At 55.0% G+C, this 138,319-nt stretch overlaps 5 protein-coding genes across 14 annotated transcripts in view; 2 read left to right on the forward strand and 3 right to left on the reverse strand.

Moving 5' to 3' along the window:
• Positions 1-23,316: 23,316 nt before the first annotated feature.
• SLC17A9 (solute carrier family 17 member 9) lies at positions 23,317-41,116 on the reverse strand. Of its 3 annotated transcripts, none has more exons than XM_027086765.1 (13): positions 40,906-41,115; positions 34,996-35,193; positions 34,450-34,589; positions 32,653-32,752; positions 30,617-30,747; positions 30,050-30,146; positions 29,779-29,875; positions 29,105-29,192; positions 28,288-28,322; positions 27,812-27,927; positions 27,163-27,218; positions 26,985-27,014; positions 23,317-26,560 (listed from the first exon to the last, which is right to left on the reverse strand). In XM_027086765.1, exons 1-13 carry the CDS (start codon positions 40,962-40,964, stop codon positions 26,400-26,402), a joined length of 1,308 nt encoding a protein of 435 aa, XP_026942566.1. In that variant the 5' UTR covers positions 40,965-41,115; the 3' UTR covers positions 23,317-26,399. The 3 variants fall into 3 exon arrangements, with proteins under 3 accessions (XP_026942566.1, XP_026942568.1, XP_026942567.1); XM_027086767.1 differs by having other exon boundaries at positions 23,318-26,553; positions 40,906-41,045; XM_027086766.1 differs by lacking the exons at positions 23,317-26,560; positions 26,985-27,014; positions 27,163-27,218; positions 27,812-27,927; positions 28,288-28,322 and adding an exon at positions 28,552-28,859 and having other exon boundaries at positions 40,906-41,116.
• Positions 41,117-45,112: 3,996 nt separating this feature from the next.
• Positions 45,113-52,905, reverse strand: GID8 (GID complex subunit 8 homolog). 2 transcript variants are annotated; one of them, XM_027086775.1, is made up of 5 exons: positions 52,795-52,905; positions 50,012-50,141; positions 48,906-49,102; positions 48,402-48,599; positions 45,113-47,641 (listed from the first exon to the last, which is right to left on the reverse strand). In XM_027086775.1, the coding sequence occupies exons 2-5, from the start codon at positions 50,127-50,129 to the stop codon at positions 47,468-47,470; spliced, it is 687 nt and encodes a 228-aa protein (XP_026942576.1). In that variant the 5' UTR covers positions 50,130-50,141; positions 52,795-52,905; the 3' UTR covers positions 45,113-47,467. The 2 variants fall into 2 exon arrangements, with proteins under 2 accessions (XP_026942576.1, XP_026942577.1); XM_027086776.1 differs by lacking the exon at positions 52,795-52,905 and adding an exon at positions 52,155-52,381.
• A 129-nt stretch (positions 52,906-53,034) lies between these two features.
• On the forward strand, positions 53,035-104,882 carry DIDO1 (death inducer-obliterator 1). 7 transcript variants are annotated; one of them, XM_027086768.1, is made up of 17 exons: positions 53,035-53,248; positions 72,393-72,567; positions 73,086-73,198; positions 73,975-74,812; positions 75,474-75,795; positions 77,731-77,943; positions 78,735-78,948; positions 87,649-88,126; positions 88,374-88,533; positions 89,314-89,430; positions 89,585-89,689; positions 89,953-90,088; positions 90,312-90,840; positions 91,276-91,429; positions 92,148-92,237; positions 93,043-93,238; positions 100,354-104,882. In XM_027086768.1, the coding sequence occupies exons 4-17, from the start codon at positions 73,977-73,979 to the stop codon at positions 103,398-103,400; spliced, it is 6,597 nt and encodes a 2,198-aa protein (XP_026942569.1). In that variant the 5' UTR covers positions 53,035-53,248; positions 72,393-72,567; positions 73,086-73,198; positions 73,975-73,976; the 3' UTR covers positions 103,401-104,882. The 7 variants fall into 7 exon arrangements, with proteins under 7 accessions (XP_026942569.1, XP_026942572.1, XP_026942571.1 ...); XM_027086769.1 differs by lacking the exon at positions 53,035-53,248 and adding an exon at positions 60,061-60,854; XM_027086771.1 differs by having other exon boundaries at positions 72,393-73,198.
• A 9,712-nt stretch (positions 104,883-114,594) lies between these two features.
• TCFL5 (transcription factor like 5) lies at positions 114,595-132,905 on the forward strand. Its single transcript, XM_027086777.1, is given in 7 exon segments — positions 114,595-115,280; positions 116,370-116,556; positions 116,842-117,004; positions 118,397-118,643; positions 120,499-120,640; positions 132,122-132,210; positions 132,212-132,905. Coding segments are annotated over 7 exon segments (1,509 nt in total). The 5' UTR covers positions 114,595-114,630; the 3' UTR covers positions 132,243-132,905.
• A 119-nt stretch (positions 132,906-133,024) lies between these two features.
• The window catches only part of COL9A3 (collagen type IX alpha 3 chain), a 20,923-nt gene continuing 15,628 nt past the window's right edge, over positions 133,025-138,319 (reverse strand). Inside the window, exons 28-33 of the mRNA XM_027086628.1 lie at positions 138,070-138,102; positions 137,748-137,894; positions 137,521-137,575; positions 136,840-137,022; positions 134,559-134,636; positions 133,025-133,735 (exon numbers count right to left, since the gene is read on the reverse strand). Coding sequence (XP_026942429.1) covers positions 133,545-133,735; positions 134,559-134,636; positions 136,840-137,022; positions 137,521-137,575; positions 137,748-137,894; positions 138,070-138,102 — 687 coding nt within the window. The 3' untranslated portion in view covers positions 133,025-133,544. The remainder of the gene's footprint in view (positions 133,736-134,558; positions 134,637-136,839; positions 137,023-137,520; positions 137,576-137,747; positions 137,895-138,069; positions 138,103-138,319) is intronic.

Genomic DNA, 138,319 nt, shown 5'->3' on the forward strand with positions numbered 1-138,319 from the left:
AACTCACCTGGAGCATCAAAATAAATGGCGTTCGGCCTCTCCCAAGTTTGCACAGCAAACTCCTCATTCTAAGACAACCTAGACATTGGAAGAACATTCCCAGCACGAAAGGTCTGACTGCCCCCTCCCCACCGCCCCAAGTATAACCAACCAGGGGTGCCTATTGGCGCTGCCTGTCTCTGTTGCCAGAGACTCTCTGGAAACTTCTGATGGGGGTTCTGGTGTTTTCCCTGAAAGCTTGCTCTCCTACAGGGGTGGCACGAATTGCTGTGAATGAACTTGAAAAAATTCATCACCCCACACCTAACCCAGAGCTCGCCCCCCTCCAGCACTGGGGGAGGAATTAAGTACGAAAGAGCTTTGCTAGTAGCTAGGATTTGACACAGCTTGTTCTCAGAGGAACAAGATATTAACGAGAGCCCTTTAAACCGGGGTTGCCGCAACAAGGAGAGTGCCGGCCACGTGTGGAATCTTACAATTTCTGGTGGCCACGTTAAGAAAAGGAAAGAGAAGTAGATGAAATTAGTTTTCTGTTTTTTTTTTTTGCGGTACGCGGGCCTCTCACTGCTGTGGCCTCTCCCATTGCGGAGCACAGGCTCCGGACGCGCAGGCTCAGCAGCCATGGCTCACGGGCCCAGCCGCTCTGCGGCATGTGGGATCCTCCCGGACCGGGGCACGAACCCGTGTCCCCTGCATCGGCAGGCGGACTCCCAACCACTGCGCCACCAGGGAAGCCTCAGATGAAATTAGTTTTAATGACTTTTATTTGTTCCAACATAGGCCAACTATTATCATTTCAACATGCACTCAATATTTTTTAATTATTAGGAGATCTTTCACGTTCTCTTTTTGGACCGAGCCTTCAGAATCCGATGTCTCACACTCAGAACCCGTCTCGATTCAGAACAGCCCACTTCAAGTGCTCAGCGGCCACGTGTGGCTTGTGGCCGCCCCAGTGGAGACAGCAGCTCTAGACGGTAAAAACGCAAACCATTCAAAGTGCATTCGAATAACGAGCAGGAAACCTCCGCAAAGTCGGGGAATACATTGTAGCGCAAGACACATAGGGAAGGCTTTGTCCTAGTCACTCAGTCCTGGGTCACCAGATCTCGCTGGGGCTGGGGCAGGCAGCAAGAACCACCGTGACTTCTCTACCAAGAGTGGAAGCCGTGTGTCTACTAGTCGCTGGTCCCAGTGCGTCAGCCTTGCACGAGCCAGCCACACCCACACCTAGGGAGCCAGTGGAGTGACTGTGGGGTCCTCTCCGCTCTGGCCAAGGGATTGCCTTGAGCCAACAGAGCCTCTTCCTCTGTTGACCCCACAAATGAAGGGGTCGGCACACTGGCTGCTGCTTGAGTGACTCTCAGACCAAGACTCCTTCACGCTCAGGTTATGAGCCCGTGAAGCCTGGCTCCTGGGGGCTTGGGGCAGCCTTCTCAAGCCCAGTGGCTCCGTAGGGGTCCCTGGCCGGGGTCAGAGGAGGCAAGTTGCCCCGCCAGGGTCCTGCACCCCATCTTCATTCACTAACCCACGTGACCGGCGTGGCCCCAGCGCTTTCGGTTCAGATGGTGCCCAAAGATCTTTGTTTTCCCCGGTAGGAAATTCACGCACCTAAAGCAGCATCCCTGGTTTCCAGTAATGGCACCCAGACTCTGGGGGCAGAACTCTACCCAAACCTGGCTCTGCCCCCAAGGACCGGGGGTATGGACCACGCAAAGGGCACCCAGCCCACGCGAGTTCATACACAGGCCCGCAAGTACCAGGTACGTGGCTTCCACCGTTTCATTTTGTTGATTTCATCCCAAAGGTGGGATTTCCTTTTCACTTCTTCACAGAAGACTCCTTGGGGAGCCTTGCTTCCCCTTAGGAGTAATCCGACCCTAGCTTTGCCAGATACGCCCGTCTTATTTCCTCGCAGGTTGGGAACGTTCACAGAAGGGGTTCTGCCTCATAAAGGACAGATACTGCTTTCCTGAAATGATGGGGGAAATGCACCGACCATCACTCCGACCGGCACGGCCAGCCTGGCCTCTCCCTTGGCATCCGCGAGGGCGCCCACTGCAGTCTCGGCGCAGAGGCCCCTGGGCCCTGGTTAATCCAGCAGAGAGTGATTACAGCAATGTTGTCATGTGACTTTGCTTGTGATATGTTTTTAGTCTTTAATCGCTTTTGGTATCCCATTTGAAGGGATGGAAATAGAGGGATTTGTGATGTATTAGGTCATTTCTCCAACAATTACCTCTTTGGGCTCGTAACTCTAGAGGCTCGGCTCCCCAACTAAAGCCCGTCTCATAAAATTAGAAAAGTTAATACACGTTTGCACATTTAACCCCAGAGGAGCAAAGCCACGCTACCACAAATGCAGAAAGGCCGAAAGAATTAGCAAAGTTACCTTTGACCCAGCGTTTTCCGTTTGAAAAAGTGACTTGTGCTGTTCTCTTTCCGGTCTGAAGTGCCCGAGGCCTGTGCGTTCGCATCATGGTATAAGAGCTGATTTTCAGGTGTGGCTCTCTGAGTGGGAAGACGGCCAGAATTATTCTGGAGGTTAACACGAGGCGGGTCACACTTGTAAGATGCACGCGTGCGAGGGGGTCTCTGAATAAACCCTTTCCGCTCTGTGGTCGGCTCTGTAGAACTGACCAGCTGGTGCCTGGTGGGGATTCAAAGGGAAGCTGCTTCGTGGCCCCAGGGCCTCAGCCTGTGTTTCCCCGAGGCACAGCCCTCAGAACGCAGTGCGGAGCCACGCGTAGGCCTCTGTCCCCCACGACACACAAGGCCTCCTGGGGTGGCAGCCCCACCCGGTGGCAGCCGGCCTGCGCGTACGGTGCTGCCACCGGGGACGGGAGCGCGGTCCTAGCTCAGGGCCTTCGCGGAGCAGCTCGCCAGTGCGCTGGAAGTGGCCCAGCCTTCCCAGCGGCCTGGTTCCACCTCCAAGCCCCGTTTTGTCTAAAGCAATGAGCCCACAGTCAGTTGCTCTCCTGGGGGCCCTGATTCGGCCTGACGGGAGCCCAGTCCCCCCAGTTCCCGAGGACGGCTCATGGTGCCCTAATGAGGCCAGGCCAGCCTGGGAAACTGGCTTCAAATCCCGAGACACATTCAGGACCCGCAAGGCTCTCTGATATCCACAAGGCATCTGCCAGGATGCGTTTCTGTCGCCTTCGTCACCCTGCAGCCCGCTGGCCTGCGGCACCGGAGCTGTGTCCCGGCCCTCCCCGTGTGTCCCTGCATTTGACTGCAGACGGCACCCAAGTTACAAGATCCCTGGGAACAAGCGGCCGGTCTGTGCACCTCGTGCATACAACCAGAGCCAGCGGACACCTGGGGACGCGAGTCAGGGTCGGGCTCAGCCCGCACCTGCCTGGGGGTCCGGAGAGCGGCTCATGTGACCCAGCCCCGCATGGCCACTGAGCAGGCAGGAGCCAGGTCCCCTCTGCCAAAGTAACTCCCAGTCCTGGGACGGTTTGTACAGAGCAGCCTGGACGCCGTCCACTGACCACAAGCTGGTCTCTCAGGAGCAGACGCATCTACACGGTTTAGTAGTAGAGATGCAAAAACCCCACTGTCTGTGAGCCGCTCTCTGGCCTGTGGCGCCCAGATTGTGGGTGGGAGGGGCCGTGTCTCAAGCCTCTGGGTGTTAAGACCCTTCCTCCTTCCAGCACATCCCTGACCAGCACAACTGCTGGTGTCCTTGCGGCCCTCAAACTGCTGAGGGTTCCAGGAGGGCATCACAGACACATGGGAAGGTGTTTATTTTCTGTTCAGGGGTCTGGGTTTCCAAATAAACGTAAAGCCTTTTACCTGAGGCCAGGATGTGAAAACAACTGCTCTTCTCACACCCCTGAATCTTTCCTCTGGGCTGTGGGGTCAGCAGTGGTGTTCCAGAGCTTTCCATTAGCTCCTCCCCCATGTCGGGGACCTGAGGCTGCCCGATGGGATGAGAAGCACCGTCCCAGAACGTCCGAGGGCTGCTTCCAGGCCCCCAGCACACATCTCCTGGCTCGTTCTCTCTCTCTCTCTCTCTCTCTCTCTCCTGTAGCTACACTTGGGAAAAAAGAAGGGTCTATAACCCTTTCCCTCCCTCTGGGTAGGCCTATTGCCCTAACACGCATGCTTCTTAAAATATCACAGGTGTGGGGTCTCATGACCCTGGTCACTGCCCCCAGTGCAGTGCTGGTTGCTTCTGGTTTGGGAAGGGGTGCCTGATCCAGGAGAACCGCTGACCGGCCGCCTTCGGCCTTCAGCCCGGCCTGCAGCCAGGCGGACACGGGCCGGGGCAACCATCCTCTCTGCGTAAGCATCACTCACACGCGGGCGTGCGCGTGGCTGAGCACGTGTGTGTCCGTGCCTGAATATACGTGCAAGTCACGCTGTAAACTGTTTCACCCCCTGCCGAGGCCAGCTCGTGCCCACGGGGGCCGGAAGAGGAGCTGGTTGCTGCCCCGCTGTCCCGGAAGGTGGGTGAGATGCCCCTTTGCGGGCAGCGGACAGGACCCGAGAGAGGAGGTTTCCACCTGGTCTCAGGGAATGTCCTCACAGTGAGGGAGCCTGGATGGCCGTGTGGCCACAGTCAGGAGTGACCGCAGAGACGGGTCATGGAGAGCTATACGGGGGTGAGAGTGCCGTTCCCTGAGTTGCGGTCAGTTCCCTGGTCACCCAGCCTGGTCAGCCCCAGCGCCGGACCCTCCCCACCTAACCCATAGCCCATCCTGATTTCAACAGAGGTAGAGGGGAGCCCTCCCTGCAGGACAGAGGTCTCTGGGCGTCAGGGGAAGGAGGAGGCCATGGCTGCTAACTGAGCTGTAGGAACAGGGGCCGTTCAGCGCCTCCTAACGAGCATGTTGTGGGCGATTCCGCCCTCATCTTCTGCTTAATAAGGCTGGTTAAACAGTGATTTTGCGGGGCCTTGCATCCCCTAAACCTGTTCGTTCTCATGGCGCACTCCCTCTGCACTGCAGGAGGTGATGGTTAATTAATACCGTGCCGGGAAGTGGCTGTGCTGACAGATGAGGGTCACCGGCGAACTTTCAAGGATGCTGACTTCATTAAGCGGCCTCATTACAGCCCACAGAACCGCTCAAGACGTCGTTTGAAAGGAGGTGCTCTGCGTTCAACTGCCCCTCGCTGCCCTCCCTGTAGGGGAACGAACAATGTTTCCAGAATAATGACAAGTGAACAAACAAGGTCAGGGGACCCCGCAGGCAGCTCCGGCAGGCATTCTGCCCAGTGTCCTGGGCCAGGACCGCAGAGCCCCGGATCCGCTCCCTCCCCGTCTGGGGACCCTGGTGAGGCAGCCTCGGGCTCTGAGCTGTCGGGAGGACTGAGGGGGGTCCTGACATGCGGCTTCGGCCCCAACCCCCTCGGTGCTTCATCAGCGCCAGCTGTGCTCCAGGCCAGGTGAGGTAACGGCCCCGCGTCTGCGACCACAAACTCGGTGTGGCCCTTTGCTGAAGACCACGACCCCCCTCGGGCCACCAGCAGACCCGCAGTGCAGGAGGTGCAGGGCAGCCACTCCAGAGGGACCGTCCGTTCATTCTTCACAGAGCTGCTCTTTCCTCTTTTTATTGTGGTGAGACATACTTAACATAAAACTTACCGTTTAACCGTTTGAAGTGTACATTCCGCGGCATTAAGTTCATTCACAAGGTCATGCAACCAACCCCACCATCTATTTCCAGAACTTCGTTATCACCTACAATTGGATTTTTTCAGGTCAGGCTTATTGACGCGTAACTGACACCCAGTAAAATGCACCCCCCCCCCTTAGATGTAGTTCCTTGAATCTTGGTAAACGCACACGGCCGTGAGCCACCCCTGGGCGGGGTGTGGGATCTTGCCCGCACCCAGAAAGACCTCCTGTGCTCTCCTGACTCCAAAACTGTCGGTCTGCTTTCTGGCCCCATAGTGTTGCTTTTTCGGGAATGTCTTCTAAACGGACGCTTACAGTGTGAAATTTGGGGGTCTGGCCTCTTCACTCGGCCTAGTGTGTCCGAGCCTGGCCGAGGTTACCATCTGTGAAGTGGGGTGGTGATCTCAGTGGCACAGGAGACTTGGGGGAGCTGGATGACCTAACCCTTAGCCCCTCCTAACCCTTAGCCCCTCGCCTGCCCCACGGGCCGTGCGCTGCCGTCACCACGATCCTACTGCACCCACCGTGGGTGCCAGGCTTTGAAAGTCACGGGCCAGCTTGGTTTCTGCAGAAGCAGCCCTGCGTGAGCCGCTGTGACATCAGAGGCTTCGGGGGGGGGGGGGGGAAGTGAGCAGGCCCACCTCGCTCCTTAAGGGACGGTTTCCAAAGATGGCTCCTGCCGGCCGTCCAGGGCGGGCCCAGAACGAGGCCCAGGTCCACAGCCCCGTCGATGCCGACTGCCCATCTGTCTCCTGAATGTCTTCCTCTTTCCCAAAACACGTCCTCTCAAGGAACACCTGGGCGTGGTTTCCCCGACAGGGTGAGGGGTGGTGAGGGTTTGGGAAGGAGTCACTGAAGTGGTCCAGGCTCGGGAAAGGCGAGGGAGGGTGACCACGCCCGGCCCCCTGAGCTGGCCCGACGGCCACGCGCGTCCTCGTGAGGGGCCGGAACAGCACGGGCCTGCGGTGGACGCCCTAAGCACTGATTAAATGAGGATGACAGCAGTGGTCACGGAGGGGCCCCGGGAGGGCCAGGAGGCAGATGCCCCGTGATATCACTTTTCTGTGAGCTCAGCGCCCCGGGCTGCCACTAAGCTGCTTGTCAGTTAGCGTTAACCTGGAGACACCCAGCCCCTTACTGGGAACCACAGAACAGAAGCCAGAAACCACGGACTCTCGTAAGGAAACGGAAACGCTGACACGCGTGCGCAGGGCCTCGGCCGGGGAGATGCGAGCAGGTCGTAGCTGGGAGGTAAACCAGGGCCCGAGGGGCCACGCCTCACAGCCACCGTCTGAGGATTTTCTGCTCGCATCTGGTGTCAGCGTTTTTCTCCTGCTGCACTTTTTTGATAGAAAAATATGGAGAAGAGGCTCTAAGAAGCAAAGTGCCTGGAACGGGCTGTCGTCAGGGTAAATGCTGGTGCCGTTTACATGGGCTGCGGCCACGTGTGACCTGAGTGCCCCCGATATGCCGCCTGCCTTGTCCCGGTGGGGCCTGCGGGTGCCCAGGGCACAGACGTCAGCGGGAAGCTGTCTTCACAAACGGGAGGCGTTCCTAATCCTCTGTGTGGCAGCTCAGTTATCTGTCCGGTGGCGAGGGGACGTTATGGGTGAGGCTGTGATTAAATTTCCTCATGTAACGACCCTAAGTAAATCTTTGCAATTTTCATTTTGCGGAGATTTAATATAGATCGGGGCCCTGTTGTTGGCTCCCATTTTAATCCCAAATCACTCATTAGATGAAGGCCAGCAGACGCCAGTGGGCGAGGCCTGTGGGCTGAGCCGCAGACTGGACCCACAGGAGCGTGTCCAGATGGACGGCTGCTGCCCTCGTTCCGTGATGGGTGCTAATCTCAAACCGACCTGCTTCCTCCCCATTACGCATATTAAATGCAGCCAAAATTCTGGGGGTGGCGCGGTCCACGCCGCTCTCCCCAGATGCCTCTGGTCCCGACCCAGCCTGCCTGCTCCACACGGAAGCAAACCCGCCTGGGAGCCGGGGCCGGGCGGTGCCCACTGACAGATCCACCTGGCCGGACACCCCAGCTGGGTTGCCAGGTAAACACAGGAGTCATTTTGAGTGAGACTCTGCCTGAGATAATTGCATGGGACATACACTGAAAACGCGTTTCTTGATTATCTGACGTTCAGATTTCAGTGGGTGTCCTGTATTGGGATTTGCTGCCCTGGCCACTGTCCTCGGCCCCTGCACACTTAGCCCTGAGCCTCCCTGAAGCCCACTGACCAGGGCCACTCACGTGGCCGCAGACCCCACCCTGGCAGCCCTGCCTCCAAAGACTCAGTGGGTTTCCTGGGGGCCAGATGAGCTACAGAATAGCAGTCCCAGCGTAAAAGGAAAATGTGGGAGCCTAGTCCCCAAATGATTCAGAATTACAGGATGGCGACAGCCTTCTGAGGGCCGGGCTCTAGGCACACTGTTCAGGCCACCGCCCGCAAAGCCGGTCCTGCTGGGGGAGGAGGGTCGCAGAGCCCACCCAGGCTGCACGCCCAGCCCGACCAGGACGCCCCCTTCCGACCACCCTCCTCTTCATCCCACATGGCCCCTTTCATTCCGGGACCCAAGAGACACCCCCCGCACGGGCACGCACTTGCACACACACCTCCACATGCATGCATGTACCACATATTCAGACATGTGCTCACATCTACACGCACACGGAAATATGCACACTTTTGCACACACCCACACACATGCTCACATGCGTGCACATGCCTGCACACACGTGTACTTCCTTTGGACACTTTGCTCATTTGGGAACATGGTGACAGGTCTGGCTTAACTGTGTCGCCCTCTCTGTGGAAAGGCAATCTGGCCTTGTGGAAAAGGCGCAGGCCTTGGGCCAGCAGTTCTGCTGTGGGAACGCGTCCCTCGGCACAGTCGGGGCCCTGGAGAAAGACACCTCCAAGACCTCCTGCCAGCGACAGGGCCAGGAAGCCGCTTGGCCGCACCTATGGGGCAGAACCAGGGTGATCACACTCACGGATACGGGCCGTTTCCACGACTGACCATGTGAAAAAGCAACAAGAAGCACTGTTTACAACAGGCTTCAAGGGGGGATATTTACACAGATGTAAAGCCTCTCTGGAAGGATGAGACCCTGCCCTGAGGGGCTCCTAAGGAGGGCGCTCAGGGCCCGGCAGGCAGGTCAAAGGGGGAGTGGCTCCCGGTGGGTACTTCTATACTCTGAGCCCTCTTCCCACCACCGGGAATGTGTTCTTTAATTAAAACCAGAAAGCAGCAGTCATGGGCTGAGTGGTGGCCCCCAAATATGTCCACATCCGAATCTGTGGACCCTGCAAATACTACCTTACATGACTGATGACAAACTGAAACTATAAAGGAGTGACCACAGTTCAGGTGAACAAAAGTCGAGTCAAGCGGCCATCGACGATCCGATGTCAAGATGCGGCCCTGCCCCACCGGGAACTTGAACTTTCTCTGAACTGTACCAGGTCCGAGGACACCACCTGCCTGCTGCAACCTTGTGGCCTCAAGGTCTCCCCTGGTGGCTATGCAGCCATTTCGGACCCCAGCCAGCAGCCTCCCTTCTCACCAGCTCCAATTATAATTCTTTTTTTAAAAAATTTATTTATTTATTTTTGGCTGCGTTGGGTCTTCATTGCTGCGTGTGGACTTTCTCTAGTTGTGGCGAGCAGGGGCTACTCTTCGTTGCGGCGCGCGGGCTTCTCATTGCGGTGGCTTCTCTTGCTGCAGAGCACAGGCTCTAGGCACGCGGGCTTCAGTAGTCGTGGCTCGTGGGCTCAGTAGGGAGCCTCTGGAGAGAGCACCTGCCTGCCTGCATTCTGACCTTGGACCTCTGGCCCCCAGACCAGGAGAGACAGCTCTTCTGCTGTTCAAACGCCAGTCTGTGTACTCCGCTATGGCAACCACGGAAGCCACTGCAGAGCCCACCCTGGAGGTTACAAAGGCGCCCACCGCCCCTCGTGGCGCAGCCGACTCCTCCGTGGCTCGGCCAGGCTCCTCCGTGGCTTTATTCTCCCAGAGGAACAGGAAGGCAGGGAAGAGCCAGTGGCAGCTGCTCCAGGCCCCCGGCCGATGGTGCATACCACCCCCTGGGTGCACACAGCACCCCCGTCCCGTCTGCAGGTCAGCCCGCAGGCCCCCAGAAACAGTGCAGGGCCGCGTAGATGGACCCACGGCCTCTGCACCACCAGGAGCCACGTCGTGGAGTTGTGGGAGTGTCACGCGGACTCAGGCCCTGACAGTCATGTGATGGGCGCGCCTGCTGGATGCTCTGGCAACCCCCAGGCATCAGCCGTCCTAGGAAAACCTTCTTCATGTGTCACAGGTGGGAGGTGACGGAGCAGGTGAAGGGCCGTCTCGGGTCACGGCAGCTGCTGGGTCCCTCTGAGTCCTTTCCTTCCTTCCTTCAACAAGCACTGCCCAGTCGATGGAGGTGGATGACTTCCCTCAGGAAGGGACTCCGCAGGGTCCCAAGCCCCCCGAAGGGCTGGTGAAGCAGAACCAGCCTTGGCCTCTGACCCCGAGGGGTAGATCGCGACCCACCCAACGGGGTCCAGCTCGTGGTGGGAGGTGCTTTACCATGAGCAGAGCCGGTGGGGACGTGGGGAGAGGGGAGGAGACCCTAGGGCAGAGACCAGGGGCCAAGCGGTCCCCAACCCAAGTGCTGGTCACTCCACAGCAACCTTAACATTTTCTTCCCACCTGGAGACCTGACTGCGTCCTTACCGGGTGTGTCAGGTAGCTGTTGCTGCATCACAAATAAGCCCCAAACTTCGCAGCCTGAAACAATAACACTCATTCGTCATCTCTCCGTTTCTGCGGATCAGGATTCAGGAGTGGCTCCCTCAAGGTGTCTGGTGAGATGCAGCCTGGGTGTCAGCGGAGGCTCTGGTCATCTGGAGGCTGGACGGGGGCTGGACGGTCCCCTTCCAGGTTGGCTAGATCACACAGCCCTGGGCTGGAAGCCCCAGTTTCTGGCCCCGTGGACTGTGCTCACGACGGGGCAGCTGGTCCCCGGGGCCAACAGTGATGGAAGATCTCGTCTCAGAAATCATAGACCATCCCTCCCACCACGTTTTATTCGTTAGAAGCACATCGTTGGGTCCAGGCCACACTCAAGAAGAGGGAATTAAACCTTTTCCTGAGGCGAGGATTGTCAAAGAGTTCAGAGATGTATTTAAAAGCTACAACGTGAGCATAGTTCCCTTGAAGGGACTGAAAGAAAATCCCCCATAGATACCCCATCCTACATGTAAAAATGTTCCCACAAACAATCACAGGGTCTGAATTCAACCTTTAGATGCTCATTTCTTTGACTTAAGCATAAGTCAAAGTCCAAGTGTCCAAGTTCTATAGTTGGACGTGACTGTCTCAACCAGGGGTCCCATGTGAGGAACCTCCTCGTCAATCCTTTCCAAGGGCAGACTGCTATTGTCTCTCTGGGGATCTCTGCTGACTGTCTTCTGGGCCACATCTGTCCCCTGGGCCCCACCTTCAGTGCCTGGGTCGTGCTCGGAAGTAGGAGGCATTTGATAGGCAGATGTGACCTGTCACCCTGGACCAGAAGAGGGTCCCCAGCCACCTCCAGTGAGTCGCCCAGCCCCCGACGTCCAGCCCGAGCACTCAGGAGGCGCGGCGTCCGATACACTGGCTCCATCAATCCCCTGGTATCATCCTTTATGGGCAGCAATAAGTGCTGCACTTATTACTGGAATGGGTTTAACTGCGGTAATGATTTTATATCACAGGAGTGGCCATTCCGGGTCTGATATAAAAACCACAATAATAAAACTTCCTCTGTGGCATTTTCGTTGTTCTGAAATGCAGTCTGTGCTAGAAGATTCTGGAGGGGGTGCTCTGCTGGGACATGGAAGGGGTCCTGGGACTGGAACAGCCTGCAGGCCCTGTCCCACTGCAGACGCTCTGATCTGCCTGGAAAGGGGGAGGCTGTGAACAGCGGGTGAGGCGTCCCTGACCAGGTAGGGCCTAAGGCCTGGACCAGCCGCTGGCCGCCGAGAGCCTCAGCGTCCCGGGTTGTGAAATGGGGGTTAAGATTCTGCCGGGCCGGGAGGTGCGCCCCAGCCCTGCCGCCCGCGGGACCAGCAAACACCCAGTGGGCTCCGCCCTCTTACTAATGGCCCGCCTGGGTCCCCTGGCATCACATGAAGGGTCGATCAGGGTCCCAGAAACCAACTTGTGCGTGACTTTCCCAGCGATAACGCTGTTCTCCAGGACATGACCCTTTTTCTTCCCCACGTGGATCAGCTCCCGGGATTCTTTCGGACCCTCACTAGGTCTCCAGACACCAGGGCTAACTGGGGTCCGTGCAGCCACGGGGAGGCCCACGGGGGTGCGGTGCTTCTCGGATGCTGGGACCCAGGACGCAGTGGCCTGAACCAGCACCCCTCCCCCTGGTCTCTGCAGGGATCCCTCCTGAGCTCAAGGTGATGGGGACACCGAAGATCAACACCACTGTCACCAGCATGGTCAGAACCAGCAACTCCGGGGTGCAAACGAGACCAGGACCAGCGCACCTGGAAGACCGGCTCGTGTACCCCTCCCCCCATGGGCGAGGCCAGCTGTCCCAACTATCCCGGACCCCGTGGTCGGTTCTTCCTGAGCTACGTGCACAACGTTTGGAGAGCAGTGTTGGAACTCAACCCCAGGATTTAGAACCAACAATTGAGTTCAGGCTTCCTGCTGATTCGGGTAGTTTTCAGCATATACCCCTCCCCCCAGGGCCCCCTTTCTCCTTCTCTTCCTCTCAGTCTGGGGAGAGGTCTGCCTTCACGGGAGCCCTGGGCTGACCTCTCCCTCTGTCCAGGCGAGGACAGTGGCCTCCGTGGGTTCCTCTGCCTCTCGAGTGCTTCTGCAGACTCTGGAGGACTCTTTGCAGCCAAAGCAAAAGGAGCCGCCACGGCGAGAGGCACCTGCCCCACAGCAGCCCGACCATGAATACTGACAGCCCTTCCTTTGTGACATGAGTCCCGCCCGGGCCTGCTGCAGAGCAGAGTGGCGGCCGCTCTGAGATCCATGCAGCTTTGTTGAGCGTCAGGACGCATGGCGTGACAGATGGACGCTCGCCTTCAAACCCCCTGCCCGAGCCCGGCGCCGAGGGCCGGGACGCTTCTAGTATCACACGTTTGCCTCGGGGCTTGTTTTAAATCCCGCTTACCAGGGGCGCTGGCTTTTCATCAGTCAGATGCCTTCAGCGCTTTGTCAACTTGGACATCTGGCCGCACAGTTTAAAAATTTTTTATTTGCTAAAATATTTAAGAGTGTGGCATGGGTGTCGCTGGGGACTTGAGCTGCCAGGCATATGTGGATGCCAGCCACTCCAGCAGAGAACCACTGAGCCCCTAGGACGTGGCCCTGGCAGCGGCGATAGCAGGCCCCGTCCCGGTGGGCGCGGCCCCTCTGGCTGAAAAGTTAGTATTCACTCCATTCGGGCTGGGAACGCTCTGTCCCCCTCGAAACCGGGAGCAACTGAAGGCCGAGGGAGGGGTCTGTGGACTCCCAGGACAGTCACAGTTGAAAACAGCATGCAAGTCCTTGGACACACGCGTCCACGCAGACCCTCGACACACTCCTTGCGCTGTTCAATACCAAAAAGGAGCCCAAACCGGGGACCGACCAAATGTGCACCAGCTGTGACCAGCAGAAGGGGCCCGTCCAGATGTGGGTATTACTCAGCTACACACTGCAACGTGGATGAGCCTTGAGGACATTCGATCAGTGAGAGAGGCCAGACACTAAAGACCGCATGGTGTGTCATTCCACTTGCAAGATGCCCAGAACAGGCAAATCCAGGGAGACAGAAAGTAGCTTCGTGGCTGCCGAGAGCTGGGGGTCGGGGGGGGTCGGGGTGACCGCTAAGGGGCACAAGGTGCCCTCTTCAGGTGAAGAAAAGGTTCTGGAAGTTGACAGAGGTGTTGATTGCATGCTGGTATTGATTGGAACGGCCCTAACCCTGATAGATTACCAAAGGTTGTTAATGATCAAGGGTCCCTGGGCGCTGGGCACAGCTGTCTGCTGAGGACACAACCGTGAGCAAGGACGCTGGCCTCGGCTCCGGCAGAGCGCAGGGTCGAGAGCAGGCACAGACAGCAACCAGATAAGTTAGCCTGAACGAAGGAAGGCTTCCCGGAAGAGGTGACCTCGGACGGAGCTTGGGAGAATGGCGGTGGGGGATCCAGGCAGAGGAAGAGCAGGTGCAAAGGCCCCAAGGCAGCGGCATAGCCCTAAGGGATGAAGGAAGGATGACCTGGTGGAGAGGGAAGAGGTTGGGGAGGTGATGCCAGGTGCCCAACTGAGCAGAGGTCAGGGGTGCAGGACCAGAGTGGGGAGGGTCCCCAGAGCAGTGATCACCCCTGTAGAAAGAAGGTGGGTTCCAAGTGGGTTCCAAGAAGTTTCCTCCCATGATGGCCTTGTTTTAGCCGTGGTCCCTCACCCTCTCCAGAGAGTGACCCCAGGGTCACTGGCAGAGGCCATGCAGCTTCCGGGCAGGGCCTCAGCCCAGGTCTGGGTCCAGAGCTCCCGTCCAGCCTGCCAGCTCCAGTGAGGACCCCGGGATCGAAGACTCCTGAGAAGTCCCGAGAGGCTGGCCAGGGTCGTGGGGCTACAGCCTGGCCCCGGCAGCCGAGGGCCCCCAGTGTCGGGCAGGGGGCTTGGTGCTAGGTGAGGGCGCATCTCCATCCCGCACCCTCTCCTGGGCCACCTTAAGGGGCCACCACCGAGTTTCACACACATGCCCCCTTCCGGAAGCAACAAGAACCCCCTGTGTGTCCAGTGAGGCGTCTGTTGCTTGGACAAGAGCAGATTCTCCTGCCCACCTGGCTCCTTCCGGAGAGTCCTGAGGGTCAATTCCAGGATGAAGGGGCCACTAGATGGATCTATCTTCGCGTGTTAAGGAGGCATTACCCGGGAGCCCTGGGAGGATGGGAGTTACAGCCTGCAGGTATGGTCCTGGGGGTGGCGACCTCGGGCTACAGGGGCTGCGTGGGGCAGGCAGGGGAGGCCCTCACTTGTTTTCTGGCCTAAACGTAAGACTTTCTCCAGGCTCATCCCACTGCCCTCAGACTTGGGACCGGAGGAAAGGATGCTTGGTACCAGGACTGGACCTCAGATTAGAGATGGAGGGGCTGCTCCTGACCACGCCCCCTTGGGGAAGCACCAACTCCTGGGCCCTTGCTGGGTCCAGCCTCCAGCAGAGAAGGGCACCCAGCTCCGGGGCTGCACACAGTCTGGGGACCTCATCCCCAAACGCCCACCCCAGGACCAGGCCGACGGGAGACGTCGAGAGGGACAGAGTGTGGAAGGACAGATCCTGGGCGCCAGAGGGAAACTGAGCCCCTTTGGGTCCGGAACGCCCACCTGGCCACGACAAGGACACTCCTGGGAGGAGACAGAGGGGAGGAGGGGCTGGAGGAGAGGGCACTGCAGGGCACAACCTGGGGAGACGATCCAAGTGGCTGCGGGTCCCACGTCCCGTCCCCAGAGAGGCGGGCGGTCAGCGAGCAGGGCTCCTGCAGCCAGATCCCGCCCGCCTCGGATGGGCCCAACCTGCTCTCACCAGCCCCGCTGCCTCTTCTCCCGGCCCATCACTTCTCGCGACCCCCGGGGCCCCCCGCTGTCCCCCACCCTGTGTGCAGTCATGGCACTGGCCCACCCCAGGACCCCTGCCTCCACTCAGCCTGCCTGCCCCCCAGCTTCTTGCCTGCATCACCCATCTGCAGGCTCTGGGCGGGAGAGGACAGAGACAGCCCCCCAAAGAGACCCCACGACACGTTGGCCAGCGCACCTCTGCACCCCTGGATCCATCCCCAAGCCTCGTGCCAGGACTTTCCGGGCAGCAGAGGAGACCCCGGAGGCTCCCATGCGCCGACTCAGCCCGACAATCTCTCCAAACAGCGGCTCCCTGAGCCGGCGCGGCGAGGCCTTTACCTGCCCCTCCGTGCCCACCGGGCCTCGCACGCCTGTGCCCGGAGCCCCGGGGGCCCTCCACCCGTCTCGCCCACCACATCCCAGCCGGACACCACCTCAGGGAAGCTGCCCGGAACCCCCTCGGCCTGTTTGCTGAGCTGGGTTGGTGCCAAGCCAGCACCTTGAACAGGGCCTGGGGCGGGGAGCCCAGCAAAGGCCCCGAGAGGGGTTCACAGGGCGATCACCTCGACTCCCAGAGGGGACAACAGCAGGTGTGACGTAGCAGCAGGGGTGAACCGGCCTGGCCTGGGAGAGATGTCAGAGGCCGGGAGGTGGGTTGAAGGAGGCGGGGAGAGCTGGCATCGCTTGGCAGCCCGCGTGCCCACATGGCCCCCAGCCGAGACGCTGTGTCCTCGCCACTTCTTCTAAGGGGACACTGTCCTCCTCTCAAGGAGACAGGCTCTTCCCTCCTCCTCAGGGTGACCTTTCATGTCCCACAGAGGCCCACAATCGACAGGAAATGGTCTGCCCATCCCGCTCTCCGATGGCCTCGTGTCTCAGGCTGACCCAGGTCACCTGCGTGCCCTGACGATCCCCCTGCTTCTGCCCTGTGCCCGGTCCCTGGGGAACCCCGGTGGGTTTGGGGCCTGCAGCCCCCTCCGCCAGCAACACCAGGACACAAGCCAGCAGGTTTGGATTCTGTCGTTTCTCTTACCTTTAGATGTTCAACAGCATGAATATTCTTACTTTTTATTTAAAGCTAATTTGGAGCTCTCGCTCTCCAAGCGGCTTCTAATCACCAGAAGGCGCCTGCAGTGAGGGCTGACTGACAGGCGGCGGGGCCGCTTCTGAGAGCAAGCTGGCCACTGGCGGCGCCTCGCACAAAGGGAAGCGCCGAGCGCTCGCTATTCATGAGCTATTAGGGGAGCGCAATCAGCATCTGCGCCCCACATGGGCGAAAACACCTGGCAGACATCAGGAGGCCGTAACACGCACACGCTTCACAGTCACTTGTTTAAAAAGTCATTAAAATTGAATGTCAGCTAAAACCTAGGAAAACATTTATTCTCCGAAGCCCTTTGAATCTTGCTGGTGAGCAGGAGACAGGACTGTTTCTGCCGGGACGAAGACACGAGTTTGTAAACAAGCAGGCGAGTCCCCGGAGCGGCCACAGTGACAGAACAGGACACGGGCGAGGAGAGGCGTCCGTCAGGGCCCCGGACGGAGTGTGGGACCTGGACGCCCGCTGACCCCACCCGCCCCACGCTGACCGGGGCCGAGGTCGGCCCTCCGCCCACAAGGAGGCAGCTGCCGGCCCCCACTTCTTCTTCCCCCAGTGCCGCCCATTAGGGCCAGGTCTGGAGACGCGTCCGCGTGGGGACTCACGGGCGCAGGCCCAGGATGGGGTCCGAGCAGCAGGCGGGGCCGGAGGTGCTAACTCAGGAGCCAGAGCAGGGCCGGGCTGGCTCCGAGGGGTCTCCTGCTGTAGGGTTGAGACCCCTGGCCGCCCCTGCCCATGTCCCGCTGCTTCCCAACAGAGGGTCCCAGGGACAGAAACTGGCCCGAGGCCGCCTGCTGCCACAGTCTCCACTCAACATGGAGGACTGTTGAGGATGCGGAGGGCTTTGCCTCCGGCGGCGCGGCAGGAAGCCCAGCGTCACCCCAGCCCCGCCGGACGCGGGGAAGGGAGGACAGGCTTGCAGCAGCCGTGCCCTTGGCCGGGGCTTCAGACTCGGGCTGGGCACAGGCGGGGAGGAGGGATCGACCGGCAGTGGGGACCTTGGCTCAGCTGTTTTGGCCCAAGAATGTTGGTGTTGCCCAGATTTTGCCCGGTTTTGCCCGGTCTTTGCCCGCGGCCTGCGAGGTGCTCAAGGTCGTGTTTTGTGTTGAGCAACGGTCATTGGAAGGAAAAGGTCTGTTTGGCAGAAGTTAAGGCTTCAGACGTGCCCAGGACAAGAGGGTGAGGCGGCCACAGGCCCCAGAGAGACTGGACCTCATGATTGGTGGATTTTGACATAGACCAAGTAGCTGAGCCTTGTCTGTTTTTCACATAAAAGAATTAACCCTAGGAATTCCCTGGGGGTCCAGCGGTCAAGACTCTGCACTTCCACCGCAGGGGGCAAAAGTTCAGTGCCTAGTCAGGGAATTAGGATCCTGCAAGCCGCGCAGCGTGGCCAAAAACAAAAGAAAAACAGAAAGAAAAAAAAAAAGAATTAACCCTGGTGAAAATCATTTCGGAAAAGGAAACATGGAAACAGAAATGATGGAAGTAGTGAGCGGCCCCATGGACGGATGACTGAGGAACCCAGCCAAGCCCCCCGTCGGGAGACAGTGGTGGAGACAGGGCTGCAGACCTGGGACCCTCCCCAGCTGGCTCCTCTGGGCCCGTCCCTGTGCAGATCATCCACTTGGGGCAAAAGTGCCGGAGGGGAGGAGGCCAGACTCATTGGCCTGGGGAGAAAAGTCCGGGAACCCGTGCCGCTGAGGGTCCTTGGGGACACACCGGCCGGGACCGCAAGGGCTGCAGTGCCGCGAGCGGCTCCCACCCCTGAAGCCCCAGCCCGGCCAAGCTCGTCCCGCAGCCAAGGGGGGAAGGGTGACCCATGCCCAGCTCGAGGGTCCCTCACATGAGCGCCCGGGCGCCTGGGGGCTTGCCCCACCTCCTCTGGGAGCAGGACCCAGCTGCACTGTCACCAATTACCTCCGTTCCCTGGGCGTTGGGAGCGGTTCATCCCTGGGAGCTGCGTCTCCTAACGCAGCTCTGGCATTTCTTCCTTGTTTAGCGTATGGAGAGCCCCAGACATGGCGGACGTAGGTCCCTCCCAAGCTCGGAGGGGCTCTGGGAGCCCCCAGCTTGGGATGCGGGGCCTGCCTCAGGTCGGGCCCCCTGCAGGCGAGGCCGAGCTGGAGACTGGCTGCAGGAGGTCATGGGGGTGGTCTTGACACCAGCTGGGGGGGAGCAGGGGTGGAGTTGGGGTGCAGTGCACCACAACAGAAGCCTCCACCCCCCCATGGAGAACTCTGGAGCCTGATGCCCTTTAGGGTTGTCCCCACTGAGGCCTAGAGCAGGGCCTTAATCCCCTGCAAGATGACGAGTCACACTGGGGGTCAACCCCGGGAAAGAGACTCAGCTGTGTGCTGTCGGCAGCCCCCTCCGCACCCTTACGGGGGGTCCGGGCGGCCCGTAGCACCCACTAGGTCTCCACGGCAGCCTCTCCTGGCTCCTATGGCCCTCGGTTCAGGGTAGGTGGAAACGGGGGAGCCACACTGTCATGAGCTGAATGATGTCCCCCCAAATTCATATGTTGAAGTCCCAACCCCCAGGAACTCAGAATGTGACTGTATTTGGAAATAGGGCCTTTACAGGGGTGATTAAGTTAAACTGAGGCCCTTAGGGTGGCCCTGGACCAGTCTGACCGTGTCCTGATAAGAAGAGGAGATCAGGGCACAGATGCACACAGAAAGACGACCACGTGAGGATGCAGGGAGAAGACGGCCGTCTACATGTCCAGGACAGAGGCCTCAGGAGGAGCCCTGCCCACACCTCGACCTCAGACTTTCAGCCTCCAGGACTGTGAGAGGATCTGTGTCTGTTGTTCAAACCCCCTTCCTGAGCGCTTGGTCCTGGTAGCCCTAGGACAACCCCACCAGACCCATCCTGAAAGCGCTGGCTGCTCTGTGCGGAGGTGCCAGGTTCTGTTAGTAAAAATGCGTCAACGGGCGCGCATGAGAGTAGAAGGCAGGAGGAGAAGGGGCCAAATGGTGCAAAATGTCCCATCGGGTGTGGCAGGGAGGGGGCGGTGCAGGCAGCAAGCGGGTCTCCACGGCCCCACCCCCTGCCAGGCCTCCCCTCCCCCAGGTCTCCCTCCAACCCCAGCCTGAGTGCTGGCTGAAGGTTCTCCCAGCCAGAGGCGGGAGGGAGAGCAGGAACCACGCGCAGGCGTGCAGGATGGTGGTGGAAGCTGACGCATTAGCTGACGCATCAGCTGGACAGGCTGTATCTCACGTCGCAGTCCCCGCACGCTCAGTGCTGTCTCCCAAGGTCTGTCCTTGGCTCTGATGCTCTTCCGGCTCTTCCCTAAAGCAGCTCCTAGGTCCGCTGCCCGCCTGGCCAAAGGCAGGACACGCTTTTGGGAGGGGGCCAAATTCTCTCCCAACTACTGGACAGCCACAGAGTGGCCGGTGACCCTCCGAAGGTGGCACTGACTGGAGCCAGGTCCCCACTGCCTGGCCAAGCGGGACTGTCCCTGGGGCTGTGCTCGCCAAGCAACAGCCCCCCCTCCCGCTGCCTCCCCCAGTCCCAGCTCAAACACACCTGCTCCTGCAGCCCCCTGGACGGCCCCTCTCCTGAAGCCTCCCGTCCGTCCTGTGGGATCTTCTCTCCAGCTCTTACCTGGTTGCTATTCTGCTCAGTTAATCATCCCAAGATCTGGGTGCTTTTCTGTCCATCATCGTGTGCTCTCTGCCTGTGTCTGTGCCGGGCATCTGGCAGGGGTGGGCTCCTCCAGGCGTTCCGATCGGGCTTCCTCACAGCATGGCGGCCCCAGGAGGGCAGGGCATAGGCTCACCAGCTCCAGTGTCCCATTCTGGTCTCACAGGCCCACCCAGATCCCAGGGGGACACAGGCCCCATCTTTCCAGAGAAGGAGTCTGGGGGCCAGGTTTTGAAACGGCCGCAGCATCCTATGCTAGATTGGCTTCTGGGGCTGAGTGGGGTCCTCTCCGCTACCTGCCTCCCCCAGCCCCTGATATGGGCACCAGAAGTGCCCGATCAATGCCGAGACCACAGGCCCAGGATTTCTGCCACCCAGTGTGGGACGCAGGAGTCCCGGGTCCTCCTGGCGGGCATCCCTGGCAGGCGGACAGTGTGTGCCATGCACCCCCAGGCCAGGCCTCCTGTGCCCTGTGCAGGCTGCACCCTCGCCAAGGAGCACACAGGCGGGGGGCACAGAGGAGCCCCTGCCTAGCAGGGACCCCCGCATCTGTACCATGCGCGTGTGTGCCTGAGTGTGCTCACGCGTGTGCCTGTGTACACGTGTGCATGTTCATGAGGGTTGCACACGTGTACTAGATGAAGTGGGGAGGGGGTCCAGGCGGAGACAGAGGCCCGGCCAAAGTCTCCAGGTGGGAGAACACGGGCAGGCGCATCTAGCGACCGCGAGAGCCTGGGAGCCAGGGCTGGAGGGGGCGCGGAGCCCTGTGGCTCAGAGGTTGAAGCAGGAGCCTCTCAGAGTAAGGCCCAGAGAGGCTGGAGGGACAGCTGGACTTCGTCGTCCGGGACCTTAGGAGAGTCGTGTCAACAGATGGCCAGGGTGAGGGGCCCGCGACCCCTCTGGGGAGAGAGAGGCAGAGACAGACAAAGACAATGAAGAGAGACAGAGATAAAGAGGCAGAGACAGAGACAGAAAGACAGAAACGGAGATAGAGACAGAGACAATGAAGAGAGACAGAGATAGAGAGAGACAGAGACAGAGGGAGACAGAGATAGAGACAGAGACAATGAAGAGAGACAGAGATAGAGAGAGACAGAGACAGAGGGAGACAGAGACAGAGAGCATGAGCTGGAAAGAGACGTGGAGCTGACACAGCTGTTGCTTCACATCCAGCAGGAGGCAGGAGTGGCAGGGAGGGCACCCTGCAGTGCCCATGAGGAGCAGCGTGGCTTCGGGTGGGCTCGGGGGCCTGCCCGCTGGGCTCAGCGTGTCCACGTGAGAGGAGGGGACCACCATGCACTCAGGGCGCTAGGCGCATCCTTCCCCACCGTGCGGGTGCTCTCGACGAGCACTGTCCCTGGACTTCTTGCTGTCCATCAGGACAGAGCAGAGGCGCGAGCCCAGTGGGGGGCGGGCGGGCGCAGCTGGCCCGGGGGTCTTCCGTCCGGCCTCAGGGCACTGCTCTCAGCCCCTCCTCGCAGGACGCTGTCAGCAGGGTGGCGCAGGCATCACCCTCTGGGTCCTCCCTCCCACCCCACTGCTCCCCTGCACCGGCCTGTGACCCCAGGAGAACCCATAGGGCCACGTCCTCCAGGTGCAGGGAGGAGAAGCCAGAGCCCACGCGCCCGAGGAGCGAGGGGCGGCCAGGCACATGGTCCCTGCACCTGCACCAGCCTCCCTGCCAGCTTCCTTGAAAGCTGGGGGCCTCTTTTGTATTCCAAAGTTCAAAGGGCCAAGCTTGCCTGTAATTAAAATGCCCCGTCCTTTAATTACAGGTCCCATAACACATGAAGGGCATCTACTGAAATACGACGTGTTACACAGTCATTTCTCTGCTGTTAATTACTAATTAATGAAGCTATTTCAATTAATAGCTTCCCTACCTCGCTCCCCCTTTGACAGGCGCCGTGCTGGGGCGCGTCCCGCAATCAGATGAGGCTTCCAGCCACCTTGCTGAATATTCATGCCACGGCTTCAACGGTGTTCAATTAAACATGATAAAGCAAAAAAAAAAGTGCCCATCAAAAGTGTGTTCCTACGCGCAGCCCTGCTCCTTCTGCAGGAACCAGCGGACGGAACGAACGGCAGGCTCCACCGAACACTGGAGAGAACACGGCCCGCGGCCTCGGGGGCGCCCCAAATGCCCAGGATGGCCCCTGCACATCCCACCCAGGAAAGGCGAGCAGGGGTCCCCCAGGGGCAAAGGGGCACCCCCAGGGCCTTGTCCTACAGCTGAAGGACAAAGCCAGAAGTGGGGGTGGGGGGAGCCCAGAGAGGTGGGGCTAATTAACATGCTAATTACAGATATTAACTGGCCATTAAAGATCCTGTTTTAAAGAAATGACAGAAGAGTGTCACTTATGGTGACCAGGAGGGGACACCCCGCCTGAGAGCGGGAGATGGGGGAGGGAGCCCGGCGAGGCCTGTGTGGGGCTGGTGGGGTCTGGGGACAGGACATCGGGGGGAGCCTGGACTGGCACATCCTGGGCCCCAGGGGGACCCCAGCCCATCCTGACGCCAAATTCCTGCAGTCCCAGGTCGGGGGACAGCCCTGCCCCTGAGGACACCTGTGCCCTGGGGAGAGGACCGGGGGACGGCCCCCCCAGGACCTCCAACCCCGAAGTCCTGCTGCTGTCTGTCTTCTTGTTAGAAGAGGACACAGACCTTCCCTGGTGACGCAGTGGTTGGGAATCCGCCTGCCAATGCAGGGTACACGGGTTCAAGCCGTGCTCCGGGAAGATCCCACATGCCGCGGAGCAACTAAGCCCGTGCGCCACAACTACTGAGCCTGTGCGCCTAGATCCCGTGCTCCGCAACAAGAGAAGCCACCGCGGGCTTCCCTGGTGGCACAGTGATTAAGGATCTGCCTGCCAACGCAGGAGACATGGGTTTGAGGCCTGGTCCAGGAAGATCCCACATGCCGCAGAGCAATTAAGCCCGTGTGCCACAATTACTGAGGCTGCGCTCTAGAGCCCGCAAGCCACACTCCAGAAGCCCGGGAGCCTAGAGCCCATGCTCTGCAACAAGAGAAGACACCACGATGAGAAACCCACGCACTGCAACGAAGAGTAGCCCCCACTCACCACAACTAGAGAAAGCTCGCACGCAGCAACGAAGGAACCAACGCAGCCAAAAATAAATAAATTAAATAAATAATTTTTTAAAAAAAGAGAGAGAAGCCACTGCAATGAGAAGCCCGTGCACCGCAACGAAGAGCAGCCCCCGCTCGGCACAACTAGAGAAAAGCCCGTGCGCAGCAACAAAGACCCAACGCAGCCAAAAATAAATAAATAAATTTATAAAAAGAAAGAAGAAGTGGACGCCGTAACCCCGTGTGTGCAGGCCCAGCAGCCAGCGGGAGGGACCCACAGTGGGGACCCAGACTGGGGGAGGGGTGGTGGGAGAGGGTCCCCGCTCCCATACGCGCACCCCCAGGTCCTGCCGCTCCTCGGGCCCCCTCCCGCCTGGGGGTCCAGCCTCGAGCCTCCCTGCGCCTGGAATGTCCTTCCAACCCGTCCCTTCCTACAGAGCTGAGGGGCAAGAGCACCGGCCTGCACGGCACAGGGTGGCCAGCTGGACCCCTCGGCTCCCACCTGGCGCCCTAGGGAAGCGTCAGGTCGGCTGCTCTGGGGCCGGGAAAAGCCCTGTCAGACGGCGCCCTCTGTCAGCCAGCTGCAGGAGGACAGCAGCCTGGCCCTCCCGAGGCGCCTCCTGGCTGTGGGCCAGGCAGGCAAGGCGTACACACATGCGTGCACAAATGCACACACACACATGCACTATTGCACACATGCCCTGCACAAGTGCACACTCACGGCCCCGGGCGGCCAGAGCCCCTCCTCTCAGGAGGGAAGTGTCTGGGGTTTGGTGGCCCTACAGACTCCGCACCGGCTCTCCCCCTACTGCACTCAGGGTTGGTGTCGGCCCTGGGATCCTGCCAGGGCCAGCCGGGCTGGGGACGTGTCTGAGCCTGGCTGCACCAGATAACACAGTGGGGCCCGGCCATCCTCCCGCCCATCTGTGCTAACGCTGCCCTCCCTGCCAACAACCATTTCACCTGGAATCCTCGGAGCCCGACCCAGGGCCCAACACTGGCATTGGGAAGGGTTGAGGGGCCGCACCCAGCTCCAAGGTCACACTGAGCACGAGGGACGGCAGTGACGGGAGGAGGCTGGGCCCAGCTACTGCACAGCAGGCCCAGGGCCCCCACATCCTGGCTTCTCCCTCCCCTATTCTGCCAGGTGCTAACAGAAGCGTGACCAGACTCGGATTCCAGGAGGCCGGGGATCCCAGTTTACACGTATGCCCTAGGACCCCCTGCTGAGCAGGACCCACCAGCACCTTCTGGGTCCCGCATCCCTTCAGGGCTCGAGCACTGAGACCCCAGACGGCTATGTTCCCACGGGAAGGGCCGTCTCTCTCACGCTCTCCAAGAGTTTACAGTTTGCTGTGGGTTAGAAAGAAAGGTGTTACTCTCACATCCATGCTCACAGCAGCGAATTCACGGCGGCCGAGAGGTGGAAGCAGCCCACTGTCCACCGATGGATGAAGAGCTGAACAACACGTGGTCCCGCCATACAATGAAGTATTACACGGACTTACAAAGGAAGGAAATCCCAGCACGCGCTACAGCATGGACGAACCCTGAGGACACCATGCTTAGCGAGATGAGTCAGTCACAAAAGGACAAATGCTGTAGGATACGTTTCCATTGAGGTCCCTAAAGGGTCAAGTTCATAGAGACGGAAAGCAGCGCCAGGATCTGGGGGAGGGGGAGGGGAGAGCTCCAGTTTGGGAGGAGAAAGTCACGACGATGATGGCGGTGACGGTTGCCCAACAAGAAGGCAGAGCATCCCTGCGCTGCGGGCACGAGGACACACCTGCGTCCTGTGTCCTGTGTCCTGTGTCCTGTGTCCTGAGGAAACCACCCCGCCCCGGGGAGTTTCCCGGGCAGGGCTCCCAGCTCGGGACAGCACAGCCTAGAAACCCACCCGCGGTTTCTCATGAAAACCCCCAGCCGAGCAGACAGCGCGGCCTTTATGGCAAATTAACATTCTGGCTGCATCTCCGTGAACAGTCAGGCCAAACCTACAGGGGCCAGACTCACTCTGTAATCGCGAATCTTTCTTTCAGAGTCTTTCTGATCACAAGTGGGGGGGCTGCGGGAGGAAATCTTTGCTTACATGGAAAATTAGGAGTTGTCTGATTCTAGAATCTACACAGCTGACAGCTACACCAAGCAGCTCCGACACAGACGCACAGGCGGGGTCTGTCCAGAGCGGGAGCTAGGAAACCCCACCTCGGCTGTATTTGCACGTGTGTGTCAGCATCCTGGAGGATCAGTATGTCTGTTCTTGGCATTTTCCTTCAACTGTTTGAAACACGTTGCTGGTTTCCTCGAACTAGTGAAATAAATCTTTAACACTCATTTATTCTTTTCATAAGAAGGGCCTTAAATAACATTATGGTTTTCTTTTTAAATAGTTTAATAGTCATCATTTAAATAAGGCTTTGGTGTGCTTTTCCATTCTCATAGTTTCTTTTCTCTGCATATACATCTTGCAAAATCTATTATTAATCCGCGAGACGACCGGCCCCTCTATTGTAAACAAGGAGGGAGAAAGAGAATGCGGACCGGTGGGTTCACTGGTTCCGGGGCGTGTCCTGGCCAGGAGCGGGTGCCCACGCGCCCTCCCCAGGCACCAGGGGAGCAGGACGCATCGCCAGTGCCTGGGAATCCACGGGAGGGGACGCCGGGGGCAGGGTCCCCAACGATGCACAAGGGCCTCGAGCCCCCACTTCTGCCCACCCATCGAACTGGGGGGCCTCAGCCTGGGTGCCTAGAGAAGCGGAAACACCACAGCCCTCCCTGGCCTTCTTCTAGAGCTGTGGTCCTCAGCCAGGGGGCGGGTCTCCCGGGGACACTTGGTGATGTCAGGAGACAGGGTTGGCTGTCATGACTGGGGGGGGTCATCTAGTGGGTGGGGGCCAGGGATGCTGCTAAACGCCCCACAGTGCACAGGACGGCCCACCACAGAGATCCGACCCCAAGAGCAGAGAAACAGAGCCAGGCAGGTCTGGGGAGAGACTCCAGTGGGGCGCCCTGCCCTGCAGTGACACGGCCCCGGGCGGGCTGACCACGTGGGGCTTGTACGGCTCTACGAGGAACAGGCCGTGTCTGTGACGAAGCTGCTGCTGCTGAAGATGCTAATCCGCCCACCGTGAGGTCCCATCAGCCCGGAAGGAGGCTGCGACCCCCAAGGGCGGGGGAACCGGACCGCACCCTCCTGCTGGGCTGAGGCTCCCCCGCCTCTGCTCACCCTGCGGGCCAGGAGCAAGGGGCCTCTAAGCTGAACGCTGTCCCCGAGGGGACGGCGCTGGGTCCTCGGGGACAGGGGGTCGGTCGGCTAGAGGTCCTCATGGGCGGGGCTCAGGTCCACCCGCTGGGCCTTCCCAAACACCAGGAAGGTGCATAGCCCAAGGCTGCTGACGGCCGCCACCAGGTCGAACACGGATGTCCAGGAGCCCGTCGTCTCGATGAGGTAGCCACCCAGGCACACGCCCACGACTCCTGCACCCTCGAGAGGGGACAAGCAGACGGGGTGATGGGCCATCCTGCCCCTTTGAGGACAGCTTTGAGGGGAGCTGAGGGCGGGGGGGCCTGAGGGCATGAGCCCCGTCACCCAGGCACTCGGCCTCTGGGGACCCTGGACCTCGGGGATTCACTCACATCTGCGGGTCACGTGGTTGGGGACGGTTACATGCCATTGGAAGCATGAGCACCGTGGAAGACGGCTCTGTGCTCTCCCCCGGCCAGCTCTGGGGTCTGGGCTCCCCCCCGCCCGCCACTGCTCCGACACTGTGGGGACCCCCCAAGGGGTGCCACGCCCCACCCTGAGGGCTGAAGCAGCGGAGCAGGTGGGAGGACACAGGCGTGGGGGGGCACCCCGGGGAACTCTGGGTTTGAAACCCGCAGGCAGGGGACCCCAGCCCACTTCTCACCTGCCAAAGCCCCAGCTGTGTTGGCCACACCTGAAACAGGACAGAGAGAACGAGGACCAGTCAGCGGAGGCCCACTGTGACCCTCCCACGGCGCACCCACCTGGGGGCCCTGGGAGCGGGGAGGGGGTGAGCGGGGAGGGCAGCCACTTCCTGTCCAACGAGGGGCCGAGGTCCTCACCAAACAGAAAGCCGGCACAGGACGGGGCCAGGTCCTGGATATTAACGGAAATGCCGCTGCGGGAAGAGGGAAGGACGCGGGTGAGTGACCACAGGGCGGCCGCCACCCGCCAAGCCGGCGGTCGGTCCTCCGGTCACCTGGATCCCAGAGGCTGGCCATGCCAGGAGCTCAGCCCCAGCTCAGCGGTTACGCATGGGACCCACTCCCAGGATGAAACAAGACAGGGAGGTGAGTTTGCCTGGACTCACACTCATTTGCTACCCGATAATCTGGAAAACGACATCAAGGTGCCGATTCCCAAGACAAGTCAGTGCAGTTTTTCTTACTAAACACTGAGCTGCTGCGCAGGCCGGGAGGCCCGCAGAACAACACGTGGGATCCGATGGGCTCGCTCCCCACCTTTGGTTCAAAAGATGCTGCTTGGGGACCCTCATCTGCTCTGCCAGCCCCTCCCCAAGCACCCGTTTTGCTTTCCCAAAAGGCCCAGGTCCTCACCGGCTTGATACCCTGACTGCCCTTCGCCTCACGGCTCACTTGTGGGGACCTGCCATGCGCCCGCCCTCCATGTGCGCCCCGAGCCAGGGGCCCAGGACCCGGGAGCCCAAAGGCAGCGTGGGTGGCTCTGGTGGACGAGGAACCTGGCCCTTACCTGTGGTTGAAGGTCTGGAGGCCGATGGAGGCTGATGCAAAGACCACAGACTTACAAAAGCTCGAGGTGTGGCCCAAACACAGGGCAAAAACGCTGGACAGGCCGAGGCCCATCGCCTGCGGGAGAGACGAGTGGGGACGGGGTGGGAGTCTCGCCCCTTCCTGGGCTGCCTGGGCCACACTGAACGAGGGTCGGTGGGCACCCCTCCCGGGCTGGGGCCTGCCTGGAGGCCACTGGGACGAGGCTGCACGAATGATCTGGACCTGCTGGTCATAGCCCATTCGACGTGAGCCGACCCAGGCCCCCAAATGGGCACCAGGACTCAGGGAAGGGCCTCAGGTCAGCCAAGCCAGTCCCAAGCACTGCCCCACAGTGCCCTCCAGCCACTGTGCCACACCAGTCCCCTTCTAGGTCAGGGGCCCCAGGAACAAAACAGGGACGTCCGGAGGGAGAGAGCCGTCCCACGACCCTCCTACCTGCATGAACTTCCGCACAGTGATGGTCCTGTAACCTAGACGGGGAGACCAGGAGACATCCTGTCGGCCCATCTGTGCTGTCCCACCCCAGACGGCACCCAGAGTGGGTCCCACCCTCACGGCTGCGCGGAGGGAGCGGGGCGAGGAGGGCCGGGCTGGGCTGGGGGTGGGGCAGCCCCTGCATCGCCGTGAGCCGCGCACACGTGTATGAGCCTGTGCACTTAGAGGGTTCCCAAGGCCGAGGCCTGGCAGACGCACCTGAGCAAGGCCACTCTATGGTTACAAAGTGCTTTCTTTGTGTTTCTACCAATTTTCTAATTTTTCCACAATGAGTGGGTGGTTCTTCTGTAACTAGGACAAGACTGACATTTAAGGACGTGCAGTGCTGGGTCGTGGGGAGCTTGCGTGTCTGCGGGACAGTCATCCTCGGGCCGTGTGCACTCGGGTCTCAGGCCTGAGACCTCTGACCTCACCAGGTGCCCTTTCCTCCTCTGAAGAGGCCGGGGGCTGTGTCCAGCCCCCAGGTGGAGGAATTCCACCGTCGCAGTGTGACTGTGTCCCAATGTCCCCACCTGGGGAAACAGGCTGGGGGGTGAGAAGCTGGAGGCAGTCATCAGCAGTCGGGCCGGGAGCCGGGCTCCACGGGCCCACCTGGCTGGCTCTAAGGGCCAGGGGTCCCACTCTCACGGCCTGGTCCTCGGGGGCGTGGCCTCTTCCCGTCGCTACAGGAGCACCCCAGGAGGGGTGCCTCTCTGCCCCCCAGAGTGAGGCAAAGCCCAGGCATGGCTCCCTGCCCGGCCCCTCCCCCAGGGCTCACCCTGATTGATGAGACGGTCTGAGAGAAGCCCGCTGAACAGACTGGCGGGAATGGCCACTAGCCAGGGCACCACGTTGAAGACCCAGCCCTGCAGGGAAGGAGGGTGCAGGGGCCTCAGAGGCCACCAGGGCAGGTGCGCGACCACGGGGAAAGGACGAACAGCCCAGGCGGTCATCCACGCCCACCACTGCCCACCAGGCTCTCTGCCCACAGGCTGGGCCTCCGAGATCCTAAGTCATCCCCGACCTTGACTGAGCGCTGGGCCCTCAAGTGCTATCACCCCTGCAGGCAGAGCCTCCCTCATGGCTCCCCACACCCCGCAGGGCAGAGCTGGGGGGCCGCACCCTGCCCAGAGTGTGCAGCCAGGGGGCCCCGGTCACCAGAATTGGGAGGGTAGCCGGGCGGCTGGGGTGCAGTCAGCCAGGCTGACCAGCAGCTGACATCTGTGCCCACATCACAGCCCCTGCGTGCCCCCCCCCCCCCCCCCGGAAGGACTGTCCGCAGACGGGCAGGCAGCCGCGGCAGCAGCTGGGCCTCTCCTGTGTGCACCCAGGTGCGGCCGCTGAGCCAGGAGGCGGCAGAGCCGCCAGAGCTCGGCGGAAGGAACCCAGGGCCCCTCTGCGTGTGCTTCGCGGCGCCCCCCAACCCTGTGAGCTGCCGGGCAGCCAACCCACCTTGGAGCTGGGGAAGGTCTCCTTAAAGAAGGTCGGCAGCCAGGAGAGGAGGATGAAGAAGGAGCAGGCCGCTGAGAGCTGGGAGATGATGGCCGCCCTGGGGGGGCGGGGGCCAGGCTCAGGGTCCACACCCCAGCCCCTCCCCACACCCAGGGCAGCCAGGGGCCTGAGGGCTCGGAGCCCAGAGTGGAGCCGCCCCCGCGTGGGCCGCTCGCCCTGTGGCCGAGGTCCCCAGGGCCCCAAACCCCATCCCCGCAGCAGCCCGGCTCACCAGACAGAAGGCTTTCGGAAGAGCTGTCTCCAGGGCACCTTGGTGTGTCTGGACACCGGCAGGCCCTGCGCCAGGATGCCCAAGGCCAGGATGAGATCTGAAGGGCAAGGCATCTCCACGTGAAAGCCATTCAAAGAGGGTGGACGGCTCTGCCCCCACAGGCCAGAAGCTGGGGGCGGCTCGCAGCTGTGCCTGGGGGCCATCCCGTCCTCTCCGCCAGAGCCTGGGGTCGGCAGCATCTGCCCTCGAGGGTGGACAGTAGTGTGGCCATCTGTCCCCTGAGTCCTCAAACGCTCCAGGCCCCACTCCTGTCACCGGGAGCCACCTCTACCCCTGCAATCTGCCTCTGCCGGCTGCGCAGCCCCCTGCACGTGTGCGTTCACCCGGCGACTCTCACACCAGACTTGACCGTAGCCGGCTGAGACTCAGGGAGTGGGCATCTTCTGTGAGGCTCTACCTAGGGGATCCTGGGGCCCCCGAGCTGGCCTGCTCTTGGGGGTTCGGTGGCCGCTCGCTGGAGGGGACAAGGCACCAGGGCCCCCGCCCTTCCCGGGCAGCAGCACGTACCTTTCTCACCCAGCAGACACCTGTACACGTAACACACCCACAGCAGGGTGAGCCCACCCGAGAAATAGAAGACGCTCGGCCAGCCGTACCAGTCCAGGAGCAGGGAGCCTACGGCCCCCGTCACCAGTGTCCTGGAACGACAGAGAGGGGCGTGGCTGGGACCCTCGCTTCACTGGGGTGCGGAGACATCTCCGAGATCCCTACCCCAGGTGACCTGAGTCCCTAGAAAAGAGCATTTCTATCCCCTGTGAGGCAACTGCCCGGAAGGCTGGTCCCCAGGCAGCTTGCTAGGGATGTGATAAATGGAATGTTTATAAATGGAATATTTCCTGCCATATCGACAAACAAAGGATGTCACATTCATCAAGGATTGCAGCCCTCCAACGTGAGCCAGTGAGCCCTGAGGAAACTCAGGGCTGAAAAGAATACCTGCTATCCTGCAGCCGTCTGACTGCAGCCACTCCCTGCGGTGAGCCCTGCGGAAACTCAGGATGTGAAAATACAGGACACTGGCCCCAGAGAGCTGAGGTGCACATCAAAGGAATGATTTCAGTGAGCCCAGACTCTTGCATCTTCCCAGATACAGAAAAGCACTAAATTCCTAAACTTGACAGATTGGGTTTTCTTTAATTAACAATAATTTTTGACCATTACCAGCCCTTTTGTTGCAAAACTCCTCTATATCCTGGCTCCTCCCCTCACCTCCTGGGAGCAGTTTCTCTGAAATGCTGTCTCCCGGGCTGCAGCCCTCATTTTGCCTCAAATCAAACTTAACCTCATGTTGTGCATTTTTTTAAGACAGATGCAAGCTTTCCGGGGACTCCCGGTGCCACGGGGGCCAGCGTGGACGTGGCAGCCGTGATGTGGCACACGGGTCCTGTGTTGCCCTAGTATCTCCTTACTAGGCCTCCCAGTTGGCCTACAGTTGTGTGTGGATCCTTTTAAAATGAAAAGGGCAACGAGAAGACAGCGGTGACAAGAACACGCTGAAACATAAAACCTCCTTGCTGTTTTCAGCTGCTCATATCAGAGAGGATGAAATTTCAAAAAGATTTCAAAATGCAAAAACAACCACCCAACCCAGCTGCCTCCCCAGGTCCTGCCAATGCTATTGTCCCAAATATGCCCTCGAGGCCCACCCCTCCCCCAGGCTGGCCTGCCTGTTCGGAGGCTACCCCTCAGCTGCCCCCCACCTGCTGAGGCTTGGCCAGGAGATAAAGGAGAAAGGCTTTCCCCCAAGGCCAGTGGAGGGATGCCTTCCGCTCTGAGCCTCCATTTCCCCATCTGCGGGGAGGGGGTGGGCACGGTCTCTCCCTGTACCTCCCCTGCACCCCACTCCCTCCCCGGAAGGCCCAGGTCACCCAGTGAGATGGGATTTCAGATAAACAATGAAACTCTCCTGTCCGTGTATTGCTTCTCTGAAATTCACATGTCACTGGGCCCCCTGGGTTTCTATCTGGGCCGCTCCCAGCCCCGCAGCAGGTACCCCTCACCCCTCTGCATTCTGCCTGGACCTCGGCAGCAGTAACGTGAGGGCCCTGAGCCCGGGGGTCGTGAAGCCCCAACAGGACAGCAAGACGTCCTTCCAGCCCCAGTGCAGTCACCCCACGGAGGGTCTGGCGCTCTGGGGGGTGCAGTGGGGAGGGGCACAGGTCTGGACCTTACAGGTCTGGACCTTTCATGTCTGGACCGTGACGGGTACCCTCTGGGGCGAACGCAGGCCACCTCCCCCATCGGGACGGGCACCCCATCCAGTTCTGTCAGCACAGATGGAAGGGAACGTAACACCCCAGCCCACGTGCCGGAGCCCCAGAGCTCTGGTCACGTGCCGCTGGCCCGAGAGGGACAGAGCATGCATGGAGATGGGGGTGGCAAGTGCCTCCCAGAGCACAGAGTCACCAGACCTGCGTCACCCTGTCCCAGATGTGCACGTGGCCCGTCCCCACCAGACGCACCGAGGCGCTCTGCCAGGTGCACGCCCTTCGCCTCCCCACACCGACCCCCCAGCTCGGCCCCCCCCCCAGGCCGGGACTTACCCAAACTGGGAGCCGGCCCCCACGGTGCTGTAGGTGAAGGCTCGCTCACTCTCCCGCACCTTCTGGGACAGCAGGCTGGTCAGCGCAGGGAAGTAAACCCCTGGGGCGGCAGAGAAGGCAGAGGCCCGCGCAGAGCTGTGTCCCGAGCTGGCCCGCGGGCCCTGCCGGGGTGGCCGGCAGAGGGGTGAGACGGGGCTGGAAGCTCCGCGGGGCCCTCGGTGATTATTCAAGCCCGGGTCTCCTTCCTCCCGCTGTCACCCCCAGGGATCAGCAGGGCTGGGCTTTTCCCAACACTCAGCTAAAGAGACAGCTTGGGGAGCGGGGGGTTCGCTCAAGGTCCTGCCACCAGGACGGCTGCAGGGGGGCTTCTGGGCCCAAGCTGGCGCTCCTCCACTGTCATGCCAGCTCCCAGAGCCACACGGCTCCAGAGTCCTGGCACCAACATGCAGAAGCACACACACAGGTGACAAGTGACAAGTGCACACGCACACACACTGACACACACGGTGCGTGTACGTCGGTGAGACCTGAACAGCCCCGTGGAACTGCACTGCCAGGTCCTGGATGTGATGCTGCCCTGTAGCTACGTGAGATGCCACCACAGGGAGATGGGGGAGGGAGCTCGGGACCTCCCTGTACCTTTCACTGCAACTTCCTGTAAAGCTATAATTATTTTAAAATCTAGTTTTAAAAAAAAAAACTGCATTGGCGAAAGCAGCTCTTGCCCGTTACACTGCGCTTTTCTCCAAAAGCACCTGGGGAAGCTCAGAGGCCAGGGCACATAGGGACAGGACTTGGTCCCTGCCTTCCCTTTGGGGCCCCGGGCCCCTGCTCACACCCTGTGGGGAGCACGTGGGGTGAATTCAAAGGAGCGCAGGCGCTAGACTGCCTGGACCACCAGGACCACATGTGGGCCGGCCCGGTGGGGCTGATCAGGAAACAGGCAGAGGCCCATTCCAGGATATACATCTGGGGTCTTGGGGGTACGGGCTAGAGGCCCACGCCCCACCAGAGCTCTGGGAAGTGGGGAGGTGTGTTGAGGAAGGGGTCACATCCAGAGGACGGATGCTGTCAGATGCCATGCTGGTGGAGGGCAGGAGCTCAGAAGGCCGTCCCACTCCCTGGAGGGTGGGTGTGCGCCCCTGCCACCAGCTCCCCCAGGCCACTGGGGATCTTTGAGGGGGGCTCTCTCCAGAAGTGTAATATCCCCAAAGAACGAGAGCGGGGGGCTTGGGAAAGCTGGCATCCCCTCAGCCTGCTGGCCCGGCCAGCGCGGGTGTGGCCTCCGACTGGCAGCACACAGAAACTGGGCACGTGCCCACCATGCGGCTGGTGGAGCCGACGGTGCCGCGTGGCAACCTGGCTGACACCGGATCCCTGGAGCGGAAGTTTTGGCAGAGGAGGACACGTGACATTAAAACGTGCCAGCCAGACTGTGAAGTGACTCTAGACACGGAAAGTGCCTTGGGCGCGACGGCCTCGAAGCACAAACAACGCCCGGTGCAGGGAAGCGAAGCCCAGAGCCGGCAGCCCGCCAGCGGGACGGCCCGAGCTGTCCGCCTGCCAGGGAGGAGAGCCCATGACCTCAGCAGCAGCACTGCAGCACTGACGCACCCGCTCTGGAGTGAGGCACACCACATGCAGGGGCACACACGAGGACACACGTGCACGCCCACGAGCACCCACCTGAACACGCGCCCGTGCACACAGGTATGCATGCACATACATACGCGGGCACACACTCCCCTTGCTCTGCGGCGCGTGGGCCCGAGGTCCAGCCCCCCGCAGCCCCCCTACCTTGGAGCAAGCCCGTGAGGATGCGAGAGAAGGTCATGAAGGCCAGGTGGGCGCTGCTGAGGCGGGAAAGCAGCGGCGTGGCGGCGGTGATGAGGCCCCAGGCGGAAGCCGACAGCAGGATGACCTTCTCACCCCCGATCCTGCACGGGGGACGAGAGGGCAGTGAAGGGGAGCTGTGCGGCTGGGCTGCAGGCCGGACCAGGAGACCCTACCGTGGAGGAACCCGGGGAGGGAGCCGGCACCGCCCGTCACTTGGAGCTGCCGTCTGGGGTGGGCGCTGCAGCCACATCCCCTCTGCAGAGGAGGCCGAGGCTGAGCGCGCAGGGTACAGCCGGGTCCCTCTGTCCCCATGGGCCCCAGAGCTGCCTCCTTGGGTGCCGGTTGCTCCCCAGGGAACCAAGCACCCGAGACGAGCTGAGCGCCGGCCCCAGCCCACCCCTGCGCAGCCCTCGGGTCTCCCAGCCCCCGTCCTGCTGTGGGCGGGGCCTCCCCCCATTCCCTTCCTAGGAGCCACTTCCCCAAGCCCTGCAGCGCGGGAGGGATTACCGGTCCCCCAGGTGGCCGCCCACCACCTGAGTCAGGCAGTAGCCCCAGAAGAAGCTGCTGAGCACAACACCGGCCTCCTTCTTATTCCAGCCGAAGTCCTGGCTCATGGCGGCGGCACAGACGGGCATGCTGACGCGGGCGCAGTATAGCAGGCATGTCCCCAGAAGCAGCGTCCCCGTCCACACCTGGCATTCGGGTCTGGGGAGAGAAGGGCCCAGTCAGGCCCAGGAGAGGCTGTTGGATGGGGCCCGGCCACCCCTCAAATGTCCACCCGCTCACGTCTGGTGACTCCTGGGAGAAACAGGCAGACACAAGAAATGATGCACGGGGTCCCCCAAGCAGCAGGGGTGGGAGCGGCCGGATGGCTGTCGCAGGGCAGAGGCTGAATAGCTGCAGCTGGGGAGGTGCTGCTCTCCAGGCCCCGGGCTCTCGGTTTCCATGGACCAAGGGCCCAGGAAGGCAGCAGGCTGACAGCTGGTAGCCGGCCAAGGGGGCGACGGGCTGGGGAAGAGGACCCCAGCCACAGCAGAGAGGAGGGTACCACAGCACCATGGGCCCCCGCAGGGTCCCCAGGAAAGCTGGGTCTGCCCAGCAGACCACCTTGGGGCAGGCAGGCCCTGGGAGGAGCCTGGGCAGCAGTGAGGCAGCCCTGGCCGCCTGGGAAGGTTGCCAGACCAAGTCCATACAAGTCCCCAAAGCTCCTGGCCAGTACCGTCGACTGTCAGTCACCAAACCAGGAAGTCAGAAACTGCCAGAGTGCAGAGCCCGGAGGAGCCCAGGAGATGCAGGTGCCTGTGGGACCCTGGGCGGGGCCCTGGGACCCCGGGGGACAGTGCAGAGCCCGGAGGAGCCCAGGAGATGCAGGTGCCTGTGGGACCCTGGGCGGGGCCCTGGGACCTCGGGGGAGAGTGCAGAGCCCGAGCACAGCGTGGGCTTTGGCAGCAGGACTGTCCACGGCAGTCCACTGATGGGGACCAATGGACACTGACCTAGGACGTGAGTGGGGGACACGTGTGGAGCGCGTGGCAGTCTGTACTGCCTTTGCGGTAGCTCTGTACATCTAGAACCGCCCTAAGAGACAAAGTTTGGGGAGGGGGGATTGGTATTTTTTTAACGAAAAAGAGAGAGGAGACTCAGTGCCCTTTGTGCAGGTGGAGGGGGGCTCAGTGGGGGACGGCCTGGGGGAGGAGCACCACTAGTGACTTGCGATGTCTTTGCACAGGGCGGGGACGTCCCCTGAGGGTGGGGGCCACAACTGGGGGGGGTCGGGTGAGTGGACAGGCCTTGAAGCAGTCTCAGTGGGGCCTTGGGGGTCCTGCCTGCACCTGGACTCACCTGCCCAACTGGGGTAAGGGTTCTCCCCAGGGTGGGGAGGGGTGGTGGTGCGAGACGCACAAAGGGAATAGGTTCAGGCTGTGGGGAAGGCACGGGGCCGGGGCTCCAAGCCCAGGGCCCCCGAGGCCTGCCCAAAGCAGCCCGAGGCGTTAGTGCTGTAGACCTTGGGGAGGCCACTGGACAGGTGTCCAGGAGGGTGAGGCCGGCAGGAGCCGCACGGGCAGTTCTCAGAACAGAGGGAAGGACGCCTCTCACCTGGCGGATGACCCAGGACACTGGAGTCTCACCCTCGCTCCCCAACCCCCCTTGGACCCCTGTCTGGACCTGGCGGGGGCTACCCCTGCCGGCCGGGCACGTGAAAAGAACAGCCAATGGGGCCCAGGGTAGTGGAAGCTTGGACTCCATCTGCGGACACGGGCAGGTCCCCTGCCTGTGGGCCCCACCCAGGCTCAGGCTGTGAGCCGACTCAGGCTCAGGCTGTGAGCCGACTCCGGGGGGACAGTCCAGGGTGAGGCCAGGACCACCCCTGGGAGGGCCGGAGCCCTCGCCTGCACGCCTCCTGGGGGTGAGAGACCTCGGAGGCCCTGAGGGTCTTGCCCGCTGGCAGGCAGCACCCGCACCAGGAACTGATAAGTGCGTGCGACGGCTGTGTCCGTTATCTCCGGGGCAGGACCGCTGGGCCAGCAGCGAGTTGGGGCTGCCCCCCACCCCCTCTGGCCCGCGTCCTCCTCCTGGCAGGGTGGACTCCGCACCCCTGGCGCTGGGGGAAAGTTTCGGGGCGGGAAGAAGCTGCTGTCCTGGACCTGGTCACAGACAGGGCGGGGGGGTGGGGGGTGGCACGTGGGGCTGGTCGCCTGGCCTCCCGAGCTTCAGTTTCCTCGGTGAAGATGGGCTCATGTCCCTGACACCCAGCTCCTTCTCGGGTCAGTGAGCAGCAAGGTGACCCACCAGTTCCTGGAGCCCCAACAAGGAGCTGTCGACCGGCCAGCGGGCTGGGAAAGGCCTGGCACCAGCACAGCCCTCCTCCCCAGGCGCCTCCCCTGGCGCCGCTCCCCCTGGCACATCAGTGTACTTTTCCACAGTCCAGGGAGCGAGTCGGGGAGCCTTCCCCGTGTCTCAGGCCTGCAGAGGCCTCCCCGGCCCCGCTGCTGCCCTCACAGCTGAGGAGCTGTTGCCCCAGGAGGCTGCAGCGTCTGGCAATCCCACTGGCAGAGACAGCTGCTTCCAGGCTCGAGCCCCTCCCTCGGGGGGTTTGGGGTAAAGGAGCCCGGCCTGCTGTCCCCAGACAGAGCCGTGTTTGTGGGCGGCGCCTGGTTTGGGAATTACAGTCCAAAGTGTTCTGCAGCACTCAGTGATGTGTGGTCTGATGTGGTGACCAACTCTCCCGGAGGAGAGACTTGGGAGCCGCTCTGGGCCCTGGCCTGACTCGGGGAAACCCGCCCTTCCCTGTGCCTCAATTTCCCCGTGTGCACTGGACCACGGATTTCAAACTGGGTCTCTGGGTGCCCGGAGGGGTGCCATGGGTGGGGCTCCCAGGCAGCACTCTTGGACGAGTTGCTTTTTATATTAGAACCTCCCATACGAGTCCAACGGGAAATAGGGTCCCGTGCTGGAAAGCCTGCCGTTCTGCAGTTCCAGGAGCCGGCGGCTGGACCGTGCCTCGGCAGGGGCTGGGGGGCTGCTCCCTTCGGAAACTGCCCGGTGACCCTCAGTGACGAGGGAGGGGCCGTCACGCTCCCACCCTCCTTCCTGGTTTGTAAAGTGTGCCTGGAATGACTCAGAAGCCAAGATGGTAAGGACGACAGTAGCACAGCGCATGTGGCAGGTCTCGGTGGCCTCCCCCCTGGAGAGGCTAAGGCGGCGGGAGGGGGCGGAACCCCACGGGGCAGGTCGCAGACTCACCTGGGGCCTGGTGGTCCCAGACGCTAGTTTCCTTTACAGAACCAAAGACTGTGAGGGGCGGGGCAGGGGCGGGGCGGGGGTTCTGCCAGGCCAGCGAGTCCCCAGGAGGCACCCGCTCAATGTCTGAGTTTGTGACATGCAACCCCTGGGGGCTCAGGGCCTGTCTCCTCCGCGGCTCCAACCGTGGGAATGACACCCCCAGTCCACCCTCTTGCCCCGTTTCCCAGCCCCGCACTTCAGGCCTTCGGGGACACTGCTCCCTCTGAGCAAACATCCCACCAGGCCTACTGGGAGGCACGGTCCAAACTGCCCACCAAAACCAGCCCAGCCGGCCACCCGGGCCCACCGGGACGGAGCCAGCAGAGGACTCATGAGCCCAGCCCTGCCGTGGCCTCTGACACCCGTCCAGGGCCACCTGCACAGCCCTGCGGGCGAGCCCTCAGCAAGCACACACGCACGGGTTGGTGCACAAGGGGAGTGGCAGGGGCTGGGGAGCAAGGCTTTTAACTTCCCACGAACAGCCACAGCCCGAAGTTGCCTTTAAAAGGAAGTTTTATTCCTTTATGTGGTCAGAGCGGCGGAGGGTCGCCTGCGCGCAGATGGGACCGCGTCCCCGGCACCTGCCCCTCCCTCGGATGCACTGTGCCGGCACCCCGGGAGCCTGGCTGTGTTTGCTCTCTGGGTGGGAAGTCCAGTTAGAAACAGGGGAAAGCCAGATGAGACTGACCTGCTCGGGAAGGCTGGCAGGGTACCGAGAATACGGTGCTGCCCCCCGCCTCCTTGTGGCCCCGGGAGGTCAAGAAGGGCCCGTCAGCTTTCAGGCAACCAGCCCACTCTGAGTTTAAGGCGCTGGCATGGGACGCCCTCTGGAGCTGGGGGGCCAGGTGCTGTGTGCTTCCTCCCTGGGCCCCGGAGGCCCCCGCAGCCCTGGCCCTGAGTTGGCGGGCAGCGCCACTGGGTGGGCAAAGGGACGTCCTCCACAGCTGCTGGGGACACAGAACGGACCAGCTGGAGGTCTGGCTGGAGGGGGTGACCCAGACACGGCCAGCTGCCAGAGGCCCGATTAGGACGCCAGACGCAGAATCCTGGCCCTGCGGACGGGCTTGCTAGGAACACGGAAGGTCATGGCAAAATCACCCACAAAAGGCCTGAAGACCTGCCTCCAGCCCACTCTGTCCACTCCCGAGCCTTGGGTCTGAGCCCCCAGCTCTTCAGGGTGCTTCCGTGAACCTTCTAGAACCTTCTGCATCCTGCAAATGGCCCCTGTGCATGAGAAGCACCCACGGCTGAGCAAACACAAGGTCACGTGGACCCTCGATTCAGAAAAGGGAAATGAGTCGGCGCTGGGGGCAGAGGGCAAGCAGGGGCAGAGGGCAACCGCCGGAGCGTGCAGGCCCAAGGCTGCCGGCGCCCGGCTGGGACGTCCCTGGGGAGCGGCCCTGCCTCGGGGGTCATCCACATGGCGGCAGCCGCCCACGGTCACCCTTGTCACGATTCTCATCACCTTTAGCCACTCGGGGGTGCGAACCACCTTTTCCCGCTGAGCCCCACTCCACCCAGGACCCCCGCTACCCCACCTGCAGCTGCTCCTTTCTAAACTGGGCGGGGAGGGAGGCGGTGAAGGCAAAGCCGGCCAGGTCTAGATCCGTTAAAGCGTAACCGAGGGGGAGGTTTCAAAACATTCTTCAGAGGTCCCGGCCCTCTGCCCAGCTGGCTGCGGAGCTGCCTGCCACCTGGGTCAGCGGGGCCTCGCCTCGACAAGGGGCGGGGAGAGAGCGAGGGAGCAGAGGCGGCCGCAGGGCGCTCCCCAGCCGGGCACACCCCGCATGCCTGCCGCCCTCCTGGGCACCTGGCAAGGAGACCCCGTGCTGCAACTTGGGCTTTGGGGCTCCCGCCCTCACCAGGCCCTGTCCCAAGGGAGCCTTCTGGCTTCTGAGGCCTTCCTGTGACCAGCTGTGGGAGGCGGGTCCTGCAGGTAGCAGGGCAGGCCCCGGGGACTCAGAGCTGGAGGTGGACGGGCCTGGAAGCGCAGGGCCTGACTCTGGGCCTGGGGTCCACTGGAGGACCTGAGGGAGCTCTGAGCGGCGGGCGGCCTGGGGGCTGCTCTGAGGGCTCGCCTCTCGGTCCTGGTCGCCCTGTGAGTCATGCTGGTGAGCAGATCCCTGTCCCAGGGCCTTCTGCACCCGGCAGCAGAAGAGGGCGGCCTGCCTGGGCTCTTCCTCCCTCACAACCGACACCCCCGTGGGGACCCTGTTGGCGTCACGTCTCTGGCACACGACGACAGCAGGGCTCAGCCAACTGCTGCAGGTGCCGGCGTGGTCCCCCCAACGCCCCCCAGCCCACTGCCTGCCAGCACAGGTGGCACTCAGTGGGTGGTCACAGGTGCGGTCCTGGGGGTGGGGAGGCCGTGCCTGGGAGCCACCCTGCCCAGCCAGGCAGGCCTCCCGGGACAAGACACTGCGCACACCACCCCCAGGACCGGGGCGTCCTGGAGAGAGTGCAGGGGGCTCTGGGTGGGTGGGGGGTGGCACTGGCCCTGGATGGGAGGCGTGGAGGTCCAAGGCCCCCCAGGCAGAGCAAAGGTGCGGGGCGGCAGGGAGCCATCTCTGCCCAGGACGCCCGCTCCCTCCCCTGACCGCCGCCCCGCCCCCACCCCCCGCCGCGAGGCCCCACCTGGACCACTGGGCGTCCTCGGCCGCTTCCCTGCGGGCCTCATCCGGGAGCGGCTGCATCGGGCGCGGACGGCGTGGGCACAGGGTGTCCGGGTCCGTTCCCGCCCAGCCGACCCACCGGGCAGCGCCGCCCAAGTCCACGTGTCAGTCCCAGCTGCGCTTCCGACCGGCGTACTCCCAGGACGTGTCGCCCCCGGACGGCCACCGCGGCGGGCGGGGCGGGGCGCGCAACTTGGGTCTCCGCCCTGCTCACTCCGTCGGAAAGGCCAGACCTGGCGCTCCCGCGGCCGGGCGGGTCAGACCCTCGCGCGCCGGGGCCTCCTCGCTGCCGGTCGCGGAAGTTCGGGATGGCGCGGGCACTTCCCCTGCAGGCGGCAGGAAGGATGGGGCTTTGGAGGGGCTGAGCCGGCGTGATGCCGGCCGGACACATTGCTGGCAGGGCAGCCTCCGCGCACACACACAAATGGAGGTGTGGTGGGGTGGTCCTCACCTCGCAGGGCTGCCTACGCATCCGTTGACAGCTCGGGGTAGTCTCACCTGTGCAAGGACAGCAAGACTCAAGGGGAACCAATTTTTTAAAATGGATCTTTGAAGGCGGGCTCCAGCCCTGTGACCCTGGACCAGCCTGGGAACCCTGGGCAGCCCAGCGCTTGCGGGGGGTGGGGGTGGGGGCTGAGTGTTCTGAGTACGGACACGTGCCGGGCCCCACGCTGAGCCCTGTGGATCCTCGGTCTCAGGGCTCCACCTGACCTCAGAAGGCTTCACACCCACGTGCTGTGCACAGCCAGCGCTGTGACGGTGGGGACACATTGGAAGCAGGTGGATTTCTGGGCGATTCTGCTTCCGCCAGCTGCCCCCTCTTCACCCTGCAATGCCCCCTCCACCTGCTACCCCCTCAATCCATCCTCCACACGGCAGCCTGGCGAACGTGGCCACATCCCACCCTGCTCCATGTGCGTTTGCCGAACAAACTGCTGTTCTTCCATCCATGCGACGCCCAACGGGGCAGAAGGATGGTGCTGGAGAGAGGTGTGTGCCCCAGAGGGCCTGTGACTCGGAAAAGTGTTCAGCTCAGCTACGACAGTACCCCACCCTGCTCCTGGCAGCTCACCCTCACCCACTGCCTGGGGCTCTTTGATGATGATTTTACGTACAGACCTAGAGCCACACTGTGGGGGGCATTTGTCATTTGCCCAAAGTCCCTCTCCTTCTGGAGCTGATGTTCCAGGGCGTGTAGACGAAACACAAAAAGGAGACCAAGTGGGGCAGGGAAGGGTGGCTTCTGCCGTGGGACGGGCTGAGAGGTGCTCCCAGAAAGACATACGTGTCAAGTCTGAGAGCCGGGAAGGAGGAGGCCGTGCGGGCGGGGCGGGCGGAGGCCCAGGGCCAGCTCCAGGACCACAGGGAGCCCAGCCGGGCTGAGGAGGGGGAGACAGGAGGTGGGGACAAAGTGCTGGTGAGGTCATTACTTGAACCTCACAAACACTGCTGTTCAACACTTCTGTTTTACGCTCAGGATACAACAGAACACCCGGAGATTAAGGACTCACCAGTCCCACGAGTCTGTGGCCAAGCAGGGGCCAGTGCCCCGTCCCCTCACCCTGGCCAGGGTGGTCGACGGCCTTCCGGGCTTCCGGCTGACCGCCCACCACCTCCCTTCCCGCCCCTCCAGCCCCGGCGTGGCATCCTCCGTGACGGCTGGGCTGGCTTCACTTGCAGAAGCCAGATGGTAAAATTAGTGTGACTGTAAGACACCACGACCCGTGGGAGAGAAAACCTCATGTGACAGGGCCCGCGGCTGAGTCTGCGGAGAGCAGGAGCCACGACCGGAGGAGGAGACGTCCCTCCGTCCTCTCCGGTGACTAAGCTTACATGCAGCCCAAACACGCAGAGTGCCTTGGGGTCCCAGCGGCCAGGCGCATCCCACCCCCAGCTCCAGAGGCGCGTCGGGGTCTCAGCCTCGTGCCGCAGTGAGCTGCTGCTCCACGGGCATCTGACATGGAGAGAACGCAGCTGCTCAGAAGCTTCACGTGGGCAAAATCTGCTCACCTCCAGTCGCTGCTCCGCTTGGTCAGAGCTGGGGGTAAACGAGCCCGGGAGACTTCCTTCTGTGCCACGGTCGGATGTGACCGTGAACCTGGCCTTCCAGCTGGGAGGCTTCCAAACCGCAGACAACCCGAGCCCCGTGTTCCTATCTAACTCCACCCCCCCATCCCCACAACGGGAAACACCTCCATGCTGTCAGCGCAGGGTTATCGCGATCAGTGACCCCAGACCACCCCTCCCCGCCTCCCCCCTCCCACCGCTGGGGCTGGGCCAGTCTGCTCACCACGGAGCCGTGGCCGGCATCCTGCAAAGACGAAGCCACTCAGCACGCTCCACCCGCCCCAGCGACTCGTGCCAAAGGCCACACGAACCCCGTGCCCGACATCTACGTAAGTAAACCACCACAAGGAAGGGAGAGCCTTGACGGCATCTCAGCGTTGAGGCACGGCCTCCAGGGTGGGCAGGCCCCGTGCCAGGACCAGCCCCTACCGAGCACCCTGCGGGAGGTGAGCACGAAACCAAGGGCCTGGGGGCACCGCGAGGGCCACCTGGCCGCGCCTGTGGGGTGGGAGGGGTCCCTGCCGTGGGTCAGCGACGGGGGAGGCCCCTCCTTTCCTGTCCCCATCACCACCAGCGCCGGCACCGCTGCGCAGTGCCCGGCCCGGGGCTGCACTCTGCACCCCGCCCATCGCCCTCCAGCTGCGTCCAGGGTCCCGCACTGGCCTTCCACAGAGGGTGCTCGGGAACCCGCCCCGCTGGACGCCAGCACGGGCACCACGGCGGCGGCCCCGGGCTTGTTGGAGCAGCCCTTCTTCTTTGAAGGTTTGGAAATTTCATATGTCACAAAAAAATTACTTAGAATGTTCCAATTCAGCTGAAAGTCATACGGTGGGCATGGAGCCCGACTAGCTCCATCTCCTTCACAAAACTGAAACGAGGTGCCAGTGCAGAAGAGCAGACGGCAGGCTTCAGGGTGGGGATGCAGCCACAGCAAAGCACGGACGCACGGCAACCAAAGTTCCGCCACGCTTCCAGGTCTACGTACAAACGTGTTAGTGTGGCACGGAACTCTGTTCTTATTAGAATGTTGTCGGTGGGGGGTGCAGTGGGGAAGAGCTTTCAGACGAACACTCTGAGAAAAATGTGCAAACTTTTACTACAAAATTAAGAACAGGCAGCAAAGGCAACCTATTCTGCGTTTTTCAGAAGATGTTGTGAGTGCTGCACGCATGCGCCCCAGGAATCGCCTGGAACGACAGAATCAGAGGGGCACCAAGTGCTAGCGGGTGACTGTTTTACACAGGCTCTCACACGACTGCTGCCAACAGTACAACTGACTGTAAACCCGAAAGAGCAGGTACTATTTCTGAAATGGAAACACACCCATCGTCAGAACAACACGCTTGGTGTCCAGGGGCTGGGGACGGGCAGCCCAGCCTGCAGTCACCGCACCTGATGCCTTTAATCTGGTCTTCTGTTCAGACCGAGACTTGGCAATAGTCACCCAGAGAGGAGTCCTGCCCCGTTATCCGGAGGACGGCAGTGTCTTTTTTTTTTTTTTTTTGCGGTACGCGGGCCTCCCACTGCCGTGGCCTCTCCCGTTGCGGAGCACAGGCTCCGGAGGCGCAGGCTCAGTGGCCATGGCCCACGGGCCCAGCCGCTCCGCGGCATGTGGGATATTCCCAGACCCCAGACCGGGGCACGAACCCGTGTCCCCTGCATCGGCAGGCGGACTCTCAACCACTGCGCCACCAGGGAAGCCCCGGCAGTGTCTTTTAACACAGAATGTGTACGATTCTCTCCGAAACTCCTGGTTCTGCCACGGTCCCCTAAACTAACAGCAGAGAGAAGTGGGAAAGTACAGACATCACACTGCGTGAGAAAAGCTGCCCCTCCACACATTTTCTCTGCATGTCTGTCTTCAGAGGGCGTCCTGGCTGGACGGCAGAGCCAGCCCTGCGACCCCCAGGCTTGCTCCTGGCATCTCAGTCCACGCCAGGACCAGTCCCAACCAACAGCTGCCTTTTCTAGAAACTGGAAAACTTAATTCAAATGGCAAAATACGTTAGATCTCATTTGCTTTGCGATAATCCCTGTGCTTCGGAAGAATCCCGACTAGGGGTCATTCCTCACGTGACTTCACAACACCAGGAACACAGAGCACCAGAATATTCGCACATTTTATTCATTTCAAGGCACTTTCCACCAGAAAGTGTGAAAGAAGAAAGAAACTACCCTGGTAGAACATTACATTTTGACAAACACAACAGCGAGATCCAAATGAGACGAAGCAGAGTCAGCACACTTGACGCTTGTTATCTTGAAATGGCTTAAGGTAGCCTGCTTGCTGCAAAAAGAGGAAACAGAGGCTGCAAAGTCTCTGCAAAGCCACCCCCTTGAAGATTTCCAGCCCATGGGGAAGGAACTAAGCCCCTTAAACAAAGGTAAAGAGCTGAAGAGTAACATGTGAATTCTCCGAGTCTGGCCAGCACCCAGCTCACACGGGTTTTAGCACTGGCCGATCAAGTCACTCACTGGCTGAACTGGGGAATAAAATAGCAACACTTCTCATAAGCATTTAACATTCATGCACGTGACAAACCCCATTCAAGTCCTGACAGTTGATGGATGATTCTTGCCCATTACTGTACATCTCAAACCCTCTCCTTTGAAAAATATTTCAAATCGATTATATATTAATTATGCACATAAACAATCTTATATACACTAATAATAAAGGATGCTTTTGAAAAAATGTAGTTTTATGTCTACTGCCCTAATATTTTTCTTCCAGCTTCTGCTGTATAAGTCTTAATTACCTGAAGATTAAAACCCCCTTTCTCCCTAACTTATTTTTAACCTCAAACCTCAGAGGAGATGATCCTACGGAAAGGTCACACCTGAGGCTGACGACCGAGAGAGGTGAAACTCATCACTTCTGGGGGTAAGGAAAGGACACCCCACCCCCCCAACCCTCACAAGGTCCAAAGGGCAGCATGAAGGGCCAGTCTAGGGCCTGAGTGGTCTATTTGCCTTTGCGCCCGTGACTGAATTACACAACCACCTGGGGAAGGAAAATCCTGCCTGAAGCTGTACCCACTGAAGACCAGTGACCCTGCAGACTCAAGTGCAGGTCGAAAGCGAGTGGTAAGTGGAGGGAAGAGCTGGTGCCACAGATGCTTCAGGACAAACACTCGGGGGGTCGGAGGCAGAGCCCCGACCTCCCCGAGGACCTGCTTCACTATGCATCCAGGCCCACGGGCTCCCCAGATTCGGCTGCTGATGGCATTTCTCTCCATCGAGCCCGGAGGCCAGCACAGCCCACCCTGCACAAGGGCTCAGACGAGGGAGAACTGGGTCTCAGCCACGTGGGCGCTCCCACCAGAGGGTGCACAGGAGCCCCCAGCCCCAAGAGCTCCGCGTGCTGGGGCCCCGTCCACCTCCACCTCCACCACCTCGCCCAGGGGCCGGCAGCTCTGCAACAATCCACAGAACCCCTTCCAGCACCGGCGCCCCAGGCCACCTGCCACAAAGCCCAACACCCGAGCCTGCATCTGGGTATCACCGACCGCACTGGGTGCCGGGCAGGGGACAGATATGAGGGCACAGAAGCAGGACAGGCACAGCACTGGCTGACAGCGTGAGAGATGCTGAAGTACGGCACACGCCGCGGCGCAGTCACCCGTCTCTCCAGCTGCAGATGCTAGACGGTGTCACTGCCGTCACATGGGGAAGCCAGCCCCAGAAGCAAAAGGTGTGCTGGAGATGATGAAAACTTTTGAGAGACCATTTTGGTCATTCTTGAAATTAAAGAGAAACCTTTATTTTTAACATAACTGCCCAGGAGAGATGGTTCATTGATCCACTAGGAAAGAGTCTCTCACCACGTACAGCACCAAAATATATATTTAAAAATTTAAAAAACACACAGCCCGCCCCTCATATACACACGCACGCACACACTTATCTTGCCCAAAGCCACACAACCCCGACCAAAAGGGAAAAAAATCAAACTCAGGACCCGCACACGAAAGAAGTCTTTGAATTGGGATTTACAAATTTATATAGTCTTTCCTATGAAAAAACAAAAACAAACCAAAAACCAAGGGGGGAAGGAAATACTTCTACACGAAGGCCAGCCGAGATGTGGGAAGATGAGGATGCGCTGTCTGTCCAGACACAAACAGAGAGCAAGACGGCCATCAGTGCTGCCCCGGTGCTCCGGGCGGCGGCCGCGGGGTGGACCAGTGTCCCTAAGATGCGGCGCCTTGGGAGCCGAGACGCCCAGAGCACGGAGGTCAGGCCATGCTGTGGTCCTCACCAGCCTTCCGGAGGAGACGGTGTCTTTCACCGCACGTTCTCCAGCACTTAAAAGGGCTACTTTTCCCTTCTGAAAAGATTCTGGGTCAAAAAAAAAAAGTGAAAGGGGGGAGGAAAGAGTTCTCTGCTGCCGTAAAAATCTTCAGTCCCAGACGGTGCTCTGCCGGCCCGGCGGTGCAATGGGGCGCCTGCCGACTCTACTTGGGCTCCTCGATCACGCCTTTGCTGAGGTCTGTCATTCTGGGGTATTTGACTTTCTTCTGGTCCAGCTCATTCTGAGCCCAAAGGAGTAGTTTCAGTAACTTTGCCAGCTTGGGTGTTGACTCACGATTTTCATAATCCAGGACAGCTTGGTTCACTTCACTCCACACCTAGAAAATAAAGGCAGCCAATAAAAACCACCACACACGCAGAGCGCCCGCAAAAGGGGGCCATCACAAGATGCATTTCGTGCGTCCTAGAAACCAATTTTATGTGAGAAGCTGGTTACTTATTTAACAAACATAAAGCCTGTGACCGTCAGGCACTCCAGAGGATGTAAAGCACACTACTTGTCCAGAGGAGCTCGCGGTGTGGTCAGCAGATATCACATCCGGCCTGGACGGCAGTGACATGCCAGAAGCTGGGCACGAGGGGCCTGGCAGAGAGGGCAGACCGGGGTGGGGGTGGGACCGGTTCCAGCCTAACGAGCCCCAGGACGACACCTGAGGTGGACCCCAAGGACACCCTCGTTCCAGGGGAGCGGAGGGTGGCGGGGAAGCCACCACGCCGTCGGGGACACAGAGGCTGCGACAGGGCGCGCCAAAGTGTCCGAAGCAAGTGTGGGCTTTTAATCAAAAGGTACTTGAAACCCCTCTCCTGCGAGTCTCCAGCTATACGGGAAGAGGGCTCAGACAAACAAGACAAATGGGCGAAGACGCTTGCCTGCTTTGTAACAGCTGTGACGCCCTGGGCTCCCGGTGTGACCCAGTGCAAGTGTCAGCTAGGGAACAGCCGAGGCCCTCCCAGCAGCGTCCCGGCCAGAAACGCCGTCCCGTTCGACACCACCCACCCACCGCCCCGTTTCTTTGGAAATCCTGTGAACATCTGTGGAGGATGCAGACGGAAGCCCCCTACCCGCCTGGCGCCCACCTTCTGCCTCTGCATCATGTTGAGCAGGTCTCCGAAGGGCGAGTCCTCGGGGTTGTCGAAGGCCAACAGGGCCAGCGTGCGTTCCATCTCGGTCAGGCACTCCCGGCTCTCCTCGCCCTGCTCAGCCAGCTGGGTCTGTGCGAACTCCAGCGCCGCCTCCGTCTCCCGCTGGCGGATCAGCTCGATCAGGTGCTGTTGCTGGTCGGGGCCCAGGCAGACGGGGTGAGCGCCAGGCACCTGGCCACTCGGCCAGTGACACCCCCGTGGTCGCGCCTGCTTCTCATGGAAAGGGCCTCTCAAAGGACAGAGTTGTCTAGCAACTCCGAGTTATTACATTTGCATTTTTAAAGCAAGAAATAGCTTCTGAGATACACAGAAGAGCAACTAACTCTAACCCCTTCCCCACGTCAATTAAAGCAACGTTCTATTAAGGCGAATTAGCCTCGTTACTTCTGAATCCCATAAAGAACCTTAATTTGTCAAGCATCCGTAAACCAGACTCACTTGTAGGTGGAAGTAAAGATAGCGGTTTGTGTCCAGAAGCTCCGGGTGGAGGCTGTTGACCAGTGCGATGGCCTCGGGAATCTGGCCTTCCAGTATCATCTCCCGGATTTTGATTCGCTCGTCGAGCGTTTCTAGATCAACACTAGGTTCGATCCCAGATTCCATCCGAAACTTCTCTGCTGCTTCCTTAAAGCCCTCTGGAAATGAAAACCATCCTCACTGCTCGGAAGGTCAGCAAGACATCAACGCAAAGCCCTTTTGTCTCCAGAAAGCCCACCGCCTTGAATAAAAAGCCTCTGCTATAACCGCACTTTCTTGGGGATCTGGGTTTAACACCTTTGTGACTTATCAGTTATGTCCCAGAAATGCAGACGTAGGACTTCATTTCCTTCCCCCCCACACCCCAAACGCTCTAACCTCCCAGCCAGGTGAGGACGGGTGCTGGTGGAGGGCTGCGGTCCAGGCCCAGTGCAGAGAAGCTGCCAGCCTGCTCCAGGGGAAGCAAGGCCCTCTCAGCCTGCAAGGCCCTGGCTACTCCCACTCTTAGTGAGTTTACAATTCTCTTCAACATCAGAGACTGATGGGAGGGGTGGTGGCCACTGGGAACTCACAGGAAGGAGACTGACTTTCTGGAAACATGTGGGTTTTCTCACCACGTACAGAGTTACCCTTTTGCTTCCCAGTGTCAAGGAGGACTGAGCGTTAGCCGCAGAGCATGTGCGTTTCCTTCCATATGCCCTTCCCCCTTTCTTGAGTTGGACACATCTTCTAGAAACAGTCCAGTATCATTTACCAGACTGGCCAGAAGAGGTTAATTACTTGGGTTTTAAATGTACTTCAGCACTTTCTTAATTATGCTGATCAATTGCAAAAACGTCAAAGGCCAAGAAACAGGTTTTTTCCTTAGGTCTCAGAGACCCGGAATCATGATCTCATCTCCGGAAGAGGATATCTCTTTAAATCCGTAACTACAAGTTTATCAAAAGAACACTGCATTTTCATGACGCCTGAACACAAGTGCACCACAAAACTTCAGTAAGTCCTGACTGTGTGCACAGAAAGGGATAAGGATGCCCAAGGGGCAGCACCCTCGTCACACCCCTTACCTGTGACCAAGTAGTTCATGATGAGACGGTTCATGTCTGCTCGCTGGACGTGTAAGTTATTGAGCTTTTCCATCCACTCATCCTTTGTGATTTCATCGGGTTTTTCTGTATAACTCATTCTGATTTATTTCTACAGGGAAAAAAGGTAGTATTTTAAGAATCGGTGAAGAATTCTATGACAATTGCGATCACTTCAGACATAAACACGGCGACAGAGCAGGAAGTAAAAGGGGGAGTGGGAAGATACTTAAAATGTGGAAGACAGCACATGCAAAGGGCCTGAGACTCAAACACAGATTCAGGGACCAAAGAGAAGGTTGGGGTGTTTGGAAGGTAGGATGAACGAGAGGAAGAGCCAAGGGTCTTAGGACCAGGAGGTCAAGGGTCGGCTGGGGTCCGATTAAGGCCCTACAGGACAAGGGGGATCTAGATGGACTCCCCTCTAAGCACGAAGGGCAGCCACGAGAGGTACAGGCTGAAGAATCACGTGCTGCGATGTGTGTTCTCCAGAGAAGCCCACATCACACCCCCTTCAGACTGAGAAAAATGAAGTGGTCTGACAACACCAAGTGTTCACAAAGACGTGGAGTTCTCCTGAACCCCTTTACCCTGCGGTCAGAACGGACCGCACAGCAAAAACACTTGGCATCGCTTTGCAAGGCTGCGCACATGTGCCCCTCACAGCCGGCTCTTCTACTCCTGGAGACTGAGACCCAGACACAGACGAGCCTGTCCACAGAGACACTGCTCGGGATGGCGACAACATGGAAGCCATCACCCGGATGTTCAGCCAACAGCAGCACAGACAAATGGACTGTGGTTCACAGGACCACAGTCCCATAGGACCAAAACCTTGGGGCAGGTGGGTTTCGGACTTCAGAACTGTCCAGGCTGCACAGACTATCTGCACATTTGACCACGTATCGTACGCCATCCCCTCTGTGGTGTGGGGCAGCACCCCACAAGCAGATATGATTTCTTCAGTGAAACGTATGAGGCCTCATACCAAGTGGAACAGAAGCTACTAAACAGCCTTTGGCAGGTGAGGTTTTGCCATCTAATAGATTAAAAAGAAAACCAAAAACTTTTGGTTTTCAGAGTTATGTGGATTTTAGAACTACTGAGAAGGGACTGTGACTGTATCCACGAAACAGGATTTACTAAAGCAAGTAAAATAAATGAATGTGACCACATGGGGGACTTGGAAACCAGCTGGACGAAGAGAGCAAGTCACAGCGGAGACCCCAGTGCGGCCGTTTGTAAAGAACAAAAGCAAGACAAGCTGTACAATGCTTGCTTAGCAGTAAATGCACTCATACGTTCGCAGCAAAACCGTTTTGCCACTGTTTTACGTAAGGGCACGAGACATGAAACTCAGGAGATGGTTACCAAGGAAAGGGGGCCCTGGGAGCACCAGCTGGGCTCTCGCGATGGGTGGTGAGCCCACCACCGTCCACGTCAGTTTTATCCTTTGTAACTGACATAGACGTTGTGGATATTACTTTATACATAGCAAAGCACATGCCAAACCAATTAAAAGAAATTAAAAGACAGCTCTGGTGCCCAGTGGACATGGGATGACCGTGGGGTGGTGAGAGCTGAGCAGGAATACCAGTGAGGAGCCACCCAAACAAGAGAGGACGGCAGCAGAAGAGCCACAGAGCACAGCCCATCAAGACTCTGTGCACGGAGCCAGGGCGCCTTGCTGCTGGACCCAGCGTGGAAGGATAAAAGAACGGAAGACTCAGGGACCATGGTGGGGTTTCAAGCTTGAGACCTTGCAGGATGGAGCCACAAATGAGGAGAGGAACAGGTCTGAGGAGCCGGGCAAGTTTGGGCTATCAGACCCACAGCTGGAGAAGTCAAGCAGGCACCTGGATTACAGGTCCTGAGCTCAGCGCTGGAAACAATTAGGGAAACATCCGCCACAAAATGACTGAAAGCCAAGAGTTCGCCAAAGATCGCCCAGGGAGAGAGTGTAGGTGGGGAAGCAAAGGGGTACAAGACAAAGTTCTCGGTCCGTGGGGGGATGCCATGCCCAACTCTAATCCGCAGAAGAACACTTGTCCTAAGACAATCAAGATGTGCTGTCCCTCACCCAAGGACCCATCTCTCCAAGCTACGCGCCGGTGGTGTAACTCACTCAGATCAAATTCTCAGTCCTGGACGACAGAGCGACGTTTGAAAAAGTAACAACTTTGGAGAACTGTCTCATTCTGTTTTGTGCAGGAAGAACTCAGCAGTTAAAAATCCCACAGACATAATTTAACATCCCATTGCGGACGGCGAGGAACACTTGCTCGCAAGAGCAACGTCCGGCCTCTGCAGCTCAGCCTCTGCTCGGACGCGGTTCCGGGTGGAAACGGTTCCCGTCGCAGAGACACCTGTGCGACGTGTCGAGAACTATCACCTCCTAGTAGGCGCCGCCTCGGAATGTGCAGACCTCCCTCGAAACGCGCTTCGTCAACAACAAACACCGAGTCTCGGCGCTCGGGCTCCGTCGCCTTAGGAGAAGGGGACATTTGGACCTGCAAACCCCGAGGGCGCCGCCTCCCCGGACAACGCGGCCCGATGACACCTGCTCGGACCCCCAACCCCGGAAGGCCCCCCGGCGCGGTCGGCCAGTCGGCGCACCCCCGCGGCCTGGCCCGTCCCCTTCCCGGGCCGCCTCGACCCCTCCCTGGCCCCGGCCCCTGCCTGACCCTCCGCCTCCCCGCCCCGCTTCGCCGCGCTCTCGCGGGGACGCTCCGCCCGACCGCCTGGGCCCGCCGCGGCCATCTTACCGTGAGGATCCCGCCTGCCGCGCTGCGCGGTCTCCGCGGCCGCTCGGGGTGCCGGCCCGGGCGGGAAAGGGGCGGCGGCGGCGCCGGGGAGGGGGAGGCAGAGGCGGGGGCCGCGGCGGAGGCGGGGAACGGGAGGGCAGACGCACCGGCGGCCGCCCCCTCAGCCACTTCCCGCGAAATCGCGAGATTGCAAGCCGACAGCCAATCAAGGGCTCTCGCGAGGGTGCGGGTCGCGGCGGCCGCCCGGAAGCGCGGGACTCCCGCTTCCGTCCTTGCGCAGAACTCCTCTCACGGCGCCCTGGCTCTACGGATTGGCGCGAGAGTCAAAAGGCGGTGGCCGCCTCTGGATAAGATGGCGGCCGTGGAGGCGTCGTTGTGGGGGAACTTCGAGCCGGGACGGCGACATCTGGACTGAGTCGGAGGCTAAGGTCCCAGCGTCCCTCCAGTCGTTTGTGTGAGCCCGAGGGCATGGGGCGGGAAGGGGGGACAGGCGCCGGTGCTCCGCGCAGCCCAGAGGCGGGGTCCTTGCCAACCCGGTGCTCGCCTTCGCGCAGGCCCGGGAGGAGCCTCCCGAACTCGGCCGGCGGGAGCTCTCGGTTCCGACGGTTGGGGCAGGTTCCCGGGCACGCGACCGCGGCGGGGAGCGCGCACCCGCTCGCTGCCGCCTGAGTCAACCCGGACGGGCCTGCCTTCGGGGAACCTGCCGGGGACCCGGGGGCCTTTTCCGCCTGTGGTCCCTGCGGCGCGGGGCCTAGTGGTTTTTCCCGCCCGTGATCCCTGCAGTCCCAGGCCTGGTGGTCTTTACAGCCCGTGATCCCTAAGCCGCGCTCGGGTTGGGCGGGGACTGCAGGCCTGTGCGACAAGGGCCCCGAGATGCTGCGGCCGGGACCTGGTGGTCGCGGAGACGCAGAAAGTCATTTGCGCGTTTATTTGGTTATTGCTGTCCGTCTGCTGGAGAAGAGTGCAGATTCCTTCAGATCAGGGTCTCGTTTTCCCGTTTCTGGAGAGTAAAGTTAAAAGATTTTGGAACCCTTCAGGAAGGAAATTGAGGGGCAGCCCTTTACTCCATCGAATGAAGTCCGGTGCCCTCCTGAGTTAGAATTCGGGGGTTAGTTGGTTTCCTGTGATTGCTGGGGAGTGAACTAAATAACGTGGAAGTGGTATGGGACTTCTTGCAGAAAGTAAGTGGAATTTGGCAAATAGGTTTGACAGTGACGACTAATTGTGGATATTTCCCATTAGGGTCAGTCAGATGAGCTAAATCTGCGGGTCCAGAGCCTTGAGCAAATCTATTTAAAACGCAGGCGCAACTGCAGTATGTGTCTGTAGTTACACCCTCTTCAAGTACTTAATCCTATAAACAACTTTAGAAGTCAACTTTATAATGGGCGAGGGGGTGCAGATTTTAAAAATTCTTTTCAAGGGAGCAGAAATCTGGTGCCCTAAGAGGCTAGAGAGTTCTAAAGAAGGTCCATCTGCACCTTCTGTGCGGGCCATAGGTTAATGGCCCGTCACCCCCAGAAGTGGTCCTGCACAGCCTGAATTCTGTCTAGATACCGGCTGCTTTTTGAAACCCACACTTCAGGCAGGATCATCTCTCTTTGTCCCTGGCTCCCTCTTCACACCCATCGGCAACTCTCCAGTTGCCTGTGTAGAGTGAGCACAGCCGAAAGACTCACCACTCCTACCCTGACTCTGGGCTCTCAGGAGCTGGGTCTGCGTGCAGCGCTCCTGAGGCCAACTCCTGGGAGTGGGGACACCATCCCGACAAGCAGGATGTCGTGCCACCCCTTCATATTCACGTGGTCCCTAAACGATTCCTTCGTTGCCTTCAGCACACCGTTCTATGTCACGGATGCCTGTTAGTGTGTCACAGTTCGCCACCACCAACACATGACCTTCATAAGAGCTGAAGCGGCTAGTATGTGGCAGGGATTCTGTAGATACTTGCTGAGAATGTGGAGGAATAGATGAGTGAGGGTGAGGACCTTCGCTAGAAGCAGTCTCAGCAAAAAAGGACAAAGGACGGGAAGTTAGTCCCAGTGGAGTGAGAGCAGAGGAAGAAGTCGAGAATGGCGCTCGGATGTGTATGTAGCCTGGTTGGTGGGGTCGATGGTGGCGCCAACTGAGGAAGAGCCGGCAGGGTGAGGAGTGAGATGGGAGGAGGGAAGGGGTGGTTAGGGGCCCAGGGTGGACCATGGAACGCTGGAGGGAACGATGAGGCTGGAAGTGCAGGTTTCTTGGTGACACCGTGAGAGTCCGTAAACGTATTACTTGGAGGAAGTCCGTGGAGAGGAGGAGCGGGGAGGAAGGGCCGGAGCGCTGCTGCCGGGCTCTCCAGGAGCCTCGGGGCGCAGCTTCCAGCAGAGCCACTGGCTGGGGCGGGCCACTTGATGTTCACCAAAAGCTGCCCTTGTGACAGGGCAAGAAGTTCGGTGAGCCGGTGAAGGCGGAAGATGTCAGATCGCGGTGAGCTGAGATGGGGTGGGGTGTCTAACACTGAGAGGCGCCTAGGGCCCTGCAGCATGTGTGCAGAGGAGCTCGCAGGTGGACTTGGTCACGGGAAATGCTAAAGCCATGGGGTTTGATGGCTGAGGGGGAGGCCGGTGTGTCGGAGAGAACCCTGGGCTTCGGGCTTGTGCCTTTGGGTTCCCAGGGCCGGGCCGCCACTGAATGGGGACACCAGAGGAGGGCTGGGATCAGCGGGGAGCTCAGAAGTCAGGAGCTCGTTTCGCATGCGTTAGGCTTTGCAGTGCGTTTGAGGCATCTAGTGGAGAGGTTAGGGGAACAGACTAGTGGATAGTAAAGGACAGCCGCACGGCCAGGAGGGCGTGAGGCCCCGGATGAAGAGTACGCAGTGAAAAGAGAGACGGCCTGGGCCGAGCCCTGAAGACACCCGCATGCAACAGGGGAGCGGGGAGCAGGAAGCAGCTGGGGGTGCAGGGCCACGTTGGTCATCATCTGGGGCAGTGAGCAGGTTGACCAAGATTTCAGCCCCTTGGGGTGGTTGACTGACTTCGTGATAGGAAGGCAGGGGCCCAGAGCTTCTGCTCTTCTCCAAGCCCTGATGGAGAGTTTCATTCTGACAGATTAACAGTTCTTTTTTCTCTCTCTTTGTAATTGGTTTTCTTTTCTTTTTTTTTTTAATTGAGGTATAGTTGATGTACAATATTATATGTTCCAGATGTACAAGGTAGTGATTCACAGATCAGCAGTTCTTTAAAGAGAGATGTTAAGGTTTATTAGTTTTGAAAGAGCAGGCAAGAGTTTTTAAAAAAGGAAGTGCAGGGCTTCCCTGGTGGTGCAGTGGTTGGGAGTCCGCCTGCCGATGCAGGGGACACGGGTTCGTGCCCCGGTCCGGGAAGATCCCACATGCTGCGGAGCGGCTGGGCCTGTGAGCCATGGCTGCTGGGCCTGCGCATCCGGAGCCTGTGCTCCGCAGCGGGAGAGGCCACAGCAGTGAGAGTCCCGCGTACCGCAAAAAAAAAAAAAAAATTAAAAAAAAGGAAATGCGTTTTGAGAATAAAATACACAGTGCTCCTTTAATAAAATCCTGGACTGTTCAACAACCTGGGTATCAGCCATGTTTTACAGAATTGCAGTATTTTGGAGGGCGTTTCTGTCTTATTCTCATACCCTCAAAGCATAAAATCAAACCCCTACATGCTGGAGCTCTGCTTTCCAGGGGATTTGGCAAAGCAACCCTGATTCTTCAGGATAAGGTATAAGCTGATTGATTGTTGCTGCTGGGAATCGTTACCACAAGTGGGCAGTAAACTCCAAAAAGTCAGTTCCCATAGCCTTAGCTTCACACGGTATCTTGTCTTCAGTTTCTCTGTGAAGCTGTTGGAAGAAGGAAGACTGTTGTTACTGTTTAGTTCTGCTGCATGTATTCAAGACCCTGTGAAGCACGTGTAATGGGGTCTGAGGTGGTCGCCTTCCCCCTCCTTGCGGGATTGTATTTCCCTTTCTCGATTATATCACTAAATCAGAAAGCACTGGTTTCGTCATAAGTTTCTTTGGATGGGTAAAGTAATATTTTAGAGTAATAGTTTTCTTGACCTTTTAACTCCTGCAGAGGTTGTAACGTAAATTGAGTCCAGCACGGTGCCACCTGAACCGCTTGGGGTGGGGTGGGGGCCGGACGGAGGGGCACAGGCAGCGTGCTCACAAGGCTACCAGTCAGTGCGCTGCTCGCAGACTGTCTCTGCTGAATTTGACCCTTCCCTTCACACCTGGCTGGTTAGGGCTTTGATGCACACATCGGAGATCCATACAGACACATGCACGTGTATATATAAACGCCTGTAGCGTACCCGTGCGTAGCTGTATATCTGTGTATGCTTTGAGGGGTTTCTGGTTTCTGTTGGTTTTGGTGGTTTTGTTTTTGCGTGAGCCCAGTTCTGATCACATGTCTGACTTGGGAGACGGAAGCACTGAATGAAGATGAGGCATTTTTTCAATCCATACCCACGCGTTCTTTTAAAAAACACTCGCCAAATTGATTTTCTTTTTTGACTTTAAAGTCCTCTTATATTTACTCTTTTAAATGTTTTTACTTTCCATTGAACGAGAGGAATTTTGTATGTCTGACAGACTCCCAAGATTTGTCACTTTTCTGTGTAGCTGTAAAAGGCAACGTTCTTGTCCTCCTACCTTCTGTAGACAGATTTGGGAGATCCTGTTTCTCCTTGGGTTTCTAAATTTCAGAAGCAGTTGGTTCAATTTGGAACTCAAAACTATTTTGGTATTGAAAAGGGTAACTTATGGGTATTGATTTCATTGAAATCAGGGATACCCCAGAATAAAACCTTTTGGGTATCCTTTTGAAATTCCTAATAGCTCAACCTGTGTTACTCTTGTTGGTATTTTTTTCAAATACTCTTTTCTCTCTTTCACCATTTTGTTTTTGTGACCCAGGCAAGAGCAGGAATTTATACATTTTTTTCTCTTTTGGACAAATCCAGAAAGCCACTGTTAGATCTGACTTTCAACTATCTTTCACTTTTCAAGTATTTTCTTTCAGAAAAAACGAATCTCTTAAATTGTAGGCGGTACAGCTATTTGTCGCTGTGTGCCTGCCCCTGAGGCCCCACCGGCCAGGTGAGGGCCGAGGACTGGTGTCAGCGGCCCTGCCCTGGGCCCTCCCGTCTCAGTTGACTGTTCTCTCCCAGCCTGTGGAGGTTCCTGCTCACCAGCTGCCCTAGGAATTCGGTTCAGATCTGTGGGCTTGTTTCTCCCTTTTCCTGTTACGTACTTTGTGGTGTGATGAGGGTAAATGGTGTATCTGGGCACAGTGCGGTGGTGGATCCAGTACACCAAATGGTGTTTCTGCTTTACTCTTAAACTGCTTTTCTGTCAAAATCTGTGAAAGGCGTTGATTTTTCTGGCTTTTTCATTTGGTGTGTTCCTTTAGAGACTGCTAAGAGATGAAACGAACCAGAAAAGAAATACACTTTTTATGCCTTATACTTTTTAAAGCATTTCTTCTGAAGTTAACTTTATTTACTTTTCACTAAACTCACGGGAAGAAGTAGATGTCTCAGAGTTACAGGAACCACCCTGAAAGGCAGGAGTAACAAGCGTTGTTCTGACGTCTGAGCCCTGCAGCCCATGACCCCTGGGTCAGAGGGCACCTGCGGTAGCTATTCTGAAGAAACCCTGAGGGTTTTCCTCCAAACTGCTGGCGGAGGCTAGGGAGGAGGAGCTAACGGGGGTCCCACCTTGACTTTGCCCCCTGGCTTCTTCTCTCCTCCCTGGCATCTCTCCTCTGCCCCAGGCCTGGGTCTGAGTTTGGGTCCAGGTTCACTGGGGACCTTGCCCAGGGCCAGGCAGTGGCCCCACCCTAGACCTTGACTACCCAGCCCCTTCTCTGCCTGCCTGCTGGGAGGGCGCTGGCTTGCTTGCTTGCCTTTGAATTCCAAATGAGAGTAGCAGTAAAGCTGCTTGGCTGTCACCTCGCCCAGACGCACCTTGCCTTGTCTCTCAGGGTTGCACTTGACTGCAAGGAGAGGGGTGCTCTGCTCAGGACCCAGCTTGCCAGTAGGCTTTAACTCAGGGGTGAGAAGAGGCTGAACGCCAGGAAGCGGTCTTGTAAAAGGATTGCTGACTTTTCCAGATGTGCTTTTCTGCTTTTATAAATTTCCTCCGAATTGTCCATGGGTATTGGTGGCAGGACCTGGTGTCCACACACGTTGGGCAAGCACCAATCATACATTTTCTCAAAGACTGAAACCCCCTTGAGTCCTGGAAGCCTATTTAGCTCCCTGCTCCCTCCTGCCCTCTGAGCTACTCGTGTTGTCCCCTGAACTTTGGGATTTTTCTTTGTGTATTTGGGGTATTTAGGAAAGAATCTGAGACAACTGGAGACTCCTTTTTAATCTGTTTGTTCCTCTGGGTATAAGGTTGTTAGGAGAAGGTATTCCTTAGCTAGTAGACTTCAACTAAAAAGTATCCAAACTGAAGTTCCAGAAATGCCTTTTTTACCAGGGAAGAGCAGCTCCCGTGAGGAGTGACAACAGGTGAGCTGGAGTTACCTGAAGAGGTGGGAGAAGGGCGAGGGCCTGACTCCTCCCACAGGTGGCAGGTGCCCCTGAGCCTGGAGGCTCATGTTCAGGGCTAGCTCCTGCTGGGAGATCAGAAAGGGAGGCGCAGTTGCAGGGCTGGTGGGGGTACGGTTTCCTTTCCTTTGCTGCCCGAGAGCCCTCCTGAGCCCCCCAGTACTGCAGTGATACAGCCGGAGCTTCCCCTCTGGGCCTCCCTTCTGTCCACTGGGCTTTCCACCCAGAGCTTCCTCCTGTTCCACTGGCAGCCCGGTCCTCTGTGTCTTTCGTGCGTCCCAGCACCTGCCCGAAGCTGCAAGCCAGTTAAAACCTTGTAGAAAGACATTACTGCTGGGTTTGCTTCATGTAAAGATTTTCAGCTAAAGAGGCTGGGTGGGGTTTCCCCATTGCGACTCCCATTTAGGGAGCCCTTTGCAGGGAGGCCTTCTGTGAGCTTCCCCTGCACCCCAGCATGAGTCCCATGTTACACACAGCCTACCCACTTACACACTGTTGGTTCAAGCCAGTTCCAACTCTGTCTGGTTTATGAACTTCTCATACACCCATCTGGAGCAAACCTGGAGACAATCAAGATGCTAAGAGCGCAAGATTCATACTTGGGAGAGGCCGTGGAAGCAGTCCTGATGGAATCACATCAACAGAAACAAGCTGTGTTGGATTCCTTTGAAGAAAACGGACAGTCTGCGAACCTGGCAGGCCGTGTGATCTTCAGAGATGTTTATTTAGAAGCACACCTGCTCCCAGGCCCCTGGTTCTCACGGAAGCACCTGGCAGTCCTCTGTAGAGTCACGGGTGGAGCTTTACTGCACACAGGGCACTTTTCTGCTTTTTGCCCAGCGGTTCCTGCTACTAAGGAATGTGGAAGCAGGGAGCTGTAGCGGCAGCGATGGGGACAAAGGCCCTCGGCCGGGGAGTTACTGTCTTCGGGGGCCATTGTCCACTGTCCCAAGGTAGCAGGTGTTTCCCCTCTGAAGCCCGTTTGTTGAGTATTTGGGGATGGACAAGTGCCCTGCAGTCCTCGTGGGCAGGTGTGCCCGGTTGAGTAGGCGGGGGCGGCCCGGGCACTGAGCTCTTTGGCCCGTGGGGAGCGGGCTCGAGTCCCAGAGAAGCTGGGAACGCAGTCTGGTGGGAAAGGAGCGATGCGCCTTGCTCCTCCATCCTCTTCCCGGCCCCTTTTGGGGCCCGGGGTGGCCAGCCGACTGGAGCCGCGCCGCCTCTGCTCTCAGCTTTGGCCCTATGGCTCGGGAACAGCGCGGCGCAGGGCAGGGGCGGGGCCTGGGCCGGGCTCCTTCCTCCGCCAGCCGCGCGGAGACGCTGTTCTCGGGGCGCGGCCGGCTCCTCTACCCGCCGCGTCTCGGTGGCCGGCGTCTTCTATTCGCTCAGCGCGGGCGGCCCCTCTACCCCCCGCATCTCGGTGGCCGGCGTCGACCCCGCCCGCCCACTCTGAGGAGCTCGGAGGAAATGGCTGCGAAATCTTGGAGGCCTGCGGCCCGCGCAGTGAGTGGCGGCCGGGGCGCCGGGCGGAGGGTCGGCCGCTGCGAGGCCACATAGGGACGGGCGGGGGTGGCGGCGCCCGAGCCCGGCCCGCCCGGCGCCGCAGGGCCCGCGCCCAGCCGCGCTCTGTCGAGCTGAGAAGATGGCGGCGGCCGCGGGGAGGGCGAGGGGAGGGGGGAGGGACGCGCGGGCCGTGGGCAGGAGCGGGGGGGCGGTGTCGGGGGGCGCCGGGGCTGCCGGGCAGGGTCCACTCCGCGGGGTCCGGCCCGGTCCGCCCGCCGCGGGCGTGTCCTGGGGGCTGGGTTACGGTGTGGACGACTTGAGAGGTGCGCGAGCAGGACGCCGCCCGGTGACCCCCCAGCGGCAGTGCAGGAGGAGGGCGATGCTTTTTCCTAGAAGTTCCTGGTCTCGCTGCTGGTGCGTGGAGGAAGTGATTCTGTTTCAAGTAACTGTGTAACGTAGGATTGAATCCCCCCCTCCGTTTTTTGTTTTTTATCAAGTGTCTAGTTGCTCTGGACACCTTAAAGGAGATGAAGTTTCATTCTGGTTTTTTTTTTTTAAGTGTGGTTCTTTTTGCTTTTATTTCGCTTGATGGTTTTGGTTTCTGGTCGACTATTCCTGTAAAGAATAACATTTCGATAGTTGTGTGATATTTGATGCTATAGGAAGCAAAAAAGGCCTTCAGAAAATCTGTTTCACTCTTTTAAAGAGTGTGTGCCTAGCCATAAAATACGGATTTTTAGCTTTTATTGTGCGACGTGTCGATTTGATGTAGGACACAAATTTGTGTTATATCTTATCTTCTGGTCAACCTCAGAGTAGAAAGGGGCAACGTTCACCTTCCACCGGAGGTGTGCCCGGCCGGGCTCACCAAAGACGGGCTCACGTCTTTGGGGCTCAGATCCCACGCCCTCATTTGCTCACTTTTCTTTCCCCCTCGGTTGCTCCCCCGCCAGGTTGGGAAACTCTGGAGGTCAGGGCAGGTTTTCTGCTCTGAATCCAGCACTTCAGTCAGTGAGCTTAGAGTTAGGACCTTAGAACGACAGCACCTGAGCTAAGTTGAAGATACTCTTTAATTCGTGTTTTGGCCTTAGATAATATCCATATAATTTGCACATTGGTGGAATGAGATTTGAACCTCATGTACTTGGAATAGTATTTTGCAGGAGGGAAGGGCGGATATTGAGATCTTTTCAGTGTGCTCACATAAGCTCATTACCCATAGCTTGGTAAGCGGGAAGCTGAGCCTCCACTTGGCACCAGCAACAGCTCGAAGTGGGCATTCCACCAAGGTTGACCCTGTTCTGGGCAGTTGATGTGTGCTAATTCGTCTCAGTGAGTAGGATGCTTCTGTACCTGTTCTAACCTCCAAGAAGCCAAAGCACCTTTAAGGAGCTTGCCCAAGATCGCAGAGCTGGGTTCTAACCGGGCCGTTGGGCCAACCCCAGACAAATGTTCCATGATTTCCCCAGAGCTACGTAGTCCCTGGCTTCATGTTTCCAAGAAAGGTGCTTTAGCCATGGACTGTTTTTTCAACATCTTTATTGGAGTATAGTTGCTTTACGATGGTTTGTTAGTTTCTGCTTTATAACAAAGTGAATCAGGCACGTATCCCCATATCTTAGCCATGGGTTTTAAGGAAGTAAGATCTGTGACCTTTAGAACGATTTCTCGTTGTATTCAACAAATATTTATTGCATCCTGTGTGCCAAGCACCCTGGTTGTAGCAGGGACCAGAAAGGTGGCCTTCCCAGCCCTGGAGACGTGTGTAATGGGGACCTGTGAGGGTCGGCAGCCATGTCGCTGGAGCCTGGGGCCCCTTTTTGGCACTTGAGGGTGGCATGTATTGAACATATACGTCTCCACGTCTAGTCCTCTACCTTCCCATCTTAACACGGCAGACGCCTCAGGTGTCACCTGGGGAGGCCCAGCCACAACCCTGTTGTGAAGCATTCTGCCTAATGCATTTCCTGAGCACCTTCTGTTTCCTAGCTGCCCATGTTCTTGCAGGCTTACGTTAACAGTGAGTTTAGGACTAAGGTGTATCTTTAATTTACTACTGATTTTCCATCGAGAACTGTCTTCTATTAGTATTCGATTAAATTCAGGCTGTTTCAGGCGAAGCGAGTTATGCTCTGATAAGAAAGGGTAGAATGAAAAGTTGGGCAGTTGGCCGCTCCCCTGATTGTCTGCTGTTACCGGCGGTGACCATGTACGCGTGTGTGAGCATCACAATGGCTTGTTGAGGAACTGTGTCACTGGGGCTTGGACACGGGGCGCCCAGTGCTTCAGGTGGCCCTTCGTGTGGATGGGGTTTGTCTTCTTGGTGAGGAAGGGAGGGTTTGGAGTGGGGACTTGGCTCCCGTTTTCTTTTTGGCGGTGGAGTTGTGGGTCCTGCTGTTGATGCTGGAAGTCTCTGTGACTGACCACAGGGTGCCTTATTGGCTTGGAGCCCCTTCCCTGGCAGCCCGCGGACTGGGTCTTTTTAGTGTGTGTTTCCCAGATGTTCCAGGTCCTGATTGTTTTTTATTTCTGTTAGCATGATGTGTTTTACCTTTTTTATACACGTGTTGCAAGCTACCAAGTGACTTGCATTTGGCTCTTACAGAGCCAAGGTTGAATGTTTACAGGTCAGCTCACTGTTGTCCTTGGGTCCCGTCCAGTAGAGGCCTGATTTCTCATACACCTGGTGGCTTCAGGAAGTCCTTTAAGAAAAACGTTCCTTAAACAGTCCCTTTTGCATTTTTTCTTATTTAAATGGTGGCGTCAGGTACAGTGGAAACCTAATGTTACTCTCTTTATGGCCAGCATCAAATGATGTGTGTTAATTCCACTGCAAAGGCTCTGTGATTAACAGTTAATGGACATGTACTATTTGGGAAGGAGGAGGCCTAACGGTCTACATTGAGCTCCCTTGATCTTAAGTGCCCACACTTCCTGGAGTCTCTTGCTTAGGCCTTTTTTTTTTTTTTAATTCCAAACTCTATTTTATCCCCCTGCCCGAGCATGCGGGCAGTGGGATAAACTTTGTTTTCTACGCCTGAGTCTATTTCTGTTTTGTTATAAGTAAGTTCATTTATGTAAATTTTTTTAGATTACACATATAAGTGATATATATTAGTCTTTCTCTGATTTCATTTAGTATAATAATCTCTGGGTCCATCTATGTTGCTGCAAATGGCGTTTCATTCTTTTTTATAGCTGGGTAATGTTTTGATGTATACATTAACCACATCTTCTTTATCCATTTCATCCATCAGTGGACATTTAGATTGCTTCCATGTCTTGGCTATTGTGAATAGTGCTGCAGTGAACATTGCGGTGCATGTATCTTTTCAAATTAGAGTTTTCTCCAGATACATGCCCAGGAGTGGGGTTGCTGGATCATGTGGCAGCTCTAGTGTTTTAAGGAACCTCCATACTGTTCTCTTCATTTTATTTTTTGAGTAGTATGGTTGACCCTTGAACAACATGGGTTTGAACTGTCTGGTTACACTTACGCAGGGACTTTTTCCAGTAGTAACTACAGTACTACACAATCTGCGGTACACGGAAGCCAAGTTAAACACAGGAATTGGATGGGAGTCCAGTTCCTGCGTTGTTCAAAGGTCACCTCTAATTTTGAGGGTAAGTTGTTATGTGAAGTTGAATAGGTAATTGTACGCATTTTAATAAGAATTGTTGTAGCCATGATTGTAAAAACTACTTAGTAGGTGTGATTATCTTGTTTGTAATTTGTAAAGCAGATGTTTCTCTCTTGAGTGTCAAACTTAGGTGCTATGGTTTTGTTTTTCATATGCTGATAGAGACACTCCAGAGGTATTTAATACACCTTCACAACAGGAAGGTAAATGAGGTTTCCTCCCCAATGTAAAGATAGCTGTACGGTGTTTGGGTTGCAAAAATAAGTTTATAGAGAGAGAAAATTAGGATATAAAGAAAGGATATAAAATATGAAAGGATAGAAAGAAAGCAGAAACCCCAGAAATGGCACCATTTGGAAGCCCAGTTACAGCTGTGGATGTGTTTGTGAACTTGGTTGGGGTGGGGTGGGGGGGTCAGGATGTGCTGGGAACTGTTACCTGCTAGCTTCGCTCAAGGGTGTGGGGCTCTTTCCATGGCAGGGGCTGTAGAGTTCATCATCCTTTAATTACAGTTTTAAAGAATTGCATCACATGGCTGTTTCTGGGTTTTTCTCAAACTGGTCTCCTGGTGATGGACATTGGTTTGTGTCCCTTAGTTTAAAAAAAAAAAAAAAAAAAGGCATGCTGGGAGCGCCCTTATAAACGCACCTGCACTTCCCTAGTTATCCCTGGCAGGTCACAGTGAAGCAGTCCCACCTGGCCGGGTGGAACAGAGGTGCTGCCTGCTCTGTGCCGAGCATGGAAGGGGCTCTTTGTAGATATTTGCAGATTCTCCTGTGAGGGCCTGTTTTCCCAACTACTCACCAGCAGACATTGTCATTTTAATAAATGACACAGGCTGTTTATCATAATCTGACTGGCACTTGACACGATGGAGTTTCACAGTTGTCCCCATTTCCCTGGGCAGCACACCTAGCTGTTAGGTTTGCAGTTGGGGTTGAAGGCAGGGACGCCCTGGTGTGAAGCCTGCCTTCTTCCGTGGTGCTGCCCCTTGAGCCTCTCAGCCCCCTGTCTGCTTATCAGAGGACTTACCCTACTTGTTAGTGTGTGGGTGTGGTCATGCTGTGGTCAGCAGAGGAGGACACTGGTGGCTGCCTTGGTCAGGACTGGGGATGCTGAGCCGGCACAAGGAGTGGTACCCCTGAGATGCCCCCCGTGCCCCATGGACACAGGGCTAGGTCAGTGCTAGCCATTGACTCTTCAGGTTTGTTAGATTGTAATTTAAACAGTATTTGTGTTTTTAGTAGTAAGGTGGCTCTCTTCTGCACTTTCCCCACCCGGGCAGTGGGCAGGAGTTGGGGAAGCTGCCTCAAGTTGAGCTCTGCATGGATCTGTAAAAATCAGTACAGAAAATCTTGTTTTTATTTAATAACTGCTTTATTTAAGCTTGGACCTTCCCCACTGCCCCCCAAAGCTAGACATTGGCCTCTTCTAATCTCAGAGAAAGAAAGGAAGATTCCAGCTCAAGTATACAGTTTAATTCTTGACTTCTGCATTTCCAAGGTCTCCAAGCATTATTTTTGCCCCTTGGCCTGTGGCATGAGATGCAGCTCCACTCATGAAGCAGATACTTGTGAGGCAGCAGCAGGCCTTTGGTTTTTCCCTCCAACCATTTTCTCTTTGGACTTAGGTGGCAGTCCCTCTGAATGCTGCAGTTTCGTAATTGGTGCCTTCTCATCCGGGGAGAGGTGGGGAGGGTCTGGGAGAGCAGCCTCCTGGAGCGTCACTGTCACGGCCCATCAAGAGCAGCCCCTTGACGTTGCCAGTAGTGTCAAGTCTGTGGTGGTGGCCATTCTCAGACTGACCCCTTTACACCTAAAATTAACAAGGACCCCAGAGGGCTATTGTTTACGTTGTATCTATTGATATTTCCCATATTTGGCATTAAAAATGAGACATTTAGGGGCTTCCCTGGTGGCGCAGTGGTTGAGAGTCCGCCTGCCGATGCAGGGGACGTGGGTTCGTGCCCCGGTCCGGGAATATCCCACATGCTGCGGAGTGGCTGGGCCCGTGAGCCATGGCCGCTGAGCCTGCGCGTCCGGAGCCTGTGCTCCACAACGGGAGAGGCCACAACAGTGAGAGGCCCGTGTACCGCAGAAAGAAAAAAAAAAGAGAGACATTTAAATTTACTTACTTAAAAATAATAACATAAATGACACTTTATGGGAACTATGTTCCAAAACAAAAACAATTTAATGAGAAAGGTAGTGTTGTCCTAGGGTTTTGCAGCTCTCCAGAACGTCTGGCTTAAGCGACAGTAGCCAGATTCTCTTGTCTCCTTCGTCCTATCTCTGTCATTTGGCTTCTGAGAAACCACCACATCCGTGCCCTTAGTGTTGTGCAAATAGTTTGCCCTTGGGGGGGCCCTCCTGAAAGGCCCGGGGGCCACACTTTGAGAACCTCTGCTCTGGGTCATGGTTAGAAATGCTCTTGTTGTTGAGAAATGGGAATTTAAAAAGGCAGTTGACTCTGAACTTGTAACACCTGGGGAAATGGGTTACTTTTAAGATAGGCAATGTTTTCAGGGGGCCCTCAACCACGTTCTTGCTTTTTGGGAAAAACGTGGAATATCTGGCTAGTTTGTGGTCCCTAGTGAAGAGGGTTCAGTGCACACGTCCCCCTCAAAGTGGACCACCTGGAACCAGAGCCCTAGAGTACAGCCGGGGTGCGCTCTGGGTGAGGAGGCCCCAAGGGTCTTGCGGCCTGAGGGAACGGTGGGTGGCATTTTGCCTTTATCGTAGGCTGTCCTCACCCACAGCCTCTCACCGGATCCTTACCAACAGCTCTTGCTGCAGTGAGACACGGTGCGCCGGGCCTGCACTGGGTGCTACGGGTGACACGGGGATCTGGCAGCAGTGCCCCCGTGGGCGCTGGAAGGGAGTAGCCAGCCCGGGTGCACTCGGGGCCCAGACAGACCATTGCGGATATGAAAGCGATAGGGTGAGCAGTTAGGGGGGCGGAGCTGGAGGATCAGGGTCCCTAGGAAGCAGCCCCTGAGGTGCCCAGCAGGGCTGACTGTCCTGGGGAGCGACTTACTGTGCCCAGGGTCCTGTCTGTGACCCTCCCCCACTCCCGCCTCACAGTCACACCCTCTGTCTTGGTTGGGGAAGGAGAGGGGAGGCTCCCTCTTGGGGGCCCATCCCAGTGTTGTCCTGGGTATTTAGCCAGACCTGCCCCATGCAGACTCTGTGAGGACAAGAGCCTGTGCAGTTCAGAGGGGCCCTAAGACCCTGGCAGGAGCCTTGTCTTACAGGCACCAACCCCAGGGTGTAGGATTCAGATAGTCCCTTGCCAGTGTCTGAAGCCATGTTTTCTTGTTCCTTGAGAGACAAGAGGGAGCTGCCTCAGTCCCCTCGGGCTGCCGTGGCAAGGACCACAGACTGGGAGCTTTTGCACAGTGGACTTGATTGCTCGCAGCTCTGAAGGCGGGAGGCCCAAGGTCAGGATGCCGGGGCAGTTGGGTCCCGGTGGCAGGGCCAGGTGAGCTCTGGGGCCTCTTTTCCAGGGCAGGTATCCCATTCAGGAGGGCTCTGGGGGCACAAACGTGCAGACCACAGCAGGAGTCCATCCAAGGTAGCAAGTGGTTTCGTAGAGAACAGGGAGAGCCTCGTTTCCTCCACCTTAACCTGGACGCATTCAGGTGGCTCTGCTGGTTGTTCCTGAAGCGCTTTTGGAGAGCTGCCCACCGAGGTCACAAGCCTGTGTTTTCACTAGGAAGTGGATAGAGAGAAACCAGAGTGCCCACTGCCCACCCGCAATGGGGGAGCTGGGGTCCCGGCCTCACCAGAGCTTGGCCGAGGCACCAGTCCTGGCGAGCTTTTAAGCAACAAGTTTTACTTTTTGTCTGCACAGACCTGTAAAGCAAAAACACCTAAGAAATTTTGAACAGCAGGTGGTTCCTAGATTTCTCTCTGTAGTTACTGCTTGAGAAGCTCACCGTGCTGTGGGTCCTTTTGCTTCAGTGGAATTTTAATAATGACAGTGTTACTTGGAAAGCAGCATACTTTGGATTGGCCACCTAAAGGACTGCAGTGCCACTTGTGCAGTCGAGTCAGGATGAGCGTGGGGTAGCGTGGGGTCGCTGAGAGGGAGTGCTGCCAGGTCGGCAGAATGTCGTGTGTCCTCTCAAATTCCTGGACGTGCCCTCGTTAGTGACTATCCCATTAATAAAAACGGAATTGTGAAAGAGGCTTTAATTGGGAAAGCTTGCGTTTTTAAGTACTTCATAGAACTTTCAGCATCTTCTCAGTCCCTCCTCATCCCCAGCAAAGGATTCGTCATGAGACGGAAGACTCTTAACGTGAAATATCAGTAACTGTGAACTTTGGCCCAGCCTGTTAGAACCATAAATTGAGTTAGCAGAGTCCGAAATAATGAGGTTATGTTGTAGCATTGGATATAAATTGTGACCGGCAGGTTAGAATTGTTTCAAAATTAAAATTGTTAGCTTTGAATATTGTTTTGGGGGTGTGAGATTCGGAGGACCACCTTGTTTTGCTGCTAGGTGGGCAGGACAGGTGTGCGCTTGTGTGTTATCTTTTTGAGAAGCTGCAACTGTTTTCTTGTGTTTGTTGTGCTGTGAAAATAGGAGCTTCATTGTGGTTATGTATTATATTTTAAAGTATCTCAGAGAAATTAGTCTCCAGTCCATAGAACTAAACATCTTCAAATGGGTAAGAGGCGGTTACTTACCCGTCACGAGCTTTGTAGAAGTGGAGCCTTCAGATTTACGTGGTTGTAGAGTTGGGCATCACTCACGTTTGGGGAGCGTATTTTTGGTTTTGCTCTAAAGAAAATCACTTCTGGCAGCTTAATGTTTTTCAAGGGTTGGATAGTCTGAAGGGAAAATGAAGTGGTGGTTTTAGAACAGTTTTGTGGAAGCAAATGTTTCCTCTCCTCTGACACTGAAGTGCGGATATGTGTGACTGCTTGGCGTGTATCCAGCATGTTCTTGAGCTACCGGAAACGGTGTGTTTTGAAACCCTTTGGAGGCTAAGAGCTCAGAAGCCCTGTCCAGGGTCACAGTCGGCCTCGTGAGCCGGCCCTGCCGGGTCGGCGTTTGCACTGCTGGCACAGAGGTTCCTGGTAGCGCCCCTGAGGGGCCAGAGGGGCCTGCAGCCGGGGGCCGCAGAGCATCACCGATGGACTGCATTTTTCCAGGTGGTGTGTGGCAGGCATTTTCTCGAAGATGCACAGTGTGAGACTGGAGGAAAGTAACTGACAATGTTTGTTACAGATGACAAAATTCCAGCTTTAAACGAAAGTTAGCATTTTGAAAAGCTTCTATCTGCCACCCTGAGCTTGATGGCTTCCCAGTAATGAAAGACATTTCAGGAGATGGGCGCTAACGTTAACAGATGCGTCTCATGTTGTCTAATGAAATGTGCCAGCGTGTGGACTCTGCATGTGTCCAGCTGGCCACCGTGCACACAGGCAAAAGATGTTTTCAGAGTGCGTTACGACCCAGGAAGGTGTGGAGCATTCATGGACGTGGTTGCAGATTCGTGTCACAACTACTTTTCATGTAAATGCGGCCTGTCGAGGTTTGATGTGGTATCAGGGAACATCCACAATTCTGAAAGCCTTTCTCAGGTTTAATTTTGGAAATACATATCCCACATAAGCAACCGCTCTTTGGGGTCCTCAGTTTTTAAGGGTATAAAGGGACCTCAACAGCAAAAAGTTGGAGAGCTGCCTGGGAGGTGGTGGGCTGCTTCCTGCCCTTGGGTGGTCTGGGGGAACCTAAGGTTTCATGTTGGTATTCGTAGGTCTGCTTAGGAAATGGAGCAGTTTTCAGCTGAGAGGACATTTGCACTTAGAAATGTAAAGATATAAAACTATCTCAGTGCATTATGTTCGCCTCCAGGTTTTCTTTTTCCCAGTTTCAGGGATGCCCGCCCACCGTTCTTTTTCTCTGGGGAAACGTTGTTACTAGTATGGTGTGACCACCGTTTGGTGACCTGCTGTTGTGTGTGGACCCACATTTTAAGTTGTGTTAGGAGCATAACACAATTTTTCTTTTTTAACTTTTGCCTTCATCATAGGGGTTTGTTTTTGTTTCATGACCTGAAATTTTACATTAGAATTTCTGGGAAGAAATTATGAAAGTGATCTTGCAAATGTAAAATCAAAAAAAAAAATGAACCAAAATGAACCAGATTATCTACAATGATATGATCTATTCTGAATAAAGTACTTCATTCCACTTAACAGAAATAACTGGATTTTCCTTTTCTGATTATTCAGAACTCAAATCCAGAGGCATGGGGTTTTTTTGGGGGGGGGGTTCATATTAACATAAATTTTAAAAACTTTTTAATTCCTGAGAACATCGTAATTTCTTTGCTTTTATAAATGTTCACTGTTGTGAACAGTTTCTCCTGAGAAGTTTCTCGTTTTGAGATGGGTTGACCACATGTGAGAGAGGTGGTGGCCATGGGGGGGCGGGGGTGACCAGAGTGAGATGGTCGCTATCTCTTTAAAAGGAGGTGGGACGGAATGTTTGCTCTGAGGTCACCAAGGAGACCACAGTTACAGGGGAGGCAGTTGGTGTGAGGTGAGGAAGAGGTGAGCTGCGGGCAGGGAGTCCTGGGTCTAGAATGCGAAATGTGTTAAAATGTTAACATCGAGGACTTACCTAGAAACAGAGACACGTTTGTGGAGCAAACTAGGTATCGTGATTGAATGAGGGCACAGGAGGAGAAACGTTCTTTAAATATGTAAATACACGTAGATGAGCTGTACCACGGTGATGTTCAATAATCATAACATTAGTCCTCTGAAATCTCTCTTAGATTTTTAACTAAAAGGATGACATAGGTATAGTGTTCTAGGGCTTCCTTGGTGGCACAGTGGTTAAGAATCCGCCTGCCAAGGCAGGGGACACAGGTTCGATCCCTGGTCAGGGAACTTAAGATCCCACATGCAGCGGAGCAACTAAGTCCATGTGCAGCAACTACTGAGCCTGCGCTCTAGAGCCCACTCAGTAGCCACAACTACTGAGCCCACGTGCCACAACTACTGAGCCCGCATGCCACAACTACTGAAGCCATGCGCCTAGAGCCTGTGCTCCACAACAAGAGAAGCCACCGCAATGAGAAGCCCACGCACCACAACGAAGAGTAGACCCCCGCTCGCTGCAACTAGAGAAAACCCACGCGCAGCAGCAAAGACCAACGCAGCCAAAAATTAAATAGATTTTTTTTAAAAAAAGGATTTCTAGGGCTTCCCTGGTGGCGCAGTGGTTGAGAGTCTGCCTGCCGATGCAGGGGACAGGGGTTCGTGCCCCGGTCCGGGAAGATCCCACATGCCGCGGAGCGGCTGGGCCCGTGAGCCATGGCCGCTGAGCCTCCTGCGCGTCCGGAGCCTGTGCTCCACAACGAGAGAGGCCACAACAGGGAGAGGCCCACGTACCGCAAAAAAAAAAAAAAAAAAAATTCTAAATAATGACTTTTCATGTGTAATTTTTTTGTTCATGTTTTGTTCCTTTCTCTCTTGTCTCTGGGTTTTTATTGACCTTGGTCCATCTCAAAAGTAAGATTGTAATTGGAAAGCATCTGGTACCAATTATCAGTTTTCAAACTCTCCTTCCCACTGAGGCCTCTGCCCTCTGCCCACCAGCTTCCTCCCCACCAGTGTGCCAGCCGAGGCCTGTCCAGCCCGCCCCCTGCTTTCAGAGTGTAGTCAAAGTATCTTCCCTTCTTTAAAAGTCCTTAAGGGAAGCAGGGGACTTTGTTTTGTGGATTTTGTTTGTCGACTCGCTGAATGTCTCTGTGGGTCACGTAATGTACATTCAAATAAGAGATTGTTTGGAAAGTTTCATGCCTTTTTTTCCCTTAAACATGATTTTAGTTATAGTTGCTTTAAATCTTTAAACTATTTTGTTGTTTTCTTTTAGGAGCTTAGTCCGTGATCACAGTCTCGAGATAATCTGCGTTGTAATCTGTGAATAGTGACCGACAGCAGCAGTGTTGCGGGGCTTGGCGCTTCCCTTGGACCCTGCAGTTGCATCGGCCAGGTTTTGGTTGTTTTTAGGAAGTCGGAAGAAGCGCCCAAGCTTCCATGTGGGGCAGGTAACGTGGCAATAGTGTTAAACGCCAGCAACACAATTTTAAGTTTTGATGTCATGTTTTCTATTTCAAAAGTGGCATTATATGTAAAGAAACTAATGTAACATTAGTATTTGTTTGAAATGGTTTAAGCTTTAGCCCGAGATTTCTTGAAGAGTGTCTAATTGTGTGTTAAGAATCTGATTCAGAGCACTACTTTATCTTTACATGAGTGGTTTTTTTAGTGCATTTACGATGACGTTTTATATTCTCTCTGGTGAGAACTGTATTTTGTAGAGGAGAGTCCTTCCTGCAGAAAGCCTTGGGTGACCAGGACAGTGGCGTGGTCCTTGGTGGCACAGGTGCTGATGTCACAGCTACTCCTGCAAGCTTCCGAGTGGCCTGGGAGAGTGTGAGCCTAGGCCCAGGGTGGGGGAGTTACAGACCTGGACACGGAAATGGGAGGTGACAATACTTAGTGGGAACCAAAAAGAGAATTCAATTATGTGTGATGTTTAATTTTGTGTATTTTCTGTTTGAAGGTTTTCATTCTGTATTAGTCCTTCCCCTGGGATGGAACATGGCATAAAACCTGAGTCATCGTTAGCATTTAAATGTAATTGAAGCCTGCACAGCTTGGGAAAAAATTCTCAAGGTATATACTATCTTTTTCAGGCTTTTTCATTTTAAACAGGAGTGAAGTTTTCACAAACATGACCCTTTAAACAGTCTGTTAGAAAGAGGAGAGAAGAAATACACACCAAAGGTGCCGTGTGGCTCAGTATTTTCTCAGCGTCCCCATCGACTGCTGCTGCAGACCCTGCGCGCAGCGCTGAATGGGCCCATCTTGTGTCAACAGTCGTGGCTCGGGAATCTGGGCAGGGTTCAGGGTCCGAATCCCCCATCTCCATGTGATCCCTCCAGCAGCGTGGTCAGACGTCTCACACACAGCTTGGGGCTTCCAAGCAGTAGGCCCAGAGCCAGCACAGCGCTCTGTCCACCGAGCTCTGCGGGCAGAGCCAGGTGGGCCCCACGTCTCTGTGCTGGAGAGCCCGAGGCACCCGCCACCCTGTCCTGTCCTGGCAGCACTGCTGCTCGCTTCCTCTTTCCCTGCTACCACTTGTACAAATCCTCGTCCTCAGCAGTTGACCAGTTCACAGATTTGGTTTGCTAGCTGTGTTTGTCTACTGAACATTAGATACGTAACTGTTACAGTTTTCTTCAAGAACCCCCTTGAATCCTCTCAGCGCACTTTAGGAAACACCTTCGGTTTTTGTAGGTGGAGAATTGTTGCGATTCACTGTGTCTGGGTTTCCTCCGTGTGGGTGTTGCCCCTTCTCGTGCGCTCTCGTGGCTGGTGGGTGCCTGTCCTGGTCCTGGACCGCGGCCCTGGCTGACGCCTGGTGTGGTTTGATTGCATTTCCCCGTTAGGTATGGACGAGAAGGGTGACCCGAGTGGTGAGGATGCGCCCAAGGCCATCAAGCCCACCAGCAAAGAGTTCAGGAAGACGTGGGGGTTCCGGAGGACCACCATCGCCAAGCGCGAGGGCGCTGGGGATGTGGAGATGGATGCCCTGGACCCGCTGCCCCGGCAGCAGCAGAGCCCGTCGCTGCGTCGCAGTGGAAGGCAGCCGAAGCGGACCGAGCGGGTGGAGGAGTTCCTGACCACGGTACGGCGCCGGGGCCGGAGGGGCACCCCCGTGTCCCTAGAGGACTCGGCGGAGCCGGCGTCCTGTCCAGTGACAGATGCAGAGAGCGCCTCTGAGGGGAGCGTGGAGAGCACCTCGGATGGGAAGAGCGGTCCCAGGTCTGGCTCCACGGGTGCTAAGGAACGAAAGGCCTCCTCGGCAAAGGCCAGAGGGCGTGGCGACGAGGATGACACCTCCGATAGCGACAGTGATGGGCTGACTTTGAAAGAACTCCAGAATCGCCTGCGGAGAAAGCGCGAGCAGGAGCCCACGGACAGGCCCCCCAAGGGCGTCCAGAGCCGCCTGCGGAAGAAGCATCGGGAGGAGGACCCGGTGGAGACCATGGACGTTGAGGCAGGCGATGCAGTGGAAGGCTCGCTGCCCGTCCCGCAGGAGCCGGAGGCCGACCTGGGGGCTGCGTCCCAGGCGGCGAAAATGGACAGAGAGAGCCAACTGGAAGGGAGGGCGGCCCCAGGGGGGAATGCAGAGGAACCCGGAGACGCAGTCCGACACAAGCCCGAATGTGAGGTGTACGACCCCAATGCCCTGTACTGCCTGTGCCGCCAGCCTCATAATAACAGGTGGGTCGTGGGAGGATGGAGTGGCTGCCCAGGCTTCTGGGGGGAGTCCGAGCTGTGGAAAGTGCCAGAGAGCGTTTTCCATTCGTCTTGGTTTAGAGAGTCCCAGGGTGGCCTGAATGAGGGACTTGTTCTCTTGGGAAAGACGAACAAGTCATTGTCAAAAAACAAAAACAAAAACGGCGTGGGTGGGCACTGCCAAGAGCCACACCCTCCACCAAGGTGAGGGCTGGCGTGGGACATTGGCTGCCTCGGTCCCACCAGCCACGGACAAGGCGGCCTGGACCAGAGGGGATCTGCTGTCCCAGAGAGCTCGCTGGGTGACGCTGCTCCAGACCGGCTGAGACTGGGCTGTGGTGTGGACATTGGGGCAGCTCGGGGTGGGGGGCGGGGGTATAGGCGTGGCTGCCCTTCTGTGGACGAGAACTGTGGTGTCAAGGGCAGAGTGCTTCCCTCAAAGAAAAGATGAAGCAAATTTGATTGAATGTTAGTAAAATTGAGAAGGGCACGTGGATGCTCTTTATTCTATTCTCTCCACGTTTCTGTAATATTTTTGTTTTTTTCATAATAGAAGGTTGAAATTTGACTTGTGTTTAAAATTGAGTTGGTCTCTCACTTTCCATTCCTATACTAATAATATCCATTCTTTATTTTATCATTCCAGATTTATGATTTGCTGTGACCGATGTGAAGAATGGTTTCATGGCGACTGTGTGGGCATTTCTGAGGCTCGAGGGAGGCTCTTGGAAAGGAACGGGGAGGATTACATCTGCCCAAACTGCACCATCCTGCAAGTGCAGGACGAGCCCAGCTCTGAGACCACAGGCACGCAGGACTCGAGGTCGAGACCTGCGGACGCCGACGGCACAGACTGTACAAGTATAGGAACCGTGGAGCAGAAATCGAGTGAAGACCAAGGAATTAAGGGTAGAATTGAGAAAGCTGCAAACCCAAGTGGCAAGAAAAAACTCAAGATATTCCAGCCCGTAAGTACCTGTCTCCCAAGGTCAGCGGTAGAGGTGACCGTGGAGCCCTCAGCTGCCATTGGCAGAAACATCAAGACAGGAGCGTTTGTCTTCTGAGATAAGTTAGCTTTTCCCAGGAGTGGCATTGTGCGCAGGGCTGGGCTCTGCGAGCTCCCAGGTCCATGCACCTGCTCCAGGCTGGCAGGCCTATCTATTCTTATTCTATGTTTGTTAATCATATCTATCTCCTATGCTGTTATTACTGACTTAACATTTTCCATAAGTGGACTCACTTTTTTAAGTCTTCCCTTCAGTTTTCTCATGAATGGATCCTGAGTTTGAAGTGCATATGTGAACAAACAAAATTATTTTTGAGTCACAGGGGCACGTGTGCACCTATATTACCCGTCACCGCCTTGAGAGAACCAGTGGTCTTGTCCCTGCCTCGCAGCAAGATGCCAAGGCCAGCGGTGGTGACCGCACGGCTCCCCAGGGTGACAGTTCAGCTGCGGCTGGCACGCCCTCTGTTATGGTGGTCTCCCGCTCCCCAGTGCTTGTGCAGCTCTATATGCTCCTTCCCTAGCTCTGTTCACTCGTTTCTCCTGCCCCAGGGCCGTGATTCTTGGTCATGGTTTCCGTGCATCTTGAGAGCTGTCTCAGGCTCTCAGGATTGTCCTACTCAGAGCATGTTTTCACCCCAGGCCTTCCTTGAATTGGGGGCCCATGCCGCCCCCACAGCCCGTTCTCTAGCCAGTGTTGGGCATGCAGACGACTTTGCGGTGGCCGTGTCATAGCTCCTCGCCGTCTCCCCCTTGCACTGACGTAGCCTCGAGGGCTGGACCATTTAAATTTTACCTGTCATGGGGGTATGAGGAGGCATCGAGTGGAAGTATGATGATAACTGGTAAGGAAGAAGAATTAATGGAAATGTAAGTCAGTAGGAAACGTCATGTTATTGCTGATGTGTTTGAGACTACACATAAAGTATTTTTCTGAGTAAAACTTGGATTCTGTGGAGAAAAAACAATTAAGTGCATAATTTGAGATACAAGATTTTGCTCAAGTACATTTGAGGGGTATGTTCATGTATCTTATTAGTCTCAACCATCAAAACATGTCCTAGTGATCATGGACAGCTGTGTTCAGCCCTTGTAGTGAACCAGGTTCCTACTGCACGGCAGGCAACCACAGACTTGTTTAGCAGCTTAAACAACACACATTTATTAGCTCAGAAATCCAGGCCTGGCTTAGCCGGGCCCCCTCTGCTCTGGGTCTTACAAGATTGCCCTCCAGGTGTCGGTGGGGGCTGAGGTCTCATCAGAGGCTCGGCTGGGGAGGATCCACTTCCAGAAGCTCTGACTTGATTTAGCAGGTAAAATATGTCCCGGGCAATTTTTGTGGCATGGTGACACCAAAAAGTTATCTGTTGTTTTCTGAGACCCACGTTTAATTGGGTGTCCTGGGTGTCGTCTCACAACCTTGCCCGCCGAGCCTAGGCCTGGGCGCCCTCAGCAGAGGCAGCAGTGGAATCCTTTCTCTTCTGGAGGCTCAGTTCCTCTTTTAAGGGTTTTCAGTTGATGAAGTTGGACCCTTTGGACTAACTCACAATCCTCTCACTTGGGATCTTAATTTCGTTGGTAAAATCCCTGCCCATTTGCCCGATAAGGGAACCTACTTGTGGTGTGAAATCCCATTGTGTTCAGAAGTATGCAGCATGAGTGCCGGGGTCCCCTTAGAGTTCTGCCCTTCATGCGTGGCATGAAGGGCAGTTAAGAACTTGAGGGCCTTACTCAGGGGAGGTGGATTTGTGTGTTTTGAATAAACAGAGGTACATCTTTATTCATAATTTCTTCATACATGATTAAAAGCAGTAATCTCGGTACCGTGAATAGTTGTGTTACGAAGTGCCACAGCCACCAAAGCGGGCGAGCACTGAAGCCGCGTCTGATCCTGCAGGTCATAGAGGCGCCTGGTGCCGCCAGGTGCATTGGCCCCGGGTGCTCAAGCGTGGCGCAGCCCGACTCTGTCTACTGCAGCAGCGACTGTATCCTGAAACACGCCGCGGCCACCATGCGCTTCCTGAGCGCAGGGAAAGAGCAGAAACCAAAACCTAAAGAGAAACCCAAGACAAAGCCGGAAAAAATCATTCTTCAGAAATGTAGCGTTCAGGTGAGTTGACGGAGGCCAACCATTTGTGTAGTTGAAACCAAAAGCGTCTGGAGGTTACGGGCTCGGTGGGTTGGTTTGGAGAGTGTAGGGCACACAGGCCCAGACAGGATGCAGGCGCCTTTGCACTGCCCTCCGCCTTGCCCACGAGTGTTCTCGTCAGCATTACAAATAGGCACGTGTTCTCATGTTTTCCTTCTCCGCCTCTAGCCGAGGGATTAACTGATAGAAACGTGGGAACCGGCTGCTGCATGGAATAGCTCTCCACCCACACACCAGCCCCGCCGGGAGGAGAGCGGTCCCTGTTGGAGTCTGTGTGGGGAGTTGACGCGCAGGCAGCGGGGTGGCCAGTGGGTTCTGGGGGTGCCGCACTGAGTTCCTGGTGGGGTACAGGGATGTTGTTTGGACGCCTGTCCTTTCTCCACGTGCTGTTGTGTCTGCAGCTCCTGCCTGTCAGTGTTATTTGGGCGCGTTCTCACACAGGGCCCCGGCCAGCCGTGCTCTCCGCCTTGCTTCACTGCCTCACTCCATGGCCCCTCGGTTATCCTGGTGGCCTAGCACCTCATCAGGATGCTAGGATGACGGGTTATTCTGTCAGGGACCTTCTCATCGCTCGGATGTTGATGCGGGCCTGCTGGATGTGGGGGAGTAGCCAGCCCGCTGCTGAGCAGATGCAGTGTATTGGGCTTAGGATGGCCCAGGAGCTGATTGAGTCGTGACCCTCACTGCAGAGTGAAATGAGCAAAGGTTAATTTCTGACCTCATTAATGATTGGGGCTTTACTGATTATCCAGGCAGGCATTAAAATCTCTTCTGTGCACAAGAGACTGGCTCCAGACAAGAAGGAGAACGCAGCGAAGAAGGTGGCACTGGTCCCTCCAAGGAGTGAGGTCCTCGCTAAGGAGCCGCCCTGTGAGAGCAGCACGCCGTCCTGGGCCAGCGACCACAATTACAATGCAGTAAAGCCAGAAAAGACTGCTGCCCCCTGGCCGCCACTGTTGTATAAATGTATGTATCACCCGGGGGGAGCTCTGGACCCTTCCCGGTCTTTCTGGACGGCCGTGCACTCGGGCCTGTCCAGAGCTAGGAGTTCTAGCCGTGTTTTCTGCTGCACCTGCAGAGATCAAAGCCCTTGCCCAAGTCCAGGAGGCCTCCTGAGCCCCACGTGCCCATCCTTAGTCTGTCGGGACTTCTTGTCAGTGTTTCCAAAAAGCTGTACGAGACCCGTTGCTGAATGTCTCACCTCTGACGATTGATGTCTTTAATCGCTTTTCTTTACTATCAGTCTCTGGTAAGTATGTGTAGTATCTTCAGCAGAATGTGACAAGGGGGCGCGCTGCCTGGCACTCAAGGTCCGCCGTCATCCAGATGTTCACCACAGCGCCATCACCGCCGTGGGCTCTCCACGCGGGGGTCTTTCCACACAGTCTGCTCCCAGCACACGTGACCCTCACTTCCTTGTATATTGTGGGAACCTATTACTATTAGCACAGTAGTGTTGTAGCTGATTTTCAACTGAAGCATGAGTTTCAGGAGTTACATTATTTTTGACGGAACCGGAATTTTTTTTATGTCCAATTCACATACTACACACAACATAAACACACATGCCAGTCTTGAAGGCCATTTACCCTGCTTCCTGTGCTTGAAGGTAAGTGAGCACAGTGTCTCCACTCTGAGCAGCACCCGGACCAGGAGTCTTGGCGTGCACTGCTGGGTCATCCCACCCCAGGCTTCAAGTTCAGACAGACCTTTGCAATCCCAGATGAGATCATGCAGCTTGAATCTTTTCTCTTTCTTCTTTTTTTCAGCTCATTCTCCAAAATTAAATTTTAGAAATTTAAATTGCTCTGGGGCACATCTTATTCTTATTCTATGGTTAAGGTCATTTTGTGTTCAGTTTTTATTTATGCTATCTTTTATTTATACTCTTGCAACTTTTTTTAAAAGCACAAGAGGTTAAATGGCCCCAAATCCCAGGATTATAGCCACGTGCTGCTTCCTCCTCTCAGCGGGCTGTTTAGGCCAGTGGCCTGAGGGAAGGCCTCATGGATGTAGTGTGGCTAGAAAACTGCATAACTAGATGCATTTTGAGAATGTAAATGACCCAAGACCTGAGAAATGGAGTTGCAAGTGAACTGCAAAGCAATGCTGTGTGTGTATATATATGCATATTTATCTATTTTATTTTATTTATTTTTGGATTTTTGGAGTGAGTGGTTAAATATAGAGTTAACCAGTTGCTGTGTTAAAATGAGTCTCAATACACCTCAGGTTGTTTGAACCAAGAACTTCATGCTAACAACGTGTCGCAAATACCCATCAAGTTCTAGCACCTCTACACAGTAGCGCCTCTACAGGGGTTACGAATGGACCTAAATATAAGCATCGCCCAGCTGGGAAGGGGTGGGGAGCAGTCACGTTGGAATCCTGTGCTAAATGTTCTCAGTTGGTTATAGGCACGTGACAGAATAAAAGGAAAACCGAGGTGTAGCCACAAAACCCTGGGCGATTGGCTTCCATTCAGTTAATTTCCATCTCTGTTGACCAGAATTGGGAGACTGCCCCCAGGCTCCGAGTGTGGAGTCAGATGTAGGGCGCACAGTGAGAAAGGAAAGTTGGCGGGGTTTGGGGGAGGGTGGGTGCTTACTTATCCCCAGTTCTGACTTCCTGGTTTTTGAGGGAAGACTGGGGTGGAGGGGCGGGGAGACTTGCCCCCAGGAGGTGGTGGCTCTGCTCACAGGCGGGGTTTCTCTTCCCTCTGCCCCACCCTCCCTCTCTGCACATCAGCTCCTCACTGATCACCTTCCCAGCACATTTACGTCTCAGAACTACGTGGATGGATAGCCACAGCTTCTAGCCTGCATAAGGGACATGGTTTTGAGCTAGTTGCTTCTGATCATTTTTTGTTATCCCAGAAATGTCATCTTCCCAAAAGATGATTGGGAGGAGTGTAAAAGGTCGCTGGTAAACACCCGACTTCAGCCTCGGTGAGTAGCAGCTGTGCCTCTGCCTCTTCCCCAAACCATTACTTGACAGTGGCAGTGGCTGTGGACCTTCCCCGGGTCCCCACACACAGGCACAATGGGAGGGGGCCCCTCGCATACACTCAGCAGAACCCTGCATCCCCACCAGGGCCCCCACCTGCCTCCCTGGCTGCAGAGCGTAATACGTTTCTGGGTGCAGGTGATGCCAGGACAGCTCTTAGGAAGGGGGCGTTTTCCATGTTGACCTGGATTCAGGTCAAATCTTGGGTGGATCCTTGGGCAGCCAATGTGCTGCCCCTGGAGGTGCTCTGCCCCCCACCCCCTTCTCCCAGGCCATTGGCGCTGGCCTTGGGTTGTGGGTTCAGGGCAGCCCTTCATGAGCGTCACGGGCAAGACCTTGCTACACAGAGGCTCTGACCTGCTTCTCTCATGGGACAGTCAGTAGATCTTCAGGTCCTTGGGGTGGTGGGATTAACACGTACTTGTTCTCTGATGAGTTTTTTTTTTTTAATTTTTCAGAGTTTCTGAGAACAAAACCAGTGTAACTCATGGAAACGATTGCCATTTTCTTTCCCCCCAGGTCACTGTGTTTCTTACTCCTCCTCATGGTTCCTCTTCATTTCCTCTCCGTCGCCTCTCATTACTGTCCAGGCACAGGCACGAAGAGGGCTGAAAACGTTCTTCGAAAGTGTCCCTGGTTTGTTAGGGTTTGGAAGTGGAATTGTGATAGGCATAGGCACATTTCCCCATGTTTGGGGCTCCCTAAATGGCCCTGAGATGACTTAAAACTCTGGGGACCTGAACAAATTTTGACTGGAAAATCAGATTTCTGCAGTTTCATGTAGCTTTGAGAATTGAAATGGGGACCCCTTGCAGCACCTGTGCACCCAGGTCCAGTGATGTGTTAGCATCCTGCCCCGATGCGAGCGTTGCCCCGTGGTCCCCGTGTGCCACATGTCCGGTCCCCGTGCTATGGCGAAGTGGATCTGGGGACGCGGGTTTCACAGGGATTGGTGTGGGTTCCGGGAGCACGCTTCACAGGTAGTAAGAGAAGACAAGTCCCCACGGTGAGATAGATGGGGGGGGGGGGATGGGGTGCCTGGGACCCAGGGGTCTTTGGTAGAAATGGAACGGTGGGAGAGGCATGTTTTATCAGCTGCACGAGCTGTTTTTATCTGTGTCTTCCAGATCTTCAGTGGCAAAAAAATGTGGGTGGGGACAAAGCAGCCTTGTACATCTCACCAATCTCCTCCCCCCCATTTGGAGAGAGAACCAAAACTTGTCCTGATAAGGATTTACCTTGACAGCTGTTTTTAAAGTTATCCAAATAGCTGGAATTTTCTTGGTCATTGACATTCTCTCGTATTTTTAAGTGTTTTACTTTTTACAGTTTTTTTTTTTTTAATAGCCAACTTCAGAAAATCAGTGCAGGGGAGGTTTCGCATGTACATGTACTTTTTCTGACAGAGACCCTCAGATGTATCCTGGCTGCCCCCCTTAGTTCTTGTGCTTTAGCGGGGGTGGGGGTGGGTAGAAGTTTCTAGCAGGAGTGGTCCTGCTCACCTCACCTGCCCTTTGGCCTTCATGTGGCCTCTGGGGCTCTGCATCTCCTGTGGCACTGTTCACAGACGGTCCCGCGGCAGAGTCCCTTAGGTGGCATCGAGTCCCGAGGGTTCTTTTGAAGATGCAGCTGTAAACCCTCCCACACGGTGTAGGAGTCTCAGGCATATTTGAAGCTGTGAAGTAATGTTTTTGATTTTTTGCGTGTTGCACGTCACCGTGCACGTAGTCATAGTCTTACCTTCTGAAAGTTAAAGAAGTAAACCTGGAAGATCGATAAGAAGGGTTTCCACTTTGATTTCTGTCAACGAAGGTCGGGGCGTTGCCATGCACCTGGAGGCGTCAGCGAGACGAGCACAAAGGTAACGGCCGCTTAACCCGCCGGGGTCAGCAGGTGCCGCGGGCTATGTGCCCCAGAGTCTTACCACGCCCCCGGCCCCATCATGTTGCTTGAAGTAGCAGGTGATGCAGGCACAGATAACGGTTAAAGTTGAACCTTGTCAAAGTGGTGAAAGTGCCTGTTGGTGGGTTTTGGAAGTGAGGGAAAGCAGCAGCTCTACTTCCAGCTGAGTCTCAGGTCTGGCGGCCAGTCCCCACCAGTCCAGTTGGCGTAGACAGGAGAGTGGAACGCCTGCCTCACACACAGCCTCGGCCCCGTTTCCTTCTCGTGGTTCATGCTGAGGGATGATGTGACCATTTTTTTTCATATATTACCAGTCCAACATGAATTGGGTTTTGGTTTTCAAAATCTGTGAAACTCTGAAAACAAGGAAGGGTCCATTTGCCTCCGGAGGTGTACTTGGTTTTTTTGCAAGCTTGTTATGGCCAGTTCTCTGCACCTCTCTTGAGGTGTAAGTCGCTCAGATACTGCACATCAGTAAGAAAAAAGTCAATCTGGACAAGCTTTGTGTAGCCCCAGATCATGGCAGTTTGGCTGTGGACCCACATACAGACCCCTAGCGATGGAGAGCAGCTGGCGCGAGGGCCCCAGAGATGGAGATCAGGCCTCCCAAGTCTTCAGTGGGGAGTCTCTCTGTTTCTGTGTAAGCACAACTTTAATTCTCCAGGAGTAATTCACTGCAGAATATTTAAGCAAAGGCACAAAAGCAGAATGTTCTCTCTTGCTACTTGAATTTTCACACTAGGAAACGTCTTGACAGCCAAGAAACAAAGTTGAAATGAGAAACGTCTTCGTACACGTGTCAGGCTGAGCTGAAAATAGAGCTGATGTCACAGTGAGCAGAGCCCACTCCCCCCAGCCCCTGCTGCTCCACTGTGTCCTCTGAGCCCTGGCTGGTCCCGTTACGTTACCCGGGCCTTGTGGCGGTAGCTGCCTTGCCTCGGCCTCACCACTGAGCCTGGGTGGATCTGGGGCCCTGTGGGAATGGGGGGGGGGAGGGGACGTTCCGACCTGCACCACGTGGGCTTGCTTGGCGCCTGGTCACATAAGAAGCTCTTTGATTTCTTTGGCGTTTACAGCCAATCATTCTGAGTAGTGTCTCTCCCCCTGCCCCCCACCGTGTCAGTGTGACTGAAAGCCTCATAGCTGGGGATTTTTAGGGTAAATTGGCACCTCTTTGGGGCAGGACAAAAGGTATAAAGCAGTGACCGTCCCTCAGGGTTTCTCACTGGTCCCTGTGAGGGGCCACCCCGACAACGGCTGTCACTGGGCGGGGGCCGCGCGATGCTGTGCGACTCGGGCTCCTGCCCGGCGCTGGTTCCTCGTCCTGCTGCACAGCACTGGCTGCTCGGAGTAACACAGCTTCCACTCCCGTTTCCTCCTGTCCCCACCAAGGCCCACCAGTGCCACCCAGCGGCCAGCGATGCCACAGCACCACGGCCCACCTTGCCGTGTGGCAAGGCCCCCAGTTTCATGCTTATTGGGAAGTTAGCCAATTAGATTGTTGCTGGTCCCTGAGCGCACCGGCCTGCCTGGTTCCTACCGGGCTTCACCACAAACAACTCGTTTCCAGTATAAACCAATGGCCAGACCCAGCAGAAACGACGTCATCTGGGGCGGTGGCCTGGCCACCGGCCAGCATTTCCTCCTGTATCTGCTCCCCAAGACAGCACCTGCCCTGGAGCTTGGGCCACTCTTTTCCCCATAGGCAGACCCCGGGATGGCCCAGACTGGGTGTACACTCCCAGGAGGCCGTCTCTGTCCGGCACATGGGCAGGTGGTCACGCTGCCTCGAGCTGGCAGCACTGGGGGCCTGCCACTGCTGGAGCCACTCTACCATGGGGGTGTGCTGCTTTCCTGTTCTAGAACTGGTGCTTCGTGGTTGGTTGGTTACGCCTTGCTCTTCTGTGAATGTATACACATAATACAGTTAAAAGGGAATTTGGATGAATTTGCAAATCTGATTTTAGCTCTACTCAGAAGTAATGCTTCTGTCACTGTCAGACACTTTGGCACTACACCGTGTCACTGCCATTCCAGCAGCAGCTAACCCACATCCAGCTGACGGTGGGACCAGATGCAACTGTTTTCTGTTTTGAGCATTTTTCCTCAAAGTAGGAGAGGGATAGAACTGACTTGCTGTTGGGGTCCACCAGTTCCCACATCTTACCAACTTTTTATTTATGTAATTACACTTACATACGCTCTGAGATGCAGGTGAGGGATGATGAAAGTTGACTTTTAAAAGCCAGAAGCAGCTAATTTTATAGAAGAGCAGCATAATGGTTAAGGAAAGCCATCCCCTGCTTTTTAAATAGATTACGTTCATTTACTGTTACCACTCTTGGATAGCAGGTCACTTTAATCACCTGTACTGTGAATGTCCTAAAAATAAGCTCCTGGCTTCTGTTTTCCCTGAATGAGAGAAAACACCGGTTAGACCAGTGGAAGCGTTGATCTTAGGGAGTGAATGTTTTCGAAGTCAACAGGAATTGTCACTTGAAACAATGTAAATGTCACATGATAAGATTTGTTTGAGGCCCCATCATGGGTGCCTCACTGAGGATTCTGGAAGCATCTTAGGCCAGCTTTTTACAGTTGTTTAAAAGTGTGCTACTAAAATCTCAGCAGAGTTTGTAAAAAGTCAGTGACTGAGCTGGTCTTAGGACTCGATTTTAATCCTGACGGGTTTGTTCCTTCATCCCCTGCTGGCAGTCACAGCTGGCACCGCGTCCTGCTCCACTCCACTCTCGTTCCTTCCCCCAAGAAGAGGGGCCTCTGTCCATTTCATTTAACCTAAGCTCTAGCAGTCGTGTCCCCCCCGCCCCCCGCCCAGATTAGGTGCTGTGGACCCTGTTAGCCAAGGCTGAGCTGGTAAAGATAAGTTTCCATGTACTGAGGTATGGTAGCGCCTTAGGAATATGGATTTGAGCTGATGAAATAATATACGTAGAATCATAGTACTTAGTCTTAGTTCCTATGACGTCCCCAGTTCCTACTTTGTTAGCTGTGACTTGCTGACGGGACATGGGTGACAGCCAGCAGGGTGGTCTTGGGAAAGGGCTGCTCAGCAGGGAGTGGGTGGTCTTGGGAAAGCCTGGACAGCATAGCCCAGGGGTGCCGGCACATGTGGGGCCAGTGATTGGGACACCGTGGACAAGGGGACATGAGGTCGGGGGGTGCTCTGTGAGATGAAAATAGATTTGCAGTCAGGGTTGTTGCTTGATGACAATGAGGTACTTCTAACACGGTTCTAAGTTTTGGATGTGTGTAGTGCTGTTGCAAACTGTAAAATTAGGTAATTTCGCCTGTACTATGAAATGGAAAAATCTTGCGGTCCCTGGGCTTTTAACACCTGTGGCTGAACTGGCCTGACCAGTGCTGGAGGAAGGCAGTCTTGAGGGCAGCACTCCGGCCCTTTGCCAGGATGGTCACGCAGGGTGTAGGCTGTGAACGCCTTGGGGGCTCTTGTGGGGTCAGGCCTTATTTGTAGACAGGCTCTCGCCTCTCTCCCCAGACTTCAGATTTCTCCCTGCTTCACTAGGACAGTAGCAGGAAGCCCCGGCAGCTGACTGGAATTGGTGGGTCTTCAACCCTTGCGTAAAATTGGAAGGCTGCTAGAGCATCTCGAAGTCTCCCGTTTAGAATCTAGGGGCTCACTGCGCTGTGGGTAGTTGAGAAAAGCCTGCGCCTGGAGAGGCGGCTTCTCCGTCGGTCCTGTGTGACGTGGCCCTAGGTGGTGTCCCTGTGCTCTCCTGGCTTGCTCCCTGGACCTGCCTGCCCCCACCCCCACCCCATTCTGCCCTGGGTCCCAGACGTTCTGGGCGGTGGGCCTGAGCGGGGCCATCTGGAAACACGCCCCTGCTCTCAGTCACGGCTCCCCACGTACCTCTGCTGGGCCGCATGCCCCTAAGACTGAGGAACTGGTCTTAGGATGAATCTCCTTGCTTGCCTCTGACTGTAATTCTGATGGTCTGATACGGGATTAAGTGTAATCAGTCCATGCGAAGTACTGGCATAAAGATTCTCATTTTAGCTTTTGGCTGTAATCCTTGTTTGCATTGAAAGTGCTAACCTACTGTCTTACCCAATAGCGAGCTGCAGCTAGAGGGGTGTGAATGACAGCAGGTGGCGTTCCTGCCACCCAGCTCCTAGTGTAAAAATAACTGGTCTCCCCCCATGTTGCAGTTTTCTGCCAACATTCTATATTTTATTAACATCACCACGTCCAGTTGACTTTTGTCCAAGAGGACGGTGAACACCTGTGAGCCGCTAACCCCAGGGTGGACTCTCACTAGTCCTTCCAGTGCCCCATGGGCCCCCGAGGTGGGGCTTGGATATGCATTCGAAGAGAATGTGTCTGATCCACCCTGGAAAGATTTTCTAAGCTCCTGTTCACCAAAAACTGCACTGGGACTCTCCATGAGAGTGGTCTTTGAAATCTATACCTTCTCTTGATACAGCAAAATTTGCCCTTCGAGTTCCAAGCTAAGCTAACGGTTTAAATCAAGCCTTTGATAGCTTACTGGTTTATCGGTTGAAGTCAAAGTTTTAATAATAAAGCATTTATCTCTGAAACAAAGTATACTCGCTATCATAAATGTTGCTGGTAGCCCTTTTTACACTCCTTTTCTGAATTTAACAGTTACTTTAAATCTGTCTCAGTGATGCCGGGTTATTAGCTTTGCTGGTTTCGGGTGCACGTGCTGTGTGGGGTCCCCTGCACCCCTACCTCACTAAGCGGGCCCCTCTCCTTTGCAGCTGTGAAGGAGGACAGACGCGCAGAGGCAAAGGTGGCGGTGGCGGCGGTGCCGAAGAAGGCGGCTCCTCCAGGCTCCTCGGGAGGCAGCAAGCAACCCTCGCCCAGAAATCTCCTTCCAAAGAAGTCCCCTCCTTTTGCAAACGCGGCAGCAGCCAAACCGGCCATCAAAAAGACGCCACCGGGTTTCAAGGGCACCATCCCCAAGAGGCCGTGGCTCTCGGCTGCCCCCTCCCCCTCGGGCAGCGCTCCCTCGGCCAAGCAGGCAGGGCTGGCACCTGTTGCTGCCACGTCTGCTTCCAGAAAGTTTCCCAGCTCTGCTGCTTCGGTGGGCGCCATCAGGAAGCCTGGGACCACCTCGGTTCCCCTGGCCTCTCCAGCCCCGGGACGCCTGGGCCCCGCGAGCCCCGCCTCGTCACAGCCAAACTCTCAAATTCGGCAAAACATAAGACGCTCCTTGAAGGAGATCTTGTGGAAAAGGTGGGCTGTTCCACTTTGTTTCTTAAATGTTAAAGTGGAAAGTTTTCCACGTAAAGGGTGGTTGTTTCGCGATGGCTCCGCTGTTTAAGAAAAATGTCACATGTGGGACTTCCCTGGTGGTCCGGTGGTTAAGACTCCGCGCTTCCACTGCAGGGGGCACTGGGGTTCCATCCCTGGCTGGGGAGCTGAGATCCCACATGGCATGTAAATGCAGCAGTTACTGTGGGGTTTTTTTCATTCCATCTAGAGTCACTGACAGCGATGACTTAATCATGACAGAAAATGAAGTAGGAAAAATTGCACTGCACATCGAGAAGGAGATGTTTAACTTGTTCCGAGTCACAGACAATCGGTACAAGAGCAAGTACCGCAGCCTCATGTTCAACCTCAAGGACCCCAAAAACCAGGTGCGTGTCCGACCGTCAGGAGAGGGGGCAGTCCTGGCCAGGTGCTGCCCAGGCCTGGGTTAGGGCAGTGGGTCCCCCTGCAGCTGTGGGTGAGTGGCATGCTGTTCCCGTGGGGCCAGGCGCTCACCCGCTGAGGTTCTTGCCACCCGCACGCCTGTGTGCCTGCCGGGGCCCACGCTGTCTGGATCGGCCTCTTGACCTCTTACCTGTGTTTAGAAGCAGGGCACATACTCTGACTTTCCATTTCGCCTTGTTAAGCCCCTGGCAGAAGGGATTTCTTCTACCTTTGTCCCTGACACTGTACCTTCTTCAGTCGATTGTGTTTTCTGTGAAGTGGTCTTTGTAGCAGGGTCAGTGCGGCGGGATACTCGAGATCAGCTGCCTGACCTCAGGGCCCTTGTTCTCCGAGCATCGATGGGATGCTCCGGGCCCTCGTCCTGCTGCGGGGCAGGGGCTTGCCTTGCTGCCCATCTCCACATCCTCTCTAGTATCTTAGAGGGGTTTTTTTGTTTTTTGTTGTTTTTTTGTTTTTGCGGTACGCGGGCCTCTCACTGTTGTGGCCTCTCCCGTTGTGGAGCACAGGCTCCGGACGTGCAGGCTCAGCAGCCATGGCTCACGGGCCCAGCCGCTCCGCAGCCTGTGGGATCTTCCCAGACCGGGGCACGAACCCGTGTCCCCTGCATCGGCAGGCGGACTCTCAACCACTGCGCCACCAGGGAAGCCCTCTTAGAGGGAAGCCCTCTTAGAGGGAACGAGTGAACAAGAGATGTTTGTTTACAGGGGCTCTTCCATCGTGTTCTGCGTGAAGAAATCTCTTTGGCAAAACTTGTGAGAATGAAGCCAGAAGAACTTGTCTCCAAAGAGCTTTCCATGTGGAAAGAGAGATCGTCAAAGCCTGTGAGTGCCGACGGGAGAGGAGGCTGCGGGTGCCAGAAGCCTGACACCAGCGCCCCCCCCCACCCCAGAGTGAATTAATAGCCCGTTGGCATGAGAGAGTCCCTTTGGGAAAGAAGGGCTAAGTTTTCACGTTTGTCTGTCTTTTTCATCTTAGGTGATGGAGTCCAGAACTAAATTGCATAATGAGACTAAGAAGCCAACTGTTAAACAGGAAACTATTCCCGATATGGAAGATTCTCCGCCAGTATCAGATTCTGATGTAAGCGTTTAGGATTTCCAGTGCTCACGAGAATTGACTAAGATGATCCCGTTCCAGACGTTGTTAGGTGCCTGAATTACTGGGCAAGACACTGAGCTGACACAAGTGTGTGTAGTTGTATTGCTTCTCAAGTACTTGTATTCAGTAGTCCTTTTGCTCTTTTTTCAGTGGTTCTTAATCACGTGAGATGTTTCTTCCATGGGTGCTGCTGATGTGGAGAGGGGGTGGCAGAGAAATGACCTTCTCTGCTTCTTGTGCTTTAGGAACAGCAAGAATCGGTGCGGGCGGCCCCCGAGAGGAGCGCAGCCCCGCTGCTGGACCTTGTCGGCAGCATGCTGCAGGACACGACCGGGCAGCACCGGGCGCACCTCTTTGACCTGAATTGTAAGATCTGCACAGGTGAGCAGATCTTGGGGGAGACTGTGGAGACCCTTCTCGGGACAGCTGCATTCAAACCAGGTTACACAGTGGAAAGGGTAGAATCGTTTCTTCAAGCTTAGGAAGTGAGCCCCTGCCTTTATAGTGGCGTTGTTTTAAAGCAGTGATCGTCTGTCTACCCACGGGCAGGCTTTGCTCTCGAACGTGTGGGATTTCTCACGAAGGCCTTCCTTCTGTTCTCCAGGTCAGGTTCCATCGTCGGAAGATGAGCCAGCTCCGCAAAAGCAAAAGTGGTCAACTTCTGCCAAGAAGGAGGACTCAAAGTCCAAGCATGACAGCTCTGCCTCTGAGCCCGCTCTCAGCTCAGCCGATCATGCAGCACCAGAAACTCTGCCTGAAAACGCCTCGGAGCCAGACCTGGAAAGCGCTGCGCGCGCCCATTTGGAGGGAAGGTCCCTCCCGGTGCCTCCAGAGGACGGCCACCCCGAGCCCTCCGCCCTGGAAGGCGCCCCCTGCCCGGCCCCTGGGGGCGGCGGAGTGCTCACCACAGTCACGGTGTCTGGCCGAGACCCCAGGACTGCACCAGGCGGGCCGAGCACAGGCACGGCTCCCTCGGCAGCCCGCCCAGACAGCGCCCACCCAGCGGAGCCCCGACAGGACGTCCCGAAGCCTGTGCCGACCTCCGTGACGGTGCCCAAGTCCATCCTGGCCAAGCCGTCCGCGTCGCCCGAGCCCAGATACCTCCTGTCGGTCCCACCGTCGCCAAGCATCAGGTGCGGCCCCCGTGTGTGGTCTGAGCAGCTGAGCTGTGGCCTTTCTTTCAGATGAACAGGAGCAGTAATGAGTGATTCAGTCTTTCGGCTCTGAAATCCACCCAGAAATACAACTCTCCTCAATTTTCTATTTTAAAAAGGCGTTTTTTTAAGGCTTCAGTTTTAGGATGACTAATTATCACCTTAGAAATATAGTTCCTGAAAACTGGAATTTAAATTTACAGCCATCCAGTTTATTGCCTATATAGTTTATATTTCTTTGACCAGAATGTGTTTATATCATTATGATTAAAGTAATTAATTTGAAAAAGTAAGCTATCAAAACTTGCAGGAATTCACTTTGCTTTTGTAAACACGTTAAATAAATAAATAAATATTGGGGATTCTTTGGGCAGAGAGAAAGATTCACGTATCTTCTGTGGTTTTGTTTTGCAGCATCTCAGAGTCCCGCTCCCCTCCAGAAGGCGATACCACCCTCTTTTTGTCTCGACTCGGCACCATTTGGAAAGGATTTATTAACATGCAGAGTGTAGCGAAGTTTGTCACTAAGGCGTATCCTGTCTCTGGATGTTTTGATTATCTCAGTGAGGTTAGAACCAGGAGGGAGAGAAGCGTGTGTGCGTGTGTGTGTGCGTGCACGCGTTTTCCACGGGCACTCTGGTCCCGCGCTGGAGTCAGGCGTGTGACCACCTTCCTGCTGAGTGTCTGGACACGCAGCACCTCTGAAGGCAGAATAGGGGTTGCCGGGCCGAGTCAGCAGGTTACGTGGTGTGGACAGTGGCGAAAATTCAAATGAGAAATCAGACCCTCCATCTTTTCTGAAAAAGCTGAAGCTTGTCTTCCTTCTCCCTCTGTTCACTAGAGCTTGTGCAAAACCAACCTGGGTGTGCATGTGCCCACTGCAGGTGTGGCCAGACACGCATGACCTGCCTTGGTGTGGAGGGGCACACGTGACAGGTCTTTTATTTTTCAAAATTAGCAAAACAGCACTAGCATTTCAGACTTAACAAAGAGTGCTCAGTCACTTCTGAGACATACCTGGATCTTTATGCGTATGTTCCTAAAAGACAACAGTAAAACATATTGCTGACTGTCACCCTATTGAGCAGAAGCTTCTCCTCCTACCACCCTTGGGTTTGGTCACTCATAATCCCAGATGTTAGTCAGCTAAGCAACATTTGACACCGTTATTGCTGCTTTGTTTGGGATAGTTGCAGTTTTCTTAGTTGTGAATCTCGGGTAGTTTGGGGTCTCTCTCTGACCGCCACGGTTCCACCGGCCATTTAATCAGAGTTCATTTCACTTAGGACCTGCCCGACACGATTCACATCGGCGGAAGGATTGCCCCAAAGACAGTCTGGGATTACGTCGGCAAGCTCCGATCTTCAGTGTCTAAGGTACCTGCCCACAGTCTGACCTCTGCACCCGAGGAGGAAGGGGTTTGTTTACACACGGCTCTTTCTTTGACTCTCGTCTTGCGCGTTAATACTTGAAACGTCTCTAGTTCGTGAGATACTTGCAGGTGAACGTTTAAGTTCATAGCTGGCTAACCTGTGAAGGGGTGTCTGAGTAGCATGACGGTGGAAGCTTTGTGAAAGCGCATGTGCAGTTCAGAGCTAGGAATACAGATGCTCTGTCCCTTCTTGTCTGAGCTGATGGAGTAGAGGTGGGGGGAGGCGGCTGGGCTGGAGTCTGAACCCCTGAAATGCGGACGCAGCTGTGTGTCTGCGTGTGCAGTGCTCTTTGGGGGAGGGGCTCTTGTTTTCACTGGGGTCACAGAAGGGTTACAACCCTGGTCTAGTTCAGCCCTCCCGTTTCGGAGCTGCGGGCAGCTCATCACACGCTTAGTGGTCACTTAGCTCTGTGTCAGACACTGCCCCAGGCTGGCCCTGCACACAGAGTACCCCATCAGTATGAGCGCCGCAGGAGGTGGGCTCTGTGTTGAGGACAGTGGGGCTGAGTAGTTTTAAAGCGGTCCCTCCGAAACCAAGACCAAACCCAGCAGTCTTGAGATTCGGGCCTGTGTCCTCTTCACTAGCTCGTTGTTCGGATGTGTTGGGCAGCAGGGCTGTGACGGTCAGAATCAGAGCTGGTTGCTCCTGTCCTCGCTTCCCTCCTGCTTTTGGGGCTTAGGTGCAAGGTGAAGCGGCTGCCTTTCCGAGAGGCCGCAGGTCAATGCTCCCCGCCCTCTGTTTGTTGCAGGAGCTGTGTCTGATCCGCTTCCACCCCGCGACGGAGGAGGAGGAGGTGGCCTACATCTCTCTGTACTCCTATTTCAGCAGCCGCGGCCGCTTCGGCGTCGTGGCAAACAACAGTAGGCACGTCAAGGACCTCTACCTGATCCCGCTGAGCGCCGCGGACCCTGTGCCCTCCAAACTCCTGCCCTTTGAGGGACCAGGTAGGCCCCAGCCTTCTGCCCACACGTCCCCCCCACGCCCTGCGGAGTCAGTCCCAGCGAGCTGCGTGCCTCACCCAGACCCGGCCTTTGGCAGCGGAACTTGGGAGCAGGGGTGAAGTAGCGTCGAGCTATGGGACTTCCTGGGTAGTGGAGGGTGGCACCGGAGGTCCCCTGAGGAAGGTGTGAATTGTCTTAGAAAAGTCCTGTGAAGAGGGACAAACCTGTCCGGAGCCCGCCCGCCTCGTGTGAGCAGGGTGTTGGCGGCAGGAGCTGGGCAGTGCCGGGAGGGCGGGGCCTGGGCCTGGCCTGCGGGCTTGCCTCCTTGCAGGCGTCAGGCCAAGCCTCTTCGCTACAGGCATTCGTTTTGAGGAGAAACGAGAAATAGCGTTGAGACAGGAACTAGTTCTAGAAATAGTCACTTTGAAATCTGCTGCTCGAATTCTTATCTTTGGCAGACCACTTTCTGTTCACTCATTCCTTAGAAAGTGCTGCTTCTAAAGAATTACTTACAGGCTGACCAGAAAGAAAGTTCAGGCTTGTCAAGGGAGCTAAGGGTGATTCCAAGGGGGACGTGGTCTCTGGGGACCCAACTCCTCTTAACCCTGAGAAGTTGACGGGACTTAAGTCTCGCAGAAAGGTGCCTAAATGGGAGTGTCTCCTTGGCCGTGGCGCCCCCCAAAACGGCTAAGCCTAGAAGATGCTGAGCGTAACCCGCGGTCAGCGCTCTTGAAGCACTTGCTTCTACAGGCGGTGGCCACGCCCACGCCCGGTGCCTCCGTGTCCATGGCCAGCGCCCCGGCGGCTCTGCGGCTGGGCCCAGCTTCCTGGTCGGTCCCCGTGACCGCAGGGCTCGTGTTCCCTGACATAACACACGGAACTGTCTCAGTGCCAAACACGTTAGAAGCCAAGCTCTCCGGGGGGCTGTCCCACTCCTCGTGCTAAAGCGGTGCTGCCTGATGGGCAGCAGGGAGGGCCGTGGCCGAGGTTCTTGGCGGGCAGCTCCTGGGGCGCTGGCCGGCTCCCTGGACGCCGTGTTCCTGACACAGCGGTGACGGTGGTGAAGCCGACTTCCCGATACCATGAGGAGCCTCCGGTCAGTCACAAGGGTGGAAGCCTAAGCGGGGCCTAGTGTGAGCGTAGATCCTGTGACATGCACACTCTGCGCGACTGTAGCAGCGGGACCTGGGAGGTGACAAAGCCCTGTTTCACCCGCGTTGGAGCCCCCCTCACGGCTCCACCTGCAGAGCCTGCGGTGAGGTCTTGCCTGACTCCGTCCCGGTGCACCTTGTCACACGAGCAGGGGGCTGCCAGGTTCGGGGCCACAGACAGACCCTGAGTGGGGCAGAGGTGGTTGAGGTCAGGCGTGGTGAGGAGGCAGGGGCGCAGGGGCCACCGAGGGGACCCCCAGTTGGAGCCGCGGTGGGAGCTGGTGCAGTGCTGGGTTGGGGCCTGGCTGGCAGAGGGAGGGGGCCGCGCTGGGTGTTCCGGGGTGACACGGGGACAAGGAAGGCTGGGCAGGGCGCTCACCTCATCTGCTAAGTGACCACACTTGATGACCAGCGGAGTGGACATCACTCCTCCACCTGCATTCCCAAGGCTGTCACTTCCTGAAGGGGATGCTCAAAGGCCTGCGGGTTTTCATCCACAATAGAGAACGAAGGTTTCATTAAAATCAAGTAGGAAGAGGGGCTTTCGAAATGTGATTGTATGGGAAATTTTACCATAAACTTTTAAAGACTTTTAATCGAAGAGCTTCTAAATCTCAGCTCGCTCAATTTAGTATATATATTTTTAATTCTCCTGCTACCTTTGTTTGACGTTAACATCCGTGTGTGTTCTGTACACCTGCACATCAGCCAGACTCCCTTGGCCCCAGAGGCCACGTTACCTGCCTGAGCTGCTTCGCACGTTTGTAGCGTGACTTGGCGCTCCCTGGGTACAGACGTCCGTGTGTCCCAGGCTCGTGGTGTGTGCGTCATGTGCGTGTTGTGTGTGTGCATGAGTGTTTGGAAGGTGGGCCGGGGGTGTTCCTCCCGTCTCTGCACAGCATCCTTTGACGGCACAGGTCCAGTCTGAGGGGCTGCCGTGTCCGTCGATGGAGCAGCCAGTGGGCTTGAGCACATGCTGCCTGGCAGCGCTGGCCCCGCACCCTGAGGGGAGCACCCTTGACCCCCCATGTCAGCCCCTCAGCAGGGAGCGCCCGCACTGCCCAGGGTTGTTGCTGCCTGAGCTCGCAGGGCCAGTAAGCGTGGAGTCAGGGTCCGACCCGGCCGCATCTCCATCCCAAGGCCTCGGTGGGGCACAGGCCTCCCACTTCGGGCAGCCCGCCAGCGGGCGGGCTTCTGGGAGGAGGAGGGCAGGTCTGTGGGGGTGGAGAGTGCCTACTCGGACGTGGGAGCCCCGTAGGTTTTGACAGTATGGCTCACTGGAGAAGCAGGCGAGGACACGAGGTGTTGAATCCATGTGCGGTGCCGGGGAGGCCTGCGCGGCCTGCTTGTGGTCAGCGTCCTCTCTGCCCCACGCTTGGTTGGTGGACACGGGGTGGTCTCCACGCAGAACCCACAGCCCAGTCCCTGCACGGCAACAGAGCCCATCCGAGCCCAGTCTGCCTCCAGGGCCTTTTGTCCTCCCGGGCTCCCTCGACTTGTCCCAGAGGCGCCAGGCCGTCGCCACGTCACACAGCCTGGAGGACGGCTGGGAGGCCCGCGTCCCTCTGAGCCAGCGGACAGTCCTTCCACTGTGGACACGGCTCAGCTCAGTCCCACACACACTGACGGGGCTCCACCCCTGGGGACTCGGGTCTCAGCTGGTCCGCGCGTCTAGGGGCTTTATTCACAGAAGGAAGACCAGTCAGATGGGATGCTGGGCCTAGGCCAGGGCGCCCGGCCCTCCCGAGGGGGTGGGGGGCGCCTGTCGAGGGCCCTCAGGCATCTAAGGTGTGGACCACCCTGAGCAGAGGACAGGGACCTGCCTTCCGAGGCATTGCAGGGCGAGGGCCATTCTCTTAGCAGGCTGGCTCCATCCGTGGTGTCTGCCTTCTGTCCTCACGCTTAACTGCTTCCTAAATTAGCAGACCGTTTCCGTGACTTGCAATATTGTCAGGTAAGCACGTCTTCAGTTTCTGCGTGCATAGCTGTGTACAGATGCTGTAATCAAAGGCAAAATCGTGCTGAATGGAAAGTGCTTTTCTCTCCTTTGAAATCAATAAAAATATTTCATGGAAACTGGTCATTGTTTGTCTGAATTTGAACCATTTGGTAGCTCTTGGTGCCCATCCAGGTGCACTGTGACGGAGGACTGTCTCCACCTTGCTTTGCCTCAGCCGACGCCAGTGTGCTTCTGGCTGTGCAGGTGGCGGTGCTGTGCTGGGGGCACCTGGACACGGGCGGGCGGACGGATGGACGACGCTCTCCTCACTGGGACGCGGAGCCCTGGCTTTGCACAGGTCTTAGGGACCCAAGAGTGGGAGCGGGCGAAGTCTGCATGGGAGCCGAGTGTGGCGGGCGGGCAGCTGCTTCTCCCCGTATTTGCTGCGTCTCTGCCCAAGTCCTCTTCGAGGACGGTTGCGGCTAACTCCAGCACAGTTTCTGTTCCCGCAGGTGTGGACGTTTTGTCTTGTCGGACTCAGACCACAAGAAGGTGTTCACTTTAAATACTGAATAGTGGAGCATTCCAGGTAGATTTAGGGGTAAACGCCTCATTTGATAGTTGGACAGCTTTCATCTGGTTTATTAAAACTAAACCTTGTCCCCCCGCTGTGCCACGTCCAAGGTGCATGGGGGCTGCTTCCCCCGCGGCCCTGTTGCTGACACACCTGGACACAGATCCTGGTTTGGGTCTTGGCTCAGGAAATCCACACACACCTTTTCAGCTGTCCCTCGTCCCTGGGTTTGTCCACTTCTTTCCTTGTATGGGTGGTCTGGGGCTGACCCTTTCACCGTGAAGACTCGGGGACCTACATGCAGCTAAGAAGGCTTGTTTCATCCACACCGGACATTGTGGACACGTTTCTCCCGCAATTTGGAGGGGGTCGGGCAGGGGTGCCGACACCCCGGTGCTCAGTCTGATCAGTACCCCGTGTCTGGAAATGATAGTTCAGTGGCCTCCCACCTAGTTCTCATCTACTTGATGAGTCATAAGCCTCACCACTACCCTCAAAGGGAGGTCGGTAAGTAAGCGCCCCTCTTGTGACCATGGGACAGAGGCCCTGTGCGGAGCCGGGGAGGCGCCCCGGGCCCCAGCGGGAGCCCTGTCTCTGCACGCAGCCAGCGGGGCGCCCTCTCCTCTCCAGGGCTCACACTCAACAGTGGGCGCGCCCACAGGGGCCCCAGGCAGAAAATGGGGCCTTCAGGCGAAGGCTGCCCCTGCCCCGCCCCAGTGGTAGTAGCCCTTTGTGTCCAGCGTGCCCTTGCCAGGCGCCTGTTGTGAGGGTGCGGAGCGGGGTGGAGCCAGACGTGCCCTCACCTCCCTGACGGTCACTGCCGAGGCCCCGGTAGCACAGTGAATCATATTCTTCCACGAGTAAGTCATCTCCACGGTGCTGGTTACATTTCAAGTCTCATGCAGCCATAACGTGCACAGGTGAAGCAGATGAGATTTGACTGCTTCAGAAACAGCCCAATTTAAGTGTAAAGTCCTGGGGAAGATCAGTGGGGAAATTCAAAACTAACACTCCTCCAGCTCGATCTTTGTTAGATCGCTTACGGGTGTGTGTAGACGAAGTAGTTGAGCTGAAAGCATTTAACAATACTAGCTGCTTAGTTAGGTGCTGGTCTCCAGGGAGTTAACTGTTTTCGAAACAAATGTAAATGTTAAGTAATTTAATTATAACCTCACCTGTGATGCCTGTGACCACAAAGGGTAGAGTCTAGAGAATTTTGCCACGTCTGGGATATATCAGTTTTGTCAGGAAGCACATAAACCTGCTGCAAGTTGTAGGGCTGGCGCACCTCCCGAGGACAGGACCCCACCTCCTTGGATTTAACGCAGTGACTTAGCCTCCACACACAGCGTCTTTGACCTGAAACGCGATTCATGCCGCAGGCCCTGGTGTTGGCACCTTAGAAGTTTAGCTCTTCAGAGGTAGCATAGCCCATCCGCACTGAGGACAGAGGACAGTCGTGGGCCCTGGGCTGCTGAGAGGACGCCCCTGGCCGGGGCTCCCCAGCCCTCCCCACCCCCGCCCGCGTGGCCGAGCACATTCCTCCTCTGCTGCTGCTCACAGAGCTGGCCAAGGCTCCAGCTTGTGGCTCGGCTGGGGACCTGCTCTGCCAGCTCTGGGGCCATGTCAGTGACAGTCGGTCCAGAAAGGGCCACGAGAGTCAGTTGAGCTATTGACTGTGCCCCAAACTGGATATTAGTGAGCTGTAAATTATTCAGTAAGTGGCTGTTATAGTGAGTGAGAGATTTACTATTTTAAGTTAAAATAATTCATTTTGATTAGAAAGCAAACTTGATAGAGTATCTTTCACATCTGAGCAGAACCATCTGGATGCCATGCTCAGTGCAGTGGGCCTGGCCTTCCTGTCTCCACGCCCTCCTTTGCCCAGCTCCTCCTTCCCCTGAGTCACCAGTGTCATCAGAAGGGCAGGCAGAGGACATTCTGGAAGAAGCCGTTCCTCTTATCATGAGTGGGTGTCTTCATGGGCACCTCAGCCCTTGAATGTCAGCCTGTGAAACGAGGCGCTGAGCACAGTGGGGAGGGGGGCCGGCGGTACCTCGCCGATCCATGTGGATGCTGGGCCAGCCCAGCTCACTCTGGCATGCCGGGTCTTCCTCCTCGGGGGCGGGGTGGGACATCCGCCACCCTCGTGCTCGGCATGTCAACCCACCTCTGTTGGAATTTAGGAAGGGTGACAGGCGCTCAGAACTACACAGTGGGTGTCCAGAGACAACTATTTGATCTGTGATCAACTTAAAATCACAGAAAGAATAGGAAAAACAGTGCTGATTTTCTTTTTTAGTGATTTAAACAAAAAATATATAGCATGAATATCTTTTACACAATAGTGATTTATGTGTAAATTGAGTTTATACAATTTGATTAATTTTAAATATGCTGTTGAAACAAAATTTTGGTCCCATGTTTATCATTTCTCCCTAACTTACCGATCTGTGACTCGGGCTTTTCTGTTCCCCTGTTGGTGTTCCGGGTTTGTTATTAGTGTGAGGGTAGAGGAGCCGTACAGAGACAGTAGCATCCCTGGGACAGTGCACCACGATCCACAATGTTTGGATGAAGACTTTTTAAAGAAATAATTATTTTTTAAGAACTGTGCAATGTTCTGAAATTCCCAGCGTGTTCTCCACGTGGTCTGTCCTTTGTTGCCCCTGTCCGAACACCGTTGGGCTTTAAGCCGCACGTCTTGTGTTGACAAGAGACCTGAGCGTTCGGTAGCTTTTGATAAGCTACTGGTCGTTGAACGTCTTTCTAAACCTGCAAGAACACTTGTTTTAGGCATTTTGGTCAGCGTCACTTTTCCCATCAGTTGTAATTTTGACACCAGTGACCGATGAACTTATCGAATGGTGTGTGCTATATCGATCAGTATAATTTTGTTGATCATTATAATTGAGTTGTAGAATTGGTCCTTAATTGAACTTTTAATTTTAGTATGAATAGCTTAATTTACATATTGCAGCTCATAAGTTAAAGTCGAAAGGGGGTGCTGCCTTCCTGATTTGTAGCAAGAGTCAAATAAAGGAACACAGCTAAGAGTTCGTTTAGAAAACATCCTGGTACATACAGGCTTCATTCCCAGTAGGTGAACGGCCTGGAGTGTGTGTGTGCTGGCCTTCCCCACCTCCCCCAGCACACCTCTACCCTAGCGTTGCGTATAATTGAAAATCTGTAATAATTTTAGCACTGGGCGAATGAGCGTGTGCATTGGGCCCTTGGTTTTGTGGTTTGTGGGCCCGTCAGGCCGGGCAGGTGCGTGGTGCAGTTTGCATCTTTTGCAGCTGGTCTTCAAACACTTGGTTCTGTTTTGCCACAGAATTTCCTCCTCCTCCCTCTGGAAACCATCCCCCCACTGCCCTTCACACCTAGAGTTTACCCCTGAAGGACAAAAGCTACAATTCGATTCTAAAATTTGCGCAACTGTTTTGTTTTCTAGGTCTTGAGTCACCGCGTCCAAACATAATCCTGGGGTTAGTAATCTGTCAAAAAATAAAGCGTCCTTCAAATGCCGGCGAATTAGACAAGACAGAGGAGAAGCGGCCCCGTACTCAGACACAAGAAGAAGTGGATCCCGTCCACCCCAGAGTGCCAGCAGCCCTGCTCCCTGAGAAGAAGCCACCCAAGTACCCGCTGTGCCCAGGGGATGCGGCTGTCAGCACCACACCCCCGGGGTCTCCCCCACCCCCACCCCCTCCTCCAGAAGCACCAGGCGCGCCGGCCTCATCTTCCGTGTTACAGATACTGTCGTCGCTCAAACCAGGAGCCACGAACACTGTCACAGCATCACCCGCATCAGTGACGGTGGCCGCTTCCTCTGTCACTTCCTCTTCTTCAAAAACAGCTTCGCCCCTAGAACATATCCTGCAGACTCTCTTTGGGAAGAAGAAGGCGTTTGACCCCCCCACCAAAGAGCCTGCCGAGTCGGCCCCAGCCCCCCACCAGGACTCGAGAGCCAAAGCCGGCGGCGGGCTGCCGGCAGCACCTCTGCTGGACCCAATTGTCCAGCAGTTTGGTCAGTTCTCAAAAGACAGAGCTCTGGAGGAGGAGGAAGACGACAGGCCGTATGATCCCGAGGAAGAGTACGGGCCTGAGAGAGCCTTCGACACTCAGCTTGGAGACCGCGGGCGACGCCAGGACGCGGAGAAGGCTGCGGAGGCAGCTGAGCGGGAGGAGGTGGCCTATGACCCGGAGGACGAGACGATCCTCGAAGAAGCCAAAGTGACCGTCGACGACCTGCCCACCAGAATGTGTGCGGACGCGCACGGCGGGCCGGGCCTGCCGGCGCCCTCCTTGGCCGAACAGCAGCAGATGATAGAGGAGCTCACCAAGCAGATCGAGGAGCAGCAGAGGCAGGTGGAGGAGCAGGAGGAGGCGCTCAGGCAGCAGAGGGCGGCCGTCGGGGCCTCCATGGCCCACTTCTCCGTGTCGGACGCGCTCATGTCACCACCGCCCAAGGCTGCGCTCCTGCCGCCAGAGCCACAGGCTGCGGCCAAGCCGGCCGCGCCCCCCGCTGGCAGCCAGGCTCCGGGCCCGAGCGCCGAGGCGCGGCTGAGCCGGGACCCCCGGCAGGCCCGGCGGTTGGCCGCGGAGAGCAACGAGAGCGAGGCCGCCCCGAGGCCCCCGCTGGCCAGAGAAGCGCCCGGAGGGGCCGCTGCCGGCCCGGGGCCACTCCCAGCCCAGGAGGAGCCAGAGTCAGCCCCTCCACCGTGGGCTCCGGGCGAAGAGGCCCCACTGCCGGCCAAGCAGGACGGCCCTCTGCGGGAGCCCATGGAAAGCCCGGGGCCTGAAGGCGCGACCGGCGGGGACGGCGCGGCCAGGCCTGCCCGGAAGGTGCTGCTGCCCACGCCGCCGGGTGCCTCCTTCCAGCCCCTCTTCCCTTCGCAGCACGAGGGCCAGACCTTCCACCCTCCCGGAGGAAGGGATCCTTTCTCGGGTCCAGGGTACTCTCAGGAAAAACCTCTGGGCTCTTGCCAGTACGACGATCAGAGAAATGCTCAGTTTCCCGAAAAAAGTGACTCCCTGGCAGCTGAAACCGAAGGAGACAGAGAGCCACAGCCCAGGCCAGGTGAGGGGGCCGGCACGTTCCCTGCCGCAGCACAGAAAGGGGGGCCTCCACCCCAGTTCCAAGGCCAGCGGGAGCCTGCACCGCGTGCTTTCGGGATGTCGGGCCTTCACGGCCCCAATTACACAGGCCCACGGGGGCCAGTCCCTCCGTTCTCGGAAGAGAATTCTAATAACGACGGGCCGAGAGGGGGGCCTCCACCAGCCAGATTCGGGCCCCAAAAGGGGCCCATCCCTTCCTTGTTCTCAGGGCCACATGGGCCACCTCCCTATGGGGACGGGAGGGGCCCATCCCCTTCCCACCTGGGCGGGCCCAGGGGAGCAGGGCCGCCTCCGTTTGAAGACCGCAAGGACCCCCACGGGGAGAAGAGGGAGTTCCCGGAGGCCCCTTACGGTGAAGCCTCGGGCCCCCCTGGCCAGTGCGAGGGGCCCGAGCAGGCCCCGTTCCTGGGAAACAGGGGCGCCACGCCTTTCCAGTTCGGGGGCCAGAGGAGGCCTCTGCTGTCGCAGTTTAAAGGACCCCGAGGTGGCCCTCCTCCTTCTCAGTTCGGAGGTCAGAGAGGCCCCCCTGCCGGCCACTTTGTGGGCCCGAGGGGGCCGCACCCTGGGCAGTTTGAAGGCCCCAGGGGCCAAGCTCCTGGATTCGTGCCGGGACCCAGGGGGATGCAGCCTCAGCAGTTCGAAGAGCAGAGGGTCCACTCACCGCCCAGGTTCACCGGCCAGAGGGCACCGGCGCCCTTGCCCTTTGGGGGGCCCCGGGGCGCCGCTCCCTTCCCCGAGAAGAGCGAGTCGGCGCCTCCACGCTTCCACTTCCAGGGCCCGGCCGCCCCCGGACCCAAGCCGGCGCCCCGGCCACTGCTGGAGCTGCCCAGCCACCCGCCTGCGCCACCCGCCGCGCCGGCCCCAGGCCCCGAGGCCGAATTCCGCGAGGGCAGGGGCCACGAGTACAGAGGCCCAGGCTTCGAGGGGCGGCCCCGGGACAAGGCCCCGGAGGAGCCCGAGGCCCCGCCGCCCGACAGCCGCCCGGGCCGGGCCCTTGAGGACCGCCGGCGCGAGCGGGAGCGTGGGAAGCCCTGGGAGCGGGAACGCGGCCGGACCTGGAGTCGCGAGCGGGACTGGGACCGAGGCCGCGAGTGGGACCGACACCGCGACAAGGACGCTGGCCGCGAGTGGGACCGGGGCCGCGAGCGCAACGCGGGCAGGGACAAGGGGCGCGAGTGGGACCGGGCCCGAGAGCGGAGCCGCAACCGCGACCGCGACCGCGACCGGAGACGTGACCGGGAGAGGTCCCGCAGCAGGGACCGTGACCGCGACAAGGCCCGCGAGCGGGAGCGCCGCAGGGACCGTAGTCGGAGCCCGGAGCGACCCCGGGACCCCAAGGCCGAGGCCCCGCGGGCCGCCGCCCCCACCGCCCAGACCTAGGGCCGCCCGTGAAGCCGCGCTCACCTGCTAAGCAGGTGGTCTTGGAAAGAGCTGGGTGCTCATGCACAGGACAGAACCTTCTGGACTTGAGAAATTACTGTAATTTTGTGTATGATGGTTTCTTATAAAATTTCACACCTTTACAATTCTGATGCTTTTTAAATATGAACAAAAAACTAAGAACTCTTTAACATTTCCATTTAAATGTACTGAAATGGGAAAGTACCTACAAAAGCATATTGCTTTTTCAGATTATAAAGTTATCTTTTCTAATAACTTGACTATTGTAAATTTTAAGGGAGTTTAGTGGACCTCAGAGCCATACCTTTCCTGACATCTCATCTGTGATACCTGTTTCCAGAAGCTGACTTCACAGGGTTCGGGGCAGGCGGCCACGTGTTTCTGTGCATGGCTGTGTCAGCTGTCTCTGGAATGTTGAGAAACACCAGACTTAACTACAGGTGCATCTTTCTCTTGTCATGAAGAAATTTGAATTACAAATTCCAACCAGGAAACAAAAACACATTTCTTTGTTTTGCTCAGTGTTTAGGTATCCCCTTACATGTTCCCCGCACCCCCAAACATGATTAAAAGCAACATCTGAGTAGAAATTGTGGAATTTTAAATAACAATTTATTTTAAAATGTTTAAATTTTACCAGCCTAAAGAATGTGAGAAAGTAAAGCAATTAAGTGTACTTTAAAAGGCGGGGCGGGTGGAGGGAATAGGTTTCTTTGATTTGAATAATCAGGAACGTTTTGTTGGTTGAACTTTACCATCTGAGCGGTTCTCTGTCCCGGGAAAAGTGCACTAGCTCCGCACTGTGACACACACTTGTGACAAAATCTCAACGTTTGTCATCGAAATGGAACAATATTTGTGTAAAGCCTGAGACGAAAATAGTGATATTAGCTTAAGAACTACAAACTAGAAAGCTTTTCACTGTGAGACACAGGATACTGCTTCTTGTCATGTATTTTCCAAGTACTTCTGAAGTGCGAAAGAGAAAAAACTTGCTAATTTATTTGACTGTACAAATAAACTTTGATAATTTTTTTATATTTTCATAAACTTACTTTTGCAAATATAAAATTAGAGAATTTCATTTGTTCTTTGGAGTCTGTTCCATTGTACATCACTACAGATTTTTCACTTTCTAGCACAAACGTTTAAGTTATGAGAACACCGAGAACTTAGCAATTTGGAGTGATTGGTGTTAGAGACCCTGTCAGTAGGTTACGTTAAAGTGGCGACGAGTTCCAACATCTAACGAGATGTGAAGGTTTTTTTACGTGTAAAACAAAAAAATTTTTCTAATTTAAATACAACAAATGTAAAAAATCAAGTGTGTTTCTTTAGGTTTACTTGATAGAAATTTCTGTAAATTGTATTTTATATTGCAAAGTATTATATCACTGTACATTAAAACATGGAACTTCATAGCTTTGTTACTTGAAGTAGAATAAACATCTACAGAAGGTTTTCTGTCTCGTGTGGCATCGCGTTGGAAAGTCGGGTCTGCAGAGGGATGCCTCAGCTCCCGCTTCTTGGCAGTCGGCGTGGTGTGGGCAGCGGTGCCCTTTGGCCTGAAGACCCCTGCCGGATGCACCCCGTTCCCGGGATGGTTCCAGCACAGGACCCCATGTCGAGCAGGAAGCCCGAGGCCACCAAGGGAAGGACAGAGAAGTGCACGGTCGGGATGACAGAGACGTGGGGCAGGCGGTACCGGCAGGGTCGGCAGGCACCCAAAAGTCCCCGGCCGCTGACTCGGGCCTTAAAGGAGCACCGGGCTGGTCACGAGCGTGTGGTGAGGCGGAGCTGGTGGCCCAGGCGCCTTGCCGGGTGGAATAAGTGGCAGGGGCTGTACCAGCAGATGCGGAGCCTTCAGGTCAGGGAAGCGGCCGCAGCTGGGAGGAGAAGACAAAGGTGTCGGCCTTGCCCTTGAACTTCAGGGCCACCAGTGACTGGCCCCGTCCTGGTGGCCCTTGTGCCAGCATTTAGCTTCTCAACAAGTTTGTGCACCCATCTCCCGCCATGAGCCGAGACACGCAGAAAACATCCCTCGGGCAGGACAGGCTCTACCCCTGTGGGCTGGAGAGTCAGTAACCTAACGTCTGGTTTCCCGGCTGAGTGCCGCAAAGCGGGGGTCCCGCGAGGGGACGCCGCCATCACTGCCGCCTCAGAAAGGCGTCGGGCCAGGCGAGGCCAGGAGGGTGGCCGCTCGTCTACGGAGAGCCCACAGCGCTAGCCTGACCTTGGGGAAGACCGCCCTACGGCTAGGTCCTGCCAAAGAGGAAATCCCGAATCCTGCAGGATAGACGCGAGCAGGGCTGGGCACGGTGCCCGGCTCCAAAACGCGTGAGTCCCTCTGGCCTGCAGGCTGCTGTCCAAGCAGTTTCCCCAAAACGTCGGGGAAAATACGCGCAAGTTTTAAAATCCTCAGTCCCTTGAGTACAGCTGGGATGTTTGCATCCTCCCCAAGCCCTGCTTTATCTGCTCCACAGAATACTCCCGTGGCGTCCGCTGCTCCGTCCTTACCCTGCCAACTACCCCTGCTCTCCTCCAGGACCAGACCTGATGGCTCCAACCCGTGACCCCGTTTAGCCAAAGTCACTCACACACAATCAGGTGCGCCGTGCAGCGCTTGGCTCTCCGGAAACCTGGCATGAGGACTCCCTCCCGCTTGAGGCCTCGAGGGCCGCGGTGCCTGGTGGGGCCCCGTATCCCATCCAGTTCCGCAGAGGCAACTGTCAGGGAGGATGAAAGCAGCCTCCAAGGGAGGATCACACCCCAGGGGCCGGACCCTCCCCACCCCCGCACCAGCAGGTCCAGGGCCAGGGAGACAGCAGGGCGAGGCACAGCGACGGGGACCATCTGGCTGTGCCCTTGAAGGGGCCTGAGCAAGGGTTGAGGAGGCAGGTGCCCCAGGGTAGGAGCCCCAGCCTCCAACCCAGGCCCCTCAGGGTGGGGATGGGAGCTCCTGGCTTGGGATGGCTCTGACGCCTGCTTCCCATCAGACATTTAGGAAAGGGGAGGCCCTCCAACACCACCCACACTTTCCACCCAGTGGTCACCACGGGCAGCCATCTGTATCTTTTCCCTTAATCTGTTTGTCCCTCTATTTTTTTTACAAAATTGGGATTCTATACATTCTTGTATCTTTTCTTCACTTCTTATAACCTGGGTATCCCAATTCCCAAAGGTATCAAGTATTCATCAAAAGCGCCATTTAGGACTTCCCTGGTGGCTCAGTGGTTAAGAATCTGCCTGCCGGGCTTCCCTGGCGGCGCAGTGGTTGAGAGTCCGCCTGCTGATGCAGGGGACACGGGTTCGTGCCCCAGTCCGGGAAGATCCCACATGCCGCGGAGCGGCTGGGCCCGTGGGCCGTGGCCGCTGGGCCTGCGCGTCCGGAGCCTGTGCTCCGCCACAGGAGAGGCCACAACAGTGAGAGACCTGCGTACCGCAAAAAAAAAAAAAAAGAAGAATCCGCCTGCCAATGCAGGGAATACGGGTTCGAGCCCTGGTCCAGGAAGATCCCACATGCTGCGGAGCAACGAAGCCCGCGAGCCACAACTACTGAAGCCCGTGCGCCTAGAGCCCGTGCTCCGCAACAAGAGGAGCCACCGCAATGAGAAGTCCGCGCGCCGCAACGCAGAGCAGCCCCCGCTCGCCGCAACTAGAGAAAGCGCGCGTGCAGCAACGAAGACCCAGCGCAGCCAAAAATTAAAAAATATAAATATATTTATTAAAAAAGAAAGCATCATTTACATTTTTCACGTTGTTCAAAATTTTCTAACTTCTACTTTCCAGAGAATGTGGGCTCCCTGGAGATTTGTGGGGTCCTGTGTGTTCCCAGAATGTGGGAAATGAAAGCGGTGTACCAAGAAAATCAAGATCTCCCAAATGCCGCCGTCTGGAGACAAGTGTTCTTAATGGTGTTTCTGGCCCAATTTTCCTGTACCCATGTTGCTGGTGTTCAGGTGGGGGGTCACCAAGGAAGCACAGAGACTTTTTCCATCGTTGAGCTTCACACGAGGGTGGGGCAGGCAGCCCTGGTGGCTTGCAATGTCACTGAGGGTCCCCCGTGCTCTGCAACCTCAGCTCATGACTCTTGTCCTCGTGTTTGCAAGAAGCCTGCCCCTGCAGCCATCATGTCATCACCTCACTGTTACAGGAGGGAACCAGCAGGAGCAACAGAGCCTCTGTTCCCCTTTCAAATGTCTGGTTTGACCTCATTGGCCAGGTTGGCACCTGGCCACCTCTGGCTGCAAGGCAGCAAATCAGGGTATCAGGGTCTGCCAGAGAAAAAGAAGAGGAATTCAGCCACTGTGGACACCACCCCAGGGTGTCCCTTTATGTAAAGGGTCAGAAAACTGACTGTAGCAAGTGCTGGCGAGGATGCGGGGTGGCGGGGAGGGAAGGTGGCACCGCCCTGGAGAAGAGCTCTGGGTTTCCAATCAGTGACTTTTCATTAAATTCCACACAAGCCGGCCACCCCCCGCTAGACATTCACCCCAAAGCACGCGTCATCAGTGAGGGCAATGTCACCCCAAGGGGATGAGAACCCAAGTACTTATAGTGATTTATTCACAGTTGCCTAAGCCAGGAAACCACCCAGGTGCCCTTCAGTCAACACGGGGGTGGATAGTGGCCGAGCCACGGGGAGGAGGGAAGTGCATCCAGTGAGAGAGGCCCCAGACCAAGGCCACTGGCCGCAGGCCCCCCTGAGGGACATGCTGGAGGGGGCAGGTTGCAGACAGGGTGGGGCGGGGGGCCTCTAAGGGGCAGCACGAGGGAGGCATCTGGGGGACGGGGGCGTCCTGTCCGATGGCAGCGCTGCAGGCACGGCTGTTTGCACTTGTGACTTTGACCGTGAGCAACACCCAGACGCACAGGGAGACCAAGTGCTAGGCTGGCAGCTCCCAGGGATAAGCCCCAGCTCCCGCGCGCACACGTGCACACGGATACGCGCACACACTGGCACACACGCACACACGTGTCAGGACCGAAAAGAAAGCAGCTCACGTCTGGAAGGCGAACCGGCCGCAGTCACGCTTCTCTCCCTGGACGACGTGCATCCTTTCATCTGGAGTGGCGCGCTCTTGGTTTTCAGGAAAGATCCCCACCCGTGTAATCAAGTAGTAAAGGAACGCTTTCCTTTTGTTTAGAAAACAAGGAGTGGGGAGGGAGGAGGAGGGCAGGGGGAGGGGGAGGAGCCCCGTGCAGCAGCCTCGGGTCCCTCTGTGCTGCTTTTCTCCGCTGCGCTATCACCCCCGTCAGGACGGCCCTGTGCATCCCTGGCTCTGGCGTCCTGCTGCGTCGTGCCTTTTTCTAGGCCAGTCCTGGAATCCCTCCACCCTGCTGGGTATTCAGACCCGATTCTCTCCAGCACCGGGTCCACCACTTGCTGCTTTTACTGTGTTGTGATTTTGCGGTTTTAACTGAAGACTCGGCCCTTCCCCGCCTCTGCTGGCCTCTGACTCCTGCCGCCCTGCCCCTCGTCACTCGAGTGTTCATCTCTTGACCCCGCGAGTTCAAACTCACGTTCATTTCCTTGGAAGTTCAAAAGCAGTTGCCTTAGACTTTCCTTTGGTTTGTCTTTCCTTCTGTGCGTGCGTGTGCGTGTGCGTGTGTGATTAATCAATACTTAAATAGCTGAGGAACTTCCAAGCAAGCAGAAGGAAACTCGTATTTTCTTCAACGTCCTATTTCTCATCTATTAAACAATATTTTTAGAGATATTTAAACACAATATCAAACACTTAAACACCAAATTAAATACTGAGCAGTTTTTCCAAATATTTAGAAATCGGTTACAAAGGTATTTAACCGAATGCCCCTAAGCCGCTGATTGAAGTCACATCTCTAACAAAGGTTTCTCCGATTCTTTCACTCCTTAAGGAGTGAATAAAACTCACAAATCACAGCAATGAGATGCGCAGCAAGTGGTTTACAGACGCCAGCGCCGTGGGTCTCACTGTCTCTTCGTTATCTGGGTCAGAGAGAGACAGAGAGGGCGGGAGGGAGAGAAGAGGGAGACAGGGATGGGGGGATGCATCAGGGCTTGGTCTGCAGGCTTAGCCCCGGCTGTGGGAGCTGCTGCGGCCAGAGCTGGACGGGAAGGACGGGCAGACGGGAGGGTGTGGAGGGCGAGGTGAGGCCAGGCCGGGCCCCACGAGGATGGACCAGCCTCTCTCACGTGTTTCTCTCTACCTCCAGCCTGGACGGTGCGGACATCCGGCCTGAGAAGCTGGCGCACTTTGTCATAAAGGTTAGAGGCACACCTGGCCCGAGGGATCCCGGGAGGCGGCGTGGCCAGTGGGGACACTGCCCTCAACAAGGCAACAGCCCCGCGCGTGACCCCAGGTCGACCTCTGGGTTGAAAAATCAGTGCGGCTGTCGCTTCTCTTCTGGTCTCCAGATCTCGTGCAGAACTGTCTCTGCTGATCCCCTCAACCGCGAACACGCAGCAGAGGGGCTTCTAAGAAAAGGGGCCCGGCTAGCCACCCCCTGCCCATCATCTCAGCCCCCTGCGCGCCTCCATGCCTTGCTTACAGCCGTCCTTTGAGCCAAATTCCCAAAGGAAGACAGGCACAAACTCACCTCCCGCCCAACACGACGCCCCCATCGCCACTGTCCCCGCCCCCAGGAGAGGGGACCGGACCGCCCGTCGCTTCTGGGAGGGCTTCCCGGTCCTGCAGACCATGGGAATAAGGCCGGCCATTCTCGTCGCATCCTACGCGATCAGGGACGAGCAACGAGGAGAAAACAAAAGCGTGCGGTGGATAAACACGCAGGAACGTTTCCATCAAAAGCAGGACGAGGCGCGGCCGTCACAGCCGTCACTCCTGGTGGCAGCCGCGGCGCTGGTAGCGACAAAGACCCTCCTCCATGACCCCGTCCACGCTCCCTGGGCCCTCGAGCAGCTGCTGGGGGTTCGTGGCCTGGTGGGTGACCCAAACCTTCGCTCCCGCCCGGTCTGAGCCTCAGCCGTCGGGCCCGAGGGCATCGCTGTGGCCGTCCACCGGCTTGGAGGACGAAGAGGACCTGGGTTCTCTAGTTCCTCACCCGTGAGAGTCGGGCTCTGCCACCCCTGCTTTGGGCCTGAAGAGTCCCAAGTGGCCAGGCCACAGCCTCCACCGACGGCCCCAGGAAGCCTCACTGCGTCCCCGCGAGGAAGCTCTCTTCCCCTCGGGACTGAGCCCTCTAGAACCGAGAGTCACAGAACGGGAAGCACAGACTCTGCGGGGCATCACGAGAGGTAATAGGGAGAGGGGCCACCCCATTCGCACCCCTTGATTCCAGATCCAGCAATCCTGGAGCGAGAGCAACGCGGGTTGCGGAGCCCAGACCGTGTCCCGGGAGACATCGCCCCCGCCCTGCCCCCCGCGGGGTTGCCACCTAGCTGGCACGGTAACTGAGTCTTCAGAAGGCCGTCAAGCACACCTCTTAGACTGCCCAAAGCATGCAACGCCGACAACAGCAGATGGGGCTGAGGATGTGGGGTGACAGGAGCTCTCGCTCACGCCAGTGGGAATTCAGAATGTGGCGCAGCCACTTTGGGAGATAGTTTATTTCCTACAAAACTAAGCATCCGCTTACCATACGCTCCAGGAGCACACTCCTTGGTACTCACCCAAAGGAGCTGAAAACTCAGGTCCACACAAAAGCCTGCACACGGATGTTTACAGCAGCTGTATTCATAGTTGCTGAAACTTGGAAGCAACCAGGATGTCCTTCAGCAGGTGACGGATAGATAAACGGTGTCCCACACAGAAATGGAATATTATTCAGCACTAACTGAAATGAGCTATCAAACCATGAAAAGACACAGAGGAACCTGAAATGCATTTAACTAGTGAAAGAAGCCAATCAGAAAAGGCTGTATGAAGCCACCTCTATGACACTCTGGAAAAGGCAGAACTATGGAGACAGTAAGAGGATGGGCAGCTGCCAGGGGGCAAAGGGGCAGAGGGATGGGTAGGCAGAGCACAGGGGACTTTTAGGGCAGTGAAACCACCCTGTATGCTATTCAACATGCATGTCCTACACGTATCCTGTCAAACTCACACCTCGGTGTGTGCTGAGTGATTGTAGGCGCTAGTGTACTCTAATTGCGGGGCCTGCGTGTCCACCGCTAGGGTAGAGGAACGTGACTGGTATTAGTATGTTGTTGTGTTCTCCGACCTCGCTGAACTCACTGGCTTTTTTGTAGGTTCTGTAGGATTTTCTCCCTAGGTCATCGTGCTGCCTGGGGAGAAAGTAGACAGTTCCACTTCTCGTCCTCCCACCTGCATGCTCCTTTCTCTTGCCCTGTCACGCCGAGTAGACCCTTCAGCACATGCTGAACAGAAGTGGCGACAGTGGGCATCTTTCCTTTTTCCTCATCGAGAGGGAAAGCATTCCGTCTTTTGCCATTTAAGTATGATGTGAAGTGTGGTAATTTCATATACGCCCTTTATCAGGTTGAGGAACTTGCCCTCTATGCTTGGTTTGCCGAATTTTGATTGGGAATGGATGTTAGATTTGCCAGCCACTTTTTTTTTTGCATTTTTGAGGTAATCATATGACTTTTCACTTTGCTCTATGAATATAGTAATTTACATTGGTTGATTTTCAAATGTAAACAAAACTTGCATCCCTGGAAAAAACACTACTTGGTTACGATGAGTTATTCTTTTTAAAAAATCTTGTTGGATTCAATTTGCTAAGCTTTTGTTAAGAATGTCTGCCTATCTGTCCATGTCCAGTATTGCTTTGTAGTTTTATTTTCCTGTAATGTCTGCATTTTGCTCTCCAGCCCTGCTGCTTTCACCGAATCCATACGTTTGTACAACGGCGTCACGTCCGATGCTCGCCCGCGTTCCTTGAGGCTCACGTGGATGCTGTGCTTGGGTCTCCGGCCGTTAGTCCGGAGCCACTAAACTGACTCTGCCACCCACCGGGGGTCTCCCCCTGCACAATGGCCTGTCCACAGAGCGGCTCCTCCTGTTCTCGAAAGCCAGCCCTTCGCATCGGTCCATGATGCTGTTTACTTATTCATTTATTTATTTTTTTTGCATGTTTACTTCTTAGCTCAGGGGAGCCCAGGTGGGGCCTTTCTCCCGCCCTGACCTGCTCCGCCGGGCTCTGCCTGCCTCTTCAGCTCGGGTCCTCAGCTGAGGAGGGCTACGCCTGCAGGGCTAGACCAGAACCACTCGGAGCCACGTGTAGAGTTTGAAAAAAACATGTTTTCTATTTTATTCACATTTTATTTATAAAATAAGTCCCACTAAAGCCAGATCATTCTCACGTTTCATGTCTAAATAAAAGAGGGCTCAAAACTGTTATCTGCAAGGACCCGCCCAAATCAAGAAACACAAAAAACAGCGTAGGCGCCGACGGTCTTATTTCCAATAAGCGAAAAACCAAGTCGCATATAATCTTGATTTTATTTTCTTTTTTAAACATTGTAAATTTCACCACACTCCGTGATTTTGCTGCTCAAAGTGGGGTCCACTGATCAGCGGCACACACGTCAGCTGCGGGCTCCTTAGAAAGGTGGCATTCCGGGTCCCACCTAGGCCTGCTGAATTAGAATCTGCTTTTAAACAAGATCCCCAGGGCGAGCCTGTGCACATTACGGTCTGTGTTGATGTCATGCTTAGAATCTTCTCAAAGATTTTATCGACATCATCCTATATATTTAGTAGTTATATAATTTTCTTTTTAAATTTAGGTATTTTGATGATCTGAAACTAATTTTTATGTTAGGTGTGAGAAAAAGTGCTCTTGTTTTTTCCCCCACACCTGATACATTTTATTGAGTAAGCAGTCCATCATTTTCCTACTGGGGACATATTAAGTGGACAAAAAGAAAAGCAAATATATATATATATATATATATATATATATATATATATATATATATATTTTTTTTTTTTTTTCTTTTTTTTAAAAGTTTTTTGGCTGTGTCACGTGGCATGTGGGATCTTCGTTCCCCTACCAGGGACTGAACCTGCACCCCCTGCAGCGGAAGCGCGGAGTCTTAACCACTGGACCTCCAGGGAAGTGCAGGATGATCTTATATTGTTCAAAGAAAAGATACTGCAGAAGAAATGACTAGCACTCCATAGATGTCTGAGCTCTGACAGAATGAGCAATTCAGAGCCTGATGGAAGAAAACTGCCTAAATCACAGGCCTTTCTTTAAACCACGTGGTTCCTATACAGAAAACAACCACTGGTTGAGATGGGGGTAAGGGTGAGAGGTGGGTACAGTAATTATTTTGAGCCCGCAAAAATAATTCTTCTAAAGACCACCTATTCTATGATACCATTTATAGGACGTACCCAGGGTTGGCAAACCCATAGGGACAGAAAGAAGGTTAGTGGGTAGGGAGTGCTAATGGGTATGGGGTTCCTTGGGGTGATGAAAATGTTCGAAAACTGATTGTGGTGATAGGATGTGAATACACCACCACTGAAGAGCACACTTGAAAAGGATGAACCCACATGGCATGTGCATTCTAGCTCATCACTGGCCAGTGTTTGTCGAGTGCATTGATTATACGAGCCCTGCCGGTTCTAGGAGGAACGGTGCACCACGTGTATTTATTTATCTGACTGAGTTTTCACCTACGTACAGCCTGCCTTGTCACACCTGTATTTGGGGGCGCTGTCTCACCTGTCTACTGTTCGGGCTTACTGTAGGCCTCGTGTCCCGAGAAGGGGGGGACCGCGCGGCACCCCGTGGATACGTGGACTCGTGGTGAAGCGTTACCTGGAGAGGCGCCTCTTGCATGCGCCCTGATACCCGGCCAGGCCCTGGGAGGCCCCGCGGACACTCGACCCAGGTGTCTGACCCTCGGACACTGGACTTGGGCGTTTGGCCCCTTGGACATTGGGATCCGGGCGGCCCGGCCCTGCGGACACTCGACCCGGGTGGTCTGGCCCCTCAGGCACTGGACTTGGACGGCCTGGCCCCGCGCGCTGCAGCCTCGCCGCCCGAACCCCACGCCCCAGACCTGCGCGCGTAGCTTGGGACTGGGCGCCGCGGCGGAGGCGCGGCGGGCGGTTGGTGTGGCCGGGCCGTGGGGCGGGGCCGCGGGGCGGGGGCAGGGCCGCGCCGGGGAGGGGCTGCCGTTGCGGGCGGGCGGCGCAGGCGCGCTGCGGCCGGCGGTTTCCGCGACCCCGCCCGCCCGGCCTGGCCCCGCCGGCCTGCCCGCGCACCGTACGCCGTTGGCGCCGGCATGTCGGGCCCCGGGCAACCGGAGCCGCCTCAGGCGGGCGGGCCGGCGGGCCCCGAGGGCGCGGACACGGCGCTGGGCGAGGCGGGGCTGAGTTTCACGACCACCGACCTGAGCCTTGTGGAGATGACCGAGATCGAGTACACGCAGCTGCAGCACATCCTCTACTCGCACATGGAGGCGGCGGCGGCCGACGGCGAGCTCGAGACGCGCCTCAACTCGGCCTTCCTGGCGGCGGCGGCGCCGGGCGCGGCGGCGGGGGGCTTCGCGGCGGCCGGGGGCGCGGCGGCGGGGGGCGCGCCGCCCGTGTACCCGATGCTGTGCCCGCCTGCGCTGGCCGATGGCGGCTTCGCGGGCGCCAACCAGTGCCTGGGTCACATTGACTTCCAGGAGCTGCGCATGATGCTGCTGGGCGAGGCGGGCGCGCCCCCCGCCGCCGAGAAGACGCCGTGCGCCGACGGCCCGGGCGCCGGCGCGCCCCGGCCCAAGGCGCCCGACGGCGCCGGCAAGGAGAACGTGGAGGGCGCGCCCGAGGCGCGGGCCAAGTCGGCCGTGCGCGTCCGCCTGGAGGACCGCTTCAACAGCATCCCAGCCGAGTCCCCGCCAGCCCCGCGCGGCGCGGATCCCCCCGAGCCCGGCATGGCGCTCAACAAGTGGGTGCATCCCCCAGGGAGCGGGCCGGGTGTAACTAGGGTCCTCTGCAGAGAGGCACCAGCCTGGGTCCGGGTGTAAACCAGGGTTCTGTGCAGGGAAGCACCAGGCTGGGTCCGGGTATAGACCAGGGTCCTCTGCAGAGGCCACCAGCCTGGATCCGGGTGTAACCAGGGTCCTCTGCAGGGAGGCACTAGCCTGGGTCCGGGTGTAGACCGGGGTCCTGTGCAGAGAAGCACCAACCTCGGTCTGGATGTAGACCGGGGTTCTCTGCAGAGGCCAGCGGCCTCACTGCAGCTCGCATCTTAACAGGGAGCAGACCTCAGTGGGTCTGGAGGCTGAGCTGAAAGTTTGTGTGGTCTGTGAAGCACAGCAAGCAGATATTAAGTACACAGCCTGCAGCATCACCTTTGCAGTGTGCACTCAGCGTCTGCATGCGGAAGAGAGATGTGTTGAGATAAGTGCACACATGTTCCTGAGGAACAAAGGTTTTGTCCCCAAATCACTCACCTAAATGTCAGGAGAGACCTCTGCTTCCCCCTCTGTTGACTCAGGTTGAGGCTGACCTCATCTTGCACAGATGCATCCTCTGGGAGGAAAGACGTCATGTTGTGAGGTTTTGAGTGTAAAATGCAGCTTCATCCTTCAGCCAGACTGCCAGCCCATAAGTGATCTCGCAGCAACAACTATCGGAGAGGAGTCGCCTGTCTGCTAGGGTGTCTCCTCAGCTTCCTGTCTGTCCCCACCCTGTAGTTTTCCCCATTTTGCCCATAGTCAGATTTTGGAGGATGGCCAAAAAAACAGAGATTGGTGTCAGAAGTGTGATGGGAAGGGAGGTGTAACTAAAAGATGACACACAGCCACACCTTCCAATGTGAGGAAGAAAGTTTGAACTTGTCCCCTACAACACTAGCTGATAATTGTCTGTAGAGATTTCCATGATGGGGGGCATTCATGGTAACAGATTCAAGTTCCTATCTAGAAAATCAAATGTTAGCCTTTAGAGTGTGATAGTTAGTGATTGTGGTGTTTCAGGAAACTTACCTGCCACATGCTCTTCATGTGTTTCTGGGTTTCTTTTGTCTTGGCAGTTTGGTAACTCTTATTCGCCATCCATCCGAATTAATGAATGTTCCTCTCCATCAGCAACAAAACAAATGTACAACATTAGTGAAAAATAAAACTGCTGCTGCAGCCACTGCTCTGCAATTTACATACCCTCTGTTTACTGCAAATAGTTGCTCTGCTAGTGGAAATTCTAATCTTTCACAAACACAGGTAGGGAAAATGATTTGCGAAGCTTTGCTCTTCTGTATTAAATGGATAAATTGTATTTTAGTTAGGCCCCAAGGATTTTTTTTTTCTTTCATTGAGCTCAATAACTTTTTTAAATCGAGAGTATTTATGTGGTTCGGGGATATTTAAAAATCCTTAGTGCACCTAAAGTTCTTCAAGTTCATGTGAATAGCTTTGACGTTACTTCTGTTAAAGTGCATTTTATTTGTACGTAGAGAGGAGATTGTCACCTGTTGATAAAGTTCCTGTTGCTTCATTTTTTTCCAGAGTTCTAGTAACTCATGTTCTGTACTTGAAGCTACCAAGCATCAGGATATTGGATTGCCGAGAGCATTTTCTTTCTGCTATCAGCAAGAAATTGAATCCACTAAACAGACTTTGGGTAGTAGAAACAAAGCTTTGCCTGAGCAGGTTTGGATTAAAGTAGGAGGTAAGCGATAAAACAGAAGCTGGCAGGTGCTTTCTCCTCCTGCCTGATGTCTTTGCCCCCCCCCCTTTTTTTTTGGCCATGGGTGGGAGAGGGGAGAGAGGTGGTTTATAAACAAATGAAATGATCTCGGAAGCCTGCTTGCATCTTAGAAATCCTTCCGTCCCTCTGCCCAGTCACCTCACTTTGAACATCCTTGCGAATTTTGAACATCACGTTTATACTTGGCCTGGAAATGTTGAGTTTAGGGGCTGCTTTTTCTTAACAGTAACCTCCTTAAACAGAAAAATGATAGACTTAGGTACATTTTCGTTACCTTCAAGTTACTGACAGCACTTTCAGGTTTTTTTTTTTTTTCTCTTATTTCATACTTCATGAGTGAGGCAGGAGTCTGAAATCCGCTCAGACCTTTAGAGGACGATCTGCAGATGGGCAGAGGATTGAGTTGGGAGCAAGAGGCCATAAGGTGATACAGAAAGTTTTAGAAATAAACTTCTGAAGGCAAACTTTGCTTACCCCTGACGTTAACCCTCAATCCATTTTTCCTGGAAAACATTCTTTTTCGAGCTATCCAACAATAACACAGCTTACACTCAGCTCTTCGAGAGCTGATAAAGACAGGGTAGGGATGCAGCTCTCCTTCTTTCTCCCACGCCAGTGATTAGTTTTCCATTGTTCTTATGACATTGCTCGCGAAAGTATACGTTAACATTTGTAAGGTAGAAAGGTTAATGTTAAAATAGTCCCTGTACTGACTACTCAGCTGAAGAGTATTACCGATACTTGCGAATTCCTCTCTATGTCTTCTGAAAAGTTCTCACCATTCTGAAATGTGTGTTAAGGGGTCCTTTCACCGTAGAGGGTTTGGCTTTGTACGGTACCTGGGGAATGCACATCACCGCAGGTACTAATTAGACGCCTGCTGTACTTTGATAGAAATTTGACATATTTCTGTAGCACAGGTCAAAGCTATGATGTGATTACTCCTTTTGTGGGGGGGAATCTCACGTGTAAGGTGAGGGCATGTTTAATCCTAAACCGCTTAGGTTTTGTCCTCTTCTGAGCATCGCAGTTAGAATATCAGTTGTCTGTTAGGGTAATTGCACATCAAGAAAATCTCTTGGAGAAAATACTTCAAGTGTTTTTTTCCCCATTCTGAATATCAGAAAAATCAAACAACTTCTTGGTTTTTTTATTCATAGATGACAGTTAAAATGCCTGTTGATTTAAAAGGGGGACTTTTGACTGTATTGCTGTATAAGCTGTATTGATTACGGAATACCTGGGGTGTTTATATCTTGGATCGAAAATACCAAAAAATATATTCAGCATTCACGAGGGTAAGTTTAGAAGAACAGAAAAATGAAAATACCACTTTTTCCTTCTTTTGCAAAGAAGAAGCGCTGTGTAAGCAAGCAATAAGCAAGAGGAGTCGGAGTAGGATACGTCAGCTGGACACAAACCTAGAACGAAGAGCCCTGGGAGAGCTCCAGAATGTGGGTGAAGGCTCCGCAGCAGTGCAGGGTGCCTGGCAGTCGGTGGAGTTGTCCCAGGCCACCTTCGGGGAGCAGACCCAGAGCGGGCCCCAGCGGGGCCGGTCCCAGCGCAGGGAGAGGCACAACCGCATGGAAAGAGACAGAAGGTAATGCGTGGCGTCGGTGGCATACAGTTGTCTTAGACGCCGAGCTGATGACAGTCGGTGGTGGTGACGGGCGCCTTTTTGTGGAAAACAATGGTGTAGCCATTTCTGTGTTCAAGGGAGGGAAAGCTGGCTAGAGTCAGTGGTCACCGTGCTTTGCTAGGTGGATGGGGGTACCCGAGACCACCCCCAGGTCTGATGATTCATTAGGAGGACTCATGGCTTTGATTTATTTTGGACGAAGAACCCAGCAAAGTCGGCAGAGGCGCATGGGGAGAGGTCTAGGGGCCCCAGGCGCCAGCTCCCCAGAACACCTCTCAGCGGAGCCACTCAGGATGCCTGTCACCCCCCAGCACTGGTGACATGTTCCCGGACAGCAAAGCTCCTTAGAGACTCAGGGCCCTGGATCCTACTGGGGGCTGGTCGGGGGCGGGGGGGCATTCCCTACCTGGCACGCGGCCAAGTCCCAGACACCCAGAAGGAAAGCTGGTGTTTATAAGCCAGTGGCCAACGGTGGTGGGAACCCCCCGGAAATCTAAGTTCCCAGGTGCTGACCGGGGCAGCCTTCCTGGGAGGGGGGGCCGCCTGCGTACTGGCCTACTCAGTTTTGCTTGGCTCTTTTAAGGATATTGAAGAAGGAGGAAGGTACAGCTTATGTAAGTTGTTTTATCTGTGGATTTTATTTGTGCTGCTCTGTGGAGAAGCAAAAGGTGGTTAATTTTTCTGTTATAGCTGGGTACGGGATGATTCCCTAACTTCGTCATCTGTTGAGTGCTTTGTACCAGTTTCTGTTTTAGGCTCAGGAAATAGAGCATTGAGCAAGACAGATATTCATCTCTGAACCTACAGTGTTGAGCAGTGGAAATTTATTTATTTAAAGGGATATATTAAAGCTAGGCAGCTAGATACCTTTCCTAAGGATGTGTCCGCACATACAGGCCAAGCGATGGGCATCACTGAGCTCACCACGAATTATAATGGGCATTGTTTATATTTATTTAATAAACATTTACTGAATACCTACCATCTGAAAAAAAGCCTTATACGTACTACGTGTTGACGGTAAAAGTTTTCATCCTTACTCTGCCATTTCCTAGTTTAACAACTTCCTACACACTCTTTACCTCTCCACCTGAGTCTCTCATCTATAAAATAGGGATATCACCTACTGCGTAGATGGGACACAGGAATTAAACAAGCTGAAATGTAGTGTCTGGCCCAGTGCCTGCAGTTGCAGAGCATCTAGTGAATTCCTGCTGTTGTTGTTACCTTACAAAGTTGCTCTAGAGTTCTGAGTGTACAGGTGGGGAAATAGGAACAAGGGCCGTATTACCTGAATGTAATACGTGAAAGTTAAAAATGGTCTAAGACTCCAGGTGGGATGTAAGTCATCCCTAAAAGGACTGGATTTGGGGATAGTCACAGGCTGGTAGTCTGTGGTCCCTTATGAACCGGGGCGCCTTGGAGAATCAAAGCTGTGAATCCTAGCTTCTGTGACTTCCTTGGCACCTGGGGGGCAGGTGAGTGAAAGAATGTCCTGCCCAGAAGAAACACACACACAATTTTGCTTCCAGTTTCAGGGCGTTTGGGTCCATCCTTGGTCTAGAGACTTGGACCTGGTCCTTGCTCCTGGCCCAGGAGAAGTAAACAGGAAACTTTCCAGGGAGCGTGACTGGGCTTAGTGGGCAGCTGAGGGTGGGCTGGCCGCTGTAGAGGGGAGACCCGAGGTGAGGGCCTGCCCTTCCTACGCTCTCAGTGGCCAGGCCGCGAGCTGATTCCTCAAGACACACAGACACCTGCTCTATTCCTTTGTTCTGCTTCAGCGTCTCTATGTGATCACTTTGGGTTTTGACTGTAGGCGCAGAATCCGCATTTGTTGTGATGAGTTGAATCTTTTAGTCCCGTTCTGCAACGCCGAGACGGATAAGGCGACGACGCTGCAGTGGACCACAGCGTTCCTGAAGTACATTCAAGAAAGACACGGGGATTCTTTTAAAAAGGTTAGTGTCTAGGCCAGGATATTTTCAGAATCCTGTAAATGTATCCGTGTTGTTATTTATCCTTTTTCCTCTAAGATGTCCCAAACTGTCCTTTGTTTCCTGGAACCAAACATCCGATGCTGAGTCCAGTGTGAATAATGCCCTGCTCGTCACTTATCAAGGTGCTAGCCACAGCCTGGATGTGTGGTCAGCTGGCAGTTAGGGCCCTGCTCTGTGCAGTGGATTGTTTGGGGGCTTAAAGGGGTTTCAGAGACCTGCCTGTAGGGTATGATTTTTTTTTTCCCCCTCAGAAGATGTTGTGAAAGGGATAAAGCACAAATAGGGAAAAAAAAGAGGCAACTAAATGTCAAATAAATAATCTGGATTTCAAACATGTTCAGAAGACAGAGAAGAGAAACACTGCGGCCTGGGGGATCGGGGTGGGGGCTCAGGGGCTCGAGCATCTCCGTTCCTTAGGACAGCCAGCTCGACCTTGACCCTGTCTGTCTGGGCCGAGGAGCCATTGATTCCCTGCAAGCCCTCCAGGTGGGAGCGGATGCTGGGTGTGAGTGAGGGTCCCACCTGCCCCCTCCTTGGGGGTTCAGATGAGAGAACATTCCCTGCATTGGCTTCTGTGCTCTTCCTTGGGGGGACCTTGGGTCCAGGTACCGGCCTCATTTCTCTGGGGATCAGGGCGCGTGGGATGAGGCCTTAGTGAAGAGCGGCCTGGTTTTGCTGCTGGTCCCTGCTGTCGTGTAGTCGCTGCCGTTGACGGCAGCACGGGTCTGATTAGAGAACCGAGCTGAGGTTGGCACTATAAACGTGGAACATTTTGAAAAAGAGCCTTCCGTATCTAGATCCTGGGGGAGCGGCCGGCCGAGCGCCCCAGGCTGCCTGGAATGAGGCCCCTTGGGCTGAGTGCTAAGAGTTTGTCTTCTCCGTTTCCCTTTTCTGTGCCCAAGTGCATTTCCATCTTGTGTGTTTCGTAATTTCGTCAAGTTCCTTATTTTCATTGTATATTTAATTGCCTTTTAAAGCAATACCTGCGTCAAGTTTGTGCTGATTGGATCATTTATGGTTATTTATAATGTGGTTACTCTTTAACATTATTTTTTAGCGATAGACTTGGTTTATTGTAATAAAATAAAGCTTTTATATTTAAAAAAATGATTTAATGGTTGGCTCTGTGTACCTAATAGTGGTAAATTATTATTTATATGATCCATTCAAATATGATGAAGGTGTTTGCAACAATAAAAAAACTTAACTGTCACTATCTATACTCAAAGATTAAATAGGTTAAAAATTTATGGACATTGATTTTTATGTATATTAGGCTTCCTGAATATTTCTGAAATGTAGTTACATTGAATTTGTAGATTGTTTCTGGGTCGGATTACAAGACCCATGAAGAAACAGGCCGAAGTGACGTCAGTAGCAATTTGGGGGGAATTAGAATGTAGGCAGCTTAAACCCTTGTGTCCTTCCTGTTTCCTCAGTGACTTTCCCCCTCTTACTTGCATGAACATTTTGAAAGATGTGATACACGAAAGTCTTCAGTGATTTTCCTAAATTATTTCAGTACACATCTCATCCCACAGGTCTGTTCCGACTCTAACCAGGCTTCTGTCCGAGACACTGGGGGCACCTTGAATAAGACAGAGACCCCGTGGGCTGGAGGGAAGCGGCTAACAGGTTGAGGGTGAATGGACCACCTCCATCCCGGTGTGGGGTCTGGTTGACATGCTGCAAAGATGGCTCTCCCTGCTGTGCAGCAGGGAGACTGGACTCCAGGAGGAGAGATTAGGGGTGGGCAGGAGTGGAGACACAGACCCTGGTCAGAGGCCGCAGCGGCTCTGCTGAGACTGGCCAGGGCCCGCGGTGCTGGATGTAGGGCTGCTGGGCAGAGGAATTGGGGTCCACGGTGGGGTGTCTGGCTGGAGCAGCTGGGCGGGTGGCGCTGTTTCCTGAGATGGGAAGACGTGTGGAGAAGCAGGATGGGGTGGGGCGGAATCCACGTTCTGTGTCCGACGCGCTAGGTTTTCAGTGCCCAGGAGGCGTCAGGTGGAGGAGTTGAGAAGGTAAACGAGTCTGCAAGCAGGCGGTTCCCTTTGCTTTATTTTTCTACTGAGCACGGAGTTCACTGAACACCTGCCCTCCCCTCACCTAGTCTGAGCCGCCAACATTTACCATGTTTAACACACACGTGCACACGCACAGCACAATTTCAAAGACAATGACGTATCATGACCCTTCACCTCTAAATATTTACGCCTGTGTCTCCCATGTAACGCCAGTGCCGTTTTCACACCTCACAAGGTCGATAGCCATTCTCTTATACCATCTACTACCCAGTCCGTATTCCCATGTCCCCCAGATGTTCTAAAGGTGACTTTTATGGCTGCATTTTTTTCCAAACCAGCACCCAGCCATGCTTCTGTGTTGCATTCAGTGACGTTTTTCTGTCTCTGAGCTATAGCAGTCCTCCCTACCCCCCAGTTTCTATTACGGCACTGAGATTTTGAAGAGATCGGGCCAGACAGGTGCCTGTAGAACCCTGGATTTAGATGATTCGTTGTATTTATTTATGGTCATTAAAAATTTTTATATAATTTTAAACTTGCAGGAAAATTCCAAGGTGAGTGCTAAGAGCTCCTTGTGTGCCCACCCAGGTTTACCCAGAACCCCCAGTTGTTCACATTTTGCCCCATTTGTTCTGTCTCTTGCAGTCTAAACCATTTGATGGTAAACTGTGGGCACCATGTGCCTTGATGCCCAAACACTTCAATCTGTGCTTTTAACGAATATTACATTATCTTACATAACCAGAATACAATGGCCAAAATCAGGACACTTAACATTGGTGTAATACTCTTATCTAATTCAAATTTTGCCTCTTGTCCCAATAACATCCTCTACACCATTTTCCCCGGTCCAGCCCCAATCCAGGATCGCTGGTGACGCAGTTGTTGTGAGGTGACATTTTGGGGTCGTGACCTTGAACCCTAGCCAGGCTCTGGGGCTGCGGGGCAGTCTGTCACCCTGTGCTTCCCTCTCCTCTGTCCTGTCACCATCACAGTCGTTGGGCAGGACGGTGGCGCTGCCCCCCTGCTTTGTCTTCCCTCCTCCACCTGAAGTTGGGCTGGGGGCCCGGCCCGCACCCACGTGTCCTTGCGCACCAGCCCCAGTTATCAGGCGCAGCCGTACTGTTACTTCTCCCTTTCCTGTGCAGTAGGAATTCTGTCCTTTTTATTTTAAATTTAGTTTATTGCAGTGTAGTTGATTTACAGTGTTGTGTTAGTTTCTGGTGTAGAGCCAAGTGACTCAGTTGTGTGTGTGTGTGTGTATATATATATATACACACACACATGTATATATATACATACATTCTTTTTCATATTCTTTTCCATTATGGTTTATCACAGGATACTGAGCATGGTTCCCTGTGCTGTACAGGGAACTGTAACGCTCTATAGGGTTAGGACCTTGTGTGTCCATCCTGTATATAATAGTTTGCCTCTGCTCACCCCAAGCTCCCACTCCATCAATGCCCCACCCCCACCCCCTTGGCACCCACCAGTCTGTTCTCTGTCTGTGAGTCTGTTTCTGTTTTGTAGATAAGACACAGCATTTTATCTGTTTCTCACATTTATTTCTCACGTTCTGATCAGTGCAGATGGCAGTTTTAAAAACGTGTTGGGGCTTTTCCATTGTGACCTCTTATGTGGTCAGTTTTTTAAAATTCTGTGTTTATTTGGAAAGGACGTGCATTCTCGGTTCGGCGAATTCTGTATGTTTATTAGGTTGAGGTTACGAATTGTGGTTCCGGCCTTTCCTGTCCTCTCTTGTCTGTCAGACCTGTTGTTCTCAGAGCCCCCGTGGCATCTCCCACCGTGACTGGCCTTGTCCCATCTCTGTGGGGCTCTCAGCGTGGCTAAGTGTCGGGGGCGCACCCTCCCACCTGGGCCCCAGGTCTGTCACCCCTCTTGGTTTCATTAACCCTTTTCCTTTAATTCTCTCGTCTCTCTGTACAGATGACACCTGTCTTCTTCCTCTTCCTGACTTCCTGGTATAACTTCTCGACATGTAATTGGAACGATCTTTCTTTTTCCCACTAAAAATAGTTTTTATTATCGGCCTTCTCCTATTTACAAATTTAATGTGAATATCCAACTTTGACCAGACGTCATCTCAAGGTGTCTGATGAGTTGTAAAAATCCCTTAAAACTCAGCTATTTCACTTAAGTTTCGTTGAAATAGACGCTAATTGAGAGAGCAGGGTAACAATTACTAGCTTACCTTTGACGCAGTCAAGGGCGGGAGGTGTCCACTTGTCTCCCTCTTTCACGGTCACCCCAAGTTCCCATGAACTGAGTCCCAGGGACCTCGTGAGAGTCTAGATCGAGCTACACCTTAACCCCACTGCTGGCAGAACTATTCAAAATAAAGACGGGTGCCCAGGGCTCCTCATTTTATGATGATTGTTTAGAAAAATCTCTTGAAGTACTTTCTTACATCTGAGAGGTGATTGTTTTCTTCCTTCTGACTTCTATTTAGGTATTCTCAAAGGTCAATTCTGCCTTCTCAAGTACAGGCAAATATTTTATAGCTGGGCTTTGGGTGTCAGAATATAGAAACCAATGTATCAAACCATGGTTCATCTTACATTGCATTAAGACCCGTTGAAAACCTTTTAAACTTTGGGAAGGAAATTAGAATGTGTTTCTGTGCAGATATAGCTTCTGAGCATAGACAGTTGTTGCAAATGGCAGATGGCCGTGGCTGGGATGCCACGTAGCGTGTGGACAGGTGGAGGGCGCCAGCCGTTCCAGATGACTCAAAAGTCAGAGCAGTGGCAGCAGAGAGAGCGCTTATACTTCCCTTCCTGGACACAAATTAAATAGAAACCTATTATAGTCCAGCAACAAAGAGACAGCACAATTCAAAAATGGGCAAAGGACTTGAATAGACGTTTCTCCACAGAAGATAAGCAAATGGCCAATAAGCACATTTAAAGATGCTCAACATCACTAATGATCAGGGAAATGCAAATCAAAAGCACTTTAATGGATGTGAGATACCAGTTCACACCCATTAGCTGTGGCTATTGCAAAACAAAATAACAAGTGTTGGTGAGGATGTGGAGAAATTGCAACCCTTGGGATTGCTGGTGGGAATGTAAAATGGTGCAGCTGGTGGTTCCTCAAAAAGTTAAACATAGGGGCTGCCCTGGTGGCGCAGTGGTTGGGAGTCCGCCTGCCGATGCAGGGGACGCGGGTTCGTGCCCCGGTCCGGGAAGATCCCACATGCCGCGGAGCGGCTGGGCCCGTGAGCCATGGCTGCTGAGGCTGCATGTCCGGAGCCTGTGCTCCGCAACGGGAGAGGCCACAGCAGTGAGAGGCCCATGTACCACCAAAAAAAAAAAAAAAAAAAAAAAGTTAAACAGTTACCCAAAAGAATAGAAAGCAGGGACTTAAACAGATATTTGTATACCAGTGTTCATAGCCACATTATTCACAGTCACCAAAAGGTGGAAACAATCCAAGTGGTGGAAACAATCCAATCAACAGACGAATGGAGAAGCAGAATGTCTGTACAGCCAATGGATTACTAGTCAGCCATGAAAAGGAATGAAGTTCTGACGCATGCCTCACAATATGGATGGACCTCCAAAACAGGATGCTGACCGGGAAAAGGCAGACACAAAAAGACAAGTACTGTATGATTCCACTTACATGAAGTACCTAGAGTCATCAGATTCATAAAGTCAAAAAGTAGAATGACGGGTGCCAGAGACTGGGGGAGGTGGATGGATGGAGGGTACATGTTTAACAGGGACAGAGGTTCAGTTTGGGGAGATGAGAAAGTGCTGCAAATAGATAACGGTGATGTTTACACAACACTGTGAATGTACTTAAGCCACTGAATTGTACACTTACAAATGGTAAAAAAATGGCAAATTTTATGTTATATATATTTTACCACAATAAAAACATATAAACTTAGACTTAATTGTGTAAGAATGCTATGCTTTAAAAAAAAAAAACTTACAGAAATGTATACACGCACAAAAACGGAGAGACTAGAATAATGAACGCCCGTGTCCAGTAACTCAGCTTCAGGCATAACTTTGTTTCACCTATACATCCCCATCCTCCCACCGTCACTGAATTATTTTAAAGCATTACCAATTGTCATATCATTTTCATTCACAAATGTATCTCTAAAAAGAAAAGGGCTGTTTAAAAGCACAACCACGTCATCATCAGCTTCCTTAATCTCCCTCCCTGACCAGATTTCTCTGATTGGCTCGCAACTGTCTTTTTACTGTCGACTTACTTAAATCGGTATCCAAACACTGCATTTGGTTCGTAGCTCTTATGCACCTTTTAATCTGTTCTGGCTCCCCTTTCCTGTTTTCCTTGCTGTTTGTTTATTGATGAGGCCGAACGTTACTGAACCAAATTTGGGTCCACTTGCCTGCACACAGTAAAGCCAATTTGCTGACACCAGTTGCGGTGAAAACAAGTGCAGCGTTTACTGCAGGTGCCAAACAAGGAGTCTGGGCAGCTAATGCTCAAAAGACCTGAACTTCTTGTTTGGCACCCGCAATAAACGCTGCACTTTCTTTCACTGCAACCCAGTGTCAGTAGATTGGCCTTACTGTGCGCGGGTGAGCGGACCCAAATTCAGTTCAGTAACAATTTTTGGTGACCCAGATGGGATTTCCAGCCCATCTGGGATGCCAAAAATTGTTACTGAACTGAACTTGGGTCCGCTCGCCCACGCACAGTATTACACGTCATGATTAGTTATACTCCGTGACAACTTCAGCAGAGAAGTTTTTTCCATATAATGTTTTTTGTGTCATTTAATATACTACATAATCTTCATTAGTTTAATATTTCTCTCTGAGATGCCTCAGGAGCCCTTTGGAAAACTCAAAGTCAGCTAGAGAAGGAAACTTACAACTGCTGTCAAAAGCAGCTCGATATTCCAGGAAAACTTTGCTGTCTTAACAGAGAGAGAAAACCACTTCCCGTCTGCACCAGCTTACTTTTAATAGCGAAGTTCATTTAGTTAATGAAATTCAATCTAATATGAGCCAGTCTTGACCCCATGCAAAACTCTTTCCTTAAAGTTCCTTTTCTACAAACCTTTCATCACTTTCTGAATCTATATTAGTTTGTCCATTATATTTTCCCTATCCAGAAACAACCAGCCCTGGGACGAAATTATTCTCCCTTTTTTCCCTTAACAAAGATATTTCCATTCTTTATACCTTCTCTCACTGACAATGTATATCCTACTTTCTGTACACACTGAAATGCTTCCCTTATTACTTTTAGTAGTTTAATTACACATGTATTACAATTTTTAACCCTTAAAAACTTTAATCTTTACTGAAAACCAAGAAGCGAGTAATTGGACTTTTCTTTATATCAGCATGTTTTGATTGGCAAACTTATGAACACACCTCTAAAAACATACGTTTTCCTATAGCACAGTTTTTCTCTTTAATGTAGTACAAGACGTGTATCTAATAAACTCAAACATCTCTAGCTGTTTTTCTCTCTCATAAGAAGACAGGAGGTGAACTTAGACTTGTCTAGTAATCGGTATTAACGCTCAAAAGATCTGAACTCCTTGTTTGGTGCCTGCAATAAACGTTGCACTTTCCTTCACCACAACCTGGTGTCAGCAGATTGTCTTTACTGTGTGTGGGCGAGTGGACCCCATCTGGTTTAGTGACAGTGTTGGTGATTGAGGTGGGTCCTGTTCAGCAGCTGTTTGAGCACCTTTGTCTCAGGGGCAGCCCCACGACCTTGCCGCCAACCAGCCATCCTCGGCCCACAGCGCTTTTGATTTTTGTGATAAAAGAAACAAGGCACTTGCACTGGCAGGTTGAGGTGTCTTTGGTAAGGAATGGAACTCACGTGTGGTGACACCAGAGTGCTCCTCCCTATCGCGCTGACTTCTATGGCAGAATGTTGGTTGGGATTTTCCCTTTTGGACTAAGGCTTCGTCATTTGGCTTCTTTTTTTATTTTTTTTTTTTTTTTTTTATTTTTTTTTGGCTTCTTTTTTTTTTAAAAACAAATTTATTTATTTATTTTTGGCTGCGTTGGGTCTTCATTGCCGCACGTGGCTTTCTCTAGTTGCGGTGAGCGGGGGCTGCTCTTCGTTGTGGTGCGTGAGCTTCTCGTTGCAGTGGCTTCTCTCGTTGAGGAGCTCGGGCTTTAGGCACGTGGGCTTCAGAAGTTGCGGCACGTGGGCTCAGTAGTTGTGGCTCGCGGGCTCTAGAGCGCAGGCTCAGTAGTTGTGGCGCATGGGCTTAGCTGCTCCGCGGCCTGTGGGATCTTCCCAGACCGGGGCTCGAACCCGTGTCCCCTGCATCGGCAGGCGGATTCTTAACCACCAGGGAAGCCTGGTGACTTGGCTTTGTCTCTGACGGGGCATTGGTTGGGAGTTTCCCTTTTCGGGACTAGGGAACCTCGACCCTGAGGGACTGTTTTCCGTTGCGTCGGTTGGTTGGTTTGCTTGATATTTGACAACAGCGGCCATGAATAACTAAGAAATGAGTGATCAGAGCTCTGTTCCATCTTGTAGTCTAGGGTATATTTTACTAAACTGGTAAATGTTCAGCTATGCTCCTATAAAAAGAAAAATGTTTTTTCTGACACCACATGGCCACAACTTTCTTCAGACTCTGGAGAAAATTGGTTAAGATGAGACTCTTTTGAAATTCCAAACCTGGTTCTTTTTTGCCTATGCAGTTTGAGAAAGCTGGCTTAAATATTTTCTCAGAATTCTGACCCTCAGAGAACAAAAATATTTCTAGGAGAAAGCTTGAAGCCATAACTCTTACCATGTCTTTGAAATGCAAACACAACCCACATTGCCTGAGACTTCAGCCTGGGTTAATTAGTAGAACTTCAAATCAAAAGGAAAAAAGGGGAAAGAGCCTTTTTAAACTCAAGTAGGTAAATTTAACTTGTTCCAACTGTTATAAAGTTTTACGTTTGCTGGGTGAGTTGCCATGACACGTGAGGTCATGATTTCCTATCTTTTCATTTGCATTTTGTTTGTTATTAAAACAGGAACCCTCATTTGGGAACTTGAGGGAATTGTTGGACTTCACTCTTTGTTTTTGTCCTGCAGGAAATAGATTTTGTTCTTCATGCGTGTGTGTGTGTGTGCGCGCGTGCACGCGCATTTGTCTTGTGTGTAAGTGTGCTGGTATGGGAAACTCAAGCTTATTTCCTGAATGCAGCCCCTTGGGGTGCATTCTCCAGAACTGGACCACTTTCAGTCACAAACAAATAAAATGTAAAAAAATGATTTTCCTTTGTTACGTGGCCTGGCCATGATACTCCATAGATTCAGGAAAAAAGTGTCCTGTTAATGGATCCTTAAATTATGCTACTATTATGCAGTTAGGGCTGTTTTACAATAGAGAGGGAAAATGGGATCAAATTTATAAACTAATAAGTTTTTTATTGAAATATAAGCTATGAGATCTCCGGATGGATGGATGTCTTTATATAATATTGTCATAAGTAATAAAATAGAGATAAATGGGATAAAAGCTTTCAGGTGAACTCTTTAGGAATAGTCGTGTATTAGTTTTTCCGGATTTTTGGTAACTTGAAACTTTAGTTTTGCTAAATTAAGTTATATGACGGAAATTCATTAAAGGTCTAAGTCATTTTTCATTAAGGTAAAATACTGGAACATTGATTGCTCGAGAAGTCTAAGTTTATCTTCTCTTGTCTGCTTATGAGAGAGAAAAAAACTAAAGATGTTTGGGCTTATTAGATACATGTCTTGCACCACATTAAAGAGAAAAATTGTACTATAGGAAAACGTGTGCTTCTAGAGGTTACAGAATGTGCTCATAAGTTTGCCAATCAAAACATGCTGAATAAAGAACAGTTCAATTACTTGCTTCTTGGTTTTCAATAGAGATTAAAGTTTTTAAGGATTAAAAATTGTAATACATGTGTAATTAAGTTACTAAAAGTAATAAGGGAAGAATTTCAGTGTGTAAAGAAAGTGGGCTAGGGGCTTCCCCAGCGGTCCAGTGGTTAAGACTCTGCGCTTCCACTGCAGGGGGCAAGGGTTTGATCCCTGGTCAGGGAACTAAGATCCCGCATGTCGTGTGGTGTAGCCAAAAAAGAATGGAAATATCTTTGTTAAAGGGAAAAAGGGAGAATGATTTTGTCCCAGAGCTGGTTGTTTCTGGCTAGGGAAAAAATAAGGGACAAACTAATACGGGTACAGAAAGTGATGGGAGGTTTGTGGAAAAGGAACCTTAAGGAAAGAGTTTTGCATGGGGTCAAAACTGGCTCATATTAGATTGAATTTCATTAACTAAATGAACTTCGCTATTAAAAGTAAGCTGGTGCAGACGGGAAGTGGTTTTCTCTCTCGGTTAAGACAGCAAAGTTTTCCTGGAATATCGAGCTGCTTTCGACAACAGTTGTAAGTTTCCTTCTCTAGCTGACTTTGAGTTTTCCAAAGGGCCCCTGAGGCATCTCAGAGAGAAATATTAAACTAATGAAGATTATGTAGTATATTAAATGACACAAAAAACATTATATGGAAAAAACTTCTCTGCTGAAGTTGTCACGGAGTATAACTAATCATGACATGTAATGCTGCACGTGGGCGAGCGGACCCAAGCTGGGGTCAGTAACGTGACTACTGCGTCCTGCAGGACATCCCACCTTCTGCATCTTGCAGACCCGTGTCTTTTGTTTCCTGGAGGCCGATGAGCTTCGGGTGGTTTGCGTGCACCTGCCTTCTCTTTTTGTGAGCTTGAGACTGACTCAGCCATTAAAATTGAGGCCTTTCACAAAGTGTCTAGAGGCGTAGTGTCATGAACTTGACCCGCGGCCAGCAGGGTGTTTGGGGAGTTAGCTCTTGGTCTGGCCCCGTTGCCACGCCTAACACTGAGCAGTCAGTGGGGCAGGGGCAGGGGACAGCAAATGCCCATGGCAGGAGGGGTGTGTCACGGTACAGAGTGTCTGTGTGGGGTGGTGGAAAGTTCTGGAAATGGATGGTGGTGATGGTTGCACAAGAGTGTGAACATACTTAATGCCACTGAATTGCAAACTTACAAATGGTTAAAATGGTAAAGTTTATGTCTGTGTTACCACAACGAAAATAACAAAAAAATATGGCTGCCTCTAAAAAAATATCAGAAGGGTTTGCAATATGGTCAGGCATTTTGAGAATCTATTGGAAAACTAAATAAAAATACACGTAAAGGTAACTATTTGAGACAAATGTTTGAATCCCCATTTTTATCATCTGTATCCCCTTACAGGATGTGACATACGTTTGTGAGTGACACCTTGACTATATATTTTGAGGTGGTTTAGCTCTTAATTTCAACCATTTGTGGGTTTTTTTGTTTTTTTTTTTCATTTGTGTTTTTGAAGATAACAGTTTTCATGTCTGTGTATATTGTACGTTAATGGTCATTTCTCAACTTTAGGAATTTGAGAGTGTGTTTTGCGGTAAAACTGGCAGAAGGCTAAAGTTGACCAGACCAGACTCCTTGGTGACGTGTCCCACACAGGAGAGTACAGAGTAGCCCAGCTATGGAGATCAAGTGACTGACTGGATGTGAGCACTGATGTCTGGGAAGCAAACGGCTGTTCCTTCGTGACCCATAAACATTTCCTAGGACCCTGGAACTCAGCTCTGATAGTCTGACTCTAAAGGGACATGATTCAGCTGATGGGACTCCAATGGGGACTTTGAAAGCACATTCTGTAAAAATATTTATCTAAAACAAAAATGCTTACCGATTAACGTCCTCTTAGACCACTTGGGGATGAAGACATCTTGACAATTAGTAAGTAATTTTTCAATTATCTGTCTGATTCCATCATGTTTTCTTAACATGATAACTTGAAAAATTAACATCCTTTGTAATTTCTTTAGTCTTAGAAGGTACATTGCTTTTTACTTATTTTATTTACATTTTAAATAAGCCCCCTTAGCAACTAGAACAAGTTAAATTGTTCTTAACTGTAAGTAAGACATTTTACTTCATTTGTCTGTCGCTTCCCCTTGTAATGATTTCTAGCTGCATAGAACTGTATTGCAAAATGCAGTCCTATTTTAAACCTTTCTGCTAGAAATTTTCCAGAGATCTCCTTTAAAGGTACTTGTGTCCGTAAATGAAATACTTGCTGGATATTAGACTGCTTCAATGCCCTCATTTTCGTATTGAGAGTCATTACTTTCTGTGTAATAAACTGTAGTGTTTGGAACTGAGGTTTTCAAATGAGTGGCTTTATTTGTTACAATAGATAAACCAATAGACCTCAGTGCAGTACAGTCACTTTCAATAAATACTGTCAATGGGAGACAGTTAAACGTTTGCACACAAAGGAGGCAAATCAGACGAGACCTTTGTATGGAAGGGACACTGTACATTAAATTCTTTATTTTTTTGGTAATACTGTGGCCCGTCATTAGTCTGAAGATTTCATATATCATTTTATTGAAATATCTTAGCCTTTACGCAAATGCCATGTAAACAAGTTGCTGAGTATTTTTTTCTCTCGTGAAATTGCACAAACCTTTCTCTATGTGCACCCGAGATCCGTCTGAAAGGTTGGGTTGATGATTTTATTACATAGGCCTGGGTCTGAGGTATGATGTTACAGCCGAATGGACCATTGTAAATACACGTAGAGACAGAACACTTTGACAGCAGCTCGATGAAGGATGCTCTCGGGGACCAAGTGTCCGGTCGCTGCCGCTGAGGACAGGAGGGGCAGGCCTCGCTGGACGGCACGGCGGTCTCCGACCATTGATGCCGGGACACTGCTGCTCCCCGCGGGGCCCTGGCACAGCTGGCTGCTTCAGTCGGCATTGCTTCCTCACTCGCTTCCTGAAGTTGTGTTTTAGGAGCTCCTGGAACCTGATTTTTCCCCGCCCCCTCCCATCACGGCTCCTTGGCAGGCGGAGGTGTCGCAAATGCCGGGGGTCCCCTGAGCGCCAACAGCACCGGGAAGGCCAGGATCGCCAGGGAGCCCAGGCTCTCCGTGGGCCCCGTCGCGGCCATCTTTGCCAACACCGGGCACGCCTTGCGGTCCTTGAGACACACCAGGAAGGTGAGTGGAGACACAGAGAGAGGACATCAGTGGTGTGTCCGTTCAGCCAACCCAAGTCTTGTGTTTCTGTAGCTCGTTTCTTAACTCTGGGAGGGGCCCAGGGGAGGCACGCTCAGGCCGGAGAAGGACGAGGGCAGAGGCCAGGGCGCAGGAGTCTGGGTTCTGTCCTAAGCAGGGCAGCTCAGACTTGAGAAGAGTCAGCTGGCGCCATGTGAGGAATGGGTCTGGGGTGAGTGAGGGGGATGCTGACGGTGCTGGTGGTAAGCGTGGGAATGGACTAGGTGTGAGACAGAAAGCCCCGCCCCCCCAGGTGGTGGGCACCTGGGCAGGTGGACGGCAGAGGAGAAACCAGGAGCTGGGGGTGCGGGGAGGGGTGGAGTGAGCGAGGAGCTGTGCCGACAGGTGTGTGTTTGCTCCCGGGACGTGTGTGCGGATGCGGCGGCCCCGGGGCAGCCCCCGAGAAGGCTCGGGATGGAACGCGGCTGGGGCTGCCGTCCTCCCTCTCGGCAAAGTGTTTATATTCAGCATGAAAAGTGCCAATATCCAGGGTACGTGTGGGTCACTTAAGTGAAAATTCTGTTCGAATTTAACTGAAATAGATACTCGATGGCTTTAGTTGGATAGAATTTAACTGAAACTCCTGAACTAAAACAGACACAGGGCGATCTGATTAAAGGGTCGTTAAAACAGTCCCTAACCTGGCCTTTAAGGGTGCATCGTCAGGAGAAAAGTTCCCTCAGAAGAGGGGAGACGTGCTCGGCACCCAGAGGTGCCTGTGTAACATAGGTGACAGCGGCCTCATACCTTGGAGCCCTTGGTCTCCGTCAGGCCCGTCCAGGCCCTCGCCAGCTGGGCCTTTGTCTCCTCTGTCCCCCTGGTTTCCTGTCAAGGGCAAGTGACACACGCATTTGCTTAGAAGCCCCGATTCAGGTTCAGAGACAGACTTCCGCTGCCGGCGAGTGTGCGGTCCTGCCTTTCTACAAGCTGGGTGCCTGCTTCCTAAGCTGTCTACCGGATCAAAAACGTTTAGAAAAGGACACCCTGCAGTGTCGGGCTGGATGGATTTGACAGAATGCACCCACCCGCGTGACTCGCCAGCCTCAGAGCTGCACTTTTGGACCTTTAGTTTGTTCACAATATTTATGCCTGTGAAACAGCTGAGTGTTTGCCCTGTAGCCCTATGTTCAACGTGATTTTTGACAAATTATCTAAGGTGTTTTGAAACGTCCCCTGAATTGTGTTCTCTCCTCCTCCACCTGCAGCTGGTTTTGGTCTCTGGGAGGGGAGCCGAGGCCCTGCTACGAGGGGCCGCTTGTCGGCCTGTGCTTTGTGTGATGCTGGCCGCAGACAGCTTATCCTGAGTGATGTTCTTGGAAAATTGAGCCTCTTGTCAACATAGTGACGCTCAGTGAGGCGAGCAGCATTGTTGGGCGCGGTCTGTCCTGCCTGATGGTAAAAGCAGTGACACCAGTTTCCTTTCCGTTGGTGTTTGTCACTTTTCCCATCGCAGAGGGTAACACACCTTCTACAAAGGATCAGGAGCCCCTGGGCCGGGCAGTCGGGGCCTCCCGTGGGGCCTGGGCTTTCCCGGCCTCCAGAGCAGGTCCCCCATCTGCTGGGTCCCCGGGGGGAGATGGAAGCCCAGCCCTGACAGTGGCTTCTGCCTGAAGACCTACAGTATATATTCTCGTTTAATTCAAACAATAACCTTCGGTCATCCCCACCCCGAGGCAGGCGCCCCAGGGAACACGCTGACCCCGCGCCGTGCGGCGGCCTCCCCTGAATTCTGGGCCGTTTTTCTGAGACCCCATAAAGTGATCAATGCTATTTTTGAATTTTATTTTCAAAAGTCTTAAAGGCATTCAGATCCCTATTTAGAGAAAACCTTGTTTGGTCTTTCTTTGAGGACAGCCGTCCCCCCCGCAGACTGTACTGGCACAGATGGCCCAGGGACGGGCAGAACTCTAGACACGTCTCCAAGACAACAGGGAGATGTCTGATGGTAAACTTGGGACGGGGTGAGAAGGTGCATTTGACACGTTTGCCCTCTAGTGTTGAAACTATTCAATCTCCCGGCGTCTTAACAGTAATGAAATGATACCTCTAATTCTGGAAGCATTTTCGTCTGCTGAGGTATTTTAACTTAACCTCACAGAGGACAAAAGGAGCTCACAGAAGTAAGTTTCCCTTGGAAACTTTTCTCTTAAGCTGTTTTTCAGAAACAGAAAATTATGTGGTCAATAAGTTTGGAACAAATTGCAATCGCGAACTTTAAATCCTGAACGGGGGCCGTGAGGCTAGCTGCCTGGGGGCAGGCCGGCTGCAGGGGCAAACGGTTAGAATGTAAAATGAACTAAGTATTAAAGGCCTTGTTGGAAAAGGTTAGTGGCCAACAGCTCCCTGTCTGGGCACCAGGCAGCCCTACAGTGGCACCCCTGCGTGGGATCCCGATTCTCACCTCGTTTCAACTCGTCCCGAGTCCGTTACAGCCCTTAAAATGGATTTTTGATTTATAATTTTTGCCTTTTGCCACAGAAATGGTCACACATGCCCGTTTTCATGGAGGGAAGAGCTGTTACGCACAAATGGGGCTCCTGTGCGCTCATTCCTCACATTCTTCTCAACCCTCCTCCCCCAAATGTTATTCTAACGGCATTTGAGAAAACCATCACTTTTTGAAAAACGTTGTCACACCCGTGGGTTTAATAAGGAATTAACTGAGCTGGGCCTGAAAGCATGAAGGGCTGTACCCGAGGCGGCTTCTAGCAACGGCTCAACCTCCCAGGGCTTTTCTAGATGAGCCCGTGGACCCAGAGGGAGGGGAGGGGAGGCGAGGGGAGGGGAGGGGAGGCGAGGGGAGTGGGCCCCCCCAGGCAGCTCAGACGTGTGTGTCAGACATGGATGGGCAAGGCCAGAAGGACCCTGGCTGAAGGCCAGGTGACTCTGGGCCCATTTCCCCTCTGGGTCTCTTCCCCCGCCCTGTCCCCGCAGGGGAGCCTCTCTGCGTGGTGGGGGTAGATTTCATGGCTGGGGTACTGGCTGGGGGCTCTGGCATGTGGCCGCGTGGTGGGTGGACTGCACTCACCTCTGGGTCCGGGGTCTCCCAGCTCTCCGGTGGGACCGCGGTATCCAGGGGGCCCTCGAGCCCCGGGGTGACCAATGGAGCCTGGGGGCCCCGGGGGGCCGGGGGGGCCAGCGGGACCCGGCCGACCGATGGACCCTGGTGCTAAGGGCTTCCTCAAGTGCGCGGCTAGCTGTGCGATTTGCTCTTTTGGAAAACAGAGATCAGACGTCTGTTCATCAGAGGCTGTTACGTAAAGCGCGGATACACTGCCTTTCAGAGGAAGTTTGTTCATGGATTGAAAAGGGCTTTAACCCCTTTGGGTACACGTTAAATGCTGTCCAGTCCTCGGTGACCCAAAGAGTGAATCACAGCCCTAGAGCTCCTTAAAGAGCTCATGGATCGGAGAGGCCAAAAGAGCTGAAAGGGCACGATTATTTGACCCTTGTGACCACCTCACTGAGCAGACATTTAGAACATCCCCCGTGCACCAGGCACCGCGGTGAACCCTGCGGGGAGGGGCCCCCTCCAGTGCAGACCCCGAGGACCGCGGGCGGTAGGCCAGCTCGGAGCGTGGCTTGGCTGGAAGGTGGTGGAGGGTGAGGCTGCGTGGGGATGGGGTGAAGGCGAGGATGGGGCTGGGGGTGGGAGGGGCTGCAGCTCCAGGGGCGGGGCCGTGGGCGGGATGGGACAGAGGGCACTCACCGCTGACCATCCCCACACACAGCTCTCTGATGTGCTGCTCGCTGGCTTCTTTGCCCTGGAATTCACCCCAAAATCCATCATCATATTGGGGGGCACGCTGGCATCTCCTTGAGGCACCCCCACTATCACGCTCTGCAAAGTAACCTTGATCATCTAGAAGAGACTTGATCTGAATCCAGGAGAAGCCCGACACCAGCGAGCGCTGGCCCCAGAGAGGAGACACGTACCGGGACTCCGGGTTTCCCAGTGATGCCAGGCACTCCTCGCACGCCCTGGAGGCCCATGGGGCCAGGGTGGCCCGGGACGCCGTCTATGCCGCTGGTGCCATTGGGGCCCTGGATGCCCTTGGGACCCAGCTCCCCTCGACTGCCGGACTAGAGGGAAACAACAGGAAGGGGTGGGTCAGGGCATGGGCTTCTCCCTCTGGGAGAAGAAGGGCCGACAGTTTCCTGACTTCTGACCAGAGCAGGCCTCTGAGATCTGCACGGCCGTCAGGGCCCCGGGGCTGGCCCGGGGGCCCCGAGGAGCCAGCCTCTACCGGGCACTCACCTCTCCTTTGGGTCCGACAGGGCCACTGGGACCCTGCAAAAGAGCAGAAGGGAAGATGTGCGTTTTAATTACTTGCGTGTTGTTAGTTGGTGGGAATTACTTCCCCAGGAACCCGTCTAGCCGGTTATTAGTTGGGGACGGAAGAGAAAGGCAAGTCATTCCCTGGAGCTGCATTTGATGGTGTCACAATGGCCACAGTGGTCACTCCTCTTATTCTCGGTTTCGTTTTATGTCGCTGAGGTTGTATTAT

Source organism: Aethalodelphis obliquidens, unplaced genomic scaffold (genome assembly GCF_003676395.1).
Source record: "Aethalodelphis obliquidens isolate GAN/ISIS:26980383/991018 unplaced genomic scaffold, ASM367639v1 scaffold57, whole genome shotgun sequence".
Classification (NCBI taxonomy): Eukaryota; Metazoa; Chordata; class Mammalia; order Artiodactyla; family Delphinidae; genus Aethalodelphis; species Aethalodelphis obliquidens.

What these genes read in the sequence shown, in the direction of transcription:
- SLC17A9 (XM_027086767.1), bottom strand. Translation starts at nt 40,964, where the DNA reads ATGCAGCCGCTCCCGGATGAGGCCCGCAGGGAAGCGGCCGAGGACGCC. An exon ending in GGCGGCCACCTGGGGGACCG is followed by an intron (nt 34,590 to 34,995) that starts GTAATCCCTCCC and finishes TCCCCCGTGCAG; the next exon opens with GATCGGGGGTGAGAAGGTCA. An exon ending in GGGGCCGGCTCCCAGTTTGG is followed by an intron (nt 30,748 to 32,652) that starts GTAAGTCCCGGC and finishes CTGTCGTTCCAG; the next exon opens with GACACTGGTGACGGGGGCCG.
- DIDO1 (XM_027086771.1), top strand. Translation starts at nt 73,977, where the DNA reads ATGGACGAGAAGGGTGACCCGAGTGGTGAGGATGCGCCCAAGGCCATC. An exon ending in AAGAGAGATCGTCAAAGCCT is followed by an intron (nt 89,431 to 89,584) that starts GTGAGTGCCGAC and finishes TTTTCATCTTAG; the next exon opens with GTGATGGAGTCCAGAACTAA. An exon ending in CGCCAGTATCAGATTCTGAT is followed by an intron (nt 89,690 to 89,952) that starts GTAAGCGTTTAG and finishes CTTGTGCTTTAG; the next exon opens with GAACAGCAAGAATCGGTGCG.
- GID8 (XM_027086775.1), bottom strand. Translation starts at nt 50,129, where the DNA reads ATGAGTTATACAGAAAAACCCGATGAAATCACAAAGGATGAGTGGATG. An exon ending in CATGAACTACTTGGTCACAG is followed by an intron (nt 49,103 to 50,011) that starts GTAAGGGGTGTG and finishes TTTCATTTCCAG; the next exon opens with AGGGCTTTAAGGAAGCAGCA. An exon ending in ATCTTTACTTCCACCTACAA is followed by an intron (nt 48,600 to 48,905) that starts GTGAGTCTGGTT and finishes GGCCCCGACCAG; the next exon opens with CAACAGCACCTGATCGAGCT.